At 39.9% G+C, this 144,179-nt stretch overlaps 1 protein-coding gene across 4 annotated transcripts; it reads left to right on the top strand.

Moving 5' to 3' along the window:
- Positions 1-88,478: 88,478 nt before the first annotated feature.
- Positions 88,479-131,390, top strand: LOC148019148 (Acyl-CoA N-acyltransferases (NAT) superfamily protein). 4 transcript variants are annotated; one of them, XM_087660671.1, is made up of 4 exons: positions 88,479-89,023; positions 130,551-130,621; positions 130,714-130,770; positions 130,901-131,390. In XM_087660671.1, exons 1-4 carry the CDS (start codon positions 88,616-88,618, stop codon positions 130,947-130,949), a joined length of 585 nt encoding a protein of 194 aa, XP_087516797.1. In that variant the 5' UTR covers positions 88,479-88,615; the 3' UTR covers positions 130,950-131,390. The 4 variants fall into 4 exon arrangements, with proteins under 4 accessions (XP_087516797.1, XP_087516798.1, XP_087516795.1 ...); XM_087660672.1 differs by having other exon boundaries at positions 88,481-89,023; positions 130,563-130,621; positions 130,901-131,388; XM_087660669.1 differs by having other exon boundaries at positions 88,481-89,023; positions 130,869-131,385.
- Positions 131,391-144,179: the final 12,789 nt, after the last annotated feature.

Raw genomic sequence — 144,179 nt, 5'->3', positions numbered from 1 at the left:
ACTATCACTGGGTAACTCCTCTAAAGATATCAACCCCAAATCAGCCAAATGTCTTCCAGAATTCATCTCTGATGATAGCATAAACTTCCCTTAACACAGTGTCGGTGCATTTGGTGTCAAGAGTCCACCATGGGGGTAGGAGATAGCAGGGTGAAGGTAGATTCAGAAAGATGAGTAGAAGAAAGAGAAGGGGTTCAAAGAAATTGAAGACGTAGAAGAATACTCCCAAAAAGAATTAGAAAATGTGGAAGAATACTAACAGAGATGAAGCTTGTCAGTTTATTCCTGTATTATGAGAAGATAAAACTCTAATAAACAAAAATGTGTATAAAATAATACCTTCCTCTATGTTGCTCAGATTGCCAATATGATGCCTCCATTAGTTCCAAAAGGGGGGTAACATACTAGCACACTTGGCCAAAATTTTGCTATATCACTCCTTCATCTCCCCCTTTGGAATGATGTTCACTACTTGAAAACAGCGATCACACGTCGCGTGATTTCGCCAATCTCTCTTTTTACATAAAATCCTCTCAAATTGGCTGAAAGCTACATGCTTTCTTTTACATGACATCCTAATCTAGAAGTTGTCAACAGTTTTATGGATTTTTATAAGAGATAATATCTAAAATATCAAAAATTGGCTAAAACTTGTCCAAAAATCTAATATTTTTGAACCATGGACACTAACACTAATGTCTAAAATGGCATTGTCTCTCTAAATCAATAAGAAAGCCACACTCTAGATTTTTTACATGGTGTGCGCGTAGCAACACAACAAAGTAATCTTATGGCACTAACACGAAGACAATTTCAAACAAGTTCCTTGGAAGTAAACTTAATATTAGCGTTTTAACTTAGATACAAGTCTTGTTTCTTAGGGTCAATTTTCACAATCCATGAGGATGCACCTTATTTCCTCCAAGATTCTGCCCTTGCACTAGTAAGAGGGGCCTCGAGAATCTATCTAGATTCACCCAGATCGTTTGAGTAGGACCCGAAGGTAGGGAATTTACAGTCAGAGCCCCCCTAGCATCCAAGCATTCTCCTATGTTCAAACCAACCCACGGAGAGACCTCTCATGGCGTGTCCATTCCACATTCCCGTCACAGCTATTAGAACCCCCTTGGCTAGGGTTGGCGGTCAGCTAGGGGTGGTTTGGCACGCCTGCCAAGAGTTCAACCTAATTCATTATTCCCATTTTTTTTATGAGTTTGGGGTCATACAATCCTTTTACAAGTGGTGTTTCTAAATTTACAAGCACAAACAATGGTGAAGGCGAGTGCTAGGAACAACTAATAAGGTGGAGTCCCTATCTTTGATGCTTAGCGTTTGTCCTTCTTGCCTTGGCATCAATTTCCAATATCCTCTGAGGGATAGAGAATACTTTCTTTCTAACCCCACTCCTATGTGATAGGAGCGAGCAATTATGCAATTGGATCTATATGCAATCGATAGTTATCTGATGGTAGGTGTCCTAGCTTGCTGGCCCTTAGTCAAGGGTTCTTGTCTTGGGAAAATGACACTCCAGTTTTCTTGTATTAACATTGAGTTGTATCATGGCTAAAGGTGATATCTCTGAGGTTGTTTTGGCATTATCATGGCCAGATGTAGGATAGAGATCAATGAGTGGTTCACTTGTCTCAAGGTCAACCTATGAATGTAACAATAGTTTGAGTCATTTACTTTTAAACCCTAAATAAGTCGAGTTAAGCCCTAGCCTTACATATCATATAGGATTCATTTTATTGAACTGCCTTGACCAACTAAGTTTAGCACTTCATAAGCGTGTCTTATATCTATCTTTAAGAGAATCCCTAGCAATGCAACTGAAACTGACCATGATGCCATGTAATCTAGATGTGAGTCTTTCCTAAGACGATGATGCAATACGGAGCTTCTACTCTTGGGAATTCATTTCAATGCACTTGTGCAAAACATAAATAGAGACTTGTATTTTTCTTTTGTGCGGGGGACATGAAGTTATCAGGCCTAATGCAAATGCGAGCTACTTTCCCTTTCTCTCTCTCTCTCTCTCCAAACCAACAATAGGGGAGGGTAGTAGTAGTACTCCCTCCCCTTCTCACGCCTGAGGGGGATTTTATAGTGGTATTGGGGGGGGGGGGGGGGGGGGGGGGGGTTAGTGTGGTATGGAGCCCCCCCTTATCCCCATCAGGGCGGCCAGGTGTATGGCTACCATACAGAGTATGGTGGAGGGGGAGAGAAGTGTTAGTCAATGCCTCCCCTCTCCACGTCGTCTCATCCTCCCACAGCAACCACTGTCGGTCACCACGCAGCTCCTCCACCATCCCATCTCGTCATCATATCATTTCCTGCGGTGCTCTTCGTGACGACTGTGACCGATTGGGAGGAAGATGAACTTGTCTTCCTCGTGCCCCCGCTCCCACTCATCATCACACAGCATCCCCCCCTCTGTCCACCAAGCTGGCGGCATAAATAAGGGGGCATTTATTTTTTTTTAAAATAAAATTTTCGTTAAATTAAAAAAGGGGGTCGTTCGGTAGGGGGGAGGGGGGGAAATATTACAAGGAAACATGTGATCAGCAACCTGAAATGAATGTTGGACTGCCTAAGCTTATGAATATGCTAGGAAATTGACTTGAATAATGATGAAAGAGATGAATATTCAGCCATTTTTCAAAAATACCCAAAACTATTTGCTACAGAATATTACCAAAACTGAGGGGTACTAACAACATTATGCACCATATCAAATTGAAAGAGGGCTATAAACCAGTGGCTCAAAAACTTACGAGACTTGGTACAATTCAGGAAAATGTACTTAAAGCTAAAATTCAAAAGTTGCTTGATGCTGAATTTATCTATCATGTTGATGATGTAGAGTGGGTGTCTCCTATTGTAATCAGATAAAAAAAGAATGGAAAGTGGAGAGTATGTGTTGATTTCAAGCCTCTTAATGCAGCTACTAAGAGGGACTATTATCCTCTTCCATTTCAGGATGAGATCTTGGATCAAGTGGCTGGTCATGAATTTTACAGTGTGTGAGATGGATACTTTGGATATTTCCAAATCAGAATAGTAGAAGAAGATCAAAAGAAAAGAATGTTCATTACCCCATGGGGATGCTTCTGTTATAGAGTGACGCATTTTGGTTTGATGAATGCATACGCCAGCTTTTTAAGATGGGTTAGTTGGGTATTTGCCCCTTTCATTGGGAAATCTTTGTGGGTATTTATGGATGACTTTTGTGTGTACAGCTCAAGGGCATTACACTCTAAAAGACTTGATGAAGTTTTTTGCAAACTTGATGAGGATGGTGAACCCTGATAAATGTAAAATAGCAAGGACTAGAGTAATACTCTTGGGTCCTGAAGTGTCAGCTAATGGTATTTCACCTAAGCCTAGTAAAGTTGAGGCTTAACTTCTTATGGATTCTCCAAAAATTGTAAAAGAATTGATGAGCTTTGTTCAAAAGTTGAGGTATCTATCAAGATCATTCCATATGTTGGCTGAATATGTATATCCTTTACAGAAAGCAAATCAAAGGGATCCTTTAGTTTGGATGCAAGTTGAAGAGGATGAATTCTTGCAAATTGAAGAAAAGATAAGCATGTTGCCAGTTCGTATGCCTCCAAACTGGGATGAACCTTTCTTTATTAGCATTAGTGTTGGGAAAAATGCAGTGGGAGCCATTTTAATGCAGAAGGGAAATGGGATGTCTTATATGAGGCCGGTGTTTTATATAAGCAGATCCATTAGAGCGACTGAAAAAGCTTGGATGGAAGAAGAATTGTTGGTACGGGGGCTGGTATATGCAGTTAAAAGATGGAAATCATACTTGATTCAAAAACCATTTGTAGTACTTACTGGTTCCCAATTATTTCCATAGGTTTTTTGATCTGCTGAAAATGCTCCAAGAGTTACTGAGTGGTTGTTGGATATGCAAGAATTTGAATTTACTATTGGGGTAAAATGCCTCTGGGCCTGCCCGTGTACACTGTGACTACCCATTCTTTATTGATATATAATATGATAGTGCAATAAGGCTGTCAGTTCAGTAGGACAACACCTACATTGTGTGTGCTCTTCTCTCCCGCATCTTCCTCTTCTCCTTCTCCACTACCATTGCATCCCCTTAAATTGGTATCAGAGCGGGTTCTTTTTGCGAGTGCTTTCTGGCCTCTTCCCGGCATCGACACGAGGTATGGGAGTTCTTCTCTCACTCAGTTTTCAGCTCACAGGTTCACAGCAGGATTTGAGCTTGTGGCAGCCATTGGAGAGCTTGGTTGCTTACCTAGCTTGATCTAGAGCTTTCTTTGGCTTCTTGGCAACACCCCCAACCTTGGCAAACACCTAAGGATCTACATTAGGCCTCATCACCTAATGGCCTGTAGGTCTACTTCAGCTTGATCTCAGACTCCATCAGCAACTCCTCCCCTCTTATCTCACTTGCTGCCTACCATGGCTTGATTGAGGCTTATGTAGGAAATCTTTGGCCCCTATTGGTGCCCCCCTTGGGCTCTTGATGATTAGCCATGTGTTGAATAACCCCAGGCAGGTTTGCGCTGAATTTGTGCCTGTTTTTCTAGCAGCAGGTCACTAGTTTTTCCACCCCCCTTTTACTCCTTGGGTAGCCCTCTTATTCCATGAGCAATGGACTTCAATGTCTCTATTGTGTCCTAAACATTGGCTCTTGGACTTACCACCAACATAAGCACTCCCCACTTTGAATTATTGACAGTACCTATAGCACACATGCTGTCATACAGGGCAGCCCCCTGCTCCTCTTGTCTGGAATCAGTAGAGGTGGTCAGATGATGCTCATTTGTTCTTAGTGGTTGCCTATACATATGGGGATATATGCTTCTTGGTTAGACATCAATTTGATCTTGGATTGAGGACCATTATGCTCAGTTTAACAAGTTTTTTACATGCTAGAAACAGGGCAGCGCACAATTCTTGAGTGTGTAATGCTTATGAATCATGGCTATCTGATGCCTACTGGGTGCCTATTGATGCTATATGACTTGGTAATGTATGTCTTTGATTTGGACATGAAGCTGAGCTTGCATTGAGCATTGATTTTCTCAAATTGAATAGTCTTTTACATGCTGAAAATTACAGGGGCTGAAGGTATTTAATGCTTTGCCTGGCTATGCCTATGGTCTATGGGGTGCTCCCAACTAATCGAGATGATATGGGTTTATGTTTGGTGGATGCTTCTACATGTATGAGCAGTGATTGCTCTACTATTTAGCAGTTGGTTGATTGAGCTTTGATTGCTTAGTGATTCTTGGATTTGTTGCAGGATACCTGGTTGATCAGTGGACTTTACAGTGCTTGGGATTGGCAAATAGTTATGGCTTTCCTGCTCCTCCATTGTCTAGCTTCTATGGTAGTTGGGCTATTGTTGCCCATCCATGTCAAAGAGCAGATGCTATGTATGCTTACCCATCTATGCACATGGTCTACTATTGTATACCTTACAGAGCCACTTATTTGGATATTTTTGTATAGATGTTTGGGCTTCACTTGGAGCTTGACTCTTGTAGGATGCTTTGCCACTTTTCACTCTTTACTTGACTTGGATGTTCCTTGGTGGCGTGATGTACTATAGAGCTATGCGTATGCATATGGTTATGGGCTGATTTCATGGCTGAATATCATATGGCCTCATGACAGATGTCTTATGCTTTATTGTACTGTGGTTGGTTATGTCATGTAGTTGGCTACGACTCTTCTTCATGTGGGAGCTTTTGCATCCTTGATTGATACCTTTATCTCCTCCCATCCATTGAGGTTTCATGAGCATTTGTAGCATGCTTCTACCACTGATGTACTAGAAGATGATTGTCTTTATGAGTAGGTTCGCTATGTTGGGACAGCCCTCGACTACTTGAGCTCTATGGATGCTATGGATAGCCCTATTCATGATGACTTGGATTCCTTGTTGTCTTCTACAGGTTCTTCTACTTCAGATGGTGTTTGCTTCCATTGTGGGACGCTTGGGCATGTTCAAAGAAAATGCTTTAGACGGATTAGAGAGCAGCAAAGACAGAGACAGACTCGACATGAGCAGAGAGTCAGAGATACAGTAGATGTAGCAGGTGATACCACTCTTACTAGTGGTGAGGTACATGTTGTTACTCATGATGATGCAGTTGAGCATCTACTCATGTCATCTAGTTTCCCTACAACTTTCTTGCTCAGTGATATGGCCTATGCCTCAGATTGGCTATTGGATTCTATGGTATCTTGCCATGTTACTCCACATAAAGCATGGTTCTCTACTTACAGGGAGTTTGATGGATGCATTTCTTTGGCCTTGAGGAGACTTATGCTATTCCTGGTATAGGGGACATACACCTAGCTTTGCCTAATGGGACTTCTCTTATGCTTAGGGATGTTTTACATGTTCCCATGCTCAGTAAGAGCTTGATTTATGTCAGCCAGTTGCATAATGCAAGATATACTATTTCTCTTCAGGATAGGTCATGGAAGATCTATCGTGGTTGCTTGGTTTTGTCCAAAGGTTCTAGAGTCGGTTCTCATTACCCTGTGCATGTCTCTCATGTGGGAGATTCTATGGTTGCAATTATCCGGATACCACATGCATTGTTATGGCATTATCGCCTAGGCCATATGCACCACAGAGAGATGGAGATCTTGTCTCGTTCAAACTCATTTCTGCCTCCTATGTCACTTACAGATCTTGATGCTTTCCTTGATTGTATTCTTGGTCCTTGCAGAGCCCCCTTGGCTTATGGCGATCGTACGAGGCATGATCCTCTAGATCTTGTACATTGTGCAGTATATGGACCTATGCCTTCCCAGTCACTTGGTGGAGCGTCGTACTTTGTGACCTTTGTTGATCATGCTACCCACCGTGTTTGGGCTTTTACCTTGGTGCAAATTGAGGATGCTACAGTTATGCTTGACAGGTTTACGGATTCTGCTGGTAGCAGGCCTAGGTGCTTGCAGATGGATTATGAGAGTCATGCTCTCTCTCCCAGCTTTCGGACCTCTTGTCAGCAGTGCCCACGGTATTATGGGATTTCTCATGGCATGTGCATGACCTTACAAGCAAAGGTTGCTTCTATACTTAATTACCACAGCTGGGTTGTCTTATAGCTTTTGGGTTGAGGCCCTTATGATGGCAGTCTATTTGGTTAACAGGATGCCATGCTTGATCTTGGATGGTATTGCACCCCATGAGGCATGGAGTGGCATACCACCCTCCTATGATTACTTGAGGATGTTTGGTTGCCAGGCATTTGTACATATGCCACATGAGCCTATGTCACGTAGATGTATCCTCCTTGGCTATGGAGATGGTGACTTTAAGGCCTACAGATTATGGGATTTGGATGCCCAACAAGTCATACGCAGCCGTCATGCTGTCTTCTATGAGAGGCAGACACTCTGAAGCCTCTTGATGAGCGTTCAGTATGCTTTATGGCTGATTTTATAGCAGCTACAGTGCCATTACAGCAAGCTATTTATGCTGAAAATGAGGCACTTATTGGCCCAGATGACATAGCTATGCATAACAATTAGGGTCAGGATGTTGGTGATCAGTTGCTAGACCCCTTGTAGGCTCATAAGAGCCATCTTCTTGTAGTTTTGCAGGCTGGACGGCTAGCCATATGTCAATCTTCCGCTTTGTTGAGGCCACATGTAGTCTTGAGTCCCCGTTGGACAAGTGTCCAGGATGTTGGCTCTCTTTTAGTGATTGAATCTGGAGAGTTTGACTACTCTCCGCTGTCTTGTATGCGCCATGTTGATGCTATGCGTGGCTCTGACGTTTTATAGCCGTGCACTGATGAGTTGTGCTTGCTTCATGAGAAGCATTCTCAAATTGCTCCATTGTATGGAGCTGCGGGATCGCTTATGTCCTAGATGTCATGGACTTGGGGATGCTTGACTCTTCTTCTGCACAGGTTCCCGACACTTCTTACATAGCTCACTTTCTGATTAGGAGTTGGGTGAGATGTCATGATTCCTCACCTTGTCTTTTCTTTTCTTTCCTTTGTTTTCACTCCCCAACCACATTGGCCTTTTAGTGGGAGGTTGTTGGGGTAAAAGGCCTCTGGCCTGCCCGTGTACACTATGACCGCCCATTCTTTATTTATATATAATATGATAGTGCAATAAGGCTGTCATTTCAATTGGACAGCACCTACATTGTGTGTGCTCTTCTCTCCCACATCTTCCTCTTTTCCTTCTCCACTCCCATTGCATCCCCTTCATTTACATATTTGAATGAGGATACTGTAAGAGCTAGCTTAGCTGATATCTTAACTTATAAAGAACCTGTTGAAAGTGCAACCGTTATAAGATGGAAACTAATTCTACATCAGCAAATTCATGAGGAGATGAAGGATAAAGATTCTACCTTATTTTTTTATGGCAGTTACAGAAGAGTGTTGAGAAAAAGGGAGGACTAGGTTTTGTCATTATGGATTCTAAAAATTCTAGAAGTCAAGAAAGTAAAGAGATACAAAGTAACAATGAAGCTGAATATGCAAGTTTACATGTTGGCCTAAAACAATGTATTCAGCTGGGATACAAGAAGATAGTTACAAAAAGAGATGCTATGTTGGTGGTCAAACATGTTCAAAATGTTTGAAAAGCCAATAAAGATATTTTGAAGGACTCGCTATTTAAGATAAAAGGCCTAATGAAGCAGCTGTAGAAATTTGAAATTTGGCATATCGGTAGGGAGAATAAGCGTAGAGCTCATGAATTGGTTGAAAATGCTTTTTCCTAGTATGTTGCAACAATGAGGGTGGAGAATCCTAGATATGAGGGCAGGGAGAGCCTTCATCTAATTGAAGAGTTTCTAAAAACTGGGGAGTTAAGGTCGTTGACTGATAAATACAAAAGGTATGCCATTATCAGAAAGGCCAAGGCATATGTGCTCATAAATGATCAATTGTACATGAAGGGGATTGATAATGTACTAAGAAGGGTGTTGAATAGTTCTAAGATTCCTTCTTCTTTATCTTCCTATCATGAGGAAGAATGTGGTGGTCATTTTGGTTTTGAGCTTTGAAAATGCTACTAGCAGGACTTACTTGGCCTAGTCTAAGTGTTGATGTTGCTCATTGGAGTAAAAGTTATCATGCTTGCTAGTCATATGCAAAAAGAATACTAATTCCAAAACCTACTAAAGCCATTGTTGCTTGTGGACCATTTGAGAAGTGGGGTTTGGAATTTTATTGGATGTTTTCCTGGTACAAAAATAATAAAGTCTTACATCATTACTGCAATTGATTATATGACCAAATGGCCTGAAGCTAAGGCTACAAGGAATTGGAAGAAAGAGGAAGTAACTTAGTTCCTCATGGGGAGGACATATGCTACAAATTTGGAATACCACTAGAAATAGTGATAGATCAAGGTTTTGGCTTCGAAAATAAGCTATTGAGAGAATTAACAGGGAAACTAGACTTGAAACATAGATTTGCTACTCATTATTACCCTCAGTGCAATGGATTGGTGGAAGCATTCAATGGAACATTACAAAAGATTTTCTTTAAGCTAGTGGAAGATCATCCTAAAGATTGGGACAATTATCTACATCAAGCTTTGTGGGCTTGTAGAACAATGCAAAAGACAAGTACAGGAATCGCCCCTTTTCAATTAGTATATGGTCAAGATGCTTTATTATCTATGAATGTCATGTTCCCTAAGATGGAGTTTATAAGAAAGCATCAATTAGATCAAATAGAATTGGGAATTGAAAGAGGATTGAACTTGCATACCCTACAGTTGGATAGGCAACAAGCAATGAATTGTTATGAAAAATAGATTGTGAAGAGAAGGGATTGGTTTAATACATAGCTGAAGAAGAAGAATCTTGCAAAGGGAATGCTTGTTATGAGATATGACAGTAGCTTGGACTCTACTTTTCAAACCAAGTTTCGAGTTAGATCGGAAGGACCTTTCCTCATCAAGTGGAAGTTTGAAAATGGCACTTACTTGCTACAAGATTTAGATGGGACTGTTCACAATAGTAGAATCAATGGGTTCCGTCTAAAGAAATATATATGCAGAATCCTGTAAATAAAGAGGATGTAGGTAGTATACATACTATACATAAAGTAGGTTGCTTCCAGTTTACTATTTGTGGAAGATTCAATTTTCTGAAATCTGGTGTTGATCAGATGGTTGTAAATGATGGACAGCATATTCAAAGTGTGCTTTGACACCTAGTAAAGGTCTCTGTTTAGTTTGGTGTTGATCCAAGCAAGAATGTGAAAGGTATGGTTTTTGGAAGGTCGATGTCTGAAGTGGACTGCATGCAGGAATTCAGGACTACATACTGTGCAGAGCTGTTTCAAGGTAGCAGATCAAGGAATTTGACTCTGAGTTGTCTAAAGAATTATAGATTGAAAAGTGGCCTACAACTTTCCTTTTTGAAGCTTGGCAATCCCAGGTCTGATTAGAAAGTTATGACATGTTCTATGCAATGCTCTATGAGGCATATTTTCAAAAAAAAGGAGTTTGTCTTTGTCAAATGTTTTCAAAGCTTTTAATAAGGTTTGTTCACATTTTATGTTCCAAACCAGGGGCTGGCTAATCATGGTGAGTGAAAATGAGTGACTAGGGATATGATGCTGATGAAGTCAAGTGGGGTAATCCATGAAAATATCAATTTTTGTCTGACACTTACCCGTGCTGATAAATGGAAATCCCAAGTGGTACCATGCATGTCCGACACGTGGTTGTGATATTTTAGTTTTGAGACATGCACCTCATGCAGGGAGAGAAGAAACTATATTCTCACCTCTAATTTTGAGTCCCCGAATGGAATTTTATGTGGCAAGGGGCATGTTTGCCATCTAGCAATTAAGGGGAAGCAAGGGGCAACTTGAAAAATAATGAAAAAAGCAAAAACGTAAGTTTTTTTGAAAAAAAGAGAAGAGAAGTGTTCGACACAAGACAATCGACGAGACAGAGAGGGAGAAGAAGAATCTTGCAGGCTGAAGAAGGGAGAAATCTGAAGCTCAAAAGAAGAAGAACAAATTCACAAAAGAAAGAGAATGTGAAGCTAAAGTAATTGGAGCGATGGAGCATGATGGAAGGACTATTGAAGTCAATGGGCTGATCCAAGTTCTCAGTTTTCAGATGATGGTAATAAGAGTCTTCCTTTTGTCTTGTTTTCTTCTACTACTTTGTGGGGCAGAGAGTTTGCATATTAGTTCTGGTGTATGGATATGAGTGAAAGATAGCAAAGGGCTATTCTTCATCATGTTGAGAGTGATGTATGTTAGTTGTTATGTGTGAGGCTTCCTGTCAATAGAGAAGAATGGAAGCAAAGGATCTCTACATCTGAAACTACGTATGAGGCACGGAACATGTATTATGAGCAAGTGTTGAATGCACGGTTCGAGTTAGTGGAAATCTGGAAGGATTTGTATTCAAGAAAATGATATGAATCGAATTTCATAAAGTTTGAATCTCACGCAACTCTTCATCAATGCAAGATATGCTGAGATGTATAGGCTGGTATGCTGAAATGACAATCTGAATCAATGCAAGCTCTATTTTAATGCAGTAATGGAATGTCTACAATAGTGAAATGCTTGTAGCCGTTGAATTGGCATGAAAATTTGCTGTATAAAGCTTTGGTTACCTATGTATTTGAGTTGTATTTATGTGTGCTCTGAGAATAGAAGAATAGAAAGGATCTACAACTAGTTTTACACTGATTGATGCAGCCATGCTTTGTGGGGCAATTTGCTATGTGGGGTTTCCATCCCTAAAAATAGGAGTTGTGTGAATCTAAAAGCTTGTGTTGTCAGAGTCTATGCCATGGTTGTTTCAATGTCAGATTTACTCTAAATGTGGTAAAATCTTAGCTTGAAGTTTTGAACTGTTTAAGTGTTGAGTTGAAGTCACAGTGAGGAGTAAATGATCAGGAATTTTGGACCATGTGTTCAGTAGTGTTGTTTCATGGGTTTTGTTGAGGGAAGATCTTCGGTCTTTATCCTCTGGTGTTGTCTTGGGGGCTATTAGAGGCCGACTACACAATTCACCTACCAACGTAGCCTTAGTGGACCAAAAATATCATTTGCTACTATATTTATAGTTAGTGCTTAGTCTAGGAGACTAAGGAGCAATCCCACATCTTCAAGTGCATCTACAAGCGTTGCAAGTAAAGACAAAGGGAAAAAGAAAGTATTAGATAGTAATGATGCATCTGCTAATCATTTGGGGTTTGATGGAGATTCCAATGGTTCAAAGAGTTTGGATGATGAACTTGGTATTGCTTTAGTGAACACCAAGTGTACAAAGAGCACATGGTCATGTAAAGGCTCCACTAAGTGATCCAATGGTACGCAGGTCTGGCATGCTCAAATATCCTTTTAAAAGATTTGGTTTTGAAGGTTATGCAACTCACCATTATGTTTATATGGTAAAGGTAGTTGAGTATATTGAGCCCACTTTTTTTGAGGATGTTGTTGGTTATGCTCATTGGGATGCAGCAATGGATGAGGAGATTGGTGCATTAGAAGCCAATAAGACTTGGAATCTAGTACCATTGCCTAAGGCCAAGAAAGCTATTGGCTATAAGTGGGTTTACAAAATCAAGCATAATGCAAATGGTTCTATTAGCAAGTATAAGTCTAGGCTAGTTGCAAAAGGCTATGCTCAAACATATGGCATAGATTATGAAGAGACATTTAGTCCAGTTGCTAGGATGGCAACTGTTAGATGCGTGATTGCTTTGGTAGTAGCCAAAGGTTGGAATTTGTAACAAATGGATGTCACGAATACCTTCTTGTATGGTGAGCCGCAAGAAGAGATGTATATGGAGCAGCCAACAGGTTATGCGGATTTAGAGCAACCCATATATGTATGCAGGTTAAAGAAAGCACTCTATGGGCTGAAGCAAGCACCTAGAGCATGGTCTGACAAGATTGGAGAGTAGCTCATCAACATTGTCTTTTATGTTTTTGATGCTAACCACTTACTTTATGAGAGAAAGGGAGATGCATGCTTGGTCATCATAGTCATCTATGTGAATGACTTGATTATTACATGTCACAGTGATAGTGGGATTGCTAAAGTAAAGAACTTTTTGAAAAAGAAGTTTGAGATAAAGGATTTGGGTGAGCTAAGGTACTTTCTTGGTATTGAGGTGATCACATGTGACGATGGCATATGCATGTCCCAAAGACAGTATGGCTTGGATATGTTATCCAAGTATGGTATGATAGCATGTAAGCCTCTTTCAGTGCCATTGAAGCAAAATATGAAGTTGAGTGTTGATGTTGGGGATGAGACAGAAGACCCTATGTTCAAGAGGATAGTAGGAAGTTTGATTTACATGACTATCACAAGGCCAGACTTGGGCTATGTTGTTGGCCTTGTCAGTTCGTTTATGCAAATGCCTAGAAAGCCTCACTTGAATGCACTTAGATGTAGATTGAGGTATGTGAAGTCCACTTTCCATTGTGGACTTTTTTATGAGGCAAGTAAGGATATACATGTGTTTGGATACATAGATGCAGATTTGGGCTGGTAGCATGTCTGACAGGAGATCTACCAATGGATTCATGTTTTCCCTTGGTAGTGCAACAGTTACGTGGAATAGCAAAAAGCAACCTACAGTTTCTTTTTTGAGTACAAAGGTTGAGCACCAAGGTGCTAATATGGCAGCATGTGAGAGGTGGTATGACTACAAAAGTTATTGAGTGATTTAGGTATGCAGGGAGATGGTCCAATTGTTATTCACTCTGACAACATGAGTAGTGTACAGTTAGCTAGGAACCCAGTGTTCCATGCTAGGAAAAAACACATTGAGGTGCATTACCACTTTGTGAGGGAGAAGATACTTGCAGGAGAGATTGACTTGGTATATGTTAGCACACAGGATTAAATAGTTGACATTTTCACAAAGGCATTAGGTGTAGAGAAGCTTCAAAAATTTCAAAGCTTACTTGGAGTTACAAAGATACAGTTGAGCTTGAGGGAGAGTGTTGAGATGGCAAGAGCAACACATACGGACATTGATGATGGACCACCTAGTTGGATAGGTCCGTACATCTACACTTAGCACGTTAATGGTCATTATGATCCTCACATGGCCACTGACTTATCACTTATTATATTTAGTTTGTTGCACCTACCTATAGCTAGCATAGTTACATTGCCAATCAATTATAGTCAGTCAAGCACTATCACACTTAATAGGCCACTAGGCCTGTATATTCTACCTTATTTATACTTTGTGTACATTGTATTGTGTGAGAAAGAAGAAGAAGAAATCAGTAAGAAAATATTTTGGCCTCCATCTCTCTTCTTGTATTCTTGAGTGAGCTTCCTCTTGGGTGTATGGTGTGTGTTTAGTGCAGTAACTCAAGCAAGTCTGCCCACCATGCAATTCATGACACTTACGTTCTCTTTTCTTCCTGTGCCTACTATATATGATATTCAATAACATAGATTGTCCAAATATCATGACAAAATATGTTAGTCAAAAATAGCGATCATTACTAATCATATCGTAGTTGAGAAGGCAAAAGGGTGCATGATATTTGATATGCTACACAATGTTGATGTGTGTATCTATTTGTGCTTTTGAGTTCTCTAGGCTTTTCAATGTGATAGGATATTATACCACATACAAGAGTGAGAGGGGGGCAAGGACAGAGGTGTAGGTCACACTTATTTCTTTTTATAATTCAAGCCAACATTCGACTTTCATATACCTCTAGATGTATACATGACACTCTCATGCAAATATGCAAAGAGCATTTCTAAGTAAATCTCATTGTTGTGCTTTGAAATTGTGCCTTTTGTTATGACATTTCCCATTTATCTTGATTGGGTGAAAAAGATAAGGGAAATACATGTGGAATATGTGAGAACCAACAAGAAGCCTTGATTTGTTTTGTTATACTTGGATAAACATTCTATTTTGTATAAGTATGGCTATATTCATAACTATGTCGTCAAAGTGGAGCATAAAGGGTAGAAGTGAGCCCTTCAATACATAAAGCAAGGTAACACACACACACACACTCTCTCTCTCTCTCTCTCTCTCTCTCTCTCTCTCTCTCTCTCTCTCTCTCTCTCTCTCTCTCTCTCTCTCTCTCTCTCTCTCTCTCTCTCTCTCTCTCTCTCTCTCTCTCTCTCTCTCTCTCTCTCTCTCTCTCTCTCTCTCTCTCTCTCTCTCTCTCTCTCTCTCTCTCTCTCTCTCTCTCTTTTGTGTGTGTGTGTGTGTGTGTGTGTGTGTGTGTGTGTGTGTGTGTGTGTGTGTGTGTGTGCGTGCGCGCGCGCGCTCACGCGCGCGCGTGTGCGTAGAGGTGCACATGGTTTTCTTAATGCATTCATGCTTAAGTACTTTGAAGTTTTTTTAAGGAGGCATGATCTAGTGCCCCCTTTAAATCGGATAATCAGGGGTATTAAAAAGTTGTATTACACATGCAGCACTTGGAAAAAAGTAAAGAAGGTGATAGCACCTAACCTTTGTACACTATACATGTACTATCTTAATATAACATCGACAAATATTTACCATATGTGCTTTACACTATGAATATTTATTATTTTTAGATTTAATTAGGATATTTACATTACAAGAAATATATAAACGATAAGAGTTATGTGAAATGGTGTATATGATTGTTTGAGATGTGACCTATAAATTAAAGATCAATACACTTAAACTATTTTGAAGGGTTATACTATAGTGCCCCCCCCCCCTTTGGAATAGTAAAAGATGTTAAAAAGAAGTGTCACACTTGACAACACATTAGGGTTAGTAAAGAAGATGATAGCCCTCAACATTTGCAAGAATATGCACACTATCTTCAATCTAGATAGACACTTACAAAATCTTTACCATATACTGAGTATGTACTTTGCACTTTAAATCTTTATGATTTTCAATGTGTCAAGAGTGTATGTACAATATTGCAAATGTAAATGCCAAGAGTTATGTGAAATGATGCATGATAAGTTGAGAATCTCTTATTATTATAACAAATTACAATTTCAAATCATCTTTATGGATTTTGATGCACCTTTCTTGAGGACATCGATAATTTGATTTGTCAGATGTTTAAACACAAGCACCATATTCATTTTGGAACAAGATTCTTTTGGTTGATTAAGGACAAGGACCTTTTAAGCATGTGTATTTTTGTGGACACTTTTAGTTTATGTTATGCTTTTTTGAGCACTTGAGCATTGCAAAATGAAACGTATGGTCAATTATAGGACCAAAATGCTTTGGAATGCTATTGTAATAACAATGAATCAAGATGACTAAACTATGTGGATGAAGAACAAACAATCACGATTGATTGATGTCATTGGACTTTGAAGCATGATGAATGAGATGTTTGATGCCAACTACAAACAACATTTAAGAAGCCAAAAAAAACCACATATGAATCCTCTCTACATATAGAAGGTTTTATGGTGGATGCAAAGATGATGTTGATCAACTACAAACCACCTTTAAGAAGCCAAAAAAACCACTTATGAATCCTCTCTACATATAGAAGGTTGTATGCTAGATGGAAAGATGATGTTGAACATTATGGGGATGGAGGGGAGAATTATCTAAGTGGCTGTGGATAGTGGAGAGAGGATCAAGACCAAGAGGAGGGGGTGTGGATATGAGGGGGTGGGACATCAATCTAGAAGCAATTTCTAAGATGTTGAAAGGAGATTCACAAAGCTCTTCTTACACTATACCACTTAACAAATCCATTTTCTACCCTAGGTATTCTTCACCTATCCACATGTGTCAATTTCTTGTATAGATAAGTGGCTAAGGCAAGCAGCTCACTTTTGATCCTCTTTTTGAAAAGTGAAGGGGCCCTTATAGGGCAGCTTATTAGCCTCCCATTGGATGTTCCCTTAAGTCCTCTTTAAGGATGATTTTTTGTCTCCTTCAAAGGTCTTTTAAGCCCTTGGTACAATCCCTAGGGCAAGGATTACAACATCATCATTATGTAAACTAGTGTGCAAGCCCATTGCACCATGCCTATGAAGATGGAGTGCCATTTGGCTCTTAAGCCACACTTGACTATCTAATAATTTCATAGTAAGATGACCTTCATTATAGCACATCAAGCACACACTTGCATTCATAAAACTATAGCAAGTCAAGCACACACTTGCATTCATATACCCACAAAAAATTGGGATGCTAGAAATACTAGCACTACAAAACATTTTATGGATATTTCAAATATATGGTGTTTGTTAATACTAGATATTCTAGCACTAATAAGATTTGTGAGACATAAAATATTCCCTTACTTTAAACACAAATTTCTTAGTTGGTTTCCAAGCATGAGTTGAGGAATGGATGATCTCTACATTCTCATCGTGTAAGCACCAAGAGTGATGGTGATGAAGAATTGCCCTTCAACATGTAGAAAAAATTGTGAGTTTGACATACTTATACTCCGAGTAACTTTTATCACCTTCTAAAGTTTAAACCTTGGAGGGTCTTAAAGACAAAATTTCATGTTACTTAAGTGTTCTAGTAAGAAGAGCTCTTCGAATATTACCACTAATTCGGTGACATTTGTTTATGGATGTGCTAGTCCTCATATGTCTTTCATGTAACTAATAATAGTATCTTTGTATGCAATAGTTTATATTTTCAAGCTCCCTTATGTATACCCTAGTCTTCATCTTTGCACATACTCGTAATTTCTTGAGATCTTAAGATTAAGGTCTACCAATCAATTAGGATGATAATATGATTGTTATTGTGCAAAATGTGGTTTTGAGAATTGGTATGAACATCCTTATAGATTGTGGTTAATGATCCTTTAAAGATTGGGATATCATGTGCATGCTAGATTATAGATGATTGGTTGTAAACATGATTAAGTTATTGGTTTGAGTCAAACTTAAAACTATTGTTCTTACTACCTTATCTAAATACGAGAAATTCTTTTAGCTTCTTAGTTGGTGATCTTTCTTACTTATCCAATAATGTAATAAACCCATCCTAAGTATGATATGCTATTGTCCTAAGAAAAGACAAGTTGTGTTAAGACCTAAATTTAACTACACAATTTGGTTGAATGCTAGAAGTAGTAAAAATTCTTATCTATGTAATTAGTTTTTGGAAATGTTCGACTAAACATTTTCGTAGTCTTAATTATAGGACTTTTTTTTTCATCACAAAATTGACATGCATCCTTAGGTTTTTTTTTAACATCTTTGTAGGTGCGACTGAGATGACAATCAGGTAGTATCGCAATGATACTTGCAATATGCACTAAAACTTGTAGGGACTTCTTTTCTACAAATTCAACTTTTTTTCTTACCCTTACTGTACTTTTCAAGGAAAGTAGGATCTACTTACATGCTTAAAGTATAAATGTACATATTTTATTTTAATAAATATCATAAATTTAACATATATTTATATTAATTTTCTAGTTTTAAGGCAATCTCTTTATAGAAATTAGACATGCACACACACACACACATATGTATATATATATGTATATGTATATGTATATGTATATGTATATGTATATGTATATGTATATGTATATGTATATGTATATGTATATGTATATGTATATGTATATGTATATGTATATGTATACACACATACACACATACATTGTTACTAGTATTTTGTGAAGGCTAAGGTCAAAGCAAGCTTAAGTGTCTGATTTATTTGATGATGGATTAAAATTTTTAGAGTGCTTCATTGATTATTTTCGGGCACTTGTATTATTTTTTGTACCGCATGGACATCATATTATCATGGATCTGTTATTTTGTGAGAGCCACAGTCTCACTCCCATGCACATTGTATCATCACCCACAGTTATATTTATCACACTCACAACTATTGTTTAGGTTGCACACATGGAAATGTGATTAGAATTGTGTACGCTGGATCTAATTAGGCTAAGGTGCAAGCATGCTTCAAGTAAGGATCGGTCTAGATCCCACAAAGTGGATAGGATGCCCAAAATAGGACACAAACCCTAATTCATTGTGATGGAAACCCTAAAACCCAAAAGGGGTGCAAACCCTAATTCAAAGGGGCGCAAATCCTAACCCCAAAACAACATGCCATCATAGAGAAATGATATAACCATAACCCTAATTTGTGTATATGTAATGGCAAGAGGTCTCAATTGTATTTACCCTTTTGGTGCATCCATGCTGCGAAAGCTCTATCAATGCAACTATTGAAGCTTTCTATTCTCTTCTTCTATTCTATCATCTTTCCTTTATTGTTGAGAGTGAATGAGAGTGAGTGAGTGAGAGGTGTGTTGAGCAAGGGACTGAGGGAAGATGAAGCTCCTCATCATCTTCTTGCTTTTCTCTTCTTCTTACTAACTTCTCAACTCATTGTATGCTCAATGATGAATGCGAAGGAGTGATGCCATTCGATCATGTTTCTTGGGTCATGGAACCATCTTCGAGCCTTCAAGCTTTTGGACTACAATGCATGAAGATAACTAGGTGACTTTACTACACCTCAAAGCTAGTCTTGTATTCTTGCTTTCTTGGGATAGAGAGATGGATGCATAGTTAGTTAGCGGGGAGTGTCGAGAGACAAGGTGAGAGATTGTCACCAAAGTGAGTTGCAACTTCTGAAACAATAAAAGTATGTCCAATGTCATGATTATTACGTGTTTAGCCCAATATTTTGGCTCACTAAGACAAAGAATAGTGCAATCACCGAGATTCTCACACTTACTATGTGGTGGAATAGGAGGCTTGTGCATGAGCATGAATGGGATCAATGGGGTGTCAATCATTGGCATTCATGCCTAGCATGCTCCAAAACTTTACAGCTAGTTTAAGAAGACCGAATTGAGAGGAACAAATTTGTTGAATTGAGATTGGAAATATTTGATTTTTTAGACTAGACAAAGCTACAAACTCAAACTTAAAAACACAATAAAACTCAAAAAACAACACAAAAACACAAAACACGAAACTCAAAAGCCAATTTTTTCCTGCTTAAATAAACTGTGTGACATTAATGTAGATTGAATATATATCATGCTTGTCATACTTGTTGGGTTGTGTGTGTATTGAAGTGAAAACAAGACAAAAATGCAAAATGCAAAACTCAAAACTCATTTCTTTTCACTTGACTAATCTGTGTATCAATATTGTAGATGCAACTTTCTTATTATGGGTGATTGACGATGTGAGCACTAAAGGAAGAAGAGTGAGTTAAACTCAAAGAACTCAAAACATAAAACAAAAAAGACAAGGCAAAAACTCAAAACTCAAACTTGTCTTATGTGAACAATTTGTATTATACTATTATAGATTGAAATTGCATCATGCTTATCATAGTTGTTTGATTGTATTTGCATTGAAGGAAGAGAAGTGATTAAAACTCAAAAAACACAAAACTCACAATGCAAGAATCAAATACACAGATATTGTTTCATTGTTCGGTTGGTTATTGATTATTGTCATTTGATACTTAGGATTCTTTACACCTAGGGTTAGAGTTCATTTGCACTAAAATATCATTCTCATCATAGTTCATTCTGGCAATTCACTCTCGCTGGATATTAAATTCACTCTCGTAGTTCACTCTCGCAGTTCATTCTCGCAATTCACTCTTGCCTTGTATCAAGTTCACTCTCGCAATTCACTCACCTCATATTAAGTTTACTCTCATAGTTCACTCTCACCTCATATTAAGTTCAATATTGTAGTTCATTCTCATAGTTCACTCTCGTCTCATATTAAGTTCACTCTCATAGTTCACTTTTGCCTCATATTAAGTTCTCTCGAAATTCTCTCTAATCTCATATTAAGTTTACTCTCCCCATATTAAGCTTATTCATATCTGGTTCATTCATTATATTCACTTTCAAAGTTCACTCATATCACTTATCTTTGAAAGTTTACTCATGTCAAGTTCTCTCTTGCCAATTCATTCTTGAGGGTTCACTCTCATAAATTCACTTTTATGAGTTCATTCTCATCATTTCACTCTTGCTAAGTCCACTTTTCTTGCACTGCACACCCTTCCATTTTCCACTAGGCCAACATTGACTCATTAACTTCTTAATGATGGTGTTAGCCTATGGCATTGCTTGTGAATTTGAATGAAAGAAAGCTCGATTTTAGACATCTCACTCTTATATGTTCTGTCAAGGAGAGAACTAAGAGATGAGGGAAACAAGAGCAAAAGAGAGAGAAAAGAATAGAGAAAAAGAGTGACAAGGAGAGAGAAATACTAGAAAGATAGAAAAGAAGAGAGGAAAGCCATGAAAGCTGTGAACAAGGAGGTGAGATGAGAGGCAGTAATTGTATTATGATCAAAGATACCAAAAGTTACATGACTCAACTTGTATACCTATGTTAGTGTGACAAGGTATTATTAATAACTCTCTCTCACTAACACATGTATTTCCAACTTCTTACAATCCATTCTTGCCCAAAGGTTTTTTCCCACAAAAACAAAGTTAGAATAACAAAGAAGGATGGATGAAACATAGTACTACTCTGATTTCATGTATACAAAAGACATGATGGAAATCAAATAGTGAAGAGTTAGTTATTGAAATGAAAACATTAAGGAAAGCCTCTGCCATATGCATAATCTAGATTTCTTCAAAAATATTTGGAGCCTTCAAATCTTCAAGAAATAACCTCCCTAAAGAGTAGACAACTTGCTGTATAAAATAGAACATGCATGATAAAATTGCCATAACTTCTGATGATAGAAGTATCCAAATAGAGCATGCCACATATCAAAACGTAGCTACTAAAGAGTACTTTGATCCTATATAAGTGGCTGAATTCTAAAAAGTAGGTAGAGTAAAATCTCTTCCAAAATAGACTGTTGTCTAGACCTAGTTTAGAGTGCAACTAGCTCCCATATAACTATCTCACCACCACCAATGCATATCGTAGGTAGGAAAACTCATCCAAGATGAAATATGGCCTCCATGAAGCTTTCTCAAGTGGTAAATCCTTCCACTTGATCAAGTACTCGATGATGGAGCGAGAATGAAGCTTCTTTTCATGCTAACCTACGACCTCATCAGTGTCAAGATTGTGGGAGAGAAGGAAGGAGTCTCACTTGTAGCTTTCTTGCTTGCACAATGGGGGAATACACACAAGGATGGAGGCTGAAAACAGTTTTCCTCTTCTTAGTTGTGTAAGCCAAAAGAAATCTCGTACAAAGAAATAGAAGAACCCTATATATGGGTCTCAAACCAAACTCAACTAACTAAGGTGGCATACTAACTGAGCCACGAACTAGAGTAGATAAGGATAGCTATCATGTAGCTATTATTCATGGGCGGTGTACCAACCGCGTCTGCAACTGACAAGTCGGTGACATAAATACACAACGGTCACCCTGGCGTATCACGAGTGGAGCTCGATATCTCAACACTCCCCCTCGAGCTCAATCCCAATTCCTGCACACCAAGCAGGTCTCTGAACTTGCGCAGCTTCTCTGCGCCCAATGCCTTCGTGAATATGTCAGCTACCTGATCCTCTGTGCTGACATAAACTAGATCAATAACACCTAGTAAAACCCTCTCTCGCACATAGTGATAATGCACCTCAATGTGCTTTGTTCTAGCATGATAGACTGGGTTATTTGCCAAGTGTATACTACTCATGTTGTCACAATAAATGACAACTGGTCCATCTGTAGACTGATGCATATCATAAAGTAGCTTATGCAACCAAGCTACCTCACATGCAGCCATTGCTGCACCCCTGTACTCAGCCTCTGTGCTCGACAAGGCAACTGTAGGCTGTTTCTTGCTGCTCCAAGTGATTGCAGCACTCCCAAAAGAGAACACATATCCACTGGTAGATCGTCTATCAGAAATACTACCAGCCCAATCAGCATCAGTGTATCCATGCAACTGTATCTGAACCCCAGTCTCATAAAATAGTCCATACTGCAATGTGGACTTCACATACCTGAGTATGCGTCTAGCCGCATCCAAATGTGGTTTCCTTGGAGCCTGCATAAACTGACTTACCAATCCAACAGCATAGCTCAAATCTGGCCTGGTAATAGTCATATAAATCAAACTTCCTACTATGCGTCTGTACATAGTAGGGTCTTCTAGAAGCTCACCTGCATCTGTGCTCAGCTTCACATTTTGCTCCAAAGGAACTGAAATAGGCTTACAGCCTGTCATCCCATATTTGGACAGCATGTACAATCCATACTGCCTCTGCAAGAGCTGTATCCCACTTGGTGATCTAATCACCTCAATGCCCAAGAAATAACGCAGCTCTCCCAAATCCTTCATCTCAAACTTCTGCTTCAATAGCATTTTCACATGAAGGATATCTTCATCACTGCCACCTGTCATAATCAAATCATCAACATAAATGACAAGTAGCATAATACCTTTCTCTGTTTTTCTCACATAAAGTGAGAAATCTGCCTTGGAAATCTGAAAGCCAATAGTGACAAGATATTGTCCTATCTTGTCAGACCATGTTCTAGGTGCTTGCTTCAAGCCATACAAGGCTTTCTTCAACCTGCAAACAAACTCAGGATGAACAGCATGCACATGACCTGGTGGCTGCTCCATATAGACCTCTTCTTGCAAATCACCATGCAAGAAGGCATTCTTTACATCCATCTGATGTAAAGACCATCCCTTTGATGCAGCCATAGCAATGACTGCTCTTACGGTTGCCATCCTTGCAACCGGACTGAATGATTCTTCATAGTCAATGCCATATGTTTGTGCATACCCCTTGACTACTAATCTTGCCTTGTATCTGTTCACAGAACCATTTGCATTGTGCTTCACCTTATAAACCCACTTACAGCCAATTGCATTCTTACCTTTAGGCAAATGTACTAACTCCCATGTAGCATTTGCTTCCAAGGCATCCATTTCTTAAACCATGGCTTTCTCCCATTTTTCTTTTCCCATGGCTTGCTCAAAAGATGTGGGTTCTGGTTCATGTATCACTTTGACCATATATGCATAGTGAATGGCTGTAAATCCATCATATTTTAGCCTATCCACAGGATACCTAGCTCTCGTAGACCTGTGCAAAGTAGGTTCACTCCCAAGTGCTCTCAAAACATCCCTGGTCTTCCTTACTCCAGGTGTAACAATAGAAGGAATACCCAACTCATCATCAATGCTCTGTTCTGAGCCACTGGATTCACCATCCATATAAGAGTGACCTGCATTCACATCAAACATGGGCTGATCAACCTTCTCTTTTCCTTTTCGTGATACCTGCATACCACTATCTGCACTACTTTGAGAAGATTCTCCTGATCTCAATCTGCCTGTCCATGGCGAAGAATGTGAACCACTGCTAGAGGACGCTCCAGGTCCACTAATATTTTGTGACTGCTGCTGTGAATTCTGTGCAGCATTACCATTTTGTGCATCTACATCATCAATCACATTTACTGGTTTATACCAGCTACTCATCTCATCAAAAACAACATCTCTGCTCACTGTAAACTTACGAGTAGAAGGGTTATAGCATCTATACCCTTTTTGCTGCAGAGAGTAACCAATAAAGATACACTTCTCAGCTTTTGGATCCAACTTGGATCTCAACTCATCTGGCACATGTACATAGGCAATGCAACCAAAAATTTTCAAATGAGAAATATCTAGTTTCCTACCAGTATACCTCTCCTCTGGAGTCATCCCATGTATTGCTGCAGTGGGAGTCCTGTTCATTATATAAACTGCTGTAGCAACTGCTTCATCCCAATAAAAATCTGGCAAGTCTTTTTCATTGAGCATGGCACGAGATACCTCTCCAATATGCATGTTTTTCCTTTCTGCAATTCCATTTTGTTGTGGGGTATAACTGCATGAATATTGCTGCTTTATGCCATGCTCCTGCAAGAACTTTGCAAACTCATTTGAGAGGTACTCTCCCCCTCCATCTGACCTTAGGCATTTTATTTGCAGACCTGTTTCTTTTTCAGCCATAGCTTTAAGGGTTTTGAAATGCCCAAAAACTTCACTTTTCTTTTTCATAAAATACACCCAAACTTTTCTGCTATAGTCATCAATAAAAGTGACAAAATAATGACAGCCTCCAAGAGATACAGCTTTAGTAGTCCACACATCAGAGTGGATTAATTCCAATGGCTTCTTACTCTCTTGAACATGTCTAGGAAATGGTTTCCTTGCCTGTTTTCCAAACTGACAGGCTTCACATACCTTATGCATTTCTGCAACCTTGAATTTTGGCAATCCTGCAACAATATTTTGGGCTTGCATTGATTTAAGTCGCTGTACATTAACATGACCAATGCGTTTATGCCAGATATCAATATCTGCAACTACACCGGTCCCATGTGCAAACATTGCTGCGCTCAATTCAGACATGTCTGCATCCAACGTAAACATTCTGCCCTTCTTCTTTCCTTTTGCTATCAAGCGACCTTTATTTTTCATATCCTCAACAAAGCATCCATGAGGATTAAATCTGACTTGCAAGCCCTGCTCAACCATTTGACCAACAGAAACCAGATTCTTGGTGATATTGGGAACATGAAATACATCGGAGATGTATTTCTTTTTCCCATCCTGCATAGACAAAGGAATTTTTCCAATCTGCACAATAGGATGTGCAGTATCATCACCAGTCTCCACAAATCCTGGTTTTTCCATTTTTCTTGCATCCTCCATCCATTCTGCATGACCTGTCATGTGGTTTGATGCACTGAGTCAACATACCATACATCATTGCTTTCTTCTGCACTTGTCACAGAATTGTTCATGTGCTGCACCATAAACAGATGCTCATTTCTGTCATCACCCTGTCTACTAGAGGATGCATAATTTCCTTGTTGTAGTTTTCCATTCATGATGTCATTCTGCTTTTTATAGCAGTCTTTAGCCATATGACCCATTTTACCACAATAGTAGCATTCAACATTACTGTTTGCATTTTGGCCTCTTTGCCATCCACCACGACCTCTTTGGCTCCCCCTGCCTCTAGAGTTACCACGTCCTCCTCCATAGGACTGGTTTTTTTGAGTTTGCTGCATATTCTGATTTCTACCACGGCCTCCAAATCGGCCTCCTCTACCTCTGCCTCTACCTCTTCCAGCATTTGAGTAGAAGACAGCTTCTTTTGAAGTTCCTCCTGAAGAAGATGCACCACCATTTCTTTGCTCCTCAGAAATTAGAAGAGCAATCAGCTCCTCAAAATCAGGAAATCTTTCACGAACTGAAATGGATGTCCGAAACTATGCATAATCCTTTCCTAGACCATTCAAGGTCACAGAAACTAAATCAGCATCTTCCACTGGTGACCCAATGGAAGCAAGTGCATCTGCAATCTTCTTCACCTTCATGTGGTAGTCATTGATGCTCATATTTTCTCTTTGCACATTGTGCAACTCTTGCTTGAGCTTCATTTTCCTGGCTTGCGTATTTGTGCTATACATTTTTGACAAAGTATCCCATGCCTCCTTTGGCGTACTTGCATCCTGAATATGCACAATCATAGAGTCTGAAATGCTGATAGACAGCCAATACATAACTTTCCTGGCTCTCTCATGCCATGCTTTAAATGCCTGCATTTGCTGTTGATTGGGAACATCAGGAAGAACTGGTTCTTCTTCATTTCCTCCAACAAATTCCCAATATCCTTTTCCCATAAGAAAATTCGTCATTCTAAACTTCCATGCTTGGAAGTTGTTCTTGTCAAGCTTTTCAGTGACAATCTGTGAAAGAGAATCAGATGCCATTACAGAACACTGCAAAAAATTCTGTCACTGCAAAAAACACAGCTTCACCCTCACAAGGGCAAATCTGCAAAACTGGCGCAAGTGGTATTTGACCACACAGTCACTTCCTAGTGACGATTTTGCATAAACAGGAACCAAGGATGATTCTGTAACTCCCAATGTCTCTGCGCACAAGCATACGATGCAATTTCTACAGTAACTTTTCACCGACCTGTAGAACAGTGGCTTCACAGCATGAAACTGGGCCTTTTCCTGAGTGCGTGTAGAAAACTTCCGCCTCCAAAACAGGCCCCGAAATGGCCTCAAATAAAAAAAACAAGGTCGCCGGGGGCTAAAGCCCTCGCCCGCAGCATATACTACCCTCTTGCTTCACCGAAAAGGGCGTCTCAACCTGAGACAATACACTCCTACACTTTCCGGCTGTGCTACCTGCAGAGATCTGCTCCCAAAACAGAAAATGAAAGCAACACTGCTCCTTTACCAGAACATCGCGATCTTGGCTTGCTTTCTTGAGCTCCTTACCACGAATAAGGCTCTGATACCATGTCAAGATTGTGGGAGAGAAGGAAGGAGTCTCACTTGTACCTTTCTTGCTTGCACAATGGGGGAATACACACAAGGGTGAAGGCTGAAAACAGTTTTCCTCTTCTTAGTTGTGTAAGCCAAAAGAACTCTCGTACAAAGAAATAGAAGAACCCTATATATGGGTCTCAAACCAAACTCAACTAACTAAGGTGGCATACTAACTGAGCCACGAACTAGAGTAGATAAGGATAGCTATCATATAGCTATTATTCATGGGCGGTGTACCAACCGCGTCTGCAACTGACAAGTCGGTGACATAAATACACAACGGTCACCCTGGCGTATCACGAGTGGAGCTCGATATCTCAACAATCAGGAATACTGAATAAGTCCTTCTTTATCCATAGGAGGCAGCTCATCAACTATAATATTTCCACACAATAAAAGTTAGTTGGTTAGTTTGAAAGTTAGGTAGTCAATTAATAAGTTAGTAAGATTACTAAATAAATACTAACTAAGGTAAAAACTAACTAACATTAATTATTAATAATTTTTATTTAATTTAAAATATTTTATTTAGAAAAATCGAGAGTCATAAATTTGATATTTTTCTCAGATTGAAAAGGACCGTAGCCACCCTTCACGTAAGTTACAACGTGAACGAGACTTATGAGCTAAATTAATCACTAGTATTAATGTGTATAGTTTGGATGGTCCAAAAATATTAGATTTTGGGCAAAACTAGTATATTTTAGATCTTTTAGATATTATCCAAAAAAAAAAGATATGGAGATTTTTAGAGCTGGATGTCATTTAAAAGAAAAGACAAGTGATATTTTAGTTAGTTTGGAGATTTTATAAAAAGAAAAAAATAAAGAGAGGATTTGCAAAATCGTGCACGCCGCGATCGCAGTACACAGGCAGTGGATAGCACCTTGAGCAGAGAAAAGAACAAGGAGTGAACTAAGAGCTTTCTAACCAAGTGTCTTGGCGTTTTACCCCCCTTTCGGAGCCAATGGAACCATCAAATTTATGATCTGAGCATCAGATCACTGATCTTTCCAAGATCCCCCTCCACAAAGAGCTCCACTTCTCAACACAAGCCCTCTTCTCTAATTCACTATAAATATGAGGCATGGGAGAGGCATAAGAAAGCATAAGGAGACCCTGAGAGGCTGTGAGAGAGAGGGAGAGAGAAGGATACCCCTCCAAGAGATTGTGAGGAAGATCTTGAAAGAGAGGTTGAGAGAGAGAGAGAGAGAGAAGAGTCACCCCGAGAGGCTGCAAGGAAGAGAATTAGTTCAATTCCCTCTATCTCGATCCTCGACTTAACCATCTTCTCTTACACTCTTCCATCTTGAATATATCCTACCTTCTTAATCTCTTAAGTCTACTTGCGAACGATGGCCTCCAAGCGAAGAATGTCGCATGTGGATGACAATCTTGCAACCAGCAACAAGGCTTCGGGCAAAGGCATCACTGTCAATCCAACTACGGTTCCGGTCGTAAGTAATGTATTTTCAAATTGATAGATGCATGTTTTGATTCTCATATGAGATACGTTAGGCCCCATACTATGATGCACGAGTATAGGCCATCGGAAAGGATAAATTTCATTTCACGTACTCGAAAGATTGAGTTTGTGAAGTGCATATATCAAGGGAAGTTAATTGTACCTAGATGCATATGGCTTATTTGTTGGTAGAGCAATTACAAGGAAGAATTAGCCAAGGGTTATGAATGGTATAGTCATCAAAAGAATGACATTAAAAGATTGGGCATACAAGTGCTATATTAAAGTATAGTCAAGGGTTATAAATAGCATAATTGCTAAAAGAAGTTGACAATGAGAATCATGAATAGAAAGTACTAGTTTAAAGTTTAGATATTTCAAAGTACTTAGTCTAAGAGCCCAAATATTAAGAAAAAATAGATTCTAGCTCAATGCAAGGCATGTTGGAGTCTAATTACTTGAGATCATCTCGCACTTATCTTATTAAGTATTTACACGTTATGCCTATAACATGTTTGATATATGAGGATAATTTTCTAGTTGCCTCACTTGACTGAGAGCTAGTACAATAAATTAATCATAAGGGTTAAAACTAAGATGTCTTGAGTTCCGTCGAATAACGATGACTTTTGCCAATCCAAATTCAGGGTTGGGTTATCAATCAAGGTAAGTGACCTATAGAACTTACATCATGAAAAGTGTTTGAACCCTTAACATATGCCCTAGCCGAAGAAAGGAAGTGTTAAGAAACATTTTTGCATAGTATTGCTCTTAGATCCCAAGGGGAAGAGCAAATATACGATGGAAATGTTATATCGTCTATTCTTGCATTTGTTGGAAAGAATGCAATTGGTTTTGTTGATTGATCGAACAACATCCTAAATGCTTTTACATTCAACTGGTTGTTAGTTGTTGTTTGGATGATTATTCCAAGTACTTGTGATTTATGGTAAATGCATGGCAAGGGTCTGTGATGACAAGTTGCCATGGGAACAAAGGAATGTTTTCTTGAAAAATGATATTAGGGATGAATGCCTTTTTTGTGCTTGATTCTTAAAGGATATATTGCATGGGTGGATCACCTCCATGATCGCACTGCAGATTAACCCGAGAGGGCACTGCTCGATTCATGGGCCAAAGGTCGAGTGGTGAAAAGGCCAAACATGGGAATGATGTTTCACTCCTAGATAGCTTGCGGGTTAGTTGGAGCTCTGGACACCCCTTGCTAGGTCTAGAATGGAGTTGAAGACCTCCGTGGCCCCCAACATCTGGGCATGTTGGGAGATCCTATTCTAGATAAAGGATTGAGTTTGTGGTGCCATGTGAATTGGACCAGTTACTTCTGTAGGGCAAAAGGGATACTTCTGTTGGACAGAAGTGATACATAATTTCTCCTATATGGGCGGGAGACAAAGATTAACTTGAAGATAAGTTAAGAAACTTGTTTGAACTTGTTTGTCAATAGATTGCTTTGCTCTGTTTTCGTGTCTGTGCTATAAGTTATGCGAATGAACCCTGTTCCCTAAAAGGCTTAATTAATGAAGCTGACTTTAAGTGTCACACATAAATGTGGTAGGACCTAATTAGAAAACTAAAGCTATTAAGGGAAGCGGGTGGGCGGAACCCCCGATGGGTCCGCCGTCCTACGGCAGGGTGGTCCCAGAAAGCTGGGGGGCTTCTCACAAGGTTTACCGTCTTCGACCTTAGAAATTGTTAAGATAGAATCTCGATTCATGACATTTTAGGAGACTGAAATGGGACTATGCCCTATGGGCAGAGAGGCCAAGCAGCGCATCTCTCTCGTTTCCCATTCTCTTTGAGCCAAGTGCAGCATGGGTCTGCTTCGGATTGGGTATCTCTGCGTAAAGTAGGATATCCAAAACCCGACACTAGAATGCTATCAGGAGACCTTGACAACCGAATTTCAGGTCGATCCAAGTGGGTTCGGTCGTAAACGTTCCATTGCGAGGCGGATTTGGGAAACCCTAGGCAACAAAACTCGAAACATTCCCTGGGAGTGCCGGGCAGCGACGCTTAGATTCATTTCTCGACATACCACTAAAAGAGTGCCTGGAAAGTCGATGGGCGGGCACCTTACATCAACTATTTCCACCTGAGTACTATAAAAGGGTTTGAGATGACTAACATAAAAGATATTAGATAACACATATCATGCTAGCATCATCTAGGGACATTTAGGACCATAGTGCACAACTAAAACAATTATTTCCACATCTAGACATAGATCCCACTACAAGTTGAAAGGGAGGAAATCATCAAACTAAGCTGCCATCAAGCACTCACTTCCAACCATTGCATGGGCCAAACAAGTAAAAGACTATTGACCAAGCTACCAAGATTCCTAAGCCAAATTTGAGTTATTTCAAGTCTCATAGTGCACCAAGGCTAAAGCAATTAGAGAAAAAGCCACCCACTTTTCAACATCTACACTTCGTGCACAATCACAAGCAAGACTGAATGATAAAAACTCCAAGAAAAAAAGTTGAGAAAGGAGAGTGAAAGATCTTGCCACTGGCTATTAAGAGTCTTATACTCAGTTGACATGCTTAATAGCATATTAAACTGTGAAGTCTACAAGTCTTAAACCTTTGGAAGTCAACTAAGAGTGTACTTTTCCATCCAACTATCCATTGATAGAATAATTGAGCTAGCAACTCAAGAGCCAAGGCCATAGCTAGTGGATTAGATGGCGATAGTTAACTTCACAAAGGTTGACCTTAGATGCATTGAGTATGGTATCACTCATATGTATCATGATTGTCCAACACACAAGGCATCCAATAGCACCCTAACTAGGTCTAGCATGCCAAATATCCAAAAGTTCAAAGCCACTAATACTTATCCAAAAGATAAAGGGGTAATACCTCCAACATATCTTAGGGTCAAGCTAACTACCAAGCAAAAGCTAATTATTTATACTCTCATTGAAAAAGGTTCATATTATAATATTTTGACTTATGTATAGACTGATCTCGAAAAACCTGAACTTGTCCCAAACAATGTAGCCATTTGACCTTATGGAGGACTGCCTTATCTCCTCCTAGAATGATGCAAGATTATTTTGGCTATAGAGATTGAAAGCCTACCAATCATTTTCTATGTGCTTCCAAATTAAGAAAATATGGGCAAGGAAGTCTTTCTTTAAAAACCCTTCAAGCATCCAACCAAATGCGATGTGAACTATGAAACACACATAACACACTTGAGCTTACCTAATGTCCAAATTGTCACTTCTTTCAGTAGAGATAACCTTGTCTGTTCTCCTAAGAAGGGCATGAAGCATGTCTTAGAGTTAGGCCAAAACCCTAGTGAGGATGGCCATAGAGTGCTAAAGGAACTCCTCAAGGCACAAGTAGACAAGAGGAAACCACTCAATAGAAATCCTCTTAGAATAAAATAGAAGACCTAAGTTGCTAGGAATAATACAATAACTTCTCAATCTATTGGAAATAGAACTATATCGAGAAGGAATAGGAGATCTAGGGTATATTCTCACATGCATCAATGGAGAGTCAGCACAATGCTGTAATGGGTTCCCAAAGTGTTGCTACATGATCAAGGGTTTATATGGACACTTGTTGGATTTGGTTGCCAAAACCATTCACAAAGCCACCTCTATTGGCCACAACTCAAGTCCTATCAAAATCCAAGCAAAAAAGAAAGAAACCAAAATGTAATCTAGGTCAAGGATCAAGATGCTTGAGGAGCTCAAAATAGGCAAGTTGATGATTTATGAAAAGATAGTTCTTGTGACACTAGTATCCATAATTTTGGAAGAGCAACCACTTGAGCTAGTTGCTCATTCACATGAGGACCTAGTAGTGTTTAAGAAGTCATCAAGAAAACAACCACTTCCTAGTGTTTTTGCTCATGTTAAAATAGCTAGTCCAAAGAAGGAAAAGATAGGCCCTTAATTGTTGACAAGTAACAACCCTTAGTTGTTGTTGATCCTTTAAAACAACAAGAGTCCCCTAGAAATAAAGAACCTTTGTCACCCAAGCTCAAATTGAGAATCGAGAAACCTAGTGCAATTTCTCAATCCCAAAAATTGGATCCACAAGGGATAGCCATGAAAATATAAAAGGATTTAACACCTCCCTCTACGAGCATCGCCAAAACTAAATTTGGAAATTTCAAGACCAAGTCTACTTCCCATTAGTCCACGGATCCAAGGGTACAGTCTTCTTTGACTGTCACAATTGACCAATCCATTGAATTAGAAGTTAAACTACTTCCAACCTTAAGGTGGAACCCCCATAGTCACAGCCTTTGGTTATGACCCAAACTGTCACCCCAATTGTGGAACAAGCTTCTAGTGCTTCAACCTCACAACAAAATACTAACTCTAGCCCAAAGAGCACAATGAATCCAATGATTCATGAATCTTGTTCTTCTTAGTCAAAAGCTCCAATGCATTTAAAGCCAGTTAAGAGATCTCTCATGGAGGCTTTGGACAATATGGGGCAACAAAAGGATCAACCCAAGGTTATGAGTTCCACAAAACTAAATGTAACACTATTGATTTTGCTCACTCATGCACATGTTCATATCGACATTTAAATTTAGATTGTTAAGGATGATAAGCTCTTAATAAGGCCTCTGACATGGTCAGAGAAATCACAAATTTGTTGGTGTTATCCAGCAATCATACAAGAAGTCATGAAGAAAATGACTAAGGTAGAGCAAAAGTAGCATCGCTTGATTCCTATATTCCACCTTGGGTAGTGTTAAGCAAGCAGGGAGAAAGTTGTAGCATTGACCAAGAAAGATGAAGAAAAAAAGGAGTTTGAAAGCAAATGGTAATCAAATTGTGGTTTGTTGGCTGCAAGATATGGCAGTCATCTAATGACTATTGTTGAGCAAAGAAAGGTGCTTTAGAATTCAATGCATGATCTAACACATGTAGCCCCTACATCTTTGAGAGTGCTTGCAACTATCTGTGGTGTCAACATTTCTAAACCTGTTGGAAATAGATCCCTTATGTGAAAAACTCATGTTAGAGGAAGAGCTACACCTGAAAGTTGATTGGGACAAAGTACCATGATGATTGATGTCATTTTCTACCTCACACATAATCCACAACTTATTAATGGCCATACTTCATTTTACCATACAATCCCAACTTCTATGAGTGGTTTATTTCAAGGCTACATGATGTAGAATTTTCTCTTTCCTTTGATTCTACCACCATCTAGAATGCATCTTCATTACTTGGTGTGCAACAAAAAGTGATGTACATAAACCTTATACCAATTCTGACACATTGGCTAAAAGAAATATGCTTGAGACTTCATATCCTAAGCTTGAAGCTATTAATGTCCCTACTAACCCACCCCACTAGTTGTCCAAGTTGAGCCAATTGAATCCCAAGATGCCCTAGAGGAGGTTGCCTAGACTCAGATCAACCCTACTAAACATGACATGTAACATGCCACCCGTTTCTTGGCGGTACGTTCTTAGTAGCCCATCAAGAGATGTCCTAGGAAGCACCATCTGAGATTTTGATAAAATCCTCGAAGTTTGCTAACTAGGCTCACTTGAATGAAGTTTCAAATTGGTTATGTATAGTAACAAACAACTCAAGTACTTTGTTTCAAAACCAAATGCTCAAGTACTTTTGTAAAGTTTCAAATTGGTTATATATAGAACCAAATGGCTCAAGTACTCTGTGATATTTCATAGCACAACTCTAAATTTTTTCTCTAAAGTACCAAATTGATTATGTGTATACAAAATTCAGTTTGTGTAATACCAAAAGGGATACCAAATAGATATAATACTTTCAATGGAGCGAGCGGTACACTTGTGGTGTGACAAGGCAATGGAAGTTGGCATATTCTGAGATGATGGCAGTTGTTATTGGATAAGACGGTTGTCAAAATATTCGGAGGATAGGAGGGTGTTTCAACGCAGTTCATTTACGCTGAGAAGATGACGACTATCGCTGATGTGCAAAGGGTGTTCTAACATGGTGGCGCATATTCTAGCAAGTGGGATGACAACGTAATAAAATTGAGAGTGACTATCTGAAATGCAAAAGAAGGCTTAATTATTAGCCTTAAAGAAATATGTTTTGTCAAAAGCCTTAAGGCTTTTACCTTTGGAAAAGCAACAAAGGCCTTTTAGCCTTTAGGAAAAGCCAAAAGCATAAGAGAACATATGAGTATCTGAAAAAACTATATAAGGAGGTATGAGAGGAGAGTTAAGGGCCTTCCCCCTCAATTCCAATTGTATTTTGTGAGAGAGGTGAGAGGAGGGTCACATGCAAGAGCAAACTCTTGATATGCTAACTTGTGAAGTCGGAAGAGTTTGGATGTTGAAGCATCGATAGGTTGTCAAAGTATGAGAATATATTTCACTTGGTTTTGTCTTCGAATTATTGGTGACTTTGAAATTTGTATTGGAATGATGCTCTACCCGCATTTGGGTTTAAGTGGTTTTGAGCTAACAAGAGGCATTGTTTGTTGTTTTGTTTTTTGTGTGTGGTTCGTGTGGTGTTTGTCAAAACATTTAAATTTTTTGTGTTGTGTTGTGCATCCGACAAAGTCCATTTCCCCAACCGGCACTCCTTAACATCTCGTTATCGGGTTGTGAGTGAAACTTGTTCTTGATTACCACTCGCATAAAAATGGTACATTCCTTATACTCGCTTAGGTTCATCTTGTAAAGACCCAAGTTACCCCTTGGAATTCACGGTTAAGAATTCCTCAAAGAAATTATATGTAGGAATCAAATAAAATCTTATTTTACACATGCAGCTTCTATTGCCTATTCATGGGATAAAGGCGCCGACTAGTTGTTTTTATTTAGGAAAAATAGTACCTGAGGATCCATGATGGGTGCTTGGTTGATGGTATTTGTGGCTTCGTTTGTGATCTCTATACTCACCATTCCGTTTATAATAATTATGTCTGCAGCATTATTGGTAGCTCATGCCTCCGCGACCTTCATAGCTTTCTTCTTCGGGGCCATGGTCTTTAATCACAAGATCGTAAAAAAAGGGAACTTTGTCGAAGGAGCTTTGGGGGTAATTAGATTGATGGACTTTTTTATTGACAGGGAGGAAGCAATCACCAAGATTTCTGAGAAATCAAGAAGAGTCTTAATTCCACAGGGGAATAGAATAGAGGGGATGGAGGAATTGAATTCGAGAGCTCGCAGAGTATCCTCCTTGTCTTTTTTATGAGAAATTAGTATTTTTGGACCATCCATACTATAGACACTGACACTAATGACTGATATGGCTCATAACTCTCGTTCACACGGTAACTTATGTGATGAGTGGCTACAGTCCTTATTAATCTAGAAAAATATCAAGTTAGGATCCTTGGGTCTTTTTGCTCGAGATATTCTCTATTTAATGATTTTAGAGTTCTTCAAGTCCATTCTGCAAGAAGTCGGGAAGATTTTAAATCAAGGTTGGGATATCACATCCTCTCCCCCTTAGAGGAATCGAGATGTCCTCATCTCGAATGAAACTAGGGATATTGGTTACATAGTGATTCATGGTCAATCCAAGTGGCATCCTCTTCAAGGTAGTCTTTCCACTAGACAAGATATTCTCTAAGGGTTTTGCTTCTTGGAGTCTTCTCCCGCATGTCAAGTATCTTTTTTGGTTGAAGTTCAAGGACTCCCTAACTTGGCATTACAATTTGTTGGTCGTTAAGTACATGGTCTAGGTTAGGAACATATACTTTCAATAGACTAACATGAAATACATTATGTACTTTCAAGTTATTAGGGAGTTGCAGCTTGTAGGCATTTGGTCCTGGATACTTTAGCACCTTATATGGCCCACATTACCTAGGACTTAGCTTCTTGAATTCCCGTAAAGATAAGGAACTTTTCTTTGGGCGAACTCATAAGAAAACCATGTCACCTTCTTTGAAGATGTGTTCTTGCCTTCGTTGATCGACATATGCCTTCTGTCGATTCTTGGCAGCTTGAATATCTTGCCTTATAGCTTTCACTTTGCTAATCCATTTCTTCCAGCATTTGCCTAGATGCTTCTACCTGTAGGGTAGGATCGAAAAAATTTAATGGTGTAAGATAGTCTTGCCCTTATAGTGCCTAAAAAAGAGTCATCTAAATGCTTTGATGGTATGGTGCATTGTAGGCAAATTCAACTAAGGGTAGGTATTGGATCCACCATTTGGGTTCCCTATTACAATAAGCCCTCAGTATGTCCTAAATAACTTGGTTGACCCACTCTATTTGACCATCAGTTTGGGGATGGTAAGAAGTACTAAAGCAAAGCTAGGTTCCTAGAGCTTCGAACAAATTCTTCCAAAAGTTTGAGGAAAGAGAGAATCGTGGCCCAATGACTACCATTATGGAGTTATATCCTCCTTGTACTGAGGGTAATCCAACTATGAAGTCCATGTTGATATACTCCCATTTCATTTTAGGAATGTCAAGTGGATGGAGCTTTCCTGGCAACTTGACACACTCAGTCTTAATTTGCTAACAGTTTAGGCATTCGGTGATATACTTGAGTGCATCACCCTTAATTCTTTCCCAGTAGAAGCTTCTTTTGACTATATTAAGAGTCTTAGCATAACTAGGATGACCCAAAAATGGGGAATCATGAGCTTCCTAGAGTATTTTCCTTTTGAGTTCCCGACTTGCAGGAATATCCACTTTAGGCTCTTATGATCAGTGACTAGAGAAAACCTATTACCAAGCAGGTAATGTATAGTTTAAAGGCATGAATTACAGCAAGTAATTCTAGATTATGTATAGCATAGTTTCTTTTGTGGATCTTTAATTTTCTTGAAGCATAGGCTATTGGATCTCCTTCTTGCATAAGCGTGCAACCCAAAGCAAGAGAGCTTGCATCAGTTATGACTTTGAATTCTTTGCTAAGGTCAGGTAGCCTTAAGATAGGGACGGTTACCAAACTCTGCTTAAGCTTCTCAAAGCTAGATTGTTCGACGTGCATCCATGTAATGGAGACCTACTTTTTGAGAAGGTCGGTGCGAGGCACGGTGATTGAGGCATAATCTTTAATGAAGACTCTATGCCAACCCGTTAGCCCTAGAAAGCTTCGGACTTCCTTGACCGTTGTTGGGGGTGGCCATTCTTGTACATCTTGGACCTTGGCAAGATCCATTGAAATGCCATCTACCGATACTATGAACCCTAGATATTCAATGTGCTTCTTGAAGAAAGCACAATTCTTCTTTTTAGCATATAGCTTATGGGCTCTCATTGTTTCAAGAACTGTTCATAGATGTGGTTCATGGTCTTCTTCATTTCAGCTCAATGGCTTCAAGAATCGACATTCGGTAAGGCCGTTTGGCAATGGGGGCAGCACCTGGAATAAGTTGAATTTCATGATCTACTTCCTTTACTGGTGGGAGCTCTGTCAGGTCTTTTGGAAAAACATTCGCATATTCTTTTAGCCAAGATGGTTGGTCCTTGGCTTCACTATCATGCTCAGCCTTGTTGAGTTTAATTAGATAGATAGGTAATCCTTTCTTCAGTCCCTTTACTATTCAGGAGGCTTTAGCTAGCTAAACCTTAGGGTTTTCCACTTCTCCCTGAGCAGTAACTTGTTCTTCCTTTGAGTTCTAGAATGTGATTTGGCCCTTTCTGCAATGGATATGGACATTATTTGGAATTAACCAATCCATTCCTAGCAAACACTCATAAGCCCCGATGTTCATAATTTAGAAGTTCATTTTGGAAGAAATTCCACACAAGCTAAATTCCACCTTGCTATTTTAATGTGTTGATAGAACCTCTTTGCCATTTGCTAATTCCAGAAGCATTCTAGGTGCAAGAATAGCATTTATGCCTAGCCTTTTTGTGCATTTTGGTGATACAAAAGAGTGAGTACTTCCACAATCAATTAAAATTCGAAAGGGTTTACCTTGATAATCTAATGGTGTTTAAATTATTGAGAATTGGTGATTTAGACCCTTTTCATTGAGAGTAGCATGTACTCTAGCTCTTTCCATATCAGATTCCATCGTGGGATCTTTATTGTTAATGATCTCCTTTAGGTTTATTCTAGCAACCTTTCCCCTGGTATCTTGGCTTTGCCCGTGAAAGTACTTTGGGCACTGCCTCTTAAAATGTCATGGTTCCTTGCATTAGAAACACCTTGGAGTCTCATTGCTCCTTCCTGTGGGTATAAAGCTTCCCATGGCATTTGATTTGGCCTTCTTTGTTTGTGATTGCTTGGGCTCTTTTTGCATAACCTTAAAAGTTGCCCTTATTCTGAATGTTTCTGTTCCAAACTTTTGCATTTCTTGGCCTTTGTTCAATCTCTTGAACTATTAGAGCTACTCAAATCAATGCATCTTGTAAATCTGATGGTCTCATTGATTAAAGATGCATATTCAAGGGCGGATTTAGACCATTGCAAAATTTGGATACTTGATGTGAAACATCCATCGTAGGTGCATATTTTAGAAGTGTTACGAATTTGGAATAGTAGGCATATAGGCTTAGGCTTGATTACTTTAGATTGAAGAACTCATTCATCTTTTGGGCTTGATATGTGGGTAGAAGATATCTCCCACGTAGCACGTCCTTAATTTTGTCCTAACAAGTGATAGCACCTTCCGGTATTCTTTGGTCCTTGCACCATTTTTTCCACCAAAGATGGGCATCTCCTATGAGTTTTAGCTTAGTGATCATGGTTTGATTTGACGGTGCAGTCCCTGCAACAATGAAATAGTCTTCCATAGATTCTATCCATGTTTCTGCTTCAGTTGGAATGTCCCTTCCTTTACCATCAAACTTTGGTCACTTGTACTACTTGAGAAGAATTTTCTTCTCTTGGGCTTCTGTAGTATTGAGATTCGGGGTGACATTCAGAGAATTATGCAATTTTATAATCAATTTTCTTTCCAACCATATTCAAGAAAAAATATGTTCACTTGCTTACTTTACCTCATTAATTTAGGAGGAAAATTATGTACTACTTGTCTTTCTGATAATGATCAAGATTTATACTTCAAAAGAGAGTTTTGATTTTTAATCAGGGAAAAAAGTCTATCTGCTATTTTTGATTTATCAAGGAGACAAATGGATGGACAAAAATAATTCTTTACGTCAATAGAAAGGGAATACATTATTCGAGTAGTTCATATTATTCTTGGAAAAGATTTTCCTACCACAATCTGGGCATGGCATTGCGATACATCCATCACATATAGTAATTAGGATTCTAAGAATAAATATCTAGAAATCTATATTTTAGAGGAAGATCAGGTAATCCATCTTTCTTGTAGTTGCGGCAACTGGAGCATCCTACAACCTTGACCTGATCAGTCGGTATAACCCTTATAACCTCCTCATAGATGTACCAGTTTAGTTTAACCTATCACCCTCTAGTGAACATGTTTGAGTCTACTCTAGCCTCATAGAATAGATAAATCTTGGCAACCTTAAGGGCTTCCATTTACCTTAATCTCTTTAAATTATTCTAGAGGTAAGAAAGATGGTTTGCATCAATGTAACAATACCCTCCACTTAACATCCATCGTCTTTCGTAATACAGGGGTGAAGGATTGTATATCTAATCTAATATCCGCACCATCTAGTTTCTCCAACAGCTGATACTAGAGGAGTGCATTGCTAACATAAACATAAGTTGGAAAATCAAGAATCATTTCCAAGGTTCATCTTTCTACTAGAAATCAAGAACATATATCAACAAGAGAAGACTTCACTACTTAAGGGAAAAGATATTTTATGTTGTAAATCTAACTAGTTTTATTTACTTGCATCGTGTTGTACATCAATGTGCACTCTGATACCAACTATAACATGCCACCCATCAAGAAATGTCCTAGGAAGTGCCGTCCGGGATTTTGATAAAAAACTCAGAGTTTGCTAGCTAGGCTCGCTTGAGTCTACCCTGCAATGGAAGTTTCGACCGCTTCCATGAGGATCGAGCTGAGGTTTTCTAGTTAAATCTATTACTAGCGGCTAATTTAGTATTAGCAGATTCTAAAGTCATGCGAGTCAAGCTTTCTAGTTTCTAATGGTCCATCAAGTGAGATTTTTATTCCCTCTTAGGAAAGCTCTCAGCTTACCGAGACCACCCAGCCCCACCAGTCTAGATCCACCAGAGGTCCATCCTCCCACTTCCCTCGAGAGAGTAGTTTTAGTTATCTAATTACCTACCACTTTAGGTTCAACATATTAAAACATCTTCTTTGAATTATCTCTTGATACAAAGTCGTTACAGGCCCTTAATTCACGACACAAAAACAGAGTAAAGCAATTTCTTCTTAATAGTTTCTTTCAAAAAAATGGCATTTTACAAATACTTTCTTGTTCGAAGATATTATTCTCTCCAAGTTCTATTCCTCAACTAGCATCGGAACTTCTAGACATAGTTTGGAAATCAAAGGGTAGTTAACAATTCGTAAGAGCCTAAAGAATTTATGACCAGAGCCCCCTAGTATCCTCACCTCCTCCTACCACAACTAGAGCCCCTTATGATAAGACCTTTTGCGTCATGATTGGTCTAAACTCACTAACGCAAAACAAAAAAAAAAAGCCCTTGGAGTAGGTTTTATTCATGGTAGTCTTGGGGTGGTCTAGCACCATCAAGAACACTGCCTCAGTTGGTGTTCTGTGTTCACCGGAATACTGCCTCAATCAACAATATATACTTAGTCATCCATCTTTTAGCCTGATGATTCTAGGAAAGATCACTACTTAGCTTACAATCACAAATATCTTATTTCGAATACATTATACATAAACTTTTTAACAAGTTTATTTCCAAGACAAATCTTTTCTTTCCAAAAACAATAACATTGAGGCAAATTAGCATAAGTGGCAAAATAACTTCGAGACAAATCAGCATAAGTAGCAAGATAACTTCGAGACAATTTAGCATAAGTGGCAAAATAACTTCGAGACAAATCACCATAAGTGGTAATACCTTCCAATAGTCTTTCTGGACTTTCTCTTCCTTGGGGACTAGTTGGGACTGAATTTAAGCAAGAATTTTATACTTGAGGATAACTCCCTTGGAGTTTCGTGGATCTTAGCCCGCAATTTTAAAAAATCTTGGTTAGTTTAATTACAAATAGTATCATTTGGCAATTGCATCTCAAGGTCTCTTATATACCAAGGATTAGCGTCTATTATTACCCATCAGAGATTTCGTTTGATCAACACAAAAATCAAAAGTTTTTAAATCTTTTAGGGACACAATAACTTTCTTGTACTCTCTTAGGTTCATCTTGTAAAGACCCAAGTTACCCCTTGGAATTCGTGATTAAGAATTCCTCAAAGAAATTATATGTAGGAATCAAATAAAATCTTATTTTACGCATGCAGCTTCTATTTTTGTTTTCTTGATGTGTGTTCATGTAAATGCAAATTGTCATACTATTTTAGTAATAATAAAAATTTATTATTTTATTTTTATGTCACTTCATGTCTACAGTTTGTGTGACTTTGAATTAGTAATCGTGCTATGAATCTATGTATGCAAATCATGTATGACCTAGGATATTTCTATGTGAGGGTATGTTTCATAGAGATATTTATATGTGGGATCAGTATGTGCAATAAGATAAAACCCACAAAAGTGAATACCTAACAGTTTTCAACTATAAAATAATTAAATAAGTTGAAACTCTGTCCTAACCTTAATTTAATACGAGTGCACTCTAAACTCATAAATGTCCATTAATTTAAATATGTATTTTGCGGAATAACTCACTGTAAAATCACCCACGTGCACATTAAATTAATCTGACGCCCAAAATGGACAGGCGTCCTCGTCAACTTCTCACACAAGGAATCCACCTTGTATAGAGCCCCAGCAATAAATATAGTTTTACGCAATCCACCTTAAAACCTCACAGAATCCACCGTGGAATATGCCTCTAGTTTTACGGAATCCACCGAAAAACCTCACGGAATCCACTGTGGAATATGCCTCTTGGCATCACGACATGTGCAAGTGGAGGTGAGGACATACGATGCAGGAGGTAGGCAATAATCGTGGGCAACAATGCAAGAGCCTTGTGAGTGACTTGCTAGGCCAGCAACATGTAAAAATGAGGGATGTGGGTGGGCGATGTAAAAGTAGTCGACGGCATGAGAGAGAGAGAGAGAGAGAGAGAGAGAGTACTTCTCATGTCTGTAATGTAATTGTCTATTATAAAAAAAATACATGAGAGAGAGAGAGAGAGTATTTTGTAAATTCATTTCTCGATCCTCTACCTACATTGGCCAAAAGCAAGATGAGTTAAGAAGGTTACGACCTCTTTGATAGTTTTGGGCACCTTAGTCAAATTATAGAAAAGGTGATCAAGGATGCTTGCAATCAACAAAAGGCAATGAAGTTGCATCATCAAATCCCAATTCCAATTGTAAGTATGAATTAAAATTTCAAAAAGATTTTGGCTACTAAAGATATAGTCCTTGCTCTTGTCCACATTTTTATGCCCACTATAAATGTCATTCCTCTCGCCATAAGAAGAAGCCAACCCACAAATACGCACACCAAGAAAAAGGTGAAACTCAAATGCTATATTTGCAAAGGTTCTCACCATCTAGCCAACCAATTCCCTCATCACCGAAAGAAACTCAATGCTCATCAAGTTCACAAATCTAAAAGGCCTCTTTCTCACTCTTCCAATACTGAAGCTGTCCATTCCAAGGATACTTCTTATGATGTAGACTCTAAATCAGAAGACCTCGCTTCTTCTTCTTCTCTTAACAAATATAATCTCAATGCTCACCTTTTCTCTTGCCTCGAACGAGGTCCTAGTTTCTCCTCTTCCTTCTGTAATCAGGGTGCATCAACCTCATTCTCTAAGAAAATATCTTGTCCCCCAAGACCTTGGACCTTCTAGTTTTCCCCCACAATCATTTGAAGAATCGGACACTTCGTCCAGTAATCATACTTCATCCCTCTCTAAACATGGGCAAAATAGAAGGCAACAAAGAGAAATACAACAAAAAGAATTATTACAGACACCCTATAATCTACCAAAACCACAAAGCAATCTTGGAACATTGAGTAGGAATACTCTCAAAAGAGGAAATCAGTTTTTCTCCCCAATTTTAAATGAGATGACCAAACCACGATCTTCTACGACAATAAGTTATAGACGGCTCTAGATTATCAAAATTGATCTCAACAAATCACCCTAGAAATTAGGCAAGTCATTGTCACTCTCCAATCCTTAGTGACTATGCTACATCAAAATTTGAAACAATACAAAGAAGATTTTTCTTCCCTATATACTTCCATTCACTAGGATACAACTCACACCAAAGAGTCAATACCAGCTATCACCAAAGACAAAGAAAAAGAAAAAGAATTCCTTCCCTCTCTCAAAATCAATGCTTTGAACAACAATGGTCAATCCCAACTATGTTTGTAATCCTCAAAGACTCTAGATACTCCAAGATATTTGTTGATGCACTTATTGATATAGGCTCTACAATAAATGTTGCCCCACAATAATTATTCCCTCATGCAAGATGGCAAAAAAGAGCTCCTCTCCTCGTACAACTCTTGAATAATTAAAAAATCCCTATCATCACCAAAGTCAAGACTTAGCTTCACCTTGGGGATATAAAACTTCCTATTGAGATACAACTACAGCTTGCGCTATGATCTTATTGGCACTGATGGTGCCCTTCACTTTCTATACAGATATTCTCCATCTAACCTATGCCCATAAGGAAATCACTCTTCCTCCCCTTCCAAAGATTGCTCGCTCTATTTTCACTATATGAGTAGAAGAAGGACTGCCTATCGTCTCCACATCTAGTTCAAAAAAGAATTGGCTAAAGATAGCACAGATATTTCCCAACTTAAAGACAAAGTAGCACAATTTTGTTATAATGATCCAACCTCATTTAAAGAAAAATGTGCTCAGTTTTCTATTACACTTCCTATGAATGACGATGATGTCCCTACTAAAGCATTCCATTCAAGTATATAGGGTGAAGACCTAGCATTATGCTAACAAGAAATCCAAGTGCTACTACACAAAGATCTTATTGAACCAACATCCTCTCCTTGGGCTTGTCATGTGTTTTATGTTAATAAGCACAGTGAACAAAAATAGGGCAAAAAGAGGCTTGTCATCAATTACAAGGCCCTTAACAAGTATCTAGTTGGACATGGCCGTCAATTGCCCCTAAAAGACATCCTTCTTAAGAGACTTGGAGGTGCCCAAATTTTTAGTAAGTTTGACCTAAAATCAAGCTTTTGGCAATTGCCTATAGCTCCACATGACTGCCTTTTGTGTTTCATATGGTTATTATCAGTGGATAGTCTTATCATTTGGAATCAAAACTACCCCTACCAAGTTCCAAGAATGGAATGATTCTCCTTTGCTAACTTACCTTTTGTCCTTGTGTACATTGATGACTTATTAGTCTTTGCAAACACCATGGAGCAACACATCAAGCACCTTCAACTCTTTCTTTCCCAAATTGAAGAAGCGAGCACGATTCTCTCTTCTTCCAAATTCACCCTCTTTACCCTTACCTGGATTTTTTAGGCTTGCAAATTACGAATGGAAACATTATGCTACAAGATCATGTTCTATAGGCCTTAAAAGAATTTTCAAACACCTTATCTTTTGTAGCCCAACTTCAACAATTCCTTGGATGTTTAAACTAGATCAGTGGATCTACGCCTTACATGATCAAGTATACTTCTCTTCTTTATCCTCTACTCTAAAAGGACAAATCCCACTAGGGTGAACCTCAAAGCCTTGCTATGCAAGGGCTTAAACACCTAATCCAAGATCTATCTCCACTTTAACTACCTACTGGAAAATTCCTAATTATCTATATAGATGCCAATAATCATGGATGGGCACACGTCCTTTGTGAACAATAAGACGATGGTCGTGAGGAGCTTTGCCGATTTGCAAGTGGCATTTTTTCTATCACTAAACATAATTATCCTTCATCCCACACTGAGAAATTCTCACGATTAAAAAATCCATCCAAAGCTTTCGTGTTTTTGTTGAATTTGTACCCTTCATTGTTAAAAGTGACCTTAACCGTGTCAATAGCTGTTTAAAAGGGAAAGCATCTAAAGCTATTGAAAACAAAAGGCTTCTCCGATGGGCTGTCTAGTTTGATGAGCTTAACATCACATTCCAACATATCAAAGGAAAAGAAAATATTATTCTAGATTACCTTTCCCATCATCCCCCAAAAGAATAAAGAAGACATGTCTCTCTCTCCTTCTTGTAAATAATCGAGACATGTCCTAACTCCTTTTCTTCTCTACCATATGAATAAAGGAGACACGTCTCTCTCTCCTTCTTGCAAATAATAGAAATGTATCTTATCTCCTTTCCTTCTCTATCACATAAATAAAGGAGATGTGGCCTTCTCCTTTTTGTGTATCTCATAGAGACATATCCTCCTTAATCTCTTCCTCCTTGTATCTATAAAAGGATGCTCACTCTCTCAATCTCATCATTGAGTTCTAAGTGAGTGACTCAAGAGAGAGAGTCTCAGCTCATCCTTTCCATTTGTCTCTCTATAAAGCCTATTCTGACAATCTATTTTGGTTATGTTATGCCTCAATATGAACTTCATCTTGAGCGTGTGGTTGATACTCATTTTTTATAGCTATTTGCTTCTTCTTTGTAACACATATTATCATAATTGAATATCTAGGCATGTTCCATTTTGAGTTCTTCTATCAAGCATTATATTAAGATTGTTCAGTTATCTCTCCTTCTGAACAAGTATGTTAATCATTATCCTATTCTCTTTTACCAATCATAGCACCACTTATTTATCTATCTACGATATTGATGCTTCTAATTTAGGAATTTACTTCATTATTGAACATACTAATGATCTATATTATAACATGCTTATCCTGCCTATTCTTCCTTCATCATAGATTTTGGGTAATCCATCCATTCAAGTCTGCACACCTTGATATAAGTCTACATAGTTTGTCCAAGTTCACTCCACTCGTAGATTTTGAGTAATCCATTCATCCAATTCCACTCAAGTCTACACACCTTGATATTAGTTTTTGAGTAATCCAGCCATCTTGTTGAGTGTTGAAATGACTTGTTTTTTGGCTAATTTTTGTTGTTTTTGAGAGCTGAATGGTTGATTTTATGAGATGATTGATTGATTTAGAAGTGGTTTGAGAATGTTTTGGATGATAATGATGGTGTTTTGGAAGATCATGATGTTTGTTGGTGGTTCTGTGATGTTCTGATAGGTTCTGAATGGTTTTGTATACCTTCTGTTTTGCTCTGTTTTGGTCTGTTTTGTTCTGATTGTCTTCTGTAGGGAGGAATGGAGTATTGATTGATGAAGATTTAGATCTTGTGAAAGCTTATTGAATGGTTTGTGAGAGTTTGGAATGATTTGAGAGTGAGTTATGTGGTTTTGATGACCTTCTGTAACCTTCTGTAGGTCTTCTGTAGAGCTTCTGTCTCTGTTCTGTTCTCTACTGTAGCTGTTCTGGTACTGTTCTGTATGCTTCTGTAAGTGTTCAGTGGAATGTATGTGTGACTTTGGGAAAGTTTTCTAGCCTTGGAAAGAGGTGAATAAAAGTGCAAAAGAGCTGGAAGAAGTGGAAGAAGTAGCTGCTAAAGACTCAAGTGAAGACTAGAGTGAAGTGACAGTAGTGAGCTATGAAAAGACACTGTAGAGGCTCTGGTGACCCTTCATATCAGACATACCTCTTGGGAGGGGTATCCATGACCTAAGAGGGATTATTGAGAGTGAATTTTGAGAGATTGTAGTGAGGACATGATGTATTATTGATGGAGAGAGAGAGAGAGTCAGAGATAGCCAATTCTACTGAAACAGAGTGATTGTATATGAGAGATTGAGAGAGAAGACTATGAAGATGTTGAAGATGAATACTATGTGATGTATTTCCATTCAAAGATGGTGTACTTCTTTGCTTTCTTTGTTCTATTGATGGATTTTGTGAAGATATTGAAGAATATGGTTGATTCTATTAAAAACCGTGGGAGGTCTACATGATGCTGCATGAAGATTTGTTGTGCATGGTGTTCTTTTCTTCATTGTGATCATATGAAACATGGTAAACAAGCTTGTTGATGTTACAAGATAGATTTTCTTGCAAGATAATTCCCTTTTCCTTGGTGTTCCTCTCGAGGCTCCATGCTTTTGGTGCGCAGTCGGGGAAGCTTGCCATCAACAAGCACTAGAAGAGGCTGAAAATGAAGGAAATGGCATTGCCAAGAAGAGAAGAATTCAATGGATGTTTGTAAAGTTCCTTCTTCCACTGAAGAGTTGGAATTTCTCATAATCAAAGCCACTTTCCACAAGAAGTTCATCCCACAATGGCGGAAACACATCACCATCATGATGCATGCTCTATGTGGTGGACAGTTTCCTCTTCCTATTGAAGCAGCAGAAACTTGCATCTTGGTGGCAAACTGTTTGGGAACAAACTGAAGAGCAGAAACAGAGAGAATGACCATCCATGGAAGATTTGGCATTCATTGAAAAGTTTCCAGACAACATCAAGTGGGAGATTGTGAAGAAGCTTCGGGAGTCTTGGTCTGTAGAGGTTCACAAAGACAAGAAGGAAAAGAGTTGGAATTTGTTCGTGGACGCTCAACAGCAAGATACATGGGATGCTTGGTGTACTGATAATCTTCTGTTTGTTCAATTAGCAACTCACTGGAAGTTGGTAGACAAAGTGTTTTTCACAACATACACTGTTGAAACCATCAGAAGCTGGCATTACTATGATGATGGCACCACCACAATGCTCAGACGTATGCATTTTGACACCTTCAGAACCGAATACCTTCCTCTGTGCAGTGGCATGAAAGCAGAATTCAGGGACATTGAAAAGAAAGAAGTAGAAGAAATGTTGGCAAGAGAGTCCTCCAGAGACTGAAGCCTTCTGTTAATCCTCTGTGGAGCACTAACAACATAGTGGAGCCACACCCCTGATGAATGACGCAATAAAAAGGCAAGCATTAGAACGAGTCCAGAGGTACGTGAGAAGAGAGAAAGCAAAAATCAAGGCTGCGAACGAGCTAGCAGCAGAAGCCGCCTTAGACGCCCTTGCGGAACTCTTTACAGAAGTCCCAATGGCACATCAAGCCCTTCCTCCTCCTGCTGGAGGTCCACTTCCAAGCCAGATCCGTCCTGGAAATATTGATGACAGGCCAGCGAATGTAGTCCCATTGCCAGTTTTTAAGGGAGAGTACAATGAAGACCCCGATCTTCATGTAGCAGAGTTTATGGTAGCATGTGTGGCTAACAATGCCAGAACCCCTGAGCATTGGTTGGCAATATTCCCCGCCACTTTCAAGGGCGCGGCGTTTCAGTGGTATGAGAGACAAGCAGCAGGAACTTTTGGCACATGGGACGACCTGAAGTTGGCCTTCCTCACTAAATTCAGGCGTGAAGGTTTTGAAGAGCGGATGAGAGAGGAATTTATGAACCGAAGTCAGTCCTCTGGAGAAAGAGTGGAAGCTTATGTCTCACGAATGGAATCCATCCTGAAGAGATGGACTAACCATAATCTAGATGATGGCATTCAAAAGGGGGTGTTTCTCAGAGGATTACAACCAGAAGTCCGTAAGTTTGTGGAGCTGCAAAGACCAGCCACACTGCAAGCTGCAACAGAAGGTGCAAGACTGTACGATGAAGTGGAAGCTAGATTAGCGATGAATACAGGAAAAGGATTCCTACCTCCTCTGATGCCAGGAATGATGTACCCACCAAATGCAGTTCCAGGGACTGTTCCCTACCCTTATCAACAAATGTCCCCGGTATCACAGTACAGTGCACCAAATCCACAGTGGCCACAATCCATGCCTCAAATGGTGGTTCACCCACAACAACAATGGTCCCAACCAATTTCCTCAATGATAAATCAGCAGCAACAGTGAAACCCTACCAACTGGAGCCAACAGCCAACAGTTCAAACAAGAGCCCTGAATCAGAACCAGAACAGAGACCCCTCTGTACCAGCCCAACCCGTTTATGCAGTGATTACAGAGACTCCTCAAAACCCTCCTGCCAGTACGTCCGGAGGAGAAAGCTTGAAGGACTACTTATCTAACTCAGTTGCAAACATCAAAAAGGAGTTGATGGATGTGATTACAGAGCAGCTACAGATGTTGAAAGTGAACACAGCGAGCATATCCAACGTTGCAGGAGTAGGAAGAGATGTGATGCGGTCAAATACTTGGTGTGGTAAGTATCATCAAGCAGGCCATTTTGACACTGAATGTACACGAAAACCAACCATTCCTGGGGCCTTCTGTTCCTACTGTTTGCGGAAGAACCATACAGAGGACATTTGCTCTCTGAAAGAGATGCATGATAGGAGAAGGAAGGAAGAGGACGCAAGATTTAACTTGCTGGAATCCAAAATGACAACACAATATATTGGACCCAAGCCTAGAGAGTTTGGTCCTAATTTCGGACCCAGAAGATTTCCTTCCCAAAGTTACAGAGGAAGACAGTCTGGCGGTGGTCAGAGATCAGAAGTGGAATGTTACAGATGCGGAGAAAAGTGACACATCTCACCAAATTGTCCAAATCCTCGAAGGTCAGTGGATTACAAGCCCTTGTGCAGTCGATGCAAAGGAGAAGGCCACACTGCAAAAGACTGTCCAAGCCTAGCCCCAGTGAAAAACTGTGCTACTGATAGTCCGGCCAAGGCCCAAGAGCCTACCTCCAATTTAGTGGAATTAGAAGTTGCTGCCATCACGCGTACAAAGCAGAAGGAACCACCTATCCAGAAAGAAAATAACCCTCCTGCCAGAACAGTGAAGTTCAATCTTCCACCAGAAGAACAGAACAGAACAGAGCCTAACAGTGCCGTACAGAGCCCTACAGTGCCACAGAGAGTTACAGAGACAGTCGCAGAGACAGGACCAGGGGTCCAGGAGACAGAAGAGGAGGAAGTGCCACAAGTGGCAGAAGAAGTTCATGTAATTCCTCTGTTGGAAGAAAGAGGGAAAATGAAAATGGGTGTTACCCCATTCCCTAACCGGTTAGAGAAGCCATTGGATCCTATTAAGGAATACGATCTAGTCAGAGATCTAGATACCTTTAAACCAAACCTCACATTCCGACAATTATTGATGTTGTCTCCCAATTGCCGGAAAAGGTTCAAAAGTATATTGACAAGAAGACGTGGCTTAAGGATTGCTCCCTCAACAGCAACAAAGTCCAACAAGGCTCCAGAGCCTGTAAAAGAAGTGGATGTGGCTAATGCTTTCCTAGATCCGGGTACTCCAGAGACTGGTGTGTGGATAGAAGGCTGCTTCATTGCAAATGCACTGATTGATGGTGGTTCATCAGTAAACATTATGACAGATGTGACAATGAAGGATCTAGGCCTACAAGGTGTGCAACCCACCCAATGGCTCATCAGACTGGCGGATCAGAGTAGAATCAAGCCTTTGGGCATTCTTCCATATGTGAAGACTACAGTGGCTGGAAAAGATTATTGGTTGACCTATCTGGTGGTGAAGCCAAACTCTTATGGTACATCCTATCCTCTGTTACTGGGCAGACCATGGCTTTTTGAAGCCCGAGCAAGGACGGATTGGTTCAAAGGAACCTTGACCTTGGGTAGAGGACCCAACAAAGTGGTGCTGAAATTGTATGGTTCTCAAAAAGGACATGGATCCACCTCCTTGGAATTATCTACTGACTCCCCTAATGAGGCTACAGATGGAATGTCAACAGACGAAGATGCTGTCAAACAGATCCTTCCCAAGAAAACAGTCGCACATTCTTTAACAGTGGATACTGTAGGCCGACTTCCAAAAGATGCCAAGCCATTATCAATGGGTGAATACTTCCTGCCTGAACCAGGAATGACTTCTGAAATCACTTCTGACAGTGAGATAGAAGCTTGGATGTACTGCTCTCCCTGTTATATGGCCATAGCAGAGACAGAGACAGAGACAGGAGAGGAAACAGAGAATCTATTCTTCTGTTACAGAGCTCCTACAGAAGCAGAAACAGAAGCAGAAGCAGAAGCAGAAACAGAAATAGAAGCAGAAGCAGAAGCAGTAACAGAAGCAGAAGCAGAAGCAGAAGCAGAGACAGAAGAGGATGGATATGATATGGATGAAGAAGATTATGAAAGAGAAACGGAAGAGTCTATCCCACCTGAAGAGGATACATTTGAGGGAGAAGTTCCAGAAGCATCAGAAGCCGACGAGCTCATGTTATGGGACAGAATGGTGATGGTACCATTTGGTCTGGTAAATGGATCTTCTCATATGCAAAACCTTTATAAGGGATGGATTAAGAAGAACAAGCCGTCTTTTAGCAGTGGCTCCTGCCGTCCTAACCCATCCTTGCCAAAGAAAGATGATGATGATGCACCGTGCCAACAAGCACCAGTCCGACAAACCCAACAGAAATTAGAGGGTCCCTGCTATGTGACGTTCCTGGATGTGTCATCATCGGAAGAGGAGTCTTCAAGGCAAGAGGTAATTAATCTTGAAACCAAACCCGGAACAGCTCTAATCCCATTCCAATGTCTTAAGGAGCAACCTAAGTCTCCACCAAAAGAAGAAGTTGGTTCTAGTGGGACATCAGAAGAGGACATCACTCCCTTGAAGGAGTCGGATCTGTATCCAGAAGCGGTCCGCGGGACCTTCATCCGTGAAGTAGAAGGTGAAAGGCAGTTAACCTTTGTGGATGCAGATAGCACTGAACGCCATTTGAAGGTGGGTAACAGTCTCCCAGAAGAGGAGTTGTCAACCTTATACAACTTGTTGAAAGAAAATTTGGACGTGTTTGCATGGTCTTACAAAGACCTAAAGGGGATTGATCCCACAATATGTCAACATCATATTGACTTGGAGCCTGATGCCAAGCCAGTACGGCAACGACAGAGGCGAATGAACCCGAATTATTCCACATTGGTGAAAGCGAAGCTGCTGAAGCTTTTGGAAGCCGAGTTCATCTATCCAGTGGCAAATAGTGAATGGGTTTCACCCATCGTGGTTGTACCCAAGAAGAATGGCAAATTGCGAATATGTGTGGATTTTCGAAAGCTTAATTCCAAGACGAAGAAGGATCACTTTCCTATCCCTTTCACAGACCAACTGTTGGACACAGTGGCAGGACATGAACTTTATTCTCTTCTGGATAGATTCAGCGGATATAACCAAGTCCAAATCGCGAAAGAAGACCAATCCAAAACAACCTTCTCCACAGAATGGGGGACCTACGCTTACCGAGTGATGCCATTTGGACTATGCAATGCCCCTACTACTTTCCAACGAGTCATGATGGCCGCATTTCAAAATCATCTACACGACTTTATTAAGGTATATTTAGATGACTTCTGTGTTTATAGTTTGATCCGTGAACACTGGGAACACCTGGAACAATGCTTTGACCGATGCCGGGAGTATGGGATTTCCCCCAACCCCGACAAATGCATCTTTGGGGTTTCTTCTGGAGTCCTGTTGGGCCACATTGTCTCTGCACAAGGGATATCAACAGACCCTGCAAAGATTGAAAAGATTGCAGCTCTGGCAGCTCCCACCAACCTCAAACAGTTGAGGGGATTCCTAGGCCATGTGGGTTACTACAGAAGGTTTATAGCCCATTTTGCGACAAGGGCAACCTCCTTGCACAAGCTTCTGAGGAAAGATGCAGAGTTTACTTGGACGGAAGAATGTGACAAAGCCTTCCATACTCTGAAGCAGTGTCTGATAGAGGCACCCATTCTGCAACCTCCTGATTGGACGAAAGAGTTCCATGTACACACTGATGCATCAATTGAAGGCTTAGGTGCTGTCCTCTGCCAAAAGGGTTCCTCAAAGTTGGATCAACCAATCTATTACGCAAGCCGAAAAGTCACTGATAGGGAACGGAACTACACAGTGACAGAGCTGGAGTGCTTGGCAATGGTGTTTGCCCTGGAGAAGTTTCGCCACTATCTCCTATCCACCCACTTTAAATTTTATGTGGATCATGAGGCTCTGTCCTTCTTGATGAACAAAGCAGATGTGAAAGGACAAATGATGAGATGGCTCCTTTTATTCCAGGAGTTCGACTTTGAGGTGATTACTAAGCCTGGTCATTCCCATGTTCTGGCTGATCATCTGTCACGTATCCCACAAACAGCAGACGAGGAGCAGGATGATCCAGACCTCCCTGATGCTTCCCTATTCTTGGTAGAAACTGTAACTCCCTGGTATGCAGACATTGCCAATCTGCTGGCAACCCAACAGTATCCTCTTGGTATTTCTAGTCGGGAAAGGAAGAAGCTCATGCTGGAATCAGTCCCCTACACCCTGCTAGGCGGTGCACTATACAAGAAAGGTAAAGATGAAGTGCTCAGAAGATGTGTTGCAGGAGATGAGATCGGGATTGTTCTGAAGGCTTGCCATGACGAGCCATGTGGAGGTCACTTTGCAGGAGAAGCTACAGCCAGGAAGGCTCTACTAGCAGGATATTGGTGGCCTACCATTCACAAAGATTCCTATGATTACTGTAAAAGATGTGATGCTTGCCAAAGAATGGGAAAACCCACCAAGACAAGTGCCATGCCATTGCAACCTATTCTTCCTTTGAAGCCGTTTGAGAAGTGGGGCATCGACTTCGTAGGTCCGATCGATCCTCCTACCAGAAGGAAACAGAACCGATACATCCTCGTATGTACAGATTATGTCACAAAGTGGTGTGAAGCTAAAGCCCTAAAGCGGGACGATGGTAACAGCGTGGCCCTGTTCATGTACGAGAATATCATCACCCGTTTTGGCAGTCCCTTAGAGCTGGTAAGTGATAGAGGCACTCATTTCCTTAACAAAGTCATGGAAGAGTTGACAGAGTTGTATAAGATCTACCATCGCAAGTCCACTCCTTATTACCCCAGAGCCAACGGCCAAGTTGAAGTCACCAATCGCATCCTCTGCTCGATTCTGACAAGAACAATCGCCGCACATCGTCGTGATTGGGATGATCGACTTACAGAGACCCTCTGGGCATATAGAACCTCCCATAAAGCAGCAACAGGACAGACACCCTTCCAGTTGGTGTATGGTACAGAAGCAGTTTTTCCTGTTGAACTGGAACTACCCTCTTTGAGAGTGGCTATCAAAGAGCATTTGGGGGATGATGATTCACTGCAACGTCGTCTCCTGCACTTGGAATGTTTGGACGAAATTCGTAGGATGGCTCTACAATGCATGGAAGCCACGCAAGCTCGACGTAAGGCTTACCATGACAGTTTCATCAAGCACAAGGAGTTCAAAGAAGGTGATTTGGTCCTAGCCTATGATTCACGTTTTGGCAAGTTTCCTGGCAAGCTCCAGCAGCAGTGGATGGGCCCCTATAAGGTACTTGCCGTCAACCCTAATGGTTCTGTCCAAGTGCAGACCGTTGATGCCTCTGATGATCCCTTTCTGATCAATGGATATCGCCTAAAGAAGTACTTCCCTCCTTGGGGATCTTGACAATTACGGACACTTGATCCTTTCCCTCGTTGGCGTAGCACTGTACTTCTTATGATGCTACTTCTATTAGCCGTTCTTCAGTCAATCCTGATGAAGTGGACGCAACCCTCTGTCCCCTCAAAACCCCCTTTCAGCCTTGATCTCTTATCCTTTATTTTCCACCAGCGACAGTGGCGAGGTGGGTTCTGACAAATGGTCTTTCTACCATTCCCTTGCTCAATATTGAAAAAAAAAGAAGAAAAAAAAAAACAAAACATATCGGTCATGGGAGAAAAGAACTTAGGTCCCTGTCATGCCGACCTATTCTTCGAGAAAAGGTGGAAACACCCTCGGGACTAGGAGAAAACAAGAAAAAGAACAAAAGAAAAAAAAAACAAACAAATCTGTTATGAGAGAAAAGGAAGAAATTCCCTGTCATAGCAGGCCTCGTGCCAAGAAAAGGTGGTAAACACCCTTGGGCGGGAAGCTGGCTGTGGAAAAGGTGGTAATACCCAGCAGTCCAGAAAGTGGATTCATTAATTGATATCTCCAGGATCCAATTCCGAAGCTGCCTCCCTTGGTACGCTGTGTCCTGGGTCTCTCTGCAAAGTGACTACCTGTCCTCTAGCAAACGACATGTTCCTGTCCAATACAACGTTCGATCTGATGGCTAACCCCCTGGGTACGCCTCTTCATCAACTGCGGACGAAGCGATCTTCATCGACAACCCCTTGAGTGATGTGAGCTTTCATCCTAACCGGATGGGGAAGTGAGTATGGTTACCCTCTGTAACTATCAACAGAGCGTGAGACAGAGGGTGGGGCGAGAGACCAGTCTTTTCCCTTCAAATCAAATGAGAGGTGAGAAGTGTGAATGAAGTGTTGCACGCACGGGAGGGGCCTCTCAATGCACAAAGCACAATTTGTTTTTGTGCACTGCACCATAAGGCTCCCTGGCCTTCCTTCTCGCACCGTATGCCGGCACAGAGCGGGATGCACAGTTGCACCATCAAATGCGCACAAGGCATACAACCTTTACACAAGCGACTGTGAGGATTACATCAATGGGTTTCAGGAAAAGGCTGCCCTCTTATATCTATCAACAGAGAGTGAGACAGAGGGTGGGTTGAGTGTGACTGGAGTTTCTTCAATCAATTACTAAGAGGTGAGATTGAGGGACGTTACGACACTTGGAGTCAGGTATGTTCCCGTTTCCCTATGCATCCATGGGATGGGTCTTTGCCATCATCACAAGACACGCCACCCTGTTCTGTACATTGCACTGTAAGATTCCCTTGCCTTCCTCCTTGCACTTATGCCAGACGGGTTGGACGCACTAATGCACCATCAACTGTGCACCCTGGCATACTCCTTCTGCATCATTCCCCCCTTGTCGATTCCTCAACCGGGTATGAGATATGGGTTTCAATCCTTTTTCCTCAAGTGATATTAGTCATGGGGCGAGTGACTGTTCTTTCATTTCAATTGAGTGACTGTGAGTTGAGTGTAATATCCCTCATCATCGACGGATTTCCTGTGATTCCTTCCATTAGCTACCTCCCTGGGTGCTGCCGCGTGGTCCCTGCCATGATGAATGTGTGCCGAGAAGATGGCTTGGTCCCTCCAGCGCCAACAACCACACTGGACGTGCCGTTGACACTCAACCTTGATTCTTGACGAAACTGGCCAAGTTTTTCTAACCCTACACCTTCTGTTTCTTCGTGATGGTCATGTTTTAAGTGTGGGGACATTAGTGGATGGTCCGTGGCGTGGTCCTAGGTCCCTGTTGCTCGGTTAACCCTATCCGTTAAGGTCTTAAGTGTGGGGACGCGTCCCTGCGCGTCTACATTGCATACCCTTTTGCATAGGCCTTAACCTGTTCATGCATGTAGGCCATGCCTTGCTTTTACCCTGCTGGGGATCCCTTTCCATCTACCCAGTTATGTTCCACCCACCCTTGGGGCTGTTCCCTTACAGTTTTCCTTCATTCCCTGATTTTGAGGTCCTACTATTTGAATGCACCCTACGTTCACCGAAGTCCAAATCCAACCTTATAGCCCTGTTTCTCCCTTTGAACTGATCATTTTTCCTTTTTACCTACCCCTATTCTGGTGCACGGTTTTTGAGTTATTAATTTTCGAAGCATTTTGTGTAATCTAGCCAGTTTTCCATGTGAACGCGCTTTTCTTGCTTCGAAACCATGATCTGACATCATAGCCCTGCCAACCACTTTTCCCCTGACATTTTTCCTTTTTCCTCCGCATCATTCCAATACACGGTTTGTCCATTATTAATTTTCCGGTTTTTTACACCTGTTTTGTGCGTATTTTTGACATTTTTCCATGTGAACCTGCCCTGTTTGCATCGAAATTTCCATTTGATTTGACAACCGTGTCCCCTGTGCCTTCCCCCACCTTTTTCCTTTTTCCTCCACCCTCTTTTGACTTCTGGATTTTTTATTATTAATTTTTAACTATGTTTTCGGGAGTATTTTTGGAGTTTTTCACATGTGAACCCCTCCTCCTTCCACCGGAACTGCGGTTTAACGTGATAACCCTGTGTCCCTCCTTTCTGTGGACATTTTTCCTTCTTACTGCATGTCATTCCGGTGAACGGTTCGTCCGATATTAATTTCCGGTTCCATTTTCGAGTTTGTTTTTTGGGTTTTTCCTATGTGAACGCGTCTTATCTCAGTCGGAATTATGTTTTGATGTGATAGGATTGTCGGGCACATCTTTTTGCACAGTTTTTCTTTTTTCTGCACCTCATTCCGATGCATGGATTTTTTGATATTAATTTTTAATTGCGTTTTTTGGTTCGTTTTTTGTGTTTTTTGCACGTGACCGCCCTTTACCCCTCCCGGAATCTCCGTCATATATTTTTCTTGTTTTCTCCCTGTCGTCCTGCCCACTTTTTGTTTTTTACACTATTTCGTTTTGACATCCAGATTTGGTGTTATTAATTTTTCTTTATTTTTGCGTATATTCGCACGCCCGTTTTGCGCGTGAACGCGCCCTTTTTCGATTTTAAGCGTCTCCACGCGCCCCGGTCGTGTCCACATAACCCGTACCGTCATCCCGGTGCCATTTTAATCCCGTCACGGCAAATTTTTTTACCCCGCCCCGCGCACGTGCGCGGGACGGGGATACGCCCCCTCTTGACCCTACCCAACCCCTTGCCCATGTCCATCCTCCCCTACCCCTGCCCACCCCCTTGTCCCTGCCCATCCTCCCCCCATGTCCACCCTCCCCTATCTCCCCCCTACCCTCCTTTCTCTCTCCCCGTCCCCCAACCGTCTCCTTCTCCCTCTGCGTTCTCCTCCCTCCTCCATCTCCACCTCCCTCTTCACCTCCACCTCCCTCCTGCCCTCCTCCTCCATTTCTCCCCCCCCCCCCCCCCCGCTGCTTCCTTCTCCCCTCCATCTTGTCCTCCTTCCCTCATCTTCCCCTCCTTCCCCTCCATCTTCTCTTGCGCCTCTGCCCGCCCTCCTACCCGCCGTGACGGCCCTGGACCCCGCCCTCTACGCCTGCTGCCGCCGATTACGCCGCCTGGTTGCCGACGACACCAGCCCTGCAGCCACGCCGTCATCGCCGACTCTGCCCACGCTGCTGCCCCGTCGAGCACCTGTTCCGTGACACCGCCCGCCTTCGCCGAATGCCCGTGCCGCTGACGTGGCGTCCTCTTGCAGCCACGCCGTCATCGCCGTCTGGCGCTCGCCTTCTGTACGCTGTCTGTCACGCTCTCCTGCCGCCCTGTGGCCCGTTGATCTCCTACCTCCTCCACGTGCACATCCAACCCCTTCTAAACCCCCATTCCCCCCCACTGCAAACCCACCCCCCACTAACCCCCCTTCCCACCCACTAATCCCACCCCCCACCTAGCCCCCTGTTCACACCCCCCAACCCTCTCTAACCCCATTCCCACCATTTCCTCACTTTCCCCCCTTCTAAACCCCCATTCCCCCCCACTGCAAACCCACTACCCACTTACACCCACTATACCACCCTTTCACACCACCCCCCCCCCCCCCCCCCGTAACCCCCACCAATGCCTTTGTTCCCCCCATTGTCTGCGAGTTATCGAAACCCCTTCCATAACCCATTGCACGCAGCAACTGGCCGCCCTATTTTCAGTCCGTGATCCCCCGCAACGGATGCGCACGCGCATGTGGGTGTTTGTTCGTGCTTGATCGTGTGATTGTGCGGGATCGAGTGCGGACGATCATTCGTTGGTTGCTGCCACGCGGCCTCTTGCTGGGTATTTTCCCAGTTTTTTTTCATTCACACACTCGCCAACCCTTTTACAATTTTCAAACAAAAAACACCAAACAAAACAAAACACATACATAAACATTGAAAAATACAAAACAAATCATTAAAAACTACTTTCAATTCTGAAAAAAATCCCGAAACATCTAGAACACTTTCCGATTATTTTTTGCAACTCATGGCTATATTTTTCTAACCCTGTAAATTTTCGAACAAATATTTTTGTCTATTTTTAAATTTCCACAATCTTTCCAAATCCCCAACAATATGATAAAAATTCATTAAAAATACTCACAAATTCCCAATTAATTTCTAAACAATTCCTCATCCTTTCTTTCCCATTTTTATTTATTTTTGGCATATTTTTCTTAGCTGTTATAATATTTTCTTTCACACCTAAATTCTTTCACACTAAATCACACAAATCCATAACATAAACAAATAAATAAATAAAAACCATAAAAACAAAAAAACCCCTTTTTCCTCCAACACCCCAACTAACCGTCTCGCGAAAAAAATCCAGATATTTTTGGATTGAGGAGTGCGCATTTCTGCATTACATACACACCCCTTCCAGGTATTTATTTTATGTGTTTGATTTATTTTCATTTCCCCCTTAATCACAAATTAATTGTTAAAATGAACTCTTTATTCACTCACAGTTTTCACGCGCATTCGCGCTCAACACACACATATTTTTTTAAAATAAACCAGCCGTTCACTTGGCACGCGCTACGTGCGCTACAGAGGCACATTAATTTTTAATAAAAATAAACCAGCCGTCACATGAGCACGCGCTAGCAAAAAAACGCTCCACATCACCTTAAATTGTAATTAATGAACTTGCATTTAGAGACCCAGTCGGGTATCGAAGTCCGGGATTCGAATAACCGCACCGTTTTAACCTAATAATTGGTAATTAAATTTATAATAAGGAACCGCCGTTTTCTTGCTAAGGTTTATCACCTAATAAAAATTCACCCATTCTTAATAATTTATTAAAATCAACCCTTCATTAAATTAATTCCCCCCTCACTGCACTTATTTTCCCTTTTTAATGAATCGGTTTCGTGGGATGGGTATGCGCAGTCATTAGAGTTGTTTTCCTGGTCCAGTCTTGGTTTATCAACGATGTAGTCATGATATGTGTCAGATATGGTATTGTTTTGGTTTCTTGTCTTTGATACGGTTAAGGGTACGGTATGCAGTTTTTTTTCTTTTATTGCCTGATACGGGGTTCAGGGTGTTTGTCTGATGCATCGCATGAAGCTTTCGGTCGCATTTGTCTCAAGGTCATGTCGAATTTTTTTTCTAGGATGTGGTTTGCTTGGGGTTAGTTGGTCATGTCACGTTTTATTGGTTATTCTCTTATCCTTGGTTTTTGTCTGTTGCTTTGCAGGCATTCTCCTTGATTGTGTGTGTTTGTGGTGTGTGTGTAACCATCTGAATGGCGCCTTCTCATGCTCCTCCCCCTATCTAGTACGTCCCATTAGTTAATAGGGATTACTCTTCCCTACTTACTTTTGAGCCCCTCACGAAGGCGGGCCTTGCTGCTTTTGTGGCTACTCCTTTTCCCCTGCTTCTAGAGGATCCGTCGTTATGTGATGAGTTTCTGGCCTCTTACAGCAAGAAGACAGGACTAGTCCAAGGAATTTCTATGACTTTGACATCTCGAGGCTTAGGGAAGGCTCTGTCTTTACCCTTCAAAGGTGAACCTTTTGTGACCACTCGTCAGCTCTTCTCTAATGACGAGATTCTAAAGCTGTTGCAAAAGCAGACAAGGGAAATCCTCGATGTTAAGAAGGTGATAAACTCTTCCGGAGTTTCCTTTTCTATGATCACTGATCCCGTATGGAAGACGATCTGTCAGTTTCTTCAGGCCAGGTTTATGCCTGCCAAAACGCCATCCCACTATTTGTCCAAAGAGCTTTTTACAGCTTCCCGGATGGTGTTGAAAGGAGTTGCTATTGATTGGAGCACTTACCTCCTCACTAAAATGGATCAGCATTTTGTTAAAGTCACCAGGGGTAATGTTACCAATGTCACATATGGATCATATTTGTCTGCCTTCTTGACCTATTCAGGTTTACAGAAGACTCTGCCTCCGCCTCCTCCATCAGATCCAGTACCTCCTCCTCCACCTTCAGAAGAGTCAGAACCCATTGACGTAGAGGATGATGATTCTCCGCCTCCCCTGGTCATACAGCGCAAATGCTTGAAGAGGGTAGCGGATAAAGCTCCTTCCGTACTTTCTTCAGTACCTATCCTTGCTACTTCTGGCAGTGAACTCCCTGGGTATCTCACTTGTGCTAACCTGTTCAGAGCACATCGAGAAGGATCATTGGACATCTCAGTTCCCTCCCTGAACAATCTAGTTTCAGGAGATGCCATTCCTTTCCTCTGCAAGGATATTCAAAGTTCCATTGAGTTGTCAGTGACAGCCTGTGTTCAACAGCTGTACGTGTCTTTTTATGAGGAGCTCATGCAGTCTAAGGACCAATTGCATAAGGCAACATCTAAGTTAGCTTCTGTTAAGGATACCCTAGCAGATTTATTTAAGCAAATGGAACAGTAAACCCAACTGGTTGCCACCCAAAGCGATGAGATTTCTTCTTTGAAGACCCAGTTATTAGAGGCTCAATCACAGGTTACTAGCCTTTCAGAGGAGAAGGAGAAAATGTCCAGAGAAGCGAAGGAATTCCAAGCTATCTTAGATGACAAACTTTTAGCTTTACAGATTGCTAATGACACAGTGGCCAACCAAGCCTCCCAAATCCAGCAGTTGCAAGATCAACTTGCAAAGTCCCGCTCTGTTCCTCCAAGCCCTCATGTTCCATTGATTCCTTCTCTTTCACAGCAGGACTTGGCTGCTCTTCAGAGACAGGCTACTTTGTGCCCTCTATTCCAAGATAAAGTGGAACGATTGCAGTCCAGAATGGACTTATTATGGTCTACCTTTGAGCAGTTTCAGGAATATGTTCTACCAGACCATTCTTTCTTTGTCCACTACCACTTACAGAAGTTGGTTTTCTACATGAAGCTTTCCACGATGGATTTACCTTTTCCAGAGGATGGCTGGAGTGGGGCTTGCTCTGCTGAGTTGTTGACAGAGGTAGTCAGAATGGTCTTTGAGGATTCTGTCACGCCAGACACCATGTTGATGTCATACATGTATCTCCGAGGAGATTTGTTAATTCCAGATGAGGTAGATATGGCATGGTATGTGGGGGATGTGGTCTTACAGGCTGTTTTGTATGTCAATCATTTGGAGTTGCGCATAGCTGACATGTTTCAGAGTTATTCCTCCGAAGTGGCTGATTGTCATGATAATTCGTGGCATCCCATGATTGATTCGGTGGTTCTCAATCAAAGACAAAACACAGCTCCTACCTTTGCCCAGAGTACTAATCAACTGAGGATGGATCTCTTAACCTATCTTTCAAAACATAATCCATTTGATGCTACCTTCTTTGATGCCTATCATAGACGATCTCTCTTAGGACCTTCTGTTCCTACCCTCCTCTATTACCAACAATTGGCTCACCGCTATGCTATATATCTTTCCCTTTGTCAATCTAATTCCACCATTATTTTACCCCTTCTTTTCCAACCTTCAACTTTCCCTCAAATTCCTATTTTCACTTACTGTTCCTTTATTGAGGATAGGGTATTTTCCCCTTCTCCGCCCTGTCCTTCTCCCTCCATCAATGTACCCTCTACATTTCCTATTTATCAGTTAACACCGTTCCTTAGTGATTCCTTCCAAATTTCTGCCACTCCTTCTTTAACCTTTTCTTCCTTTTATGATTTTTCCTATCCTTCCCTACATCCACTTTCCCTTATTCCACTACCCTCTCCTAACACTTCCGTATCTCAACCACCTCAGTTGGTTAGTGACTGTGACGGGTTTGATAATCAGATTTCCAGAAAAAGGGGATGGAGTTCGGATGATTGCCTTACAGGACCGCAGATTAATTGGCCAGTAATTCCAGGAGAATGGACAGCTTCCAGTCAAGCTTATCAAAATTATGTTCATTTTGCCCAGCAGTATTCACAGTCTGCAGATCCCTCAGTGAGATTAACTGCTCACTTTGCTTGGTACCTGGCGTATATGCATAGGCACTCTCATAATGATTCCAAGCCTATTCCAAAGTTGTGCATGAATGTCAATGTTAGCATTGATTCCCAGCAACTGGATATATTGTATTTTCATGCCCTCTGTTTGCCTAGCAGATACTTGGTCCTGTTGGAAAGGATGTGCTGTCTCCAATTTTTTCAAAATCCTCCCAAAAACTTTGTAGATGAATCCTTATCTATGGATCGTTTCTGACAACATCAATCTTTTAAGTGGGATCATCTTCATTGATACCTTTCCAATGTATGGTGGAAGCTTTCTAATGAAAAACTCTCTTTTTGAAAGAGTCAGTCAGATGGTTGTGTTGTGTATTAGTGTTTGTGTTGTGAGTTCATTTATGTCAAACGAATGTGGTGGGTTCCTATTGAATTTCGTGTGCGAGCTACATTTTGGAGATTTGTAGTGATGGGGTCGTGGTTGCAAAGTTGAAGCTGATGCTGATGAAGACGAAGAAAACTTTTATATCCTTCACAAATTTGTTGTGATTTTTAGTTTGCTAAGAGGTGTTAATGAATAAAGGGTTTTCCTTTCTTTGTATTTTTATATTAGAAACAGGTTATAAGTTGGGGTCGTGGTGGATGGATTCTTTGTGAAAAGCTATTGAAGATCAACGTTGCGATTTTAAATGAACTTATATTCCCTTTTTCCTGGGTCGCGAGGACGCTTCCTTATTAAGTGTGGGGATATGTTGAGTGTTGAAATGACTTGTTTTTTGGCTGATTTTTGTTGTTTTTGAGAGTTGAATGGTTGATTTTATGAGATGATTGATTGATTTAGAAGTGGTTTGAGAATGTTTTGGATGATAATGATGGTGTTTTGGAAGATCATGATGTTTGTTGGTGGTTCTGTGATGTTCTGATAGGTTCTGAATGGTTTTGTATACCTTCTGTTTTGCTCTGTTTTGGTCTGTTTTGTTCTGATTGTCTTCTGTAGGGAGGAATGGAGTATTGATTGATGAAGATTTAGATCTTGTGAAAGCTTATTGAATGGTTTGTGAGAGTTTGGAATGATTTGAGAGTGAGTTATGTGGTTTTGATGACCTTCTGTAACCTTCTGTAGGTCTTCTGTAGAGCTTCTGTCTCTGTTCTGTTCTCTACTGTAGCTGTTCTGGTACTGTTCTGTATGCTTCTGTAAGTGTTCTGTGGAATGTATGTGTGACTTTGGGAAAGTTTTCTAGCCTTGGAAAGAGGTGAATACAAGTGCAAAAGAGCTGGAAGAAGTGGAAGAAGTAGCTGCTAAAGACTCAAGTGAAGACTAGAGTGAAGTGACAGTAGTGAGCTATGAAAAGACACTGTAGAGGCTCTGGTGACCCTTCATATCAGACATACCTCTTGGGAGGGGTATCCACGACCTAAGAGGGATTATTGAGAGTGAATTTTGAGAGATTGTAGTGAGGACATGATGTATTATTGATGGAGAGAGAGAGAGAGTCAGAGATAGCCAATTCTACTGAAACAGAGTGATTGTATATGAGAGATTGAGAGAGAAGACTATGAAGATGTTGAAGATGAATACTATGTGATGTATTTCCATTCAAAGATGGTGTACTTCTTTGCTTTCTTTGTTCTATTGATGGATTTTGTGAAGATATTGAAGAATATGGTTGATTCTATTAAAAACCGTGGGAGGTCTACATGATGCTGCATGAAGATTTGTTGTGCCTGGTGTTCTTTTCTTCATTGTGATCATATGAAACATGGTAAACAAGCTTGTTGATGTTACAAGATAGATTTTCTTGCAAGAGAATTCCCTTTTCCTTGGTGTTCCTCTCGGGGCTCCACATCTAAGTCCACTCAAGTTTGCACACTTGATATTAGTGATATCATACATGCATACATGCATACATGTGTGTATGTGTGTATAAAAGAAATCAGAGAGAGAGAGAGAGAGAGAGAGAAGAAAAATAAAAGAGAAGAGAAAAATGAGAGAGAGAGGGAGAGAGGAAAATAGAGAGAGATGAGAGAGAAGAAAAACCTAAAAATTAAAGAGAGGGAGAGAAAGGAGAGAAAGGAGAAGAGAGAATGAGACAAAACTAGAGAGAACAAAAAATTAGAGAGAGAGAGAGAGAGAAAAGTGAAGTTATCGTGCGGTAGCACAATCGCTTCGCTTAGCCACTTCGCAAAGTTACTGCAAAGCGGCCTAGTGTTCCTTGTATGCAAAGCATATGAGGAACACTAGTGCTTCTTATCTTACACAAAGACTTCTCACAACCATAAATCATCAATCCACATTGAAAGACATGCGAGGTTGTAATGCATGGATTGATTCGTGCAAGATCTAAGAGTTGCATAGGGAATAATTTCTTTATGCTTGCATGCGAGTGTGGAGAGAGAGAGAGAGAGAGAGAGAGAGAGAGAGAGAGAGAGAGAGAGAGAGAGAGAGAGAGAGAGAGAGAGAGAGACTCATGTGCATGCATTAAAGATGCATGAGATGAAACTCATGTGCATGGTGCATTAAAGACCCATGAGAGAGGTGCAACATTTCATAGGTTGCTAGTCTCTTGATACATGCCTCCCACACACACACACACACACACACACACACACATGTAAAGTGAAATTTGGAAAATTCAATCTTTGGGAGTATAATATGGTCTCCACATAGGATTAACATTAGATTTGATATGTCCTTCATTTCTATAGCATATAGAATATATGCATGAAGACATGTTGCTATCGTATTTGAGCTCACTCTAATATCTCATTGTCCTCCCACCATTTTGACCCTATCATCTATGCCATATCAACTGAACATTGATCTACCACTATTACAATCCTCTCTAATGGCTTAACTTTCATGATTTTGGCCATAATGAGCATTTGCACTTTTTGCTCCAATTGCTAGGTTGTCTGCTCAAATACACTTGCATGAAATTCTCTACCCGCATCACATTCCTAAAGCACATAGATTACATTATGGTTATTATAATGACCACAAAAACTATCACTCTTTTGTATCATCTCCAACACTTGTATAATAATGTTTTGATTAAGTTTTTTCTTCACTTTTGCATCCAAACAATGAAGTGAAACCGAAAAAGTATATTTCCCAACAACAATAATTGCCTATTTCAAATGGAATAAAGTAAACTCTAAGTAAGACTCTACGACCATTTGAAATATTGCCCTTTAGTCTCAAGGAAATTCTTGAAACACATGGGTGAAGGCTCAAACACTAACATTTTGATTTCCTTAAAGTATGTGGTTTTACGACAATGAATGCAATACTAACCACATTAAATTCTAAGTGAGACTCTAAGATCTCATGAAATATTGCCCTTTAGTCTCTCAAGGAAGTTTTCAAAACATGTGGCTAAAGGTTAAAACAATTACATTTTCAAACACATGGCTAAAGGAAATTTATATGCCATGTGCTCCTCTAATAGCCACCATATTGATCAATGTAAAAGAACCAACTATTGCAGCTTTCCAATCCAATCAAACTCGAGATTTATGTAGTGACACTTATAGCTTAGCAATTGATTTTTATTAAAGGAAAATCATGTTCCTATTTAATTATTTAAAGGAGAATGTAGCACATGATTACCACCACCAAAGGTGTCTTAACACATGGAAGCAAAATATAACACATGATTGTCATACCAATTTGACTTGAGGTTAACTAAAACATACATACAATAAATAGATAAAAATTTATATCTTCCATATAATCCTTCCACATAGGAACAAAATCTAATTGTAATAAAAAATATATATTATAATGGACACCCACAAACCCTCTCATTTTGAAGATAAACTACATGCATGTAAATTACTGTTAAAAAGTTTGTGCCTTGTACCAATTTGGATCTCTCTCTCTCTCTCTCTCTCTCTCTCTCTCTCTCTCTCTCTCTCTCTCTCTCTCTCTCTCTCTCTCTCTCTCTCTCTCTCTCTCTCTCTCTCTCTCTCTCTCTCTCTCTCTCTCTCTCTCTCTCTCTATCTACATTACATGCAATCTATGTGTAAAATTAACGATATCCATATTTTTTAAATGTGGATATAATAATATTACTACACGAAAATATTTACAAGGCACCCAAAAATAGGAATAATTTGTATCCCTACAACATGGAAACAAACAATGAAAGTAAGAGATAGACCTTTCTTAAATGCATTGCCTTGATCATAAGCACCTATGCATGTTGTTACAAATGGTACCGCTACCCATCAACACCATATCCCCCCCTCCCCGCCCACTTCTGCCAATGAAGCTTCAACCCCTACTCCATGCAACTTGTTGTATACTTTAACAATTCCTCTATATATGCATTGCGATAATGTAGGCTGGTATATCAGTGTGGAGGGATGCTACACAATTAGAAAAGGCAAAGGATAAGGAGGGGTGACCTAAAGTAGTATGGATTCATTTGCCTTTTTTTTTTCTTTTTGTCATTGCCATGCTGAGTGCTTTTCATGCCACCATTGTCCTCACAATTCCATAAAGCTTTTGCTTGCTGACTTGTATATTGTATGATCATACTATTACTTCTTAGATTCTAACTATGGCTTACAAAGGGTTTAGTGCTCAATTTTGCTTTCATTTCCATGCTTGTATGGTAGTGATCTTCAATCTCTTATGATCATCACTTTCACACTTGTATGACACAATGTTATTGGCACTTGTATGCTCTACACTCAAATGTTATAGGTCACATGCTCCACACTTATATGAAAGTCCTTCATGCTCGCATACTTATGGGATATAGATTGTGTTGATTGCTAGTGTCTTGTCAGCATACTACATAGTGCTCTTAGACATTGCTTAGAGGGTGGAGCATGGATGGTGGTTGGACAAGGTTAAATAGACATGGTGCTACATGGCTTGTCCCTTCTTCGCAATGCTATTATCCATGGTGGCAATATCTTCTTTTACTCTTGATAGTAGTTAAGACTAATACTAAAAAGTGACGTGTCACATAGGTAGAGGAGATAGTTATGTATGTTACCAAAGAGTTGAGGACTCAGGTGAATAAGCCATGTATGCCAAGCTAGGAGGTGGCATTGTTGGCCATCAACATGCTCCCTACCCCCTGTATGTTAAGAAGAACACCATGATGTTGAAGGACATCCTGAAAAACCCCACATACGATAAGCATATGATCACTGCATATAATACACACACATTCATCCACCCTTACTATAAGCCACTACTCTCTCAATCCTCAACCTCTATTATAAGTCAAATCCATGGTGCCTAAGAAATTCTAAGGCATGTGTCAAATCCTAACCTTGGTGCCTCTGTAGACTCTAATTTTTGGCCTACCACCAAGGTAGTAGGCCTGAAGAGTTTACACTAAAGGATTTAAACACAGCTTAAGACCCCATGGCAATATTTTTTTGAGAATTTTTGAAAAGTTGGATCGCTTTATGACAATATCTTTTTTAGAAATTGTAGATTGCCACAATTTTTAGAAAATAATGATAAATTAACATTACAAGTTAAATTTGATTGCCTCTTTTTTCTTTTGCTCCTCAAAATGCCTTAAAAGCTCATTTTGAATTTTGTTACCCTCCTATTGGACCTTTTCAATCAATGACTTATTTATAAAGATTGTGAAAAATATCAATGTGTTTGCACAGGTCAAGCTTGAGAGCTTTCAATGTGCACTTAGGTTGAGCTCAACAATGTCAAAAGGAGTTATCATCAATCCATTAAACATTCTAGAGGTTACATAATTTGTGTCGATATCTTTTTGAAGAAGTCCATTGAGGTCTATTTCGTTAATTTCATTCATTTGATTCATGTAGTCTATTCATGCATTACAGAATTTGAAGCCTATTTGATTTGACAAGCTATGACATTAGCTTCTTGTGTCCACTTGGACAAATAATCATATATCTTGGATTCATCAACATATTTACTCTCAATGAACAATCATAAGTGCTTGTTTCATTGATAGATTTACTCATTTAAATATACTAAATTATAATAATTTATCTATACTTACTTATAGTTTTGTTTAGATAATCATTAATACATGATCATGTACATTTATAATTGTTTGTAATATTAATATTCTTAGTTATCTAGTTGTTCATGCAATTTTTAAGATAATTGACAAGGTTTATTTAAACTTTTGAATTGAACATAATATAGATGTTGTTATTTATATGGAATCATCAACTATTCAAAACCTATGATGTATGTTTTATCACAAACTTTATATTATATAGAAGGCATATATAGTATAATCCATAACCTCTATATATAGATGTTTATATGTGCTTACTTATATGATAGTTTTATAGACAATTTAATAACATAATATATAATTCTATACTTGATTAAAGAAATCTCGCCAACCTATCTCCAAGCCTACATGGTTGTCCTTGGATGATCCCAAGGCTCCCCTCATTTATATTTTCAAATGTCACTTTTTTGAAAAATTTCAAGCTAGTGTGTCTCTCTTGTCACATGTGCAGTGAAGGGAGTATGCAAAGATAATTTAAGCCTCTCCCATAGCCTTAGGGCAACAACTATACCTTCCGTCTTTCCCTGGTAACAATCATGCCTTTCTCTAGGTCCCCCTCATCATGCGTAATGATGTTGCTTAAGGCCATCTTGGAAGATTTTCTTAGGGTTTTGATTCTTGGAGCACGCACTTAGATGCTCCTAAGAGCACACACAGATGCACATAAATATTGATTTTGCTGCAAGAAGGCTAGCATGATCATTGTCGCACTTCCTAGACTGACTACTGGGTGCTACACTGTTTATAAACAGAGTGATGGATGTCATGCCAAGGGGAGGTTGGCACGTGGATCTCACACTGCCAAACTTAGACCCCTAGCTTAGCAATACTGACAACTAGATTTGTGCTCAGCCCTTGCCACCCAACTTGCTCCCTCCTAAGCCAAAATAGTTATTGCTACTATATCTCACCTCCAACTTTTAAGATGGAAAAGAGGCCGGGAGGCCAAAAAAGACCAAATTTTCATGCAAAATGAAACGATTGCGGATCGATGAGCTAGAGTTTTCCCAGATGGAGTTCAATGCCAAAAACCCAACGCAAGTCTCGGTTCATCGATCAGAGTCTATTTGACCCCCATTTAATCCCTGCAAGGTTTTGCGTTATGAAGCTGCTACATGATTCGGAAGTCGAAAAGTGTGTGGTGGATCCCAAGTTTATAGATTTTGACGTCACGAAGCCGTCCGGCTAGATGGATCTCAAATTCGAGCTCATTTGCCCCTCTAAAAGTGAAAAATTCACTTTGGTTGCAGTGTGAACACAAAGAGATAGACTAGATATTTTAAACATTAAAACTACCTTAATTAATGAAAGAAAACCAAAAAATCTGATCGTGAGGAGGGAGGTTTGCACCCCATTTTTCTTGAGATTTGTGCCTCTCCGATGCTAGGCATCATCAAGAACCGACTACACATTCCTGATCTACTCCCTGAGTGCTTCATTTTGGTCATAAGCACGCTGATTTTCATGGAGGGAATCAAAATTCTTCTTTTTAAATTTTCTCTCTCCTCACTCCTCTTGTTGCTTGTTCACACGCGTGATTCTATGAGAGAAGGGGATGGGGTTTGATGGACGTTTTTTATGGAATAATGGTACCGGAGTGGAGGAGATCATAGATTAGAATTGGAGAGTGTGTCAACGTCAGCGGCCTCACAACCATTAATTACGCGCCTCCAAAATCGGATTTCTATGCGTAAGCACTCATTTTATTCATTTCATGAAAGATGTTTGATAAAATTGTTTGTAAATGGATTCATTTGATTGCAAATGCTGAACTCGATCAGAAATCTTGGAAAAAAACAAAAATTTGAGTCATTTAATAATTTAAAACAAAACACGCAAAACTCACAATTAAGCAATTTTCATGAAAATGATAAATTTTGGGGGTTTTGTTGTGATTTTGGGGTTCACATGGAGTAGAAATGAATACAAAATCAATTATGAGTGATTGTGATCAATCCCAACCCATAAATCAGTCATATCAAAATTTTTATTGAAATAAATGAAGATAAATAGCTTAAAAATATGAAATTTTAGTTTTTTGTGCTAGAAAATTAGGAAAAAATAAGGTTTATGTCCGTGAATGTATGGCATGGCTGTAGCATGGGGATAAGCCTCAGTTCAGCTGTGTCTTCATGTTAAAGTCCGTTTTTATTGCTTTTTATAAGAAAAGCACACAAAAAAACCACTCTTTACACTATCAACGATGCAAAACTAAACAGTAGGGGAAAGAGGGGTTTTGATGATGATTAGTTGCTAAAAATATATGAAATTTTGGTCTATTTGCTTGTGCATAACATATAGGACATTTATATTTAAGTTAAAAGGGGGTTAAGCTACACGAGAAGGCTCAAGGCCTCTGACCCTTGGCAATGAAGCATGACGTGTAGATTGAAATCATAGAAAGACATGTTTGTTACACCACATAATGGTGATTTATAAAATGTTTGAGCACTATGGCATTCAAGTTGCATTGCGCATATCACATGGTAACTCCTGGATGCATTACAATTGGTTTCTGATATAGATGGCCCACGCTGAGTTGTGAGGCACCTACGTTGTAGGTTTAGGCATTTGGGTTCCTTGGGAGATTGTCGAGTGAGGAAATTTCTATCTCCTAGATCGTTTAAAACAAGAGTGGAGCTTGTTACATCTGTGTTATTTGTGTTGGCGATACATCGAGGGGCCAATCCTCTTGATATAGGAGAGCTGTAGTGGGGCCACGGCATTCAATCGGAGGGGTGCCTCCTTTATGTTTGTATTACGATGGTGTACTACACCAAGATATATGGGATCTCCCTCTGAGGAGTAGGGAAGGGCAATCATTGGACTACATTCCACTACAAAAGTTATCTTGTGAGTGTTAGAGGCCCGGCTAGTGCTTATAGCAAGTGTCGGGCCTATTTTAGGTCTTGACACTCATAGAGAGGGGATGATAACTTTGCAAATGTCAGTCTATCATTCTCTCTCTAGGAGGACCTCACCTTGCATTCTCTTCCAATACTAATGCTCGGTAAGGATTGTTGCTTGATCTCCTTATCAAACTAGTAGAAATTTGATTTGCTTCCTCTTCTTTAACGTGTCTGAGGGTTGTTTAAGAACAAAACATGAGAAAAGAGTGTAGAAAATGGTTCCAAAGCATGCAAATCACATTGGAGCATAATACAACAAAAGCCATGATGTATCCTCCATGAAGAACAAAACCCAATTGTTGCTATTTTATAGGTTTGGAAAGTTGAAGCAACCATGCACAAATGGGTTCATAATAAAATTATATATGTATATAAGTCATGCAATTTATAACATCACCTCTAGACTTTGCAAAGTTGTAAATCACAAAGTCCTAATTATGTTATTATACACCAATGGGTGGGGGGATGAGGAAGGGAGGAAGGGAGGCAGGGAGGGATGGGGAAGGTTTACTTGATGGTCTTTCTCTAGGAGCCTTGTAGAGCCAATGTCACCTTAGCACTAAGTTGAGTACAAATTTGGCTCTTATATCAATCTTATAAGCTAACCAAAGATATACTTGTTATGAGTTGTCTCAAAGAAAAACTATAAATGTATGCTAGTAACCCATGTATTTGATAGATGTATTATATATGCATCAATTAAAAACTAACAATGCATGTATTATTGGCATAGGTTCCTATTTGATTTAGTGACCAATGTGTACTTGCCAGCACAAGATGTATCTCATCCCCATCATTACAGTGTATGAGGACTTTGTGCAAGAATAATCCAAGCATGTATGAAGGCTCAAAAATCAATATGCAGCACCATTCAATAGAGACGTCAATGATGATGACATTGATGATTATATGAATTATTTATTGTAAAGAATGGGAAAGACAAGAATACTTGTTAGGGGAAAATAAGAAAATACCAACCACAATGGTTAGGTATGAAAGGGATGTAAGAGGCTTTTATTTCATCATTCATCAATACAAGATCACAGTCTCTTCATCTTACCTTCTTCTCTCTGCTTTCATGGCTTCTCTCGCCTCTTTCCTATCTTTCTATGTCATCATCTTCAATAATTCTCTCTCTTTTGCACTCTTTTCTCTTCTCCCTAATCTCCTTCATTACAAGATGAATTAGAGCTCAGGATCTTGGTCCATTTCATTTTCCTATTTTCCCTATCCTTTTTTCCTCTTTTCATCTTAGAAAATCCAACACAATAGGTACAATGACATATGGTAGGTACTTGCAGGCTATCTACATGAAGTAGATGTTAATATTGGAGCTCTCGTAGGAGTTATGGAGGAATTTATCCAAATTGTGGCTAAAATAGCAAGTCGTGATTTTGAAGGTCACTTGGTAAAATAAGGGATAATTGGATAGTTGAAGCTTAAACCATAGTTACTTTTTGAGAAAGAGCTTCTATTTCTTCATTCTTGAAGTCTCCATAGAACCTTAAAGCTTGTAATACATCCTCTCGAAGTCTAGTGACTAGATCAAAAAGACGATGATGCAACTTGTTCTATACTACAACATCCAACTTTCAATAGCTAGAACTTTTTCTCTACTAAACCAAATTGCAAGATTAAGTGCTTTTTTGAAGAGGATAAAGTAAACTTTGATTGAAATTAAGAAGTTTATTGATCAGAGTTTCCTAGCAAAAGTTATTGAAATTTTAATGACAGTAGGTGCTATAAGACTACACCATCATGATAGGGCAAAAGGGTAAAAACAAGGCTTTGGAGGAGCATGCATACCAAATTACAGGAGCTTAGTCAATTGAATAATACTTTGTATGAGCGTGAAACTCGACATTCTTCAAGGCATGAACAATTGATGGATGCAATGAATTAGACCTAGTCATTTTTTAATAAACTTGTAAATTAATTCCCAAAATGGATGGAACTTCAAATGAAGGAAAAGGAAAATAGGGAGAAACCACAAGCAAATATGGGTAAAGTACCATTTTAGGTAGTAAATATAAATTCTCAAGGAATTAAAGTCTTTCCATAAAAACAAGGATCAAGAGGACTACTTCCTACGGTAAGATCTCAACCCTCTCATGGTAGAAATTATTCAAGCAATAGTGGCCTTATGGAAACTCATAAATGATTAGCTCTATCATGGATAGCCTATCTATAATGATTCTGAGTTGAGGGACAAGATAGTGCTGCCCAAATACAATGGTCAATAATCATCCCCATCCAAACTTAAAGAATGGTTTTCAAAATTGGAGGCTTGTTTTGAGATTGTCTCATAGATAGATGACCAGACACTTGGAATGAGTTCAAGGCACTTTTGCAGAAGTCTTCATCTCCCTAATTGAAAAAGAAAGGCTTTCTTGAAGTGATATAGCTTAGAGCAATGTGGACTTACCATAAGGGAGTATACTAACCAATTTCTTAACCTTACCATGTATGTGGATTCCTACAACTTTATTCAAGGCTATTGAGCTAGGAAAGAGGTATTCTAGAAAGTATCAGAGAGATCCATCACTTCAACCATCTTTTGGATAACTAAAGGTTGTCAAGAGGCAAGGGTAATTTGGAGGGACTTATGGTGGAAGTAATGTGTCAAATAGCAGTCATAGAGCCAACTTATCCCTCATTCAATGTATCAAGGCAACAAATTCTTTTTAGTATAGCACAAGTAGCTCAAAGGTTGAGAATAAGCAAATTGAAAATAGATCAAAGGATTCTTCAACCCAAGGTGTGCAAAAAAGTTATCCCCATGGATCATTTTAAAGAGCACAAGGAAAAGGGGTTATGTTTTAAATGTGAGAAAAAGTGCTTAGTCGATCATGCTTCTAAATGTGTCTATAAGAATGCCAAGGTTAAGAATTACAACACGATTGTTCTTGAAGATTTGAAAGATGAGGACGAAGATTTGAATGCCATAATGCATGTTGAGCATGAGGATTGTGGTCAAGAATAATTTTATGATCCATTGGATGGATTTGCTTTTGACCAAGGTGGGCATGTATCTTTTGATCCAGGTGCGATTGAGTCACATATTGCCACTTCACTTTGTTCTATCTCAATGGATGTATGGATAGACTCTAGGAGCCTAAATGCACTTCGAATTCAAGGGAGCATCCATGGGACAAAAAATTTCATTTTGGTGGATAGTGATAGTACTCATAGTCTCATAAATAGATCATCCATAGACTAAGATTGGGATGTCTTTCCATTGAATTATAGTAGCCAATGTTGATGATGAGGTCAGCACCCAAATGTGCCCGAAAATTCCCCTACACTTGGTTGAAAATTATGATGCATAGGTGAATGCAATTACTTTAGAGATGGGCCATATAGATGTGGTACTATATTGTGATTAGTTGATGTGATTGGGAAGGATTAGTATGGATTCTTCCTAGCTTTATATGAAGCTTATAAGTGAGGGACAACTCATTCATTTGCAAGGAACCCACAATAAATCAAAATTTCAACTTATCACAACTAAGTATCTCAAAAAGAAGTTTAAAAAGTGCTCTTAAATATTTGTTTTACATGTAAATAAATAGGTAACAAATTTAGTCCAAGAAATCAACAAATCATCCAGTATTGAAAGCTCTTTTAGAGGAGTATAAGGGCCTATTCTAGATGCTTACCACCTTATCTCCTAAGAGAGAAATTGATCACCCTACATACTTGGATCCTTATTCAAAACTAGTGAATAAGCCATCTTATAAATAATCCAAATGTGAACATGAAGAAGTTACGAAGTAGATTAAAGATTTGTTGGAGGTGGGATTGAACACATACACATCTTTGAACAATGTCCACTATACCATCTCTCATTGAACCCCTTGAAGTGCCAGTTTTGGGTGAAGCATGGATGCATCCTAGGACACATGGTGTCAAAGAATGGCATTGCCATAGATTTCTCGAAGATCATGGTCATTTTCAATCTTCCACCCTGATTACAAGGGCGTTCAGTGCTTCTTAGGACAAAGTCTTTCCAAGAGAAAAATGTATATTTCACATTATTGACCTACAATTGAGTGAAAGAGGTTTTACTTGCTATAGGTTAGATCGGTTATCTTAGGGGACACTTGTGTGAAGAAATAAATATATCTCCTAGATCATGCAATATCAAAAGAGTGGACTCTCTTTCGTTGTTTTTATGTGTTAAGACGGTGCATCCCCGAGGCCAATCCCTAGGGTGTAGGAGAGCCATAAGGGCCACAACATTCAGCTAGGGGGTGCTCTCTATATGTGCAAATCATGCATAGTTCCATTGGCAAAGCTCCATTTGATGTGGTTGAGGGTGGCAAGAAGGTACCATCTATCTTGCAGACTAAGGATAAGATCTTTTAAATTGAACATTATGCAAAAAACTTGGATGCAGCCTATGCAAAGATAAGATATGCACTTCAGAGATCATAGGAAAAGAAAAAGAAGGCAGTTGATCACCATAGACATGCTTTGTAGTTTGCAAAGGGAGATTGCGTATTGCTACATTTTGAAAAGGCATGAGATACTCACCTATGTATGGGAAGCTCCCTATGCTTGGAGTCGGGATGGGCAAACTATTGGACTAAAGTTTGAAACTTATGTCTACAAACGCATTAGTTAGATAAACCATCTCGTATCATCTAAATGCTCATGGTGGCTAGGAGGCCCGGTGGGTTGTTTAGTGTGTGTAGGAGCTGATAGAGCCTATTTCGGGCCCATTTTTGGTCCCAACAAGTGGTACATTTACCGAGAGCTGCTTATAAGTGGTAGTTTTTTAACCTTGGCTAAAAAGGGATCTAAAATTTTATAATCTTGACCATTAGGGATGTGTTAAAACATTTGCAAAATAGGATTTTCCCAGGGCTTAAAACACTTGGTTTGCCCTATACAAAACCTATTGATGGACCTAATTATTTATGTAGAGCATGAATCCTCTACAAGGGATAATTCATGTGATATAGAAAGTTACCATTTAGTGGCTATTCCATCCTCTAGTATGATGGCATGGGCCGAGGTTCTCGTCTCGGCGCAGTCTCTATCCAAGAGACATTGTGCATAACCATCCATCAACCTAGAGGATATGCAACATGTATGTTGGAGTGGTAGTCATGGCATCGACTAACGATCATGCTAAAGTTGTAATGCCATAGAAAAGTATCAACACACAATGGAATTTAATTATGATTGAAATGTCCCATGTGGTGGGTCACCATATTGAAATATTAGGCCTCACAAAAGAACGTTGAAAGCCTTAGTTGTTAAGAGAAAATAGTTGCTCAAAAGGCACAACCCCCAAGCTCTAAGTAATGTTGATATATTTGCTTTAGGTGAGGGGCAAAAGCTCCTGCATAAATCTAGTATGGAATTTCCTATGGACAGCCAAGGGATGGAAGATCCTTTGAGAAAGGATTGAAATGATATGCTGAAAGTTATAGGACTCCCTAGACCACTCTGTGAGTTAGTAGAAAGGGACATCAATGAAAATATTAACCTTCATACATTGGTAAAGGTGGAAATGGAAGAGATTAGAGACCTTGAGACATTGGGATTAGGTCAAGATGAATATGAAGATCTAGATGACCCAGTGTTCATCCCAAAGAAGAGGAATAAATGCCCTCCTCCTTATAGGGATCTTGCAATGTTTTATGGGCTGCTAGATGAGGATCCGATACTATATTTGAAAGAAAACGATCTAACTTGCCTTACAAGTAAGTTTGATGGTATACATTGGATGCTTGTGTTTTCAAGTTCCTTGAAGGGTCAGGCCAAGAAATTGTATTGGAGCCTCCCAAGAGGGTTAATAAGAACCTTTGAGGAACTATGTGACAAATTTCTAGATGAGTATGAGAAGAAGGTTCCCATGACTTTAGTCTTGGGGAAGCTTACACAGATTCAATAAGAGTCATATATCTCTGTCAAAGAATATGCTGGAGCCTTTGATGATATTTTTAGGCTTAAGCCAAGAAGAGCCACTATGTTGCCGAATGATGTGATGAGTGAGCTCTTTACGAGTGGCTTAGTGATTAATATGCAAATCCAAGTGAGGATGTGAGATCCTAAGTCATTAAGTGAGACTAAGATGCAGGCAATTGACTATGAGCAATATATTCAAAGATGTTAGAAAAACTTTTAGATTTTCTCTGCTCATTTCAAATGCATCCAAGTATCCAACCTTTTTTTCAACGAGACAATTCACTTGCTAATACCAAGCCAACCTATGTGGGGGACCTTGGTAGTCTTGATCGTTGATACCACGTTTCATACACATGCAATGTGGAATGTCCTAGCATTCTCAAACGGTTTTCAAATAACAACCAGTCATGTGTCGTACAAAGACATTCTTTTCATGCTTTTCCCTAATGCAGTGCGACGTTGAGAAGATGAAATCGGGCTAACAAGTACTTTCGTTTCTATATATATTCAATGACGTCTATATGCTGCACTTCAATGCACAATCATTCATTCTTCTTTATGAAAAAACTTGGCATTTCAGTCCTTGTTTGATATTTATTCATTATGTGGAGTGTTTTCTATGATTCCCCCCATAGAAACACCCCCTAAACTAGGCACTTTAACACGCAAATGGGTGTAAACTAAGGCTAAACCTCATGCCTTATAGCCCACCATACATTTGAACATGTTCTATTATTTTTTAAAATTTTCTAGATTTAAAATCCATTTTTCCTATTTTTTAATAATTTTTCTCAAGTATTTTCTATATAAATGCTAATAATTCTGAATTTTAGATCATAAAATAGAGAAACATAGTCATGGCAACCAACATGCATCATTTTTTCCCACATTCACCATTACTTTCACCAATTCAATCAATCACCACCATATTTCTCAATTTTACGTATTTTGCATGTGTACTAGATAATTAATTTCTGCATTATGTCAGCCATACATTTTGAAATTTTGGGCTTGTAGCCCTTAAATGTAGCACATATCACTTCCATGTTGAATTTTAGCCCATACACATCTCAATTTCATGACGAAAACAATATTAGAGTCGAATTTTGTTTAAAATCGAGACTTATCACAAGAAAACCGCATAATTTTACAAGATTTTGGAGATGTGTAGGCCGCCCATCACGCTAACACTCCATACAGCTGGTATTGATAAACTTCGTGCTCCCTCTCTCCATTCCTTGCATTTTGTTACGATCTGGCACCCATTCCCCCTCATCCTCTCAACCCACATGAACATAAATTATGGCAAGAGAGAAAGAGGAGAGAGAAAGACTAAAAACTAAGCTTTCAATAGAATGCATCAATTTGCACAATTTTTACGGTGATTTGGATCAAAAAAAATTAGCATCTCATAGCCAAGGTTGCTCCTTGCATCTTTGACGGTTCCAAAATGGCATTTTTGGGAGAAATAAAGGGATGCGCCGACAAATGCACCCCCCTCCCTCTTACTCCCCCCTTCTAATTGTGAGATTTTGAGTTATTTAACTTCTTAAGCTTAATAAGTCAAATAAATAGTTCAGCCCTTTTGCGTTCGCACAGTCACGACTAAAATCGGAGGCCCAAACGAATTCGGATTTGAGATTTGAAAACACGACCACGTTCCTTGCATCATTTTCTATTGACTTGGCTTCTTGGATGCTCTTTTTGGCTTCTAGATCAAATAGCTGCTTTGTAATGCAAAGTTGTGCCTCTTTAAATGGGCCCTCTAATGAACTCTGATTGGAAAATAGACACTTCCAACGGGTTCTGGGCCACGCTTTCGCTTAGAAATCTATAATGCCTCTTGATTTTTCATTGCAAATGCTCTATTTTCTACTTCAGTTTTGGTGTCTAAGTACACCACTTAGAGAGGTAAAAGACACTCGTTATAAATAATGTTATAACACAGTCAGGTGCAAGTAATCTTATCATGAACCATTTAGCATGGTAGTCATACTGAGATCTAGGCGTGCTAGAAGTAATACCAATTCTTAAGGTTCGAAGTATTAGGCAACAAGCTCAAGCTAACGGAGTGAATTGAGTATGTCATTAAGTCTACTAATGATTGACCTGCTAAAAGAAGGCCTCGATGTGAAGTTTGATAGGCAGCTCCTATTCACTTAGTGGTAAGGATAGCATAAATAAATGACAGCCACTATGTAGTCAAGGTACAAGTAGCTAAACTATCAAAGGCGTGACTGTCAGAGACATTAAAAGTCTTAATAGTCCTCAAAGAAAGAAGGAGACAACACACCTAGTGTAAAGGCATAAGTGAGACCTACCCAATTGTTTGTCACCAAAATGAAAATAATGCTACCATGAATGATGACTTGGGTTAAAGGGTTGAGTCTTTAACTAGTGTAGAGAAATAATTGACTAAAGACTTGCCAAGTGCTAAGCAAAATGCTAGTTAATTGAGGAAATCCCTCATCCACCTCCCTCATTTTTGGCAAGAACTAAGGCCTAAATTTGATGGGATGCCCAATATTTCAGGTAATAGCCAAGCTTATTGAAGTACCTTTCATTTATGTGCATTAAGTTTCAAATTGTATAGAAATCTAAGTATGCTATACATAATATCTCAAAAAATGGCATGCATCATCTTTAAAAAGACATGCCATTTGATATATGCAAGTTTTTTCCTTGTTTTGATGGGCAAAATAGCTAAAAATAGGAAAACAATTATCAAATTTAGGCCCTTCATCTTCTACTTCAATATTCTCAAAGCTAGATCATAAAAGAGCTTCAACTAAAATTAGGTGTAAATTGCAAGCTTGGAAATATGATTATAGTAATAATACACTTATGATCCACATATAATTGGTAGATTCTTATAAATTCGTTAAATAGATGTTGACCAATAAGAATGTGACATTCTACTAGAGGGATCATGATCTTGCATATATGTATATACATGTGATGCAGAAGAAATAGAGGGTATTAATAAAGGATTTCAATGTGCAATGTGTGTGTGTGTGTGTGTGTGTGTGTGTGTGTGTGTTAGCTGTGTTTTGTATAATGCATGTATATATGACTTGTTATTATGGAAGAGAGTGGATTAGGCTTTCAATTATGCATTTGATTATGAGTGGATAAAGAGCAAATTTTAGATGCTTGGTAGAGAGCGAATAAGTAAATGAGTTTTGCCTAGCAAATAGGCCTATATATCTACTTAAAGGTTTGTTGGTTAATACCATGTGTGTGTTGTGACACTAAAAGTGAGATTGAAATATGAGACTAAGTAAAGATGTGTGTGTGTGTGTGTGTGTGTGCGCGCGCGTGCGCATGCGCGTGTGCGTGCGCGTGCGTGCGTGTGTGCGTGTGTCCCATCCCGTAGGACCACAAGGTGGGAAGCATGGCACATCAAGTGGCCCTACCTACCCTACTCCCCATCAAGAAAGAATACATAGTTTTCTCACTATAAAAATGTGTTCATATGTATAAGATATGTTACAATAACTTATGTCAATATGGGTCCATATTTTTGAATGATTATATGGAGAATATTCTTTTTAGAAAAGAGAGCAAGACGTACCTGATGGAAATTTTTTTCTGCCATGATTTCTTGGATTAGTAAAGCCTCCTCAAGTGCCAGTTATTTCTATTGTGAATATCTATAGATATGACTAGAAAAAGAGTGTTGTTAGATAATATAATTATCATAGAGTTTTTATCATCTATATTATGTATTAAGAGAATGTTTTGGGGCTAACTAACACATGGAAAATTCAAAGCTCCCCTCAAGGTTTTACTAGGGTGCACCATGTGTTATCTTCATGATTCAAGACAAGACCCACAACTCGAGCTGGAAGCGTCCCCATCCTATTTGCGACTCAACTCGGGTAGGAGAAGATGAGGAAGGGTGTTAGGGAAGAGGAGAGGGAAGAAGATGGATATGGGATGGAGGAGGTAAGAAGGGCAAGAAGGGAGAAGTGAGGAGGACTAGCTACACTAGCATCACAACCTCTCTCTCTCTCTCTCTCTCTCTCTCATGATTATTGATTATTGATTGTGTAATAATAATAATTTAAAAAAATTAACTATTTAAATAATATTTTAAGTTAAATAAATTACCTAATATTAAGTTAATTAATTAATTAATTAGGCTAACTATTAATATGTCAATTAAGTTAAATTGTTGATTGATTAAGCTAATTATTATCAAGTAAATAAGTTAGCTTATTAATTAACTTAAGTAACAATATTAATTGCTTATAATAATTTTGTTTTAGGTTATTAGTTATTTAGTTAATTTTTTTGAATTATTTGATACTTATTATTATTTAATTTATATACTTTTTTCTCTTTTAATTTTTTTTGTTTTCTCTTTCTCTCTCTGAGTTTAATAATTCATAAGTTTGTATATAATTCGTTAATTGGTTACTAATTCGAAGTAAAATAGAGATTGAATATATAAAAGGATAAGTGATTCGTTATTAACATTCAATGTTAAAGCTAAGTGGGTAGTCACTTCCATGTAAAATGGTTATATTAAGGGGGCGAGTTCAAAATTGTGGATTTGGGCTAGACTTTATTTAGTAGTCATGAGCTCCCTTTAAAGAAGTTCCAACTTTTTAAGACAATAGTTTATCTTTGTGGATGTGGTTATGGATTAAGGACTTCAACATATCCTAAGTGTATTATGATTTGTACATGTAAAACACAAAGGGTCTTGATGACCATGAATAGATACTTTAAAGAGGGATAAGGATACAAAGATTATGAGAGAGTCATGAGAAACTTTAAAAAGAAAGAAAGATGGGAAAGATAAACTAAATTAAGAGTTATAGGGATGCATATGTTGTAAAAAATAGGCACTACTCTTTCTATTTGAGAGAGAGAGAGAGAGAGAGAGAGAGAGAGAGAGAGAGAGAGATTTGAACAAGTAAGTCTTAACATAGTAATTCACAAAGTAAGTATGAATATAAAAATAAGAGTGACAATAAGTGGGTGAGACTAGTTTAAATGGGAGAGTTAAGTGTGTGTGTTTGTTTGAATCAATATTCCCTTTAAATAATGAAACATATATAATTATTAAAAATTAAGTTATTTAAAATTTACTAATTAATTCTAGTGCAATATAGTTATAACTCATTGGTTGTTCTAATTGCTTGCCATATCTGAAAAAATCCAAACGTTATTTGTACTCCTCCCTGGAATTCCCCTCCAACATCTTCCTTCAGTGTTTCAGGATCGATTATCACCACTTGAGTGTTAGGCTTTACGTCGGATCATCTAGCCACCCTTCATAATTTGAGAAATAAGCTATGTGGAAGTACATGCTACTTAACCAAATGAAAATAATGGCTAAGTGTGTGCTAAATATTTTATAGCATCTCTATATGTGTGCTAGGCTAAACGCACAACAATCGAGACATTGGAAAAACTTCTATTATTTCAAAAGTTGCAACTCACTTTGGCAACAATATCTCACCTTATCTTCTGACACTCTCCTTCAGGGTGGTGGGCACCATAAAGGATTGTGTCACGTTTTTTCTTAGTAGTTTTGTGGAGGTGCTTGGTTGTTTCACAAGCCCTTTGCCTCTCTTGTCAACGATGCTAGCATGAGGTGTAGTAGTGGCTCCAACGGTAGCTTGAGTAGCCTGCACATTATCTTGAGTACCTTGGGTAGCTTGTGTAGTATCCTTGTGAGATTCAGTGGCTTGAGTACTTCCTTCTGCACCCTTAATATCCTTAGTTGATTGCTCGTCTGCAGTAGTGGGCATGGCAAGTGAATCATGAGCAGCAACCTCCTCCATGAACCCTACGAGCATGATTCAACCTTTAAACCCTCATACATGAGTACAAAAACTAATTCTACAAAAGCAACAAGATGCTTTACATGGATTAAAGTACTTACTCTCATGCAAATCTTTCTCTTGCTTGGGGATAACTCCCACAAGGTAATCGAGCCACTAAGGAGACAAACATTTGCCTCCCATGCCATGAATTTCCTCTCACACAATGTTGGAGAATACATAGTATTCTCATCATGGATATCAATCCACTCTCTTGTGAATTCCAGAGCTCCATCCAACCTCTTCTCTTCTACACACTGTAGTATCCACCTGTAACATTCTCAATCCAAATGGCTCCATAATGATCAAAGCACTTACCATAAGAGAACAAATGATTACTCCTCATGCATAACTATCAAAATAAACCTATAAATCACGCATTTGGATGAATGCACAAGCTCTAGCATCTTCTCTATAGTGTCTAAAGACTTCACTCCATCCAAGAGATGTACAAAAGCCTATACACATTTTACAAAATCTTAACATTGACACGTACATTAAGAAAAAGCTCAAGAAAGCAATATGAATGTATTGCATCATGTCAACCTGCACGATATGATTCTTCAAGTTAAGTTTGAAGAACTCCTCAAATGAGTTTGGTAGTTGTGGACCTTCTACTTGTATCCTTTGGATCTATAGCACTACCTCTTAATGCAAATGAGCCCAGTATGTCTCTTTCTTCATGTAAACCTGAAAGAGCTTGTAATCACCAAAGTAAGGGTAGTGGGAATCTTTAGACTTCGTAAGACTCATAAGATGCAACAATATTTTTTTCCTACAATGCACAACAACATGCATAAATAGAAAGCATTGCTTTATAAATACAAATTACCTCTTTGGAGAGATTTTTGAGCTTGTAAGACAATACAACTTGTCTCTTGTGATCTTGAGCATGCTCGCATTATCCCACCTTAGGCTAAATAACAACTTGAAGAAATCATCCCCATTTTGGAGATTGGCAATGCATAAGTACTTGTAACCCCTATCTTTGAGGCGCTCCTCTTTTGCTCTCATAGACTTATCGAAATGTTTCTTCATCTCTACCTCATCTATACCAAGAGCCTCAACCTTCGCAGTTTCTTTTGAGATAAAGGCATGGAGTTCATCCTATCATGCCAAAACAAAAATGAAATTATAGCCAGAGATAGAAAAGCACATTCCATACAAGAGAGCTAGAGATAGAAGAGCACCTTCCATATAAGCTGAGAGATACTAAATCACAAGTTATACCATGGAGCGGCACCATGATAATACCTTCCATGTATACTCATCTCAACCTCAATCCACTTCCTCATGTTTGGACTCAATCTATCTAGAATGGATTCTTTGTTTGCAGTACCAAACTTTTGGAAAATGTACACCTCATGTGCAATATTTGGAGCAACATGCGCCCTAGACATACTATTGGAAACAAACACAAGCATAATATGAGAATGTAATCATAACATATGACAATGAGGAGCACAGTTGAAGGAAGAAGGCTTATGCATTGGTGGTATCCAATGCGAGTAGTAGCTCTGTTTCCTTCTCCTTGGCAACTCAATGAATTGACATCATACATAAATAAGGAATTGAGCACTGTCGGAGTACTCTATAATTGAAAACAGAATAACATAAGAATAGGATACATATATTTAATGCCTACATGTATAATGGACAAAGTATAAATGACTACTTACTTTCTTTGATGCGTCTCCACCATGTTTTTAGCATGTGATTCCCAACCCAAGAACTTCTTGCCCCTAAGATCTTGCCATTATCTCCTAAGAGCCCTCTCAAACTCCTCATTTCTTTGATGCCAAATCAGACCCCACTCATCTAGATTGTTGGCTGTCATAGGCATGGTCTCCCCTTTGGGACCCACAATTGACACAAGGAAGCGTCCCATAGTCTCAAGATAACTAGTGGAATCAAAGGAAGGAATCAACAACTGAGCATTGTTTGTGGCAAATCTGATTGCCTCATGAGCCACCAATCTACAAAGAGGCACGGTAGGAGGCAACGTCCTCTTCTTGACATACAATTGCCTCATTACATCCTTCATCAAGCCTAGAGAGACTTGCTTACCTAGGTGCCTTGAGTGCTTTTGTTGTTTTCCATCCTCGGCCTCCCCTTGATCACTATCACCACTCACCTTTTCATTATCATCTAGACCCTCATGGTGCACATTGGTCTCTATAAACACAGACGTTAATAAACAACAATAAGAAACAATAGTAGCAAAGCAATTATATATATAATGATAAAGAACAATGTGAGTAACAATAAGCAACAATGATATATAAATGAAATAGACATATAAGTGACTACCTGTCTGCTCAGCAATCTTGTAATGGTATTGGAGTCCTCATCTACTTGTGCTTCATCATCAATGAACACACATATTTTTGGACCACATCCTTTCTTTGTTGGAGGAGTGTCCAAAGGTCTCACACGTAATGATGCTTCCTTGTCTATGATCTGCCTATTAGGAACACATCCCGAATGTAGCTTCATGCTAACTTAATAGTTGTTACGAGGTGAGACATATTTCTTTCTCTTGCCAGGCACTCTTTTTGGTGCCATAATATGCAATTTGAGCATAAAGCACAAAAAGAATTAAAATCCACAATGCCCTTATTTATTGCTTAATATTGTTGAAATCCTCTTTTAGCACAGTCACAAAGTGAGACACCCACACAACTCTTTTCAATCTTATGCATGTGTCGGCATGTGGACATATAGACATACACATATATGCTAAGATACACCTTCTCTCTCGTGGATACACATGAAAAATCACACAACAATTCCACACAAACATACACATATATGCCCACATGTGTTAGCATGTGGGTGTATAGACATACACATATATGCTAAGATACACCTTCTCTCTCGTGGATACACATGAAAAATCACACAACAATTCCATGCATGTTTCCTGACCCCCATACAAAAATAGATGCTAGCTCAAGTCTATAGGTGGAGGTGGGGATGGAGGTGCAAGTACAACTATCTTGGTTGTTGGTTTCTTGGGAAAAGTTAGGATTGTCTCAAAGGAGGCCAAGGGTAGAGGTGGTAGGTTAGTTGTTGCTGCTACCTCCCTACATGTGACAAAACTAAAGTCCCTATAAGTTTGGCACTCTCTCTCTTCGACTACCTCTCATATCCACATCCATCCTACTATTGCTCTCTCCTATCTTTGTCTCCATCTCCTCCTTTGCCTAGTGGCATGTTGTCCCCGCTACTTTTTCTCAAGGCTAGGATCTACCTCCCCCCTCATTTCAAAAGGGGATGTATCAAGCAACCTATCATATGCACATCTTGGGACACGGTCCACTACAAGGTTGCTTATTATCCTACAAACAAAGAACTACCTTACGAGCCCAAAGTAGTAGACCACGGCTAGATCAAATACCCCCCATTCATGGATCTTCATGGCTAGAGAAATATAGTCTAATAATAAAGTAGGAACCATTACAATGGTTGTTAAGTACCAAGGGGATCTCCTAGAGTCGGCACTGCAAAAGTCATGTCCCTTTGAATGACACATCCTAGAGTTGGCACCCTTGGGGGATACTTGCATTAGTAACCCAACTATACATGCTTCAATGATCTACTCCAATAAAATGTCCTTCAGAGGCCCATCCCTCAAAGAAGACAATTGAGGTCCAAATTTCTAGCATGTGAATGACAACTGCCACCTCAAGCACATGCAAACACACCATATCATTGCTAAAGAGCAACTGGGAAGTACATGGACTACAAAGAGATGAAAAGTACAAGCTACAAGTATCAATAATGTATGATTATGAACGTATCATAGTAATGAGAGCAAACGATCTCATCTAGGGTGTTGATATGCATTGTGAAATTTGTGTGCAATTTAAGTGGAAAATTGCGAGCCTATTTGAAAAAAAAAAGTATTAAGATGAGTAAATACAAGGCGCTCTGTGTCGGGACTGGGCAGGCAGGGTTGCATGGCAAGCGAGTGTGTTTGTGGGCAGGAGGGTGGGCGCAATGTCACGTGATGATCGGGGGAGGTTTTATGGGGGGTTCCATGCGCATCACATGGTCCCTTGCAAAACCTCCTGTAAGATACATCGTCACTTGCACAGGGTAGGTTCAGCTAAATCAGGAAGATTTTTTGTTAAGCAAGTCCTATGCTTAGAAAGTTAGCTAAACTAGATGAAATTATGAGCCTTGTTATTCTTTGGAAACTTGTGAATTTTATATGCCTTCGTGTGACATGCTCCAAGGCCTTTGGATGGTGGATGGCCATCAAATCCTAACTTCCACGCTCTAAGGCCTTTGGATGGTGGGTGGCCATCAAATCCTAACTTCCACCCTCCTCATTACAAGAGAAATCCAAATACACGTGTACGCGCCCGCGTCTGCGTGAGTGCACACACATACACACAGCTGCACACACCCCGATGGCGACTGTGTTGGCCATGAAGGCTCCCCTCCTTCCACCCACAAGCTTGAGCTTGGACCCGAGGATAGTGAACACCCAAGAGCTGAGCGCGCTGCTGGCAGCCACGGGCCAAAACTGCATGCAATTTCCAGACCTTAACGATGGCGGGCGTGTGCATCCTGCACCTCCTCAGAGGCTCCGCGTCGCCCTTCGCAACAGCACGGTGGTCGTCTCCATCCATATCAGAGGGAACATACAAGAAGAGGATTACATGAATCTCTCTGAATCTGATGATTGCAGGCCTACCTATGGTGGTACAGAACAATGGCACTGGAATAGTCCCTTTCGTAATCCTATCCGCCGCCTCGTAGCCTTTGGTCGAGCCACTTCCGACTGCGCCCTTACTGCTTCCGTCCATGATCTCGCGGTGAGGTAGTTTCTCCTCTTGTGCTTTGCTGTTGCTAGCTTTCAAGCCACTGCCAGACACAGAAATGTGCATTGAAAGTGCTTATCTTCGAGGAAAGTTTGATCACGAGGCTTTTAATAGAATGGTTCTTTCTATCTAATAAGTTCTGGCCAACCAAGCCTATTCAACCACATTAGGAGTTTTTTGTGGCTGGAAAGTCTCAATCTGCGATTCATAGTTTACGCATAGCTATATGGCATTTCGTCTAGCCTGCAAGTTTCAGTTAGGCAGCTTTATACGAGTAAAGTGAGCTGTGAAGTCTACTCTTGTATGGCCTCAGGATTCTCTTAACTACGCTGCATGTTACAGCATGGTTTATTATTTTGGATGTGCTCTAGATGCATTTCGAGCTGGGTGACCAGTTTCTGTATAATAGAATTATATCAGTCTCTCTCTTCCTTTCTCTCTCCCTGTTCGTGTTCTTCTTCCATTGTGCACTCTCACATGGTATCATTGCCAAAAGAGAGGACCCACATGTTTTACGAAGAGGATACTGCACTCTACTTGCTGTTTTGTGCAGATTTGTCATGAAGATCACATTTCTTTTGCACTGTTTGGGCCTTCTTCGACATGTGTGGAGCATCCATACTCTATATTGCAGCAGATTTCTCCTCCATTCAGGCATCCTAGCATCAAAACACAGCAGTTTCTTTTGTGTTTTGCAGATACGTTGAAGGAAGATGGATTTTTTGTTCAATAGGTTTGATGACATCAACAAGGAAACCGACCAATGTTGTGAAGACTGACGTTCCCGTCAGTTAGAACGTTATGAAGACCGTCTCGATTGTCAAGATTGTAAACATTGATGCGAAGAAGACCAAAATGAGAGCCCTGAATCCTGATTATCGAGAGATCATAATTGTGATAGGTCCAAAAGGATGAAGCGGCCTCATTCACCACCGGTTTCTCTATATGTTTCTAATAAGGCTCCTACTAAAGGACTGTGCATGGCCATTTTGGTACCCTTAGTGTAGGTGCGTATTCTTCCTACATTGCTCGAGAAAGATGGCACCAACTACTTCCTTTTGTCTTGCAAAGTTATGTTAAGGGGAGGTGAATTTTTGATGCTTTGCTTAGCATTTGATTTAGCTATTAATCAAACGTGCAAACATGAGGTGCACATATGTGGTGCCAGATAGTTAATTCACAATGACAGACCAAGTACTCCAAGGTATGAGTGGGTGTCCAAGGCAAAAGTTCTAATAAGTTATATGGGACAGGTACTACGTGGTGCCTAGTGTCAATTTGGGCCTAGGGCATTTATTTGACCAATAAGTGTCAGGGTGACACTATGAACTAGGCACTAATTATTTAATTAATGCTAATTCTAGGCACAGGGCAATCAAAACGGCTTGGACAATTTAACTGTGAATGGGTACAATTAATTTTCTAGGCAAGGACATGGGCTGAAATTGATTTTCAGAATTATTAATTCAGAAAATTAATTAAATCATTGAAAAGTGCATTAGGAATGCTGCCACTTGGCCAAACTTTCTCATGTGAGTGGGAGAAAGGCTGTTGGAGGTTGGTGGAAGCTCATTCTAGCTAGGTGGAGGTTGAGAGAGGAGGAGAGGCTGCAGCTAACATACCAAGGCATTCTAGGGCACTTGCAGCCAGCTGAGTACCCTAGAGCAGCTGGTAACCTGATTAGGAGGACCTTTCAGTGCAAGTTTTGACAACTTGGAAGAGTTATCAACGTCAAGATGACAGCCTTTTTGGCAAGTGACATCAGTTTTTGGGCCCCTTGGTGTAAATGCCCCGAACAATGTAGTATGCTTAACAATTATGATATTCGCTTGTTTTCGAGATTTAATATAAAAGAGAATGAACATTTAAAGCTGAAAATGAAAATTACTCACAAAATTACAGCTATGAAAATGTAAAAGTAATGGAGACAAGATTGAGGGTTGAAGATGGGCGACCTCCCCCCCCCGAAGGAATGTATTTCTGCTCAACCCAAGTCCCTTAGGGAAGAGCTCAGTTACAATCAACCTGAGAGTGAGGAGAAGTAATTCTCACTCTCACAAGATCATGCAAAGATGTACAAACACATGCATTATTTATTATGCAATGTAAGAACTGATTTCTTTACAGTATGAGAGAAGAAAGAGGGGAAATCAGTCTTTCTCCATCGTTGATCAACAGTACATGGATAGGGCTTGCTTCTTGTTGCTAAAATGGAAGAAAGAGCTCGAGAAGGAGGTGTTGTAATGAATTTACAGGCTTGCTGTCTTGTAAAACAGCAGTGATAGAAGAGGGAATATGGAGGAATTTGATAATGGAGAAGTGGGGGATGATGATGGGGATGGATGGGTCCAGTTTCTGGCTATTTGTGGGTGCTGTACATGAGTTTACAGCAAAGAAAAATGATGCTGAATGAAGAAAAACGAGCTCTTATTTATAGGAGCGGGAAGAGCTAGTACAAAAGGGGAAAGTGGAGTAGCACAAGATAAGTGTCCAGCCACATGTCATGAGATGTGACAAGTGGTGGGACACTTGGAAACTTGTGTGACAAGTGTCTTGACACTTGTCTCTTCTCTATGGCCTTCCTTTTTGAGCTGAATACTGTCAAGAATAGAAACAACCAAATTTAGTAAGCACAGTCAGAGTACAGAATTTACTATTTTTAGAATGACATCCCTATTTTTTAGGACTAGCATTTTTAGGCTAATTTGAGGTTCCTAAAATTTAGGGACCCCCCAATATGGGTGTCATATGAAAGCTTTTTCCGTGTACATTGCAAAAACGGTATCAAAATCTTCATGTGACTTTCGTATGCAAAGAAATGTGCAGTTCAAGCTTTCAGCCCACACATGCACATTGCACAAGCATTTTATGATCATGCCATCTTGTTGATTGTAATTGTCTGTTCTGGCGGATCTAGCCCACACTTCAAGGCATCAATCCTTTCTGTGTGCAAGTCTAACCCTGATATGCATGAGTTCTGGTCACAGGCGCCCAATCGGGCCATATAGGTGGAAGTGTGAACTATCTTTTCTCTAACCCACCGCGTGGGTCCACCATAACCTGTGACCACTCATCAGTGGCCAGCTCCAATGCACTTTTCTTTATATCTAATTAGTGCAAAGGAAACAAATTTAATAAATCATTATATAGACAAATTAATGAAAAATGATACAAATTCTATTTCTATAGAATTGTGACAGCCCTCTGGCTTTTATTCAGCTGTCCTCAGTTGAAAAACTTCTTGATATGGCTGAAGAATGTCTGGGTAATCCTTCATGAATTTTTCATCTACCCACTGTGCATCTGTTGTGGGTAGATTCTTGAATTTTAGTAAGAATTTTCGTGTCACAAGGCCACTTCTCGTGGTTCGATCCTTGTGAAACAAAATCTGTTCAGGTTCCAAGAGTTGCTATGTTTCTTCAACTTCTGGGGGATCTTCAGTAATGGGTTCCTTTGGTTCTGGTCCTATGTAAGGTTTTAGCAAACTTACATGAAAAGCATTGTGTATTTTCCAATGAGCAGGAAGCTCAAGTCGATAAGAAACTTCATTTATTTTCTCAATCACTTTGAAGGGTCCAAAGTATCTACTGGAGAGCTTTGGAAAATTTGAATTTTGACGGGAATCTTGTTTGAGCCAGCTTTTATCAAACTTTAGCAAGACATATTGACCTTTTTCAAAAGCCAAAGGTCTTCTTCGTTTATCTGCTTGCTTCTTTTGTCGCTCTTGGGCAACTTTGATAGTGGCTTGAACTTGATCCATTGCTGTTTTTAAATCTGAAGCAAACTTATCGGCAGCAAAAATTTTATCTTTAGTGCGAATAATGGGAGGAGGAATCACTTTACCCTGTACTATTTCATTTGGAGCTTTCCCTGTGGATGAGTGCATTGTATTGTTGTAAGCAAACTCCAATAATGGAAGATATTTCTCCCATTGTGACTTATGTTCACTAACATAAGCTTTCAACATATCCAAAAGAGTGAGATTCATCACCTCTGTTTGGCCGTCAGTTTAAGGATGGAAAGTTGATGAGAACTTTAAAGTGGTTCCTAAATTCTCAAATAAAGCACGCCAAAAGTTACTTGTGAATTTGGAGTCTCTATCTGAAATGATCTCAGAAGGCATACCATGTAATCTGAAGATATGTTGAATGAAAAGTCTTGCAGCTTGTGCGGATTTCAATGTTTTATGACATGGAATAAAATGTGATTGCTTGCTGAATCGATCAATTATGACCCAAATCATATCATGACCTTGAGGTGTTCTTGGAATACCTGAGATGAAATCCATTGTGATAGATTCCCATGGATCTTTGGGCACTGGAAGAGGTTGTAACAATCCTGGAGTCTTTTGCCTATCATACTTGGATTTTTGGCATACTAGACAAGCCTCAATGAAGTTATGTGTATCTCTTCGTAATGTTGGCCAATAAAAGTAGCGCTCAATTGCACTTAGAGTGGCTGCCCTCCCTTGATGCCCTGCATAAGGGGGTTCATGACTTTCTTTAAGCACCTTTTGTTGAACAGGAAGAGTGACACAAAGACGATTGTTCATGAGAAGGTAACCGTCTTTGATGGAATAATCTAGATGAGAACCTCCTTGCTGTAAATTTGACCAAATTGCTGCAAAGTCAGTATCTTCATCATAAGTATTCTTTATCGTTTGAAAATCTTCATGATGAGCCACTGTAATAGTTGCAATGCGAGGCACTCTAGAAAGTGCATCAGCAACTATATTTTGTTTCCTTGGAGTGTACATAATTTGAAAATGAAACATAGACAAGAAAATTTCCCATCTTGCATGTTTCTCTTGCAAGTGCTTTTGAGTCTTGAAATACTTCAAGCTTTGATGATCAGTTTTAATAAGGAATTCATTGACTAAAAGATAATGTTTCTATATCTTCAAAGCATGAACCATTGCTAAGAGCTCCTTTTCATAAATGTCATACCTTTTCTCCACATCATTTAGACGGCGGCTTTCAAAGGCTACGGCATGGGCTTCTTGATTTAGCACTGCACCAATACAATCACCGCAAGCATCTGCTTCCACCACAAATGGTTTTACCAAATCTGGAATGATAAGAACAGGTCCAGAAGTAAGAGCTGTTTTCAGCCTTGTGAAGGTTGCCTTCTCTTTTTCCTTCCATTGGAAAGAGGTCTTCTTCTTTGTAAGGTCATGAAGTGGAGAAGCCATTTGTGCAAAATGCTTGATGAAGCGGCGGTAATAAGAGCATAAGCCAAGAAACGATCGCACCTCATGTACATCATGAAGATGAGGCCATTCTTGGATTATCTTGATCTTTTCAGGATCCATCTGAATCCCTTCAGAAGAGATGACATGCCCAAGGTAATTTATTTTATGCATGAAAAATTCACTCTTTTTACCATTTACCAAGAGTTGATTTTGTTGAAGTAATTGTAGAACAATCTCCAAGTGTTGATGATGCTCCTCTTCATTCTTGCTAAAGACAAGAATATCATTAAAGAAAGTATCGACATATTGTCGATGCTCTCTAAAGATGCGCTCCATCATTCGATTAAAGGTGGCTGGTGCATTGGTTAATCCGAAAGGAACCACCAAGAATTCATAAAGACCTTATGAAGTGTGGAAAGCAGTTTTGTGTACATCTTGTGGTATTACCCTAATTTGATGATAACCACTCTTTAGATCAATGCGGCTGAAAACCTTTGAGCCTCCTAGACGATCCAAAATGTCGTCAATTCTGGGAATAGGAAACCGATTCTTCATAGTGATTTTGTTGAGGATAATCAATGCACATCCTGAATGTGCCATCTTTCTTTTGAACAAGAAGAACCGGTGAACAAAATGGTGAGCTACTTGGCCTAATTAGCCCACGGTTGAGTAAGTCTTCGACTTGCTTTCTGATTTCTTCTTGTTGAGGAATGCTCACACGGTATGGTGCTATATTAGGAGGAGAACTGCCCGGAATAATATCAATATGATGGTCTTTTGGCCTTTCTGGGGGAAGCTGATAAGGAAGATATTCCGAAAAACAATCTTTATACTTTTCCAAGAGCTGAAGTCGCTCTTGGTTTTCAGCATTCATGTTATCTTTTACATCAGTGACATAAAGCAAACAACATTGAACACAATCCTTAATTGCTCTAGAGACTTGTATATGGCTTACCATAGGTATGGTGTCTCCAGAAACTCCAGCTTGGATCTCGTACTTCTTGCCTTTGTTGGTGAGTTCTACCTTCTTTTTCTGAGAGAAGATGGTTGAATCTACTCTATGATTCGAGGACATGCCAAGAATCACATCGCAACCATCAAGGTCTCCGATACAAAAGGTATCTTCGTCACTGTAGCCTTGAATTTGAAACTTGAGCTTGCCAATGTAGGGTGTCACAGTCTTCACTGTGTCACCTTCATCGGCATTTAAAGCTTGGCGAACTTCTGCCGGAGTGTCCATCTCTTCATTCTTTAATCCAAGCTCTTTAGCTAATTGCAAGGAAATGACATTTTCATTCGCCCCAAGATCTATCAAGAATAGTGCTTGCTTACCTTGCAACTGTCCCCAAGCTTTTAATAATTTGCGCATCTCTGGAGTGTGAGTTGTGTTTGCAACTACATCACTGATAGCATTGATTTTCACTGGCAACTTAGGCTTGTTGTCAGAAACCTTGCTTTGTCCTTTGTTTGGACATTGCTTCGCTATGTGGCCTGTTTGTCCACATTTAAAGCACTTCCCTTCTTTCATGAAGCGCTGCTTTTCTTCTTTGGAAAGTTGCTTTGCATTTTCATTCGCCCCAAGATCTATCAAGAATAGTGCTTGCTTACCTTGCAACTGTCCCCAAGCTTTTAATAATTTGCGCATCTCTGGAGTGTGAGTTGTGTTTGCAACTACATCACTGATAGCATTGATTTTCACTGGCAACTTAGGCTTGTTGTCAGAAACCTTGCTTTGTCCTTTGTTTGGACATTGCTTCGCTATGTGGCCTGTTTGTCCACATTTAAAGCACTTCCCTTCTTTCATGAAGCGCTGCTTTTCTTCTTTGGAAAGTTGCTTTGCTTGTGGGTATAGATTGGAGCGAAATTAAAGAGCATTAGGAGGTGCATAGGGCTTCATCTTCTTTTGATTTGATGGCTGCTTTTGCCGCTGTTTTTGTCCTTCATTTGGGACTGAATACTCCTCATCATCAGCTACTCTCTTGTTATCATTCTTTTGGAATGATTTGTTGCCATTGTGCTCCATTTCCCATGTCTCAGCATGGTCAATGAGTTCCCTGAGACTAGAACAATGATAATGATTAAGAGCAGTACGAAGTTTAAAATGCAAACCTCCTTGAAACTTTCTAAGCTTTTCCGAACTGCTGATCTTCTTGAAATGTTGGACCTTCAAAAGTAGCTCCCAAAATCTCTTGGTATAGTCACCAAGTGACTCATTTTTCCTTTGCCAAAGCTGGTCCCATTCCATTTTTACATCTCTTTTGAAATGAACAGGAAGAAATTGGCTTTGTATCATGCGAACAAAGGACCGCTATGATTTTGGGGCAGCATGATCATATTCCAACCCCGTCCACCAAGTATTGGCTAAGTCGGTCAAATGTAAAGCTGCAAACTTAATCTTTTCTTTTTCTTTATACTTGTCACGATCATACAAAATTTGAAATTGACGAATAAACTTCAGAAGAAGATCAAGATTTTGAGAACCATCACACATACTGAACTTGATCTTCTTTTCAAGTTGAGATAGTGACTTGGTCTTCTTCTTCTTCTTATGCCTTCGTCCATGCCCGGATCTTGAGGTTGAAGATGATGAAGTGCTTGATGGGGATGAAGATGGAGACGAGGGTGAAGAATGTTGACGCCTTTGACGATGATGAGGTCTTCCACGAGAAGGGTGTGACTCTTCGTCACTAGAAGAGGGTCCATCAGAGTAGACGCCAGATGACTTTGAAGAAGAGGATGAGCTTCGACGCGATCTCTTTCTTTATCTTGAAGTAGAATGGGACTGCTTCTTAGAAGTAGTTGGACTTCTTGATCGGCTCCTTTCATTGGTATGGCTTTGTCTCCTTGAAGTAGATGGGCTTATTTCCTTGAATTCTTTGGGATTCTCAACTTTTTCTAGTTTGAGAAGTTGCTCACGAATTTGCTGATTCTCCTCTCTAAGACTTTGAATGGCTTGAAGGATAGCACTCAATTGATCCATTGAGACTCTAAGAAAAATATGCTCAAGCACTCAATGCAAGGACTGAAAACAAACAAACTTATAATTGTAAGCACTACCAGTGTTGGGGTGAGGACCGGGCGAAAGCTCTGATACCACTGTAAACGCCCCGAACAACGTAGTATGCTTAACAATTATGATATTCGCTTGTTTTCGAGATTTAATATAAAAGAGAATGAACATTTAAAGCTGAAAATGAAAATTACTCACAAAATTACAGCTATGAAAATGTAAAAGTAATGGAGACAAGATTGAGGGTTGAAGATGGGCAACCCCCCCCGAAGGAATGTATTTCTGCTCAACCCAAGTCCCTTAGGGAAGAGCTCAGTTACAATCAACCTGAGAGTGAGGAGAAGTAATTCTCACTCTCACAAGATCATGCAAAGATGTACAAACACACATGCATTATCTATTATGCAATGATAAGAACTGATTTCTTTACAGTATGAGAGAAGAAAGAGGGAAAATCAGTCTTTCTCCATCGTTGATCAGTAGTACATGGATAGGGCTTGCTTCTTGTCGCTAAAATGGAAGAAAGAGCTCGAGAAGGAGGTGCTGTAATGAATTTACAGGCTTGCTGTCCTGTAAAACAGCAGTGATAGAAGAGGGAATATGGAGGAATTTGATAATGGAGAAGTGGGGGATGATGATGGGGATGGATGGGGCCAGTTTCTGGCTATTTGTGGGTGCTGTACATGAGTTTACAGCAAAGAAAAATGATGCTGAATGAAGAAAAACGAGCTCTTATTTATAGGAGCGGGAAGAGCTAGTACAAAAGGGGAAAGTGGAGTAGCACAAGACAAGTGTCCAGCCACATGTCATGAGATGTGACAAGTGGTGGGACACTTGGAAACTTGTGTGACAAGTGTCTTGACACTTGTCTCTTCTCTATGGCCTTCCTTTTTGGGGTGAATACTGTCAAGAATAGAAACAACCAAATTTAGTAAGCACAGTCAGAGTACAGAATTTACTATTTTTAGAATGACATCCCTATTTTTTAGGACTAGCATTTTTAGGCTAATTTGAGGCTCCTAAAATTTAGGGACCTCCCAATATGGGTGTCATATGAAAGCTTTTTCCGTGTACATCGCAAAAACGGTATCAGAATCTTCATGTGACTTTCCTATGCAAAGAAATGTGCAGTTCAAGCTTTCAGCCCACACATGCACATTGTACAAGCATTTCATGATCATGCCATCTTGTTGATTGTAACTGTCTGTTCTGGCGGATCTAGCCCACACTTCAAGGCATCAATCCTTTCTGTGTGCGAGTCTAACCCTGATATGCGTGAGTTCTGGTCACAGGCGCCTAATCGGGCCATATAGGTGGAAGTGTAAACTATCTTTTCTCTAACCCACCGCGTGGGTCCACCATGACCTATGACCACTCATCAGTGGCCAGCTCCAATGCACTTTTCTTTATATCTAATTAGTGCAAAGGAAACAAATTTAATAAATCATTATATAGACAAATTAATGAAAAAGGATACAAATTCTATTTCTATAGAGTTGTGACACTTGGTAGTGGGTCACAGCATCAAGGGAAACTTTGATGAAGGCAGCAATAGAAATAATCAGTTTTTGGTGATGAAAGTCTGAAATTTCTTGCAGCATCAAGGGAAACTCTGATCAGGGCAGTAGTAGAAATAATCAGTTTTTAATGATGAAAGTCTGAAATTTCTCTCTCTTTAGCATTCTCTCTCTTTCTTCAGCATTTCTCCAAAGTATATCAGCCATTTGCAGCAAAAATCAATCAAAGAAGGTGGGAAGTAGAGCATTTGCTGCTATAAACCCTAGTTTACAGCAGAAAATAGAGTTTACTGACTAGATCGGGTCTTGTGCTCGGAGATTGAAGACTTAGCACTTGGAACAATTGCTGGAAATGGTGTAATTTCAGTGCTTCTAAGAGGTTAGCACATTCCAATTTGATTTGGGGCTAAATTTGACTACACAAGGGTCAATTGAAGGCCAATTGGGTGAATGAAGGGGCAAACTAATACAAGGCTTGCTGGTCATTTATGATAGTAAGAGGCATTGGAAAGTGAAGGAGATTGGAACAATCTCAGTGGACTTTGTCACAAGATTGTGACATCTATTACCTTTTTGCTGATTTCTTTATTACTACTTTATTTGGTTTTTTCTTTTTGGAAGGATCCCTCTTGAAATCTAAACGCCTGAGTTGCATGGCCAGTATGTGAAACGGACAGGAATGTCCAGTGAGTCAAGACTGGACAGTTAAGGTCTAGTACAAGTTTGGAAGAGACTGATGGCACTGTAGATTGACAAGCTTGGAAGAGACTTGTGAAAGTGTATATGGACAAGTGTGTTGAAGAACTAGCCTGGAAGAGACTAGTTCAAAGTGAAGATGGATAAATCTGCAAGAGATTAGTCCATGTGGGATCATCAGTGGAAATTCACTTTCAGTTGAGCTACATTGCAAATTTGGATGTAGCCATAGTCTGCAAAGATGGTCAGAAGACTAGTGGGGATGCAATGGAAGCAGCTCCCTAAAATTTAGGGAGTTACTATTTTTGGACCCTAGAATCTGTTCGCGTCATTATCTTCGTTTTTGCACGAGGATTAATTCTCTGGTTTGTACTGAGGTCAAATTTTGCACCGATCATAGAGAATTTTGGACCGAAAGGTTTAAATAGGAAAATTGTTACATGTATGCCATGTGTCACAATTTGGGCATAAATTCCCAAAAGAGAGAGAGAGAGCAGCACAAAAACGAGTTTCAATGCATGAGGGGAGATTGGAGCATGGAACTCATGGGGTTGAGGGCAGATTGCTGGAAATACATTAGCTATGGAGGGTACTTCTTCATCTCTGACTCATGTACAGAGGTTGAGCTTACTCCTCCTAGGTTACTCTCTCCTTATCTGAGCAGATGGATTATGTACAGTGTTGTGGGCTGATCAGATGGATCATGTACAGTGTTATGGGTTTATGCATAATTGCCGAGGCAAGAGCCTCTTGAACAGGTACAGGGTTTGCTAATTGCATTCCCAAGCAGATACTTGTGTGGAAAACGCTGTTTTCCTGAGATTTCTCGCGTGAAATCTTGCAGGATTCAAAGGGCAAGTGGCCCATAAGGTGCGGGAGCCCGCTGGCTACACACACAAGTGATTGGCAGGTAAAACAGGGCCCAAAATAGGAAATTACAGCCTGCTGTATATTTTTGCAGGTTTGGGTTTTTGGACATTTTTGGTGTCTATTTGCTCCAGAAGCTTCAAGGAAGCTCCAGGGACACTGTACATGTATTTTGGAGCAGTTTAAAGACAAAAACCAGAAAATGCAGCGTGCTGAATTTCTTACCAGGCACTTTATTGAGCGTGTTTAGGTGTATGGAGGCACCAATTGAGTAGGGATAATGACCAGGTCAAGTTGTACTGCCGTTATGGTGTCGAAATTGGGTTGAAACTGTGTTTCCTTCTCCACTTTGTACAGGGACAGCTTGTAGGCAGGTTATTGTGGGATTATCCCTTTGTTAATGAATAAAGAAATACCGCAAGGGGCGCCTGACTTAGGGGCCAATAAGGTGTCTGTGTCGCAACAGGAGCATTCTAGCTTCCTGTATTTCTTCTTGATTCTGTGTTTGTAAGTTCAGGTAAAGTGGGCGACTGTGAATTGGGTGAAAGCATTTATATATTTTGGTTGTATACTACCGCCCTTTTTAGTGAACTGGCCGGTTACATGGTTCCATTGCCGGGATATGAATCACTTTTTCCCTAAAGAGTGAGCTAGGGTCTGTTTGGGTGTAGACACAGAATTGTGCATTATGGCTGATAGAAAGGAAGACACCAGAGAGGAAGCGCTTTCATCACAGGAGATCCCTGTTGTTCATGAGGTGGGAGAGTCTTCTAGACCTTCACAGTTTGTTACTCCTCCTGTTATGGTTGAGCCACAAGTTCTTACGGCTTCTTCTATGGATGAAGACATTTTCAAGACTCAGTTAGTTGTTGCTGTGAGTATGTTTACTCAAGTGATGCAGAATCCAAGGTTTTTGGCATTTTTGCAACCCTCCCTTCCTTTACAGCAAGTTGGGCAATTTGCAAAGATTTCGGATCCAGTAGAGGTCCAGGATAAGGGTAAGCATGCTGCAGATTTAGTGGAAACACCAAGGCAGCTTGCGGAGTCAATGGAGACTCTAAGATTGGTTCCGATTGTCCAGGAACAGGTGGCGGAAACGCTAGTTACAGAGGCATTGCCAATCCAGCTCGCCACTTTACAGCAGCCAAATGTTGGCTTAAATGGACAGGGAAGCAGTTTTCAGGCGTTGCCACAGGTTTTCCCACCGACCTCAAAACATCCTGGGTACTTTGGAGGTGGATTTGTATTTCAGAGTATGGCTGGTTATGCGCCTGGAAACCAGATTTATGTACCAGGAATAGTGCCTGGGGGTACACAGGTTTTTATGCCAAACCGCATGTATGGCAATATAGGCATGCAGCCTGGATTTCAGGGAGTTCAGGGCAGTTTTGGCATGCCACAGGGCACTTTTGGTATGGCTGGTTATCAAAATCAGCAAACAAGTATTGTGTCTACAAGCCCTGTAGTCAGTGGTCCGGCAACTTCCATGCCACCTGTTAGTGTTCCTATGTTACAGGCATATCCTACGGACCCTTTGATGGCTCATGAGAAGCCAAAGCCATACAAGGAAGGTGGTGCAGCCGTACACTTTGACATCTTTCGAGGATTTGAAGATAGGACTAAGGTTCTCTCTTTCTTACAGCAGTTTGATGCTGCATTGACAGAGCCTTCTAAGGTCCGGAAAGCTGCCACCTTTCTTAAGGACAATGCTAGTCAGTGGTGGAGTACACTGTTGATGCAAGGACAGGCTCCTGCCACTTGAACTTACTTTAAGCAAGTATTTGCTTTTGCTTGGTTGACCAATGAATTTGAGATCGATGTTATGTCAGCTTGGGACAATTTGGATGCATCTAAATGCAAGGATCTGGAAGATTATAACAAGAAGTTTTGGGAGACTTTGCTTCCAGTCACTTCTTACAGGGTTATGCCATTGACCGAGCAGATAGAGAAATACTGCTGCGGGCTGCCCAAGGAACTCCGGAATTATTGTACAAAGACAAAGGTCTCCACTTTGACTCAGTGAGAATGCCAGCACATGAAATGCATTATTGCTGGGACAGTCAAGTGGTTTTGGGGGCAGCATTAAACATGACAAATCTGAGAAATTTTCAGCAAAGAAGCCATTTGGTAAACAGGTTTCTCAGATTTCTCAAAGCACAGGTAAACCTTGGCAGTTCAAGAAGAAGCCAGCCAAGTTCTTTGGACAGCAGTCAAAGGACCAGAAGAAGCCTTTTGTGCGCAAGTCTCTTGAAGAGAAGAAGGCTTTAATGGCTGAGAGGAAGTGCTTTACCTGTGAGTAGACTGGTCATATTGCGTCTAATTGTCTGGACAAGAATAAGAGACCAACTGATGATGATAAAGAGGACAGGAAAGGAAAGAAGCCCAAACCTTCAGCATGTTTAGTGCCAGATATGCTGGGAGACAAGCCACACTCGGATGCTAATGAGCTTTGCAGAGCTTGGGGTAAAGTTAGGGATCAACATGTACTCATTTTCTTTGATCCTGAAGCTAAGGCAAACTTTATCTCACCAGATTTGGCTTCTACTTTGCGCATCAGAGCAGATGAGATGGGCTACATAGCAGAGGCAGGGTTGGCATGTCCTGGCCACTTAGAGTCTGTGACCCCCATTCTTGGAAAGCTACGTCTTCATATACAGTCTTATGTTGATGTAGAAGAATTTTTTATCATGCCACTCGAAGGCTGTGATGTCTTGTTGGGAATGCCATGGATGTTCAGAAAGCATGGTGTGTTGGATGCCTTTAACAAGACATTGACTTTGGAACATAGGGGAAAGACTCATGTGCTTGATGTGAAGCTAAAAGGAGAGTCTGTACCTGTTGTATCGGCTTCTGCCATTACATCTGTAATAAAGAATCATCTTTCTGCGTACTTGATTTTTGCACGTGATGTCAAGGATAATGATGAGTCAAATTTCTCTATGTTAGATAGAGACAGGTCTGCTTTCTTGTCTTAGTTTAGTGATTGTTTTTCTGACTCATTACCATCACAGTTGCCACTAGAGAGGTCTGAGGATCATGCGATAGATTTGGTGCCAGGCAGTAGCCCACCAAATAGACCTCCCTATAGGGTTAGTGCAGCCCAACAGAAAGAGATATTGAGCCAGGTGAATGAGCTGTTAGAAAAAGGGCTGATTCAGCCAAGTTCATCTCCCTTTTGCTCACCAGTGCTCTTAGTGTAAAAGAAGGATGGCTCTTGGCGCATGTGCATAGATTATCGTGCGTTGAACAAGAGTACCATCAAGAACAGGTTCCCCATTCCAAGAATTGACGACATTCTTGACCGTTTGGAAGGAGTGTCAATTTTCAGCAGGATAGATTTGAAGAGTGGATACCATCAGATCAGGATTAAGCGAGAGGATGTGCATAAGACTGCATTTAGGACCACATTTGGTCTCTATGAGTTCTTGGTAATGCCATTTGGACTTACTAATGCTCCTGCTACGTTTAATCGAATGATGGACAGGATTTTTCGTCCATACAGGCAGTTTGTTGGTACATTCTTTGATGACATGATTGTCTTTTCAAAGAATGAACAGGAGCATAGAGAACACTTGAAAGCAGTCTTTGATGAGCTTCGCAGTAATAGGTTGCTTATCAATGGCAAGAAAAGTGAGTTCTTCTTGGAAGAAATCCAGTTCCTGGGGCACATAGTGTCAAAGGATGGTGTCCGAATGGATCCTGCTAAGGTTGAAGCAATTAGAACATGGCTAGATTTGAAGACTGTCCATGATGTTAGAAGCTTCTTGGGTTTGTGTTCTTACTACAGGAGGTTCATTCGCAATTTTGTAGAGATTGCTTCATCTTTACATGCTTTACAGAAGAAAGGAGTCTCTATCCAGTGGACACAGAAAGAGATTTCAGCTTTTAATCTTCTTAAAGAAAAGATGACTTCTAGTCCGGTGATCATTCTGCCAGATCTTAGGAAGTCATTTGTTGCCCAGTGTGATGCCTGTGGCAATAGCATTGGTGCAGTGCTAATGCAAGATGGCCGGGTAGTGGCTTATGAAAGCAGAATCTTGCGAGGGCCAGAGAAGACTATGCAGGTCTATGAGAAAGAATTGCTGGCTGTGATTCATGCGCTTTCTAGTTGGAAACACTACCTACTTGGGGCAGATTTTGTTGTCCAGATAGATCATCAGACATTGCGTTATTTCTTAACTCAGACTAAGCTGTCAGAAAAGCATATGCGTTGGGCAAACTTTTTGTCAATGTTCCATTTTCAGATTGTGCATGTGAAAGGCAAAAAGAATGTTGTGGCTGATGCTTTGTCAAGGAAGCCACAAATTTCAGCTGTGTCAATTCCTTATCATCATGAGCTTGATGATATGAAGGAACAATATGCTGATGATGAAGATTTTGCAAGGATCTTTGATCAGCTTGTCAATGGACAACATCATGAGCATTATCTTCTCAAGGATGGTTTCATGTTGATGCATGGTAGACTATGTGTGACTATGCCATTGAGACGGAAAGTTATGACAGAGAGTCATTCTCCACCGTATGCGGGGCATCGTGGTATTGATGCAACAGTCAAAGCAGTAGAGACATTCTTTTATTGGCCTACTTTGAGAAGAGACGTGGATGCTTTTGTGCGGCAGTGTTTGATTTGCCAGAAGGTCAAGTTTGACAGGCAAAAAGCACCAGGGCTTTTACAGCCATTGCCTATTCCAGATAAACCATGGGAAAGCATAGCTATGGATTTTATCTTTGATCTTCCAAGGACACAGACAGGAAATGATGGGATATGGACTATTATTTGCAGGTTTAGCAAACATGCTCATTTCATTCCTGTCAGGAAGAAGATAAAACCAGATCAGATGGCACGTTTGTTTATGTGCAATGTCTTTAAGTATCATGGTATGCCACAGTCTATTGTTAGTGACCGTGATCCACGGATGACAAGTCTATTTTGGAGAGGCATATTTGAGAACATGGGCACAACGCTTAAGTTCTCATCGTCATTTCATCCACAGACTGATGGACAGTCAGAAGAGGCAAATTCTACTGTCTTGGATCTGCTTAAGTGCTATGTGTCAGAGCACAAGTCAAAGTGGGAGCAGTATTTGCCTTTGGTTGAGTATGCATACAATAATACTGTGCATTCGTCCACAGGGAAAGCCCCTTTTGAAATTGTTGAAGATGGTAAAAAGGTTCCTCCCATTTTGCATACAAAGGATAAGATCTTTCAGGCAGATCAGTATGTGCAGAGTATGGATGAAATGTATCAGAAAGTTAAGCATGCCCTTGAAAGGACTCAGGCAAAGCAAAAGAAAGCTGTTGATCATCATCGTCGTGAATTGTTTTTTTCACTTGGTGATTGGGTACTGTTGCGGTTTGAAAAGGCACGCTTAAAGAAGCGGAAAGGCAAGGAAAGTCTTTTCACTAAGCTTAGTATGTGATACTATGGGCCTTTTCAAGTAACAGAGAAGATTAGTGATGTCAGCTATAGGCTGAAATTGCCTGACAATTGGAAGATTCATAATGCTTTCCATGTAAGTCTTCTTAGATCCTATGTGGGTAATGTGCCAGAAGATATGCCAGTTGAGGAACAGCCCGAAGTTGAGGAACTTGATGAAATTCTTGTTCCAGAACAGGTACTGGCACACAAGGAAAGGAAAGTGAAAGGCAAGGTTGCTAGAAGGTATTTGGTTAAGTTCAAGAACTATCCAGCTATAGATGCTAAGTGGATAGACGAAGGTGAACTTGCAGAGTTACCTAATGTGTTGGAACTTTACCTTGAAGCATTTCGCTTGCAACCTACCTTGACCCCTTGTATCTCTAAGCTGAAATAGATTGTCAAAGTGACAATTGCTCAAGAAAGAAATTATGTATAGAAACAGATTTTGTACAGGTTAACACTTATTGTGTCCATATGGTTTTCTCAGTGCTAAAGAAGTAAGTATTGCTTGTAAGAATACAGTTTTTACTATTGAATTGAATACATGTTGTAACAATGGTTACTCAATTGGGCATGTATTCTGTGAATTGACTCAGTGGGGATATCATTTTGATGTACCGGCCACTAGATCTCTAGTCAGGGTGATGTGGAGTCATCAAATAAGAATCTGCCACTATGGGGATATCATTGTGGTGTACCAGCCACTATATCTGGAAACGGTGATGTGGAGTCACATGATGATAGTCTACCATATTTCACAGTTAGAACATACATGTGTTAACAGTGTCTTCAGTACACAATGTTGACTGATAGCATGTATGTGTTGTACATGTGTTGCCAAGTGTAAGTTCACTGGGTTAGCTGGAAGCATGTATGACATTCATGCAAACGAGGACGTTTGCGATTTCGAGAGGGAGGTATGTCACAAGACTGTGACAACTATTACCTTTTTGCTGATTTCTTTATTACTACTTTATTTGGTTTTTCTTTTTGGAAGGATCCCTCTTGAAATCTAAACGTCTGAGTTGCATGGCCAGTATGTGAAACGGACAGGAATGTCCAGTGAGTCAAGACTGGACAGTTAAGGTCTAGTACAAGTTTGGAAGAGACTGATGGCACTGTAGATTGACAAGCTTGGAAGAGACTTGTGAAAGTGTATATGGACAAGTGTGTTGAAGAACTAGCCTGGAAGAGACTAGTTCAAAGTGAAGATGGATAAATCTGCAAGAGATTAGTCCATGTGGGATCATAAGTGGAAATTCACTTTCAGTTGAGCTACATTGCAAATTTGGATGTAGCCATAGTTTGCAAAGATGGTCAGAAGACTAGTGGGGATGCAATGGAAGCAGCTCCTAAAATTTAGGGAGTTACTATTTTTGGATCCCAGAATCTGTTCGCGTCATTATCTTCGTTTTTACACGAGGATTAATTCTCTGGTCTGTGCTGAGGTCAAATTTTGCACCGATCATAGAGAATTTTGGACCGAAAGGTTTAAACAGGAAAATTGTTACATGTATGCCATGTGTCACAATTTGGGCATAAATTCCCAAAAGAGAGAGAGAGAGAGAGAGAGAGAGAGAGAGAGAGAGAGCAGCACAAAAACGAGTTTCAATGCATGAGGGGAGATTGGAGCATGGAACTCATGGGGCTGAGGGCAGATTGTTGCAAATACATCAGCTATGGAGGGTACTTCTTCATCTCTGACTCATGTACAGAGGTTGAGCTTGCTCCTCCTAGGTCACTCTCTCCTTATCTGAGCAGATGGATTATGTACAATGTTGTGGGCTGATAAGATGGATCATGTACAGTGTTGTGGGTTTATGCATAATTGCCGAGGCAAGAGCCTCTTGAATAGGTACAGGGTTTGCTAATTGCATTCCCAAGCAGATACTTGTGTGGAAAACGCTGTTTTCCTGAGATTTCTCACGTGAAATCTTGCAAGATTCAAAGGGCAAGTGGCCCATAAGGTGCAGGAGCCCGCTGGCTACGCACACAAGTGATTGGCAGGTAAAACAGGGCCCAAAATAGGAAATTACAGCCTGCTGTATATTTTTGCAGGTTTGGGTTTTTGGACATTTTTGGTGTCTATTTGCTCCAGAAGCTTCAAGGAAGCTCTAGGGACATTGTACATGTATTTTGGAGCAGTTTAAAGACAAAAACCAGAAAATGCAGCGTGCTGAATTTTTTACCAGGCACTTCATTGAGTGTGGCACTTCATTGAGTGTGTTTAGGTGTATGGAGGTACCAATTGAGTAGGGATAATGACCAGGTCAAGTTGTACTGCCGTTATGGTGTCGAAATCGGGTTGGAACTATGTTTCCTTCTCCATTTTGTACAGGGACAGCTTGTAGGCAGGTTATTGTGGGATTATCCCTTTGTTAATGAATAAAGAAATACCACAAGGGGCGCCTAACTTAGGGGCCAACAGGGTGTCTGTGTCGCAACAGGAGCATTCTAGCTTCCTGTATTTCTTCTTGATTCTGTGTCTTTAAGTTCAGGTAAAGTGGGCGACTGTGAATTGGGTGAAAGCATTTATATATTTTGGTTGTACACTACCGCCCTTTCCAGTGAACAGGTCGGTTACAGACTTCTTCCAATTGGAATATACATTAAAGAATACAAGGTGTGCCAATTTTTAGGGCCAATGCGGGAGTCCACTATTTGAGAGTAAATAGTCACATTGCATTTTTATTTGTGTGAATTTAATGCTTGTTGTAGTTAGTGCTAGCTTAATTAGGTCATTACCATCCTTTCCAAGAAGGAAGGATGGTATCAAAATAGCTATTTGGGATTGGCTCAAGTCTTGAGCTCGATCTTTTCTCTTCACGAACCTCTAGGATTTAGTTCTTGGTCATGTTTGTAGAATCCATATTGTAGTGGAGGTTTGGACAAAGTTATATTCCCTCTATCAAATCAAGATTTTTGTCCATTGAATTATTGTAGAGAAGAAGCTTTGAAGGCCAGTGTTGGTAAAAGTATCCCTTCTTGAAGCTTGGGGATTGGTACCAAGGATGGTGCAAAGGATTTGAAGGCTGCCCCCACCATGTAGTTGAATTTGTCTTCACCCATTTGTTCGAGGTTGAGGACATTGCACTTGCTTCTTTCTCATTGAGGAAGTCATGGCTCGTGGATAACGGTGCTTCATTCCACATGACCTATTGTCAAGATTGGGTTGAGAACCTTCCTTCTAGAGGAGGTATTGTCACCGTTAGTGACAACTCTTTTGAGCTAGTTGGAGGAGCGGGGACCATTTCCCTTCTACTAGATCTTTGGGCTATTTTGTTGATGTCATTTATGTTGCTAATTTCGGTTTTAACTTATTGCTTGTTCATGGTTTGATTCTAGGGACCTACGTGGTTTTTACATAGGATGGAGTTATTGCTGAAGATACATTCACTAGTGCTATACTTTGGACATGTACATAGGAGGGTGGGCCTTATAAGCTCATGCCTCCTTGTTGCATAGCCTTCATTGGTGCTTGGGCTACTTTGGCATGCCCATAATGGGCAACTTGAATTTTGATTCTATTTGATAGGCATTACAAAAGAAGATGGTGGAGGGACTGAAACTAGCCTTCCTTCCGTGGATGGGTGGTAAATCCCTGATTACAACTTAATTATAATAACGAATAATAAATGCAAATCTGAGAATACAAATTTACCTACTGATCTTGGACAATGCACACTTGATTGGCCCCAAAATTGGCGCCCCTTTCAGTATTTCTTTAGCTTTATTGAAGAACAAGTTGATTTACAATGGGATTCTCCCGATCCCCTTTGCAATTCAAACTCCCCTTGTTGTCCAAAGTGACTAGCAAGTCTTCAATCTGTTTTGCTCCTTGATTTGGGCACTTAATTTGTCTTCACCCACTTCATAGACAATGGAAATGCCCCAAATTCAATGGCTGGCTAGTCCTCCACTTGAATTTAGCTGAAATTTACCTTCAACCCTGAAAAATCCAAGTCTTGGAGCTTTCGATTTCTGGCACGCTTCCTGAGGCTGTTGCTAAACTTAATTTGCAAATGCTGAGATCTTCGAAGCAAGGTTGTGAAATGGCTAGGAGATGAGAGAGAAAGCTGTAGAGAGAGAGAATTCAAAGTTTTGTCGTGAAGAATGACTGAAAATCAGTCAAATGCAATGTTGTTGTTATGAGGACATGTATTTTTGAAATCTCACTTAACATGTGGATTAATTTTTAATCACATGATTAATTAACTTGTCATGAAGACATGTATTTTTGAAATCTCACTCAACATGTGGATTAATTTTTAACCACATGATTAAGTAAAAGTTGCACATGTGAGGTGCAAATTGGGGTTAGAGTAAATTTACGAGTCTGGGACTCCAGAAAATCACGGGATGTCAAAGGCAAAAGTTGCTATAAGTTTCTCTAGTGGTGTTTAATGGTACCTAATGCTGATCTAATGGTCAAAGATGACACAGAGAGACTCTGGAGTGGAAGATGCCTATCCAATTTAATTATTGGCCAATCAGATTATTTTTCTGGGTACCGAAATAATTGTTAGATTAATTTTCAGTAATTAAAGACTAAAAATTAATATTTAATGATGGATCATGTTGAAAAAACCATTTGGGATGGCTGCCACTTGGCAAACTTGCCCATACAGGCTGGTAAAAGGCTGAAGAAGAGGAAAAACGAGATCGTTCTTGCTGTAGCAAATGTTGGAGAGTTGTGAGTAGCCATGGCCAGCCTATTTTCAGCCATTGTAGCCAGCCACGAGTGAGTTTTGAGGAGGCGATTGCAGATTTGGACCCTCCACAATTGGGCGATTGCATCCGGGTACAAGGTGACAGCTGATTTAGATGTCTCAACTGTAGGCGACAACATTTAATGCTGTTGTGGCAGGGCAACAGCTGCATTTGACTGATTTTCAGTCATTCTTCACGACAAAACTCCAAATTCTCTCTCTCTACAGTTTTTCCTCTCATCTCCGAGCTATTTTACAGTCTTGCTCTGAAGATCTCAACATTTGGACCTTTGGAGGCTCTGAAATGACAAATTTCTTTGCTGTAAAACCTGATTTACAGCAGAAATTAGGGTTTAGCAGCAGCCGCAGGAAGCGTGCCAGAAATTGGAAGCTCCAAGACTTGGATTTTTCAGGCTTGAAGGTGAATTTCAACTAAATTCAGAATCACACCTACTGTAGCCTCTTTGTATGAGGCAGTTTAGGCTAAGGATATGCAAGCTACTTTATCTCATAGGCACAGAGAGGGAGACCGCTGCCCATCCAGCAACTATAAAGCATTGTACTTGACTACCACTTTTTCATATGATGTTGAATGCAATATCGTGATGCTTTCTCTTTTCAGTTAGTGTCTTGCTTATTGTTAATTCTAGTGTCAATCAGTCTAATCTTGGTCATTGTCAATCTTAGTCTTTGTCTATGCCATCATGAGTTTGGTGTTCATCTTCCATCTTCCATAGCTTCCGCCTTTGCCATGCTCTAGATCCCGTGTTTTTGAACATGTGCAACTGAGCATGGCTTAGCATGTCTCAGGTCTCGTCTTTGCTCTTTCAGCTCCTCTTCATCTTTGGACAGCTCAGGATCGGTGTATGACTCCATTTCCAACTTTATCTATACTCCCTATCCCTTGTCTGCCATAGCCAGATAGGGCCTGCTGTGATTGACGCTTTCATATCTTCCAAACCAGAGCATATCTCCTCAAGGTTTCTTCTGTGGATTTTTCCCTTGACTCAAGGTAAACTTCCTATCACCTCAGAGCTCAACATTGCTTACCACATAGCTCAGTATTGTCATTTTTTCCCAATCTCTACTTTGTGTGCCTGCCATGGCCAATATGACCTAGCCAGCTTTGAGCACCTAAATCTCCATCTGCAAGCCATAACTCAATAAGATTTCTTATACGGGATTCTTTCCGAGGCTAGGGCGCAACTCTCCATCAAGTTAGAGCTTGACATTAGCTGCTCATTGCCTCGGCATTTCCGAAATTGTGTCATGTTGTCAGAAACAAGCACAGTCTTGTTCGGGCCGATTTCTCTTCTAGCATACACAATGATTTGACCAAGAATCATAGGGCTTTGGAAGTCCATGAGATAAGCTTTCTATCCATAAAAAAAGTTTTGAAAATGATCAAGTATACACTGCACATAGAGTGAAAAACCAGGCTGCCCCCAGAAACCCTAATGCAAACTCCATAGCCAAAACAAAAGCTTCATCTCTCCTTCATTTTCTCACTCCTCTTGGTACAGTGAAGTTACTGACACTCTGATTTGAAGATTCCAACAAGGATTGCTCATCAAGGAGGGAAATTTGTGAAGACTTTGGAAGATTTGGAGACGACATCAACACCAAGTTCTTCATTGCTATAGTCTCAAGCTCATTTTCCATTACATTCTCTTAGCTCAATCTTTGCCACTCAAAGATCTGCTGCAACACTCAAGCCTCTACCACTCAGATCTAAAGGTTTAGCAAGCTCAACTTTAAGAGAAGATTTGGATTTGGAAGGATAGAAGCTCTCAAGTTCAACAAGAGTGCAAGCAACAATCATCATAGTATCTCTTGATACTATATACAAAGTGTGCCTTCACACAACTGTCTTGTGTCCTTTGACATATTCAGGAGCAGCTCATTGCTGGTTATTCTTAGCCTTTTTAAGGTGACCCACACTAATGAGAGTGCCAAGCATGAAGAATTTTAAATGGATATCTTCTTTGAAAAGTAACATGGCTCCCATTGCTCATTTGCATTACATAGAAAATGTCCTTATGCTACTTGCAGGGATGGTTGAATCTACTTGTCTTAAAGTAAAATCAATGAGTTTATTTGAAGAACTTGAAGACATGTCTACTACCTTGGGGATAGTGCAAGAGATTGAAGTCATTTCCGCTGCCTCAAAGATGATACCTTTGCTTTAGGGAGACATGAACATGAAGATTAATGCAAGTGTTACAAGCAAAGTCAATGAAGAAGCAGACCTGGAGGACCTAGAAGAAGAGGACCAAAAGAGCAAAGTGAAGAACAAGTGTAAGATAAAAAAGAGCAAGCTGGACTACATCGACAAGAAGACCTGTAATGAATTGAAGATCTATGTCAAAAGAAATGCTGAAAACTGCAAGGGTCTGCCGGTCCTTGATCCAATTTTTACCGACTTTTTTTAGCCTTATATTGCTTAGCCCAAAATGCTCTTGTCATAAGTTTGTAAACTCCTCATGTAGCCTTGTACTATAGTCTCTGTACACTTTGTAAGACCCCTGTTATAGCCGCTGGATGTCCACCATGTTTGTGGTACCCACACTTGGCATTTTTTGCGACAGCCTCTGGTGTTTTGCCATGTTTATGGTGTGCCCACACTTTGCAGGTGTTGCTCTTACTAAAGCCTCTACACACTTTGTACTTTGTGGTTGTGATTGAGGAGGAGTGTTGAGATATTTGCAATCACACCTAATGTAGCCTCTTTGTATGAGGCAGTTTAGGCTAAGGATATGCAAGCTACTTTATCCCATAGGCACAGAGAGGGAGATTGCTACTCATCCATCAACTACAAAGCGTTGTACTTGACTACCACTTTTTCATATGATGTTGAATGCAATATCATGATGCTTTCTCTTTTCAGTTAGTGTCTTGCTTATTGTTAAGTCTAGTGTCAATCAGTCTAGTCTTGGTCATTGTCAATTTTAGTCTTTGTCTATGTCATTTTGAGTTTGGTGTTCATCTTTCATCCTCCATAGCTTCCGCCTTTGCCATGCTCTAGATCCCGTGTTTCTTAACAGGACTAGCTAGCCATTGAATTTGGGGCATTTCCATCGTCTATGAAGTGGGCGAAGGCCAATTAAGTGCCCGAATCAAGGGGCAAAATAGATTGAAGACTTGCTAGTCACTTTGGACAGCAAGGGGAGTTTGGATTGCGAATCAACTTCTTCTTCAATAAAGCTAAAGAAATACCGAAAGGGGTGCCAATTTTGGGGCCAATCGGGTGTGCATTGTCCAAGATCAATAGGTAAATTTGTATTTTCATATTTGCATTTATTGTTTGTTGCTGTAATTAAGTTGTAATCAGGATTTACGACCCATCCATGGAAGAAGGAAGGCTGGTTTCATCCCTCTTGAAATCCTTGCAATCGTCCTCGATTGCACTGCCAAATGCATCAAAAACAAAGTACTACACTAGAATTTCCATAGGGCATCATAGTCAACACAACATTCCGCATTGCTATTCAACCATTCCATATGCCCAACATATGCTGAAAATTACCAGCCAACATAACATAACATAAGACTCAAAGAATCTCACATTGCCAGATTATCATGTGACATGTCCATTTCTCATGAGCTCAACTCATCTGGCAAAACCAAACTATAGTATAGCGAAAACTAGGCATAAACCATGGCTGAAACATCAATGGCATCATAAGACATGTTGCTGTCCACAAAACCAGCTGAATACCACTGAATATTAATGATCATACGCTGAAAACCAACATTTGATAATCAGCCCATGATGGTCATCAATTGATGCTATACCAAGCATAACCAATGCCATACCAAGCATAACTGATTACACATTGAGCATAACAGATGCAAATGTACAATTTCAGAGCTGTAGTGAAAACCACTCTGATCTGCATACCAAACATAGTGACCAGTACACCGAATAGTGATCTCCTGGCAAACATATTGTTCAGCTATAGTACCTTGAATGTATGCTGAATACATTCGAGATCCACTACTTCTAGAGCTGTCCTTTACTGAGGAGAGGAGGTGCTAGCTTCCTCAAAAGCATAAGGTAATACTTTGGATCTCTGCTCTATTGAACCTGATTGAGCTCGAACTAAAGTCGGCTCTAACTGGAAAGCATCAAGGTAAAGCTACAACAACTGAGGATGGTTTGTCAAGTCATCCTCCTCCATCCATTTGGCATCCATTGGTGAATAATTCTGAAACTTCACCAAGTACCTTTTGGAACCCTTACCCCTGATCTTCCTCTCTTTGTGTACCAAAAATTGCTCTGGTAGCAGTATTTCATCAAGCCCTTTAACCTCCGGTTGAATTTCAGCAGATACATTCTCTGGCACATCTCCATGAAAAGGTCTAAGCAAGCTCACATGAAAGGCATTGTGTATCCGCCAGTGTGGAGGCAATTTCAGCCTAGAGTAACCATCATTGATCCTCTCCAACACTTGAAATGGCCCATAGTATCTCATAGACAGCTTTGGATACAATCACCCTTTCAGCCCTATTTTCAGGTTTGCCCGGTTTTCAGCTTTATTTTCAGATTTACCCTTTTTCTCAGCCTTTGCCTCTTTGACATGTGACTTGGCATTATCATCGTGGAATCCTGCATCCTTTCCACGCAGCAATGTGTCGGCTGTAGTAGCGGTTTCTATAAGCTGAGACATGTTGGAAACAACGGACTTACTGCAAGAATCCCGAATACCCTTTGGCCAACCACAAATATACTTCTCCACCTGCTCATGGAGGGGTACTGTGCGATAAGAAGTAATTAGCAGCAATGCATCCCAAATCTTCTTATTATACTGATCCAAGTTCTTGCAGTCTTTGGAATCCAACTGATTCCAGGCTGTCATAATGTCTACTTCAAATGTACTTGTCAACCAATTTGAAGCAAATATTTTCTTGAACTGGACCCAAGTGGTAGGTGACTTCCCTTGAATAAGAAGTGTAGACTACCACTGCAATGCATTTCCCTTAAAAAATGTGGCTACCTTGCGTATCTTAGATGCCTCTGTGAAGTTGTCTCCAGAATAGGCTGTATCAAACTGCTGAATAAAAACAAGTGCTTTCAGTCTATCTTGTGCACCACTGAAAGGCTCAAACTTCACACTTTTGCCACCTTCATCATAGTCCTTCGGCGGACCTATGGGAGTCAAGTTATCATAAATGGGCTGTTGCAAAAAGGATGCATTGGTTGTATTTGCATAAAAACCAGCACTATCTAAAGCACCTACATGACCATCACCAAATCCTTGTGCTCCAATAGTCCTTGGGGGTGGCGATACATATCCATATGGCCTGCTTTGTGCCCCAGGCATCATGCCTTTGCTGCCATACATGGGATTAGGCATTCCACTTGCATTACCTGGATACATTGGGTGTTGTGAGCCATACATTGGCAGCTGCATACCATAGGGATTTGTGCCATACGTTTCCGTATGCGGTGCCTGTCCAACCATAGCATGAAAAATGGTAACACCACCAAAGTATCCTTGCTGTCCCATGCTTGCATGCGTATAATTACCTTGCTGCCTATGCTCCCATGGATTGGCACTACCAAGTTGGCCATGCATTTGCACTTACTGCCCCAAAGATACCAACTGTTTGTGCTCATCAGGCATTTTGGGCTCTTCTAAAGAAGGCTTAGGCATTTCCTTTGGTTCTTGTGGCTGCTCCGAAGCTGTAGAAGGTGTCTTCTTCTCTTTGCCTTTGCTGTCCTTCTTTGGGGCATTCAAGATTCGAGTAAATTGGGGATCCTTTGCCAATTCAGCAAAAAGATTTGCTGCTGTACGCATTCGATCCTTGAAGCTATCATCAAATTCTTCAGCCCCTTGCTGGTCATTAGCCTTTTTATGCATTGAAGTGCCAACATTTGGGTCATTTCCCACATTTTCAGCATTCTGTCCATGCTGAGAACCATGCCCAACATTATATTTCCCCCTTCACCACGTGATTGACGAAGGAGTGATGCATCCTCTCCACTTGATCTTGTATCACCTTGTGAAGACATGCTTGCTGTAATTCACTGCTGAGAACAATTTCAGCAATAACGCAATAGTCCCAAGTTGCAATCAAGTACCACAGGCCTACCAATTCAAAGGATTTGATGGTATCCCGGCAATGGAACCATGAAACCAGCCTTCCTTCCGTGGATGGTGGTAAATCCCTGATTACAAATTAATTACAGGAGCAAACAATAAATGCAAATCTGAAAATACAAATTTACCTACTGATCTTGGACAATGCACACCTGATTGGCCCCAACATTGGCGCCCCTTTCAGTATTTCTTTAGCTTTATTGAAGAAGAAGTTGATTTACAATGGGATTCTCCTGATCCCCTTCGCAATCCAAACTCCCCTTGCTGTCCAACGTGACTAAAAAGTCTTAATTTGTTTTGCCCCTTTATTTGGGCACTTAATTGGCCTTCACCCAGTTGCACCTCACATGTGCAACATTTACTTAATCATGTGATTAAAAAATAATCCACATGTTAAGTGAATTTTAGAAATACATGTCCTCATGATAGGGGCTTTTAGATTTTCCCCCCCCATCACTATCCTATATTGTAGCTGTATATGGGGCAAACAACATTGATAGCCAATAGGAGGGTATCCACACTGCTTGAGTAGCTGTATATGGGGCAAACAACATTGATAGCCAATAGGAGGGTATCCACACTGCTTGAGTTGAAACGTGGTTCACATTGACTTGTGTGGTCCTATGTATGTGTCTTGCCTCGAGAAGGCCAAATGCCTAATGCTTGTGGTTGATGACTTTTTTGGATATGTGTGGTCCTATTTCTTGGAGTATAAATCCAGGCATATTCCAACTTTTGAATTGCAAGAGGTTTTCTGAAAAGCAAACTTTTTTCAAGGTTTGAGGGGTTTGAGTCAACCACAACAACTAATTTTGTTGCCAAGTGTTTTACAGATTTTGTAGGGAGCAAAGGATGGGGATTGAGCATATCCATTTGAACACACCATTCGAGAATGGTGTGGTGGGGTGTGCAAATGGGACCACGTTGGAGATGGCTTGAAGCATCGAGGACTTCCTTACACCCTTTGGGTGGAGATGGTCTCTGGTGCGGTCATATCTACAAGAAGTCTCCAACAGTGGCCTTGAAGGAGATCACTCCATACCAGACTTTCCTTCCAAGAAGCCTTTAGTATTTCCTTTTATGTCTTTGAATGTGATGCCTATGCCCATGTGGAGAAGAAGCACAGGGGCAAGCTCAATGCTAAGTTGAAAAAGCCCATCTTTGTGAGTTATAGTTAGGTAAGCAAAAGATATAGGCTCTATGACCCCAAGAAACAAAAGATCGTTGATGAGTCACAATGTGATCTTTGATGAGGCTAAGGCCTCTGATCCTTTGGTTGATGGTGCTTTTGCATCTAGTGAATCTCCTTTGTCTCCACCCCTCCTGTGCTTTGGACTCCACTCTTATCTTCAAGGATACCTCTTGGTACCACTACTTTATCACCAACACCTTCCGTTATCCTTGTTCTCTTTCTCCTTTGCCTCCCCTACCCTTGTTGGCTCCTCCTCTGAGTATTCCTACTTCATCCCCATCTCCTTAGGTTTCTTCAAGGGCCATTGAGTTGCTAGAGGGGGCGTTTTCTTTTTGTAATGAGAGGGAATAGGATGTTTAGTACTGTGCTATGTAGGAAGAGCTTGAGTTCATCGAGCATAATGAGACTTCGGAGTTGGTTTCACATCCAGGCAAGTAGGAAGTAATTGGTGTGAAGTGGGTCTATAAGACCAAATACTTGGCTGATGGCACCTTGGATAAGCATGAATCTAGGCTTGTTGCCAAAGGATTTATACAGAGGGTAGGATTGGATTATTCAGAGGCTTTTGCTCCAACATGCCACATGTCTACTATTTATGCTATCTTGGCTCTTGTAGCCCACTATCATTGGCTTGTACACCAAATGGAGATTAAATCCGTTATAACCGGCGTGTGCATTTGATCTATAGGGTAGTGAACATAGACTTATAGCACACATAGTATTCAATTTTACGGTATTTCTTTAATATTAAAGGTGAGCCTTTACACGTACCACTTGTCACCCGGCCATGTGATCAACACAGTTGTCTAGATTAGACTAGCACTCTTTTTGCTAATGATTGCGAGAAATGTACTAGCTATGGAGCAGAGAGAAACAAGAGGTAGTGACAATGAGTGAGTTGAAGCAAAAAGATAGAGTGTACTTGCTGAACTGAAAGATAGAGGGAAAGTATAACACTAGTTTAGGTTATAGGTTGACCTAACTAGCCTTCCATCAACTAACTAGAGTTAGGCTAACTTGCTCTAGTCTCTAGTGTCACTACTTTAATGCCTAAAGACACACACACACACACACACACACACACACACACACACACACACTACATTGACACTTTAATAAGTGTCCACACCACATGAATTACATGGACACTGCCTAGAATTGGCAAATTCTAACACTCGTTGCAATGCCAATGTGATGACGTATAAGGATGATCTATTGCCAAAGGGTAATAAGTTCAAGGACTTTTGAAAAGCCTCAAACTTCTCATGTGGTAATGCTTTGGTGAAAATGTTTGTAATATTTTCCTATGTGGTTACATACATCAAGCACGATCTCTCATGCATAGCATTTCTCTTTGACATAGTGGTAATGCACCTCAACGTGTTTCATGTGAGTATGAACACACGACTTCGTGCTATTGCAATAGCACTCGGATTGTTAGAAAGAATGGGCGTAGGACCCTCCAATGGTAGATGTAGATCAGCCAACAATTTGTGCAACCATACACATTCCATGGTTGATGTGAAGGTTGTACTCAGCCTCACAAGATGAGGTAACCATTTTAGGTTGTTTCTTACTTAGCCATAAAATGCATGAGCGGCCCAAAAAGAAAGTGTCCAGTAGTAGACTATCCAGTGTTTGAATCACCAGCACAATCTAAATCACTGTGACCTTGTAGATGCAAGTCTCCCCCCCTAGGAGATAATAATGCATGTGATTGAATACCTTGCAAATATCTGAAGATCCACTTAACATCTTGTCAATGTATGGTCCATGGGCTGTGCATATACCTGCTCACCTGAGATATTGCACATTGAATGTTAGGACGTGTGTTGCAAAGATAAATAAGACAACCAATAGCTTGGTTGTAAATTTCAACATTAGACGAATCACCAGTACAATTTGAATCACTGTGAGCTTGTAGATGCAAGTCTCCCCCTTGGGAAATAATAATGGATATGATTGAATACCTTGGAAATATCTAAAGATTCACTTAACATCTTGCCAACGTATGGTCTGTGGGTTGTGCATATATCTGCTCACCTGAGATGTTGCATATTGAATGTCAGGGAGTGCATTGTAAAGATAAATAAGACAGTGAGCAGCCTGGTTGTAAATTGCAACATCAGACATCTCTTCACCATCATGCCTAGACAGCTTTAAGTGTGGCTTTATAGGAGTGCATATAGGTTGCAATCTTGCATCTTAAAGTGATGTAAAAGCTTATCTACATACAGTGACAGTGACATGATGATACCATGTTAATTTTGGGTGAACTAAATCCCTAAATAGTAGTGTAAGCAGCCCATATTTGATATAGGAAATGCATGTTTCAATTCAGTCTTGATGCAATTTTATCCTCTTTAGGTCTAGTGAGTAGTCGCCATCCACATAAAATAAAGTTAATCAGCAAGTTTCCTCCTTCATTCTTAATGCATAGAGTGGGAGCAGTTGGACTCTTTTTGAACCCTTTGTTGGCCAAATAAGCATCAATTTTAAGGAGCTTGTTTGAGACTATAAAGAGCCTCATGCAACTTGCAAACCACATACTTTTTTCCCTTAGCCATGAACCTTGGAGGTTATGAAACATAAATATCCTCATGTAGATCCCCATTAAAAAGTGTTGTCTTTATGTCCAATGATGTACTTTCTAGCTATAATTTGCAGCCATAGCAATCACACTTTTCATTGTACTCATACAGGATGCAAGAGCAAAGGTTTTGTTATAATCCATTCCCTTTTTTTGTGCATAGCCTTTCACTACCAAGTGTGCTTTGTACTTTTCAATAGTGCCATTAGCCTTGCATTTAAGTTTAAAACCCATTTTGCGCCAATAGCCTTCTTATTAGGTGATAAATCCACAAGATCCCATATAGAGTTAGTGGCAATAGATCGAGCTTTCCACAAAGCTCTTTCGGAACATGTGTATAGGCTATGTATCCAAACACTCAAAAGTAATCAACTTTGGGTTCGTGCCATGCTAAGCTTGAAATGGTGTGATCGTCTTTAGTGCTTTGATGGGTGCACAATTTAATACATGATTCGCACATTGAAGGCCTTTAAACCAAAACTTATGTGGCAGCCCTTTGCTTTTCAACATGCAACGAGTCAGTTCCATAAGTGTCCGATTTTTCCTTTTAGCAACACCATTTTGCTGAGGTATCATCCTACCAGTGGCTTGATACGTAATGCCATTTTCAAGCAAAAATGTCTCAAAAGCGTGAGAGATGTGTTGCCCTCTCTATTCTTGCGAAGTGTCTACACTTTCAAGCGAGTTTCAGCCTCAAGCTTTGCAACACGATTTTTAAAATGCACAAACATCAGATTTACTTTCAGTCCATACACCCATGTATACCGAGAGTATTTATCTATAAAATTGACAAAATAAAGATGACCCCCAAGTGCATGTGTCCTTATGAGACCACAAACATTGGAGTGAATAAGCTACTTTTTTTGGACAGCACGTATTACATCCTTCTTCTTGAAAGAAAACTTGTGTGTTTTTCCCAAAATTCATCCCTCACAAGCATGGGGAGATGGGATCTCCATTGGAGGCAATGCGTCTACAATCTAAGACCATTGAAGGGTCATTAAACTACCAAAATTTATATGATCATAGCAGGCTTGCCATAGCTCCGCATTCTGCACTGTAGGTGAAAAGAGTACTAATTGCCAGAGCATCATGAGACTGTCTATCATATGTATCCAACAAAAAGAGACCCTTATTTAGGGTGTGGGATAGCTTGAGTGCATAATCTTTCTCTCTGTCTTTGACAATGCATTTGTCATCTTCAAAGATGACTTGAAAGCTATGCTTATTAAAATAAAAAATAGACAACAAATTTTTTGTGATGCCAGGGACAAAAATATCTAGAAGCATTGGAACCATCTACAGCAATAATCATGACTGAACCAATGCCATTTACATCATGACTATTGCTGTTTGCACGTGTAACATGCTTCCTTGTAGGGGCTGAATGCAATGATGTGAAGAGACTTCCTAGAAGTGATATGCTTGGACCCTATTGTGAAAATACCATGTATGCTGTGTTTCAGCAACATTAAATGCTAAATCAGCCATCAAAGAATCAAAACTGCATGTCTTCCACAAAGTTGGTTGAAGCATCACCATTAGAAGATTTGTTGGTGGTTGATGTCTCTTGGATAGCCAAACCATAGTCTTTCTTTTCTTTGGCCAAATCTTTCTTGCATTCATAAATATAATGATTGGGCTTTTTGCAATAATGACATTTCTCCTTTTTCTTGGACTTTCAGGTGTCTTGGGAAGACTTATTTGATGGTTGTTCCCAGCATTTGTCTTTTGCTATTTTTCACTTTTTGCTTGACTTTTCCTTTGTCTTTGTACTTTGAGAGCATAGCCACATTACTTGAATGCAATGCGACATTTTTTCAAGCTAGTTGCATTTGTAGCAAGAGGCTTTCCAATTCCACAAATGTAAGAGATTGCTATCTCTCTCTCTCTCTCACACACACACACACAAAAAAAAGAAAAAAAAAGAGACAACATCAATGAGGTGTGGAAATCAAGATACAACTTAGGAAGCGAGTTCAGTGTGATGTTAACCAATTCTGCATCTTGAATGATCTCATCAACATTAAGCAATTGCGCACATGGATCCTGCGTGTGTGTGAGGTGATCTGTCATACTATCACCCTCATCCATGTTTACATTAGCCAACTCTCTGCGAAGATAAGATATCTTGACTTCATTACGTGCTTTAAACATGTGCTCTTGTATATCCCAAGATGCTTTTGAGGTCCTACAAGTTTGAATGTGTGGAATACTAGTCCTTTTTATTGACAAGGCAATCAAACATAGGGCACGTGCATCCTTTGAGTCTCACTTGCATTGATCCTCGGTAGGAGAGGGAGGGGGACCAATAGCAGTAGCAACAATAGCAACTTGTCCTCTAGCATTACGCTGAGGTGTCTAAGGTGCAAGACCTCCTGGTCATTGTAGATCACCAATGACATGGTTCCACAAATCCTTCGCTATAAGAAGGTTGCGCACCATGAAACTCCACAAAGTGTAGTTGGTGCCATCGAGTTTGTACTCGTGAGTGACGACACCAAGGATGTTACTTTGATCATTATGCCCCTAATGTGCCGTGCTGCCAATGATGCACACAAATCAATAGTTAAATACTTCAATGTTGAAGTATAAAATTTATTCCATTGAGTACAAAAAATCCCCACATGGGATCACAATGCAAGTACCAAATTTTCACAAATATTGACAAATGTGCCCAATGTCGTAAAATCAACACCGAGGCAACAAATTACAGTGAGACATAATTATATCACACTTGCCTCAAAATACGTGCCTAAATAGACAATTTACAGCAATTTAACGTTGAGTCTCACCAAATTTTACTAAGAATTCCCAAAATTTACTGCAAAATCTAACTAATGTAGGAAGTTAATATTGCAGTACCACTCGTTGTTTGCCTTGGAATGCGTGAAGGGCAAAATCACTAAATTTCTTTGTAAAATTTTAAAGAAATTGAAGAAATTTATACCATACAGTTTGAATTTTTGCAAAAATGTTGCCTCAAGATGCGTGGTGTTCGAAGAAATTGTGTAATGTGGGCTTGGTTAGTATCAATTCGCACATTGGAAGTCGATTCAAGCAAAGGCCTGAAATTTTTGGCGCCTTGAGAGGTGTGCAAAGCTTTGAACCTTTCGGTTAGACCAAAATGGAGGTTGTTGGTGGTGCTGTTGTCGAAGATGGCAGCTCAGTCCCAAGTTGAATGGGTGGTGGTGGTGCAAGGTGCATGTAGAGGTGTTGTAGGGTAGTGCATAGGCAGCGTGACATTTGGTATTGTAGGTGGTGGACTAGGAGGAGGCGGTGCAGGACTGGCTGTAGAGGTGCAGAGATGAGCAGAGTAGACGGTAGTAGCAATGGCATTGGGTGGCAGACACGACGGTGTGAGTGGCAACCACAGTGCAACATAGGTGTAGTTGGAGGAGCCACTGGCGTTGATGTAGTTGGGAGGTTTGATGCATTGGGACCAAGTATAGTCGGCATTGGCTAGCACCCTAGTGATAGTTGTAGTCGTAGTGTGCAGAGTTGGCGACAACTTGGTGGGTAGGTGGTAGCAATGCTGGTTTTGACGGAGTGAGTTTGGCATCGCTCTTCGAGCTGGAGGCAGTTGTTGCCTTGTAACCGCTTGCTGGTCGCCACGTCAACTGTGCTTACACATCCCGGTGCCATACCACTAACCGACTGTTGACACGGATGCATGGGTGACCAATGGCCAAAACGTCCTATAATTATACTTGGGTCGTCATTGATGAGATGCCAAAGAGAAATTAATAGTTTAGTTGAGTGATCAGATTGACTAGAAAGCTCAGATGACTAAATTACAATCAAAGAGTCACATTGACTAGACGCCCATATAATGAGTAGTTTCAAAAAGTAAAACCAAATGCTCATTATCGAAGAAACAAAACATGAACTGGTGAACCTATATAATGAGCTCTCCAAAAGCTAAATTTGATGACTCCTAAAATTTAGGAGGTTACTATTTTTGGAAGTTGCTCAAATGGAAATTTTGTCTGCGTCAAAGACTCCGGAATTTCACAAGGAACAATTTTGTCTTCAGTAGCTATCTCAAATTCTTAACCATTTATGATTTGAGAAGTAGAAGGTTTGGAAGCTTCTTTCTCTAGAAAAGTGACATGTGGCATCTGAAAGAGGAGATGTGTAATTTTGAAGAGACAAGTCTCTATACTTGTTATTTTCAGCAAACACTTGTCATTTGTAGTCTTTACTTTTGACTTTTGAGCACCCAAGCTCTACACCTATATATTGGAGGTCTCTGTCTTCATTTAAAACCACCTCTCATGTTGAAATTTCAACCACATGCTTTGTACTCTCCTATCTATTTCTCATCCAAGAAGCACTTACTATTTAGCTTGATCTAATCCAAGCACAAAAGAAAAGAATCAACTTGCTACTCAAAGATTGCAAAAATTAAGGTTTTAAAACCCTAATTTTCAGAATTGCAGCAAATTAGCCTTTTTTGTGTATGGTTCAAGCACTTGGTGCCCATGGTTTTGTTTCAATAAATTCTTGTCAAGGGGGGAGGGGCCAGTCCCCTCTCAATGTGGTGTCAACTCTCTCTCTCTCTAATTTTCATGGTGATAAGTGATCGAGTTGGTTAAGTTCAAAGTATTGTCATTCTCACATTCTTCCCCGTGCTTACATCAACAATCTATCACAGTAATTTTCCACACTTTCATCACTACATCCACTTTTGACATGGTATCAGATTGCAGGATCTAGATTCTTGCTACTGTTTTTTGCTTATGCAAGCGTGTCTTATGACTTTTCGTCTGCTGTTTGGACCTGTTCTACACTATGCAACTGATTTACAACCTAAGCAACCATCCTCTCCTCATTTTTGGCCTGTTTTCACTCTCTTTTCTCAGCATATTGCAGTCTTCCATTTGTGTTTACAGTTTCTTGGGCTGTTTCAGGGCTAGGAAACTATTACTAACCCTTCCATATCTGTGTTTTGGGGACAACAGGATGAGGCAACGTGTTTTTCTACAGGTCAATTGCATTTATTGCAATTTCTTACTGCGTTTTGTCATCAGCATCTGCGTTTTGCTCTTTTGCTTTTGTGCAAGGCTAGGCAACAATATTTCAGACTGGTTTTGGCTATATTTGGTCTGTCTTTTCACTTTGTGATACACTACTCAGCTTTAGAGAGGGTTCATGTGTACCCGATTGTTGTATTCTTATCACTACACTCTAATCATTGTTGATCTTTTCTCTGTGTGCTTTCTTTAGTCCTTTGAACTCTTGCAATCCTTGTGAGTTTGTATTTTTGGCATATCTTCATCTTTCCAGATTCCTTGCCTCTACTCATCTTCTCTATATCTCCCTCATCATGGCTCATCCAGCATCTCCTCCTAATGGTCAACATGGAAATATTCTTTACTCATCTACAAGTGTTTTGTTGGAGACTTACTATGTTCAGCTTCAGGTTTCAATGAGGGTGGTATACTTGGTGCTTCAGATATTTTAATTTTTGAGAGGGGTTCCATACAATAAAAGAAGAAGAAGTCTTATTGTTCTTTGTGAAATTCTAGAGCCTTTGACGTGAACAAAATTTCCAATTGAGCAACTTAAATAAATAGTAACCTCCTAAATTTTAAGAGTTGCCAAATTTAGCTTCTAGAGAGCTTCATTATATAGGTTCACTAGTTCATGATTTGTTTCTTTGATCATGAGTATCAAGTTTTACTTTCTGAAACCACACTCATTATTTGGACTACTCGTTCTAGCCCAGACGAGATGATGGAGATTGGTACCGACTACTACACGCGTCTTTTCCAGTAGGAGACGGCCTCAGCTAGAGGAGAGAGATGTAGAAAGCAGGTCTCGGATCACATTCCGTCCCTCATCACAGAGGAGATGGGATGCTCCCTTCTAGCCCCCTTTATAGAGAAGGAACTAGAGGAGGCCTTCCATACACAGGATGGGCAGAAATGCGCGGGAGAGGATAACCTATCTAAGGCCTCCTTGACTACCTACTGGGAAGTGGTGAAGGATCCCCTACTGATGGCCTTTTAGGAGATTTTCACTTCAGGACATATGCTAGGGAGTCTTTCGGCAGGCCTTATCGTTCTTCTCTCTGAAAGGGGAAACCAGTTGGAGCTTTCCCAGTGGAGACCAATCACCTTATTGTCAGTGGCCTATAAGGCATTGGCAAAGATGATTGGTAGGCGACTGCGCCCTGTGCTTCCAGACATCATGCATGACACACAGACAGGCTTTGTCCAGGATAGAATCATCCTAGACAATGTATTTACCTTCTTTGAGGCGAGAGAGTAGGCTCAGCACAGTGGGCAGAGACTAGCCGTACTACTCTTGGATTTCGAGAAAGCTTATGACAGGGTGGACTGGGATTTCCTAGAAGGCACCATGGTGAGGTTGGGTTTTCCTCAGGTTTGGATTTGCGAAGTCTCTGCACTTTACAGATCGGCCCCCAAAGCAAGGTTCTCATAGGTGGAAGGCGAGGGGAGGAGTTTCGGTTGGAGAGATTGGTTCGATAGGGTTGCCTCTTGTCCCCATACTTGTTTCTACTCTTTGCAGAGGTGATGTTTCACTTCCTCGGGTCACGTTGTCAGAGGGTTTTTGTCGAAAGGTCGAATCCATCGGACCGGGGATTAGAGATAGAAGGAAGTAGAGATAGGAGATGGAAGAGAAAAAAGAGAATAGGTAAGAGGTAAACATGACAAAGACAAAACACAATGAACTGAATCAATATGTATTAAAAGAACCTGGAATCCTTGCACTACTCAGAAGCAATCTCCAGGCATTAGATCTCCTGGAGCCTCTTCGTAGAACAAAACGTGCATCAAAATTACAGCTCCTTCTCTGTTTGCTCGGAACCCAAATCTGATGGCTTTGTTGGCTCCGAGAGAGGGTAAAATTCTAGGACACGTGGTCACGGATCTCCCAAATCGCTCCTTCTTTCAGTTCAAACTGCAGTTTTTTGCTTGTTTACAGCGATTACAACGCGCGCGATTTCGTCAATCTGTCCTTATAAAAATCCCATAATTGGCTGAAAAAGCAATTTTCTTTTTGCATACAATTCTAATCTAGAAGCTTTTTTAACTTTTTCGGATTTTTTACAATAAATAATATAAAAAATAGGCTAAAATTATCCAAAAATCTAGTATTTTTGGATAATCCATGCAACTCACACTAATACTAATGACTCAGATCACATTGACTCTCTTGATCAATAAGAAGTTGGATGATGATGCATTCCATGATTTTTCACACTGTTTGCATAGCATCATGACAATGTGTGAGCGGATTGCGTGGCCTTCGACTTCTAGTGAGAGAGGAGACTGAGTTGTCAGACTCAGAGTATGCAAATGATACAACACTCTACATAGAGGACGATGAGTTGATATTGGAGAGAGAGAGGCTGGCTCTTGATGTGTTCTGTTTTGCAACGGAAGCGAAAATCAACTGGCGAAAGTTGGTTGGTTTCCTCATAGACCCGGACTCTAGTACAGAGTGGGGCGTCCACCTGGGATTTAGATGGGTGGGCAAAGGGGAGACCGTCCGGTACCTAGGGTTCCAGGTGGGACTTGACATGACTCCTACCCAACAGTTTCTTCTTGTTCTTGATTCTATTCGGAGGAAACTGACCTACTGGAGCACGGCTCGCCTCTCACTAGCCGGCTGTGCCCTGGTGGTTAACTAGGTCCTCCTAGCAACGGCCTGGTACATCGCCTCGTGTTGGTGCTTCTCCTCATCCTATGTAGTGTAGCTTCGCCGCCTAGTGCGGAACTTTCTTTGGTCAAGGTCAGATGGCTCTAGGGATTCCAGGGCCAAGGTGGCGTGGGCGACCATCATATGACATCGGTCAGAGGGAGGGCTTGGGATCATAGACCCAGAGTATTAGAGTATGGTCCTTTTGGGCAAGCTAGTTGTCCGCGGCCTCACACTAGGTGGGCAGACCTGGAAGGTCTTATATTGCAGGAGGGTCTTCAAGACTGTAGACCGAGGCTTGGCGGTGAGTGGAGGCTGTCCCTGAGATGAATCTTCACGTTAGCCTAGATCACCTCCTCCTAGATCACCTTTTCTACGCAGCTTACTCCGCGTGCGGCAGGGCCTTCGTAAGGCCCTAATCTAGAGCCCCCCAAGCTGCTAGGAGGAGATAGATCTGGAACCCCCGGGTCAAAGATCGGGAAGAGGCACTGATTGGCGAGCGCCTCCACATCCAATGGGTTGGTTGAGAAGCCGGATCGGCTCCTAACATGAGGACATGGCGGGAGCGGACGAGGAGGTATTGCAGCGAATATCAGACTGCTAGAGAGGAGTGGAGTTGAGGAGAAGGGAGATAGACGCAGCAATATCTTTGGAGTGGCTTTCTTCCCCGATACGAGAGCCGATAGAGCCCGGGGAGGTATAGGCCGCTAGGTTTTCACCAGCAGGCATCCCCCTATAGGTGGCAGGTAGAGTGGGCGGCGCCCTGCAAGGGACTTTTTTCACCGTTCAGGAGGGGGGGCGTCTGGCCCTTGACAGAGGACAGTAGGATGAGGGGATAGCTGCCCTTTCGTGGAGGAGGATTCGGGTGGTGGGCCTTCAGGGGAAAACATGGCGACTGGACCCCTATGTTTTCTGGAAGGAGCTCAGAGAGTGGCGCCTTTGGATCTGGGAGGGCAGACCACTTGATGAGCTGGAGTGGGATCTAGGAGAGTGGCCATTGTGGTCGCCAATAAGCCACCGAGGTTCCTGGAGTACACTGTCAAGATTGGCAGACACGTACTGATACATGAGGATATGGATTGGGCGCCGTCACGTAGTAGGCACTGGGCGGAGCACAGCATCATGGAGCCTTTTCGACGGACCTTCTGGTGCCGCCTATGGGATAGCTGGAGGTTGAGGAGGGTATCGTATTTCTTATGGCTGGTGGCACATGGAGGCTTGGCGGTAGGAAGTTGGCTTGCCCAGATGCAGAAGGAGGGAGGTTGTAAGCGCTGCACATAGCAGCCTCTGGAAACTCCAAAGCACTGTCTTTGGTCATGTGAGGAGGTGCCAGCTCGTGTGGAGAGGAGCATGCTGTATCCTTCGCTGTATAGTACCCAACCTTGGATGGATCTCATGGGGAGCTTTCTGCTAGCAGGGAGTCAGCTAGGGCCGTCACCTCTTGTATGAGGTCGGGATGCAGGACATGATATTCATTATTAAGGTAGGGTTACGCCCAGTGGTCGGTTTGGAGGCTTTACCCATCCTCCAGGTATTGGAGCTCACAACGGACCGCTTGGAGGTATGGGAGATCATAGGGAATCTTACTGGATGGCATATCTGGAAGGTGCGGTGTTAGGAGGCTTTCGACGGAGAGAGACTTTCAGTACAGGTGACCTAAGCAGAGCTCTGGACCTCCATCATCCATTCTCTCCGCGGCCGATGGGATCAGGTGCAGGGCAAGTCCAAGGCTTGTCAGGAGCTCCATTGTCATTTCATGCGCACTTGGGGCGGCCAGGACCTATTTTTCGTGATGCAGGCAGGCAGCCCCAGATGGCGATTCACCCCCCCTCCATGGCTTCTTGCCCCCAATCCCCCCAGACCGCCTTGAGAGGCTTGTATACATGATGTATTTGTGACTTTGTATCAGCTCCAGCTAGTCTGTTGAGCATGAGCACTCCGTTGCAATCGGTTTTTTTTTTAGTAATATAATCAGCCACATTTTACTTGCAACTCATTATTTGGACTAATAATCAATGTGACTATTTGAGTGTAATTTAGTTATCTGAGCTTTCTAGTCAATCTGATCGCTTGACTAAACTTTTAATTTCTCTTGCGTATCTTGTCAATGACGACCCAGATATAACTATAGGGTGTTTTGGCCATTGGCCACCTTTAAATAGAAAGATGAACATTTAATCATATTTTGAAACACTTAAATAATACAAATTTCATTTCAAAGTACATGAGCATCAAATTAGTTTGGAATCATTGAGTCAATATGTCTTCGTAACAATTGATATACAAAAGGTTTGCTATAGTAACTAAGATACTCGGTAGGAAAACTAAAAAGTACTGTTTTAAGTGCCCATTTATATGGACTGTAAGGACACTTTAGTGCAAGTTCTGCACATATTTAGATAGGTTTTGCTTACTTGATTGTGGTAATGTTATTTCGAAGGCCTGTTCTGGAGGGTGGAGTTTGGATTTTGAGAGGTTTCATCTTAGAACGTGGCTGTTGTCAATTATTTGTTTGTTCAAAAAGTTGTTTCAAGAGTGCCATGACATTAGACCAGAAATTTTGTCAGGTAGCACCATCTTTGCAAAGACGAGGTCTTGGTAGGCAAGTTCTATACCGGATTGTGAGGTACTGCTGCTTCACTCAAAGACCACATCATGTAAGTTGCTAATATGGAGCCTTTGTGTTAGGAGCCTGTTCTAAGTTGTTACATGATGCAGAGAACTTGGTCGGCGAGGAATATATGATATAGCAGCCCTGACCACGGCTGAACAAAGGTAACCTCAGGTCAATGCACTGTAATGTCACTCGTTCAATGCTGTGACTCCAGAATTGTCAAGTTGGTAGAGCACACAATGAATCTAAATTGCTGCAGGCCCTTTTTCATTGCTTGTGGGTTTGCTGAAGATATCCTGCAGTCCACAACCATGCTCTACACGAGGACAACGAACCTTGAAAGCTCTTCCAAAGTGTTTGGGAGGAAGTGCTTGCTTGTGCCCTCAGCTCTTAAGACATGTACATCTGTCACAGATTAGAAAATTATGGTGTCCTTAAAATCCAGTACCATGTCTTACACAAGGATGACCAGCTGTTACAAACCATTGGTAGCATGCAGCAACGTGTGCCATAAGTTCTCAAGACAACATATAGATGTGCGAAAGACTAGCACATTGTGAAGGAACATGTAAATAACACAACTGTAGTGAAAAGGCACTGTCGGTTTGTTATGACCCTGTGATCATCCAGTAATGTACTTCTATCAGCATGCCTGGAAAAAGAAGGTTTTTGATCATGTTGCCTGAGGGTCTACAGTTTTTAGTCCAATTCTTCATAATTAAAATTCACAATCCTGACTTAATCATTCGTTATTTGTAAGATCTCTTCTATGGGTATTTCTATTCTTCCTAAAAGCTGAGCTTTGGCATAAAAGAGTATAACAGGAAAGGAAACCCTTTCAGACTTGATATCCTAATCTATGGCCCCTGCTGATTTCTTATGATCAACTTGGAACTTGTGGTCTGCTAGGAAAATGAGGATCTGGTCTGTTAATGAGATATTCTGGACGCCATGCAGTCAAATAGCTAACCAATGCATATCGCTAGCATGCCTTACAAAGTCACTAGAAAGTGATAAAACAGAGTTACCAATGCTACATGCCTTACAAGGTCACTAGAAAGTGGTAAATTGGAGTTGTTTCCCCCAAAAAACGTGCTATAACATTTCATGAAGTGTATCTATCTATCACGAGAGCGCACTGCTGTTATTTAGATGCTATATTTCCATGGCTTCGTTATTTTGTCCTATTATTCTGATATCTAGTATAATATTTCCTAGAACAATTTCGGATGCTCTACAGTCAAATGGCTAAACTTATTACTGATTGATATTGCTTCTCGTTAAAAGAAAAAAGAAAAAAAAAACCAATACTATCACCAAACCCCTCCGTGTGGGTATGCAGACATGCATTTTCCACTTACATTCTCAACTGCATTCAACTGCATTGGCAGCCATGGACAAACCTCACAATGTAACCCTCCACGATATTTCTGACATTCCTGCTTCAGGCTAGTTTTTCTCTAGGCCAATTAGCAAGCTAAGGATGTTTACTCCCCTAGAATGCTTGCATGTCCTAACCTTGCAACATTATCAAAGTGTAGGAGTCTACTAGAATAGCACTTACATGAAGTTCTTTTAAGTGGTGGAGGTTTGTTTTAATGTTTATTGCACTGATAGGCTTCTTTATCTTTGCCTTGAGGCACTAGATTGACCTTGATTATCATTTCAACACCCATTATTTTGTAGCTTGAATATTCTTTTTGTCTACCATCCATATTTTACTTGTACATAATCACTTGATATGTTGCTCAATGCAAACATGATTTGATGATGTTTCAAAGGAGGTGCAACTATGTGGTTCCTAACTCTTTTGGACGAGGCAACGTTTGAATCCATGATGCTAGCATTCTTGTTTATTGTAAATAGTGAAGTCCTTTGGAATACTAATGCTAGTGTGAACAATAGTGTGGGTGTAGTATACCTTTGATCTTTCAAGAGTTTAACATTTAAGGTTGGAGATAATTGAGATGTGTAGGTTGGTTGAAGATGCATATGAATGCTCAACTTTGACTTGTTCTTGTTTGAAGTATCTTGTTGCTAAACATAATTAGTGGTTTGTCTTACAAGGTGTGTTACAAAAGCAGTTGATGCAATCTTAATCTTACTATTCTTTAGACTTTCTTCATCTTGTACTTCTTATAATATTGTTGGAAGTGTAATGGGCTCAAGAGAGAGGAGAGAGAGAGGGCTCACAACATCACAAGGTCTTGCACAAAGTGACAGGATAATGTAAAGCATAAATAAGAGCAATGAGAACAATAAAAAAGCTACTCAATAATGATGAAGATCACATAAGTGTTGCCTTAGAGGTAGCCACCAAGAACACTTGCAAGAAGTTGGAGCCAATGCAAAGTACCAATCAAGAGTAAAATTTTCGTGTAGCATCACAATATATGGGGTTGCCTTAATATAGGCTACAAGTGGGACAAGACTTAAAAGAGTCATATGGATGGGACATGAGAAGATTAACCATGTGTGCCTCACAAGAGGAGTTATAATGAACTTATAAAGTAGCATATATATTTTCTCACCCCTCTTGATATTGGATAAATGTTGAGCATCAAGATAATGTGATGATGTAAATAAGTAAAAAAGGGTTGGTACCATGGATGCCCAATCCATTAGGATAGATGGGATGTACCTTGGAGATAAAATAGAGTAGGATTCTCAACCAAGTATGAAGCATGTGACTAAGAAACAACTCCCCACAAGTAGCAACTCATAAATACCCAAGATTATCCAAACAAGGGATTGAGATTTATAAATAGTATTTCTCAATGAATAGAAAATTCTATTAAGGAAGTTCCTTAGGACCAAGTATTGTAGGTCAAAAGTACAAAAATAACCTTGTGACTTTCAAAACAAATGACGTAGAAAAAGTGAAGTTTATTATAAGGGTCGAGTGAATTATTGATTTCTTGTATAATATGTTTTTTCAATAACTTGCAATATATAAACCAACAATATTGCGACCTTGAACCACACTTATGGCATATACAATTGACCTTAAATTGTGCACTTAGACTAAGGATGTTACACTAGTATTGCTCAATTTATAGAGGGGTTGCAAGTTTGACAATGATAAAATACACATCTAGATATTCTTGACTCCTCATGATGTATTTGCTTTCACTTTCAAGGCATTGACGCAACGGGCATTTTGAACAAGGAGACATCTATCATTTGATTCATCTTTGGCTCGATTGGATCTATCTCTAACTCGATTGGACCATGTTTAGCCTCTCCATTAGATATTGCCTCTTCTGGTTCATCTCTACAAGAATTTGTGTATGGTCCATTACCTCCACTTGTAACTTGTTACTCTAACGCGCCTCACAAGTTGAAAATACTTTGACCCTTTGTGAGCAGGCTATGTGAAAGAAGACAAAACAAGAAATAAGAATTTTAATCTATTTATCCATTTTGTGTGTGTTCATATTTGTGTGTAATTCATTTTCTTCTCTTTTGTTTCTTTTCATGGTATCAAAGCCATCCATGGATTTGCAGAGCTCCATTGAATGTTGAGGTGGAGGCAATGGAGTATGAAAGCATCAAAGCAAGCAATGGGTAATAAGCTCTTCCATCTTGTTTAGTTTGCCTTGAAATATAGCAATATAGGCCTGGCTATTCACATGAATATGGAACCACCACCATTGCATGACAAAATTTGGTAAGGCTGTTTGAGGCAGCCACAAACACCAAAAAGTTACAATTCAAGTTAGATTTGAAACAAGTTACAAGAGGGACTCTTTCCATGAATGAGCATGCATTAAAGATCAAAAGTTTCATGGAAGCTCGAGTTTATCAATATAATAGTTAATGATGATGATTTTGACTTCGTGATGAATATAAAAGCTTCAATTCATCTATAAATACTAGGGATGATATCCCTAACTTTGCACATTTGACTTTTATGTTGATACTTGAGGATAATAATATTGACTTGGATTCCTCTTATTCTCAAAACAAAAGAAAATTTAGAAATGTGCTTTACTCTATAAGTAGAGATAGAGGTCGTGGTCAAGGTCAAGTGGTTAGGTTTAAAATTATGATAACAAAATAGAAGAGGATAATCTTGAGGGAGAGCCAAAGAGGACAAGTTGTAGGCTGTAATAGACATCAAAATTTTGGTGACAAGGAATGCTCGCATTGTGGTAAGAAATACAATACTTCAAAAATATGATAAAAAAGGAAGACTAAAATTAGAGATGGGAAAAGACAAAAATGCAACAATGCTTCTACTAGCAGTAACAATGATGACAAAAGTGAGTAGTTCTTTCTTATATAATATTTCATGAATACCATGATAATTGATGGATCATCTAAGAATGGTATATGGTATGTAGACTCATGTACCTCTAATCATGTGACTTTGCATAGAAAGTGGTTTTGAGAGATATACAGTCTAAAATCTCTAAACTATGTGGAGATAGGGAATGATATAAGTCACCCCATTACTCCCATTGAAAATGTCCCTTTGAGTGTGAAGGATGGTAAAATAAAATACTTGGTTGATGTGTTGTATGTATTGAATATAGCTAAGAACTTGATTTCTGTTGGTCAAATAGTAGAATAGTATTGCAAGTTCGGTTTATATGTAATGGTTGTTGTATAGAGCACCTTAGAAGAAGTGGTTGTAGGTTGATTGCAAAAGATTAACATGTTAGTAGCTTTTTAAACTCTTGATGTGAGTCTGCCTCAAATGAATATTACTATGTTTGCATAAGGTTGATGTGTTGTGGCCAACTTTGAAATTTGGCATAAGCAGATTAGTCATCTAAACGTGTGATTTTTAGTAAATATGCTATTAAAATAGATTGTGGATGGCTTGCGAAAGTTTAAAGTTAATGAGATATACAAAGTAGGTGTAGTATGTCAATTTGGAAAGCTAGCTAGGTATGCATTTTCATATGAAAAGAGTGTATGTAAGAAACCACTTGAGTTGATATATTTTGATATATGTGATCCTACAAAGACAACAACTATGTGTGGGGTCTTACTGTAGAGACATCCATGATTGTTGTTATGGTGTGACATCTAAGGAGAAGTATATAAGTAAAAGTCAAATCTACCCCATGTGAAAGTATTTGAATGTATTGCTTATACGTGTATTTGTGATGATTACATAGCCAATTGGATCCGAAAAGTAGAAAATGTGTGTTTGTGGAATATTCCCTTGACCAAAAGAGATACAAATACTATAACTTTATTAGATGTGAGTTGAGAGTTATTAGGGATATTATCTTTGATGGAATGAGAAAATAGTATGGTAATATGCATGATACAATTGGGGTTGATGTGTGTAAGAGTGTGATTATATGGAAAACAAGTTAGAAGGGTCACATACATTAAGTGGGCCATAGGAGTCTTGTAGTCATGGGTTTCTTGATAGACCTTGGAGTGGTAGATTGTGGTTATAGGTCACTCCACAAGTACATCATAGATGTCGAGAAAAGGCAAGGAGAAGGTTAGGGTTTACACTTTATGATTGATATATTAACACATTTCTCTTATGTTGATGTAGATTAGAATTGTTTTGAGAAAAGTGTGGTTAAAGAGTTTGGGATTCCAATTATTAAGACACCTTGTAGTATAAGGAAGGAACAAGAGGATGCTAAGGTATATTGTAGTGATTCTGGTGTATGCAAGTTAATGAGAGTTAAAACCTCAATGTAACAGTTGATGTATGATATTTATATAGCACATCACTATACATACATGGCTAAGATGGTGCAAGATATAGAGCTCAATGGTTTTGAAGATGAAGTTGGTAATGAGAGTTGAGATCATATTGTGGATGAAGATATGGCTGCACTTAAATGATACATGGGATTTGGTGCCTTTGCCTAAAGGAAAGAGAGATATTGAATATAAATGTGTTTCCAAGGTGAAGCATAAATCAAATGAATCTATCGATGAGTGCTATAAGGCACACCTAGTTGTCAAAGGATATGCATATATATATGGCATTGATTATGAAGAGGCCTTTGCTCTAGTTGCTAAAATAGTTATTGTCAGGATTCTCATAGAAAGGGGGGCATCAAAAAATTGGATAAATGCATATTATGTGGAGGATCATCCATCTAGTTAAGTGGAGAGAGTTATTACTCATGATTATTTATATAGGCTTTGTAAGGCCTTGTATGGGTTGAAGCAAGCACCTAGAACATAGCATGAGAGGATTGTATAATATCCTGTTAGCATTGGGCCTCATAGAGTACACATTGATCATTCACTTTATGTTTGTGAGAATGATGCATAAATTGGAGTCATCACTATTGATTTGATTATTGTGGATGGTAGTAGTGAGACTGAGATTGATCATGTGGAGGGACTTCTCAAGATCAAGTTTGAAATGAAGAATTTGAAGAGAGGTGCTCTTTTCTTGGCATAATCAAGACTCCAAAGGGGATATGCTTATCCTAGATACAATGTGCTTTAGATATCTTAGAAAAGTATGATATGGCTAATTGCAGGCCCATTTCTATATCTTTTAATGTTAATACTAAGTGTAGTGTACATGAGAGTGCTATGATTGAAGATTCCACCATGTATAGAAAGATTGTGGACAATCTTATCTATTTGATGATTACTACGTTAGACCTAAGCCATACAATTTGGAGAGTTAGTTTCCATAGAAGATGAATGTTGTGTGGTGCATATTGTGCTAGGTCTAGTCCATGTTTGATTATGCCTTGTTTTATGCTACATGTGTATCATTTGACTTGTGTGGTTACGTAGATGCAAATTGGGCTAGTAATATTTTAAATAGGAGATCTAGTAGTGGTTTTATGTTTTTCTTTGGGAGTGCTACTATTACTTAGAGTAGCAATAAATAACCTAGAATGTAGAGTAATGATGCAAAGTATAGAACATAATATTAGTGAGTTTGGGAATCTCCCAATTCCCATTTTTTGAATACTAAAAAGGTGGCATCCAAAAAACATGCCCATAAGTTTCTCAAAACCATATGATGTGACCTATCATTGGAAAGTGCTTGAAAAATGGAATCTATTGAGCTATAGAGCACTCAATTTGGAGTTATGGTATTCAAGTTATGGCAAATCCAAAGATTCGACCACGTGTCCCAAACTTATGGGAAATTCCCATATTCACCAATATGGTGTTATAGGGGTATTGTAGTTGCAGCATGTGAGATAGTTTGGCTACGCAAACTACTTGGTGACAAGAAGATTATCATCTATTGTGTTAACCTTAGTAGCATTCAATCAATTAGGAATCTAGTATGTCATGTGTGGATCAAACACGTAGAGGTTCACTACCATGTCATTCAAGATTGCATTTTGCTAGGTGATATTGAATTGGTTTATGTCAGTATGGAGGATAAAATTTATTGATATTTTCACCAAGGGATTGGGAGTTGAGAAGCTCCATTACATCAAGACTATTAGAGCTCATTAGCTCATGTTGAGCTCAAGCAAGAACTATTGATGTTGAGCTCCATATATGAGTTGGCATTCACCACATGCCTTGATAATGTGGTAGAACTTTACTCAATGGCATGTTCAGTGACCAATATATAGGATATACTAGTGGTTCTACAATTGGACCCCATCCCCACGTAGTCCACTCTTGGTTATGACACATTCATTGTGCCACCTCATCTATCCTTAATAGGTTCACACTTATTAACTACATGTACATATGCTTTAATATTTTTCTATTAGTATTTTATCACATTGTAACCTAAATTTTTTTCTATGGAAGAAGAAGAATTTATCCCTACCTCTATAAGTGTTCAACTCTCCATTGTGTGTGCACGTACTCGCACTCGTGATTGCTTTAAATCTCCCCTCTTGTTTCTTTCCATCACATATGTGCTAGCCTAGCCTAAGTCTAGGCTAGACATAGCTTAGTCTAGCCTAGCATGGATTCTAACTTATATCTAGTCTATGAATAAACTTAGCCTATTCTAATCCTAGACTAAGTCATAAGGTGGCATGTGCACTCGATATAAGCTAAGATTTTGTCTATACTTATAAAAAGCCTAGTCTACACCTAGTTTCACTTGCTTCTAGCCTAAGCTAGAGCTCTAGCTTATGTATTAGCCTAGCCTATGTTTAGGATAGGCCTTGCTTAATATAATGTAGTCTATGTTTAAACTACATCTATTCCAGGCATAAGCGTAGATTTTGCTTATACCTATCATAAGCCTAGCCTATACTGAGTTTCACTTTATCCTAGCCTAAGATAAAGCTCTAGCTTATGTGCTTAGCCTAAGTTAGCTTAGTTTTACCTAGCATGGATTCTAGCTTATACCTAATTTGTGTATAGACTAGGCCTAACCTAAGCCTAATGTATGCTTAGTCTAAGCCTAAACAAAATTTTATTACCTTTTATCTTTTCTTCTCAAACATATTCTTTTTATCATGTTTAAACTCAATTTGTATCTATTTAATATAAACTAAAAGAGAATTAAATATTAAATTTCATATTCTTTATTTTAACTAATTTATAATTCTTAATTTAAATCCTAATCTTCCAAACAATATTTGTTTTCATTTTTCATATTTAAGAAAAATAATAGTTTTGTAATAAACAATATTCATACATTATAATTTCTATTAAACAATCTTCAAACATAAGCTTTAACAATAAAAAATAGATAAGCATACTCAATGTAGGCTCAATGAAGATGCCAATGTCAAAGGTTTAGTACTCTAACGTCTACATCCATGAAGTCTCCCTTTAGTATTATGTGCCCTAGGAATAATTTTATATCTAACTTGAAATCTCACACCCTTCTCTCTTGTGCTCACTCACTCCCTCCCCCTTTCTTGATCTCTCATTCTTCACACACACACACACACACACACACACACACACACACACACACACACACACACACACACACACACACACACACACACACACACACACACACACACACACACACACACACACACACACACACACACACACACACACACACACACGTGTGTGTGTGTATCCCCCATACACACACACACAAAGGAAACATGAAAAGTAAATAATAATTAATTCAGATTCTCTCTCTCTCTCTCTCTTTCTCTCTTCTTTATCAAGGTGGTAAAGCCATTACAGATTAGTTTAGAAAGCCTAAGAACTAAGCTGCTTTTAGGTCATGATGTATTAAGTAATTTTGATAGCTTTAGGAGTTGGTTTTCTTTTTGTGCTAAAATGGCACCCTAGTCTCTTTTTGTGCTAATGGCATCTCAAAGTTGATTATAATTGAAGACTTTGATGTGTTGCTCTTTGTCATATATGCCTTTGAAGCATCTAAAAGAAGATTAATGTAACTTTCTTTCTTTCTTTGTCTTGATCACCCGTTCCCCCCTCCCCCCCTCCCTCTCTCCTTGTTTCTCTCCCCCCTTGCCTCCCCCCCACACACAAAGAATGAAAGGAAAAAAGCAAACACCAATACTATTCTGACTTTTTTTATTTTGAGTTTTATTTCTCTTTGTGTGTGTGTGTGTGTGTGTCGATGTCTCATCCTTCTCTTTGTCTCTTTCATGCATATATAAAAATCATCAACATAATAAAGCAAGCAAACCAAAGTATGTATAAATTATTCTCTCTTATTAGCCCCTATCTCTTTCTTTCATATGATTTCCACAATTAGAGAGCTCAAAGTTGAGTAAAACAACTTAAATTGTCATTTCACACACACACACACACACACACACACTCTCTCTCTCTCTCTCTCTCTAAAATTTCAAGATATGTCACAAGAAAGCAAGTAGAGAACAAAAGCTAGTTTTTTGTTTTCTATTGTGTGAAGATAGCATGTGAAAGAGAGTATGTGCCAAATATATGCAAAAAAAGGACTTTATAAAAAACCATAAAAATGGAAGGAAGACACTCTTTCATTGATGATTTTTTTGCAATCATTTTCTCTTAGTAAATTCTTGGTTGTTCTATGCTGAGTAGAGAAAGTGAAAGTTTTGACCATAGGTATCTTTTAACAACATTAGCATTCTACTCCAAAAAAGCACATTGGAATATGTATTACTATGTGTATGAGAATGCAAATTGCTAATATATTGATGGTCATATAATGCTAATGCCGATGCTCATTCCACATAAATAGCAATGTTGTGAATTTCAACCCTAGTTCATCAAAATCTAGTCTTGGTATACCCATCATTTGCTGTAGTGAACAAAACATCACGATGTGTGAATTGCCAAACGTAATTACCTTTATATAGGCTTCAAGTGGGACAATAATTTAAACATAAATATGGACAAGAGTCAATAGAACTCATAATGAGCACCCCATAAAAGGAATACCAACAACAATTTGTATAGTAGCATATACTCCTCATCTTTAATAAATTATAGATCTAATGGCTAAAGGATAAAACTCCGTTGTTGCAAATTTTATTTCTCCCATTTTTCCTCTCTCCTTCTACTTCCTTGTTCACTTTCTTGAGTAGATAGTGCATACATTTCTAGCCTTTTCCTATTTGGTTTGCCAAGTTATAGCTATAGCACAAGAATGGTTCAAGCACAAAATTTAAAGAGTATACTAGGATGGGGAGCCTAAAATGAGAAACCTTATTTCAATGAGATGTTAAGAAAAAGAAAAGCACAATCTATGTTGATACCATGTCAAACATGCTGAGAAACTCATAACGGCTTGCCTTCAAGAAAGGGATCCTTTTGTTGAGTGTTGAAATGATATGTTTTTTGGGCCGATTTTTTGTTGTTTTTGTTGCTGAATGGTTGTTTTTGGTGATGGATTGTTTGAATTTGAAGATGTTTTGAAGTGCTTGGAATGGTTTGAGTATGTTTGAAGGGTTTATTGGTTTTTGATGAGGATATGTTGTTCTATAGGGTTTTGTAAATTTTTATGTTTGGTTCTGTAAGGTCTGATTTTCTTTTGTTTTTTTTTGTTTTGTTTTTGTTTTGGTAGTTGAGATGGTTGAATGAATGTTTTGAGAGATGGTTGAGGTTGTGTTAAAATGTTTATGAAAGATTGAATTGGTTTTGGTTTGGTTTTATGGTTTTTATGGTCTTTGTTGATCTTTTGTAAGGTTCTGTGGTTCTGTATTTTTGTTGCTCTGTGGTCTGTTTTCGTTTTTGTTGAGTGTTATGTTGGATGTATGGATGTTTTTGGAAGTGTTTTTGTTTTAGGAAAGGATGAACGGAAGGTCTATTCAAGTTAATTGAAGTGAAGAAGTAACTGCTGAAGATTCACAGAATGTTACAGAAGAACAATGACAGAAGCTAGATCTCATAGGACATTATGATGTATCTGGTGCCTCTTTGCATCTGATATACCTTTTGGGATGTGTATCCACAATCAAGAGAGGAGAATTGAGTGCCATTATTGAGTATTGTAATGAGGCTATGATGTATTATTGAGAGAACAAGAGTATGTGAGAGAGAGAAGTGAGAGAAACTCAGTTCTATGCCTAAAAACAATGTATCTACTATGAGAGATAGAGAGAGAACTATGAAGACAATGAAAATGAATACTTTGTGATTATTTCCATTCAAAAATGGTGTATTCTTTTGTGTTCCTTGTTCTATTGATGGATTTTATGAAGATATTGAAGATTATGGTTGATTCTATCAAATCCGTGGGAGATATCTACTATGATCCTGCGTTAAGATTTGTTATTTTCCTTGTTGTGGCTCTCTAAAGGATGAAATAAAAGCTTGTTGATGTTACAAGATAGATTTTCTTGTAGTAGAAACCCCTTTTCCTTGGTGTTCCTCTCGGGGTTCCATGTTTTTGGTGCGCAGCTGGGGAAACTTGCCATCAACAAGCATCAAAAGAGGTTGAAAATGAAGGAAATGGCATTGCCAAGAAGAGAAGAATTCAATGGATGTTTGTAAAGTTCCTTCTTCCACTGAAGAGTTGGATATTCTTATTGCCAAAGTCACTTTCTACAAGAAGTTCATCCCACAATGGCGGAAGCATATTACCATCATGATGCAAGCTCTATGTGGTGGACTATTTCCTCTTCCTGTTGAAGCAGCAGAAACTTGCATCTTGGTAGCAAATTGTTTGGGAACAAACTGAAAGGTAGAAACAGAGAGAATGACCATCCATGGAAGATTTGATATTCATTGAGAAGTTTCTAGACATCATCAAGTGGGAGATCTTCAAGAAGCTTTAAGAGTCATGGTCAGTGGAGGTTCACGAAAACAAGAAAGAAAAGTGTTGGAATTTGTTTGTGGATGCTCAACATCAAGATACGTGGGATGCTTGGTGTTTTGACAATCTTCTATTTGTCCAATTAGCAACCCACTAGAACTTGATAGATAAAGTGTTCTTTACAACATACACTATTGAAACCATCAGAAGCTAGCATTATTATAATTATGGCACAACAACGATCCTAAGAAGATTGAGTTTTGATACTTTCAGAATGGAATATCTCCCTCTCTGTAGTGGTTTGAAAGCTGAATTCAGAGATGTTGAAAAGAAGGAAGTAGAAGAGATGTTTGTTAGAGAGTACTCTAGAGACTGAAGCCCCTCTGATTCTATTATGTTGACTACAGACCGACTGGTTGAAGCCAACCCCCTGATGAATGACGCAATCAAATGATATACTCATCAAATGTAATCCCAGGGACAGTTCCCTATCCCTATTCTCAGATGCAAACAGTGCCGCAGTATAATGCATCTAATCCACAGTGGCCACAGACAATAATACCTCAAATGATGGTTCAACCACAACAACAGTGGCCTCAAACAGTTCCTCCAATGGTGACTCAACAACAGTGGAACCCTACCAACTGGAACCAACAACCCTAAGTCTCAACAGGAGCTCTGAATCAGAATCAAAATAGAGGACTTCCTGGATCAACCCAACCTGTATATGTAGTAATTACAGAAGCTTCCCAAAACCCTACTACAAGTACTTCAGGAGGTGAAAATATAAAGGACTACCTCTCCAATTCAGTGGAAAGTATCAAGAAAGAGCTTATGGATGTGATTACAGAGTAGCTACAGACACTGAAGGTGAATACCACTAATATATCCACTCCTGCGGGAGGTGAGAGAGATGTGATGCATTCTAATACATGGTGCAGAAAGTGCCATCAGGCGGGACATTTAGCCACTAAATGTATCTAAAAACCAACCATTCCTAGAGCCTTCTATTCATACTGTTTGAGGAAGAATCATACAAAGGATATCTGCTCTTTGAAAGAGATGCATGAATGAAGACAAAAAGATGAAAACACAAGATTCAACTTACTAGAATCTAAAATGACAACGCAGGACATTGGACCAAAGCCTAGGGAGTTTGGTCCTAATTTCAATCCAAGGAGGTTTCCCTCTCAAAGTTACAAAGGACGACAGTCTGGCGCGGTGGTCAGAGATCTGAGGTGGAATGTTAGAGATGTGGAGAAAAGGGTCATATCTCCCCGAATTTTCCAAACCCTAGAAGATCTATGGATTACAAGCCCTTACGCAGCCGATGCAAAGGAGAAGACCATACTGCAAAAGATTGTCCAAGTCCTCTACTTCTGATACCCAACAGAAGACCCAAGAACTTGCTTCCAATTTGGTGGAATTGGAAGTGGCCACAATAACGTGAGCAAAGAAAGGAGA

This window comes from Lygodium microphyllum, chromosome 20 (assembly GCF_053477565.2).
Source record: "Lygodium microphyllum isolate KBCC chromosome 20, Lygodium_microphyllum_v1.1.10, whole genome shotgun sequence".
NCBI classification, from domain to species: Eukaryota; Viridiplantae; Streptophyta; class Polypodiopsida; order Schizaeales; family Lygodiaceae; genus Lygodium; species Lygodium microphyllum.
Note: the sequence above shows the minus strand (reverse complement) of the source record. Positions and strands in the feature narration are given on the sequence as shown.

Coding starts and splice junctions, on each gene's coding strand:
- LOC148019148 (XM_087660669.1), top strand. CDS start 88,616: ATGGCGACTGTGTTGGCCATGAAGGCTCCCCTCCTTCCACCCACAAGC. Junction 130,622..130,713: donor GTTCTATACCGGATTGTGAG/GTACTGCTGCTT, acceptor TACATGATGCAG/AGAACTTGGTCGGCGAGGAA. Junction 130,771..130,868: donor CTGACCACGGCTGAACAAAG/GTAACCTCAGGT, acceptor AAATTGCTGCAG/GCCCTTTTTCATTGCTTGTG.